General features: G+C 45.0%; 16 protein-coding genes, 1 long non-coding RNA gene, 1 other non-coding gene and 1 pseudogene across 22 annotated transcripts in view; 10 read left to right on the plus strand and 9 right to left on the minus strand.

Moving 5' to 3' along the window:
* Window positions 1–1,174: 1,174 nt before the first annotated feature.
* On the plus strand, window positions 1,175–5,813 carry LOC117861184 (methionine aminopeptidase 2B). 2 transcript variants are annotated; one of them, XM_072294413.1, is made up of 13 exons: window positions 1,175–1,496; window positions 2,294–2,343; window positions 2,848–2,974; window positions 3,102–3,138; window positions 3,220–3,327; window positions 3,540–3,639; window positions 3,738–3,883; window positions 3,975–4,066; window positions 4,188–4,282; window positions 4,593–4,689; window positions 4,796–4,939; window positions 5,136–5,353; window positions 5,437–5,813. In XM_072294413.1, exons 1-13 carry the CDS (start codon window positions 1,190–1,192, stop codon window positions 5,545–5,547), a joined length of 1,632 nt encoding a protein of 543 aa, XP_072150514.1. In that variant the 5' UTR covers window positions 1,175–1,189; the 3' UTR covers window positions 5,548–5,813. The 2 variants fall into 2 exon arrangements, with proteins under 2 accessions (XP_072150514.1, XP_034600590.1); XM_034744699.2 differs by having other exon boundaries at window positions 1,357–1,496; window positions 2,247–2,343.
* Window positions 5,814–5,891: 78 nt separating this feature from the next.
* LOC117861185 (uncharacterized) lies at window positions 5,892–7,237 on the minus strand. Its single transcript, XR_004641713.2, has 2 exons — window positions 6,358–7,237; window positions 5,892–6,252 (listed from the first exon to the last, which is right to left on the minus strand). It is a non-coding gene; the product is annotated as an uncharacterized lncRNA (long non-coding RNA).
* Window positions 7,238–9,709: 2,472 nt separating this feature from the next.
* LOC117859893 (uncharacterized) lies at window positions 9,710–13,412 on the plus strand. 2 transcript variants are annotated; one of them, XM_034743089.2, is made up of 3 exons: window positions 9,710–10,450; window positions 10,552–12,733; window positions 12,840–13,412. In XM_034743089.2, exons 1-3 carry the CDS (start codon window positions 10,436–10,438, stop codon window positions 13,181–13,183), a joined length of 2,541 nt encoding a protein of 846 aa, XP_034598980.1. In that variant the 5' UTR covers window positions 9,710–10,435; the 3' UTR covers window positions 13,184–13,412. The 2 variants fall into 2 exon arrangements, with proteins under 2 accessions (XP_034598980.1, XP_034598979.1); XM_034743088.2 differs by having other exon boundaries at window positions 9,711–12,733.
* A 2,420-nt stretch (window positions 13,413–15,832) lies between these two features.
* Window positions 15,833–17,376, plus strand: LOC117861701 (BTB/POZ and MATH domain-containing protein 3). Its single transcript, XM_034745255.1, has 3 exons — window positions 15,833–15,932; window positions 16,487–16,866; window positions 16,948–17,376. Exons 1-3 carry the CDS (start codon window positions 15,833–15,835, stop codon window positions 17,374–17,376), a joined length of 909 nt encoding a protein of 302 aa, XP_034601146.1.
* Window positions 17,377–20,604: 3,228 nt separating this feature from the next.
* LOC140223168 (uncharacterized) lies at window positions 20,605–21,543 on the plus strand (annotated as a pseudogene).
* A 200-nt stretch (window positions 21,544–21,743) lies between these two features.
* On the plus strand, window positions 21,744–22,534 carry LOC117861702 (uncharacterized). The gene has a single exon (XM_034745256.2). The coding sequence runs from the start codon at window positions 21,749–21,751 to the stop codon at window positions 22,388–22,390; it is 642 nt and encodes a 213-aa protein (XP_034601147.1). The 5' UTR covers window positions 21,744–21,748; the 3' UTR covers window positions 22,391–22,534.
* A 4,698-nt stretch (window positions 22,535–27,232) lies between these two features.
* Window positions 27,233–27,371, plus strand: LOC117862323 (small nucleolar RNA Z247). Its single transcript, XR_004641971.1, has one exon. It is a non-coding gene; the product is annotated as a small nucleolar RNA Z247 (small nucleolar RNA).
* A 4,421-nt stretch (window positions 27,372–31,792) lies between these two features.
* On the minus strand, window positions 31,793–32,332 carry LOC117861703 (BTB/POZ and MATH domain-containing protein 1). Its single transcript, XM_034745257.1, has one exon. It carries the CDS (start codon window positions 32,330–32,332, stop codon window positions 31,793–31,795), a length of 540 nt encoding a protein of 179 aa, XP_034601148.1.
* Window positions 32,333–41,719: 9,387 nt separating this feature from the next.
* Window positions 41,720–42,775, minus strand: LOC117861704 (BTB/POZ and MATH domain-containing protein 1). Its single transcript, XM_034745258.1, has one exon. It carries the CDS (start codon window positions 42,773–42,775, stop codon window positions 41,720–41,722), a length of 1,056 nt encoding a protein of 351 aa, XP_034601149.1.
* A 14,665-nt stretch (window positions 42,776–57,440) lies between these two features.
* Window positions 57,441–63,939, plus strand: LOC117860911 (actin-related protein 3). The gene is made up of 10 exons (XM_034744339.2): window positions 57,441–57,804; window positions 58,728–58,962; window positions 59,049–59,303; window positions 59,732–59,878; window positions 60,795–60,887; window positions 61,558–61,677; window positions 62,785–62,895; window positions 62,978–63,103; window positions 63,238–63,330; window positions 63,544–63,939. The coding sequence occupies exons 1-10, from the start codon at window positions 57,758–57,760 to the stop codon at window positions 63,622–63,624; spliced, it is 1,308 nt and encodes a 435-aa protein (XP_034600230.1). The 5' UTR covers window positions 57,441–57,757; the 3' UTR covers window positions 63,625–63,939.
* A 198-nt stretch (window positions 63,940–64,137) lies between these two features.
* Window positions 64,138–67,679, minus strand: LOC117860910 (uncharacterized). Its single transcript, XM_034744338.2, has 4 exons — window positions 67,088–67,679; window positions 65,310–65,741; window positions 64,895–65,210; window positions 64,138–64,756 (listed from the first exon to the last, which is right to left on the minus strand). The coding sequence occupies exons 1-4, from the start codon at window positions 67,616–67,618 to the stop codon at window positions 64,584–64,586; spliced, it is 1,452 nt and encodes a 483-aa protein (XP_034600229.1). The 5' UTR covers window positions 67,619–67,679; the 3' UTR covers window positions 64,138–64,583.
* Window positions 67,680–75,018: 7,339 nt separating this feature from the next.
* On the minus strand, window positions 75,019–78,326 carry LOC117859995 (kelch repeat-containing protein At3g27220). The gene is made up of 7 exons (XM_034743203.2): window positions 78,036–78,326; window positions 77,736–77,930; window positions 77,005–77,234; window positions 76,364–76,534; window positions 76,066–76,171; window positions 75,550–75,756; window positions 75,019–75,434 (listed from the first exon to the last, which is right to left on the minus strand). The coding sequence occupies exons 1-7, from the start codon at window positions 78,186–78,188 to the stop codon at window positions 75,270–75,272; spliced, it is 1,227 nt and encodes a 408-aa protein (XP_034599094.1). The 5' UTR covers window positions 78,189–78,326; the 3' UTR covers window positions 75,019–75,269.
* An 11,563-nt stretch (window positions 78,327–89,889) lies between these two features.
* Window positions 89,890–91,243, plus strand: LOC117861057 (uncharacterized). The gene has a single exon (XM_034744525.2). It carries the CDS (start codon window positions 90,160–90,162, stop codon window positions 90,898–90,900), a length of 741 nt encoding a protein of 246 aa, XP_034600416.1. The 5' UTR covers window positions 89,890–90,159; the 3' UTR covers window positions 90,901–91,243.
* A 980-nt stretch (window positions 91,244–92,223) lies between these two features.
* On the minus strand, window positions 92,224–96,506 carry LOC117861056 (pre-mRNA-splicing factor SLU7). Its single transcript, XM_034744524.2, has 9 exons — window positions 96,346–96,506; window positions 95,864–96,027; window positions 95,637–95,749; window positions 95,021–95,431; window positions 94,775–94,910; window positions 94,364–94,663; window positions 93,482–93,698; window positions 92,696–92,799; window positions 92,224–92,577 (listed from the first exon to the last, which is right to left on the minus strand). The coding sequence occupies exons 1-9, from the start codon at window positions 96,359–96,361 to the stop codon at window positions 92,431–92,433; spliced, it is 1,608 nt and encodes a 535-aa protein (XP_034600415.1). The 5' UTR covers window positions 96,362–96,506; the 3' UTR covers window positions 92,224–92,430.
* Window positions 96,507–96,671: 165 nt separating this feature from the next.
* Window positions 96,672–100,434, plus strand: LOC117860938 (protein CHLOROPLAST J-LIKE DOMAIN 1, chloroplastic). Its single transcript, XM_034744372.2, has 10 exons — window positions 96,672–96,871; window positions 96,971–97,079; window positions 97,160–97,264; window positions 97,351–97,428; window positions 97,797–97,852; window positions 98,221–98,278; window positions 98,821–98,946; window positions 99,375–99,470; window positions 99,598–99,669; window positions 100,020–100,434. Exons 1-10 carry the CDS (start codon window positions 96,753–96,755, stop codon window positions 100,080–100,082), a joined length of 882 nt encoding a protein of 293 aa, XP_034600263.1. The 5' UTR covers window positions 96,672–96,752; the 3' UTR covers window positions 100,083–100,434.
* Window positions 100,435–100,836: 402 nt separating this feature from the next.
* On the minus strand, window positions 100,837–103,275 carry LOC117860939 (uncharacterized). Its single transcript, XM_034744374.2, has 5 exons — window positions 102,987–103,275; window positions 102,732–102,888; window positions 101,892–101,942; window positions 101,416–101,508; window positions 100,837–101,170 (listed from the first exon to the last, which is right to left on the minus strand). Exons 1-5 carry the CDS (start codon window positions 103,148–103,150, stop codon window positions 101,099–101,101), a joined length of 537 nt encoding a protein of 178 aa, XP_034600265.1. The 5' UTR covers window positions 103,151–103,275; the 3' UTR covers window positions 100,837–101,098.
* Window positions 103,276–115,057: 11,782 nt separating this feature from the next.
* LOC117860578 (transcription factor GTE9) lies at window positions 115,058–121,231 on the plus strand. 2 transcript variants are annotated; one of them, XM_034743900.2, is made up of 10 exons: window positions 115,058–116,936; window positions 117,013–117,061; window positions 117,141–117,296; window positions 118,841–118,905; window positions 119,045–119,084; window positions 119,703–119,771; window positions 119,866–119,978; window positions 120,072–120,138; window positions 120,200–120,342; window positions 120,427–121,231. In XM_034743900.2, the coding sequence occupies exons 1-10, from the start codon at window positions 115,575–115,577 to the stop codon at window positions 120,682–120,684; spliced, it is 2,322 nt and encodes a 773-aa protein (XP_034599791.1). In that variant the 5' UTR covers window positions 115,058–115,574; the 3' UTR covers window positions 120,685–121,231. The 2 variants fall into 2 exon arrangements, with proteins under 2 accessions (XP_034599791.1, XP_034599790.1); XM_034743899.2 differs by having other exon boundaries at window positions 115,059–116,936; window positions 118,835–118,905.
* A 10,084-nt stretch (window positions 121,232–131,315) lies between these two features.
* Window positions 131,316–134,809, minus strand: LOC117861605 (lysine histidine transporter 2). Of its 2 annotated transcripts, XM_034745178.2 has the most exons (8): window positions 134,647–134,806; window positions 134,286–134,488; window positions 133,728–134,111; window positions 133,197–133,590; window positions 132,382–132,487; window positions 132,187–132,278; window positions 131,986–132,054; window positions 131,316–131,859 (listed from the first exon to the last, which is right to left on the minus strand). In XM_034745178.2, the coding sequence occupies exons 1-8, from the start codon at window positions 134,686–134,688 to the stop codon at window positions 131,746–131,748; spliced, it is 1,404 nt and encodes a 467-aa protein (XP_034601069.1). In that variant the 5' UTR covers window positions 134,689–134,806; the 3' UTR covers window positions 131,316–131,745. The 2 variants fall into 2 exon arrangements, 1 of the variants encoding a protein (XP_034601069.1); XR_011898619.1 differs by lacking the exons at window positions 131,316–131,859; window positions 131,986–132,054 and adding an exon at window positions 132,595–133,021 and having other exon boundaries at window positions 132,246–132,278; window positions 134,647–134,809.
* Window positions 134,810–135,893: 1,084 nt separating this feature from the next.
* Window positions 135,894–138,535, minus strand: part of LOC117861604 (lysine histidine transporter 2) — a 2,787-nt gene continuing 145 nt past the window's right edge. The window contains exons 1-8 of the mRNA XM_034745177.2: window positions 138,523–138,535; window positions 138,208–138,416; window positions 137,705–138,091; window positions 137,173–137,572; window positions 136,828–136,933; window positions 136,645–136,736; window positions 136,434–136,502; window positions 135,894–136,328 (exon numbers count right to left, since the gene is read on the minus strand). The exon at window positions 138,523–138,535 is cut by the window's right edge and continues 145 nt beyond it. Of these exons, the coding sequence (XP_034601068.1) occupies window positions 136,191–136,328; window positions 136,434–136,502; window positions 136,645–136,736; window positions 136,828–136,933; window positions 137,173–137,572; window positions 137,705–138,091; window positions 138,208–138,416; window positions 138,523–138,535 (1,414 nt within the window). The 3' untranslated portion in view covers window positions 135,894–136,190. The remainder of the gene's footprint in view (window positions 136,329–136,433; window positions 136,503–136,644; window positions 136,737–136,827; window positions 136,934–137,172; window positions 137,573–137,704; window positions 138,092–138,207; window positions 138,417–138,522) is intronic.

The raw sequence follows: 138,535 nt of genomic DNA on the forward strand, positions 1-138,535 counted from the left end.
GGTGTCCGTTAACAATGACATTTGTAATTGGCGTCAATATAAAGCCTCTTACTAATATCGAGTCATTTGTGTAACGGGTGTTAGTAATGATCCGTTGCGACCTCTATGCTTATTAGTAATGGTCCATACTAACGTCCGCTACTAGTAGTGTCATTTGTAGCGGATTCTACTTATATAAGGTATATAGATTCATTTGTGACTATGGCATCCTTTATATTGTTTTTTTATTTTCTCTGTGTTTATCCTTTGGAAATTTTAATATTAGATTAGCAAGCCCTCTGCCAATTGAGTATTTGTTGGTCATTCTAATTAAAAAAAGCTCGGGAGAAATAGCTCGGATCATGTAACAGGCCTACCTACATTGATCCATTATTTGATCATCCTACAAAGGTTGATCTGTCTGTCGGCTATGTATAGGTAGTGTGCAGGCAAGGACTTGTCAAGCGATTGTGACAGCAACCAAAAATTCAGATGGACTTGTATTCATGCCATCGTATTTAACATGCATGCAGCTGCACTTTGGGACAGATTTCCATGTTGAATTTCGCGCGCTACAAACCATGAAATCTCGTGGACAAATTGAGATTTCGATGGCGACACTGCAGGACCTTTCAGTTCTTGCGTGTCTAAGTTTTTCACTAAAGCATCTCCAGTTATGAGGAAAATTCCTTTTATGGAAATGAGCGGTAGTATCTGGTAGCACAGTCGGTGCCGTATGCGCCTACAGTTCAGTGTCTATTTGACGATTGTGCTGGATTAATGGTACCATCCATTTTCTGCGTGTTGAATGATCAGACAGTCACATCAAATGTATGCGACTGGAAACAACCGTTCAAGTCCGTACGTGCCTAGTTTTCTACAGTTTTTCCAATCTCCACCATTTTCCGCGATCGTACGCGTGGTGCCATGTAAGTAAGTATGTGACTGGTGCGGCACGTATCTTTGTACTATATCTGTACCTAGTAGTATTAAAATATATAAAAAAGTAAAAAACATAACTTCGGATGTTATTATCCAAACCTTGATAATTTTAGAAACAAAACACAAAAACATTTTAAATAAAAAATCGAAAGAGAAAAAGAAAGAGTAAATAATAAAAGTGGATATTCCGAAATAGAATTCTGAAAAAGGAAAAACCCTGCTCCTCGACTTCCCCCACGTAGTTGCAAGGTAATTACACACCTGTGCCATGGGGACAAAACAGCCGACTCCCTTCTCTCCCCTGTCCCCCACCCTCCGCGCCCCCTCCCGTCCCGCCTCAGGGACGACTAGGGTTTGGCCACCGCCGCCCACCAGCTGGCCCCGCCGCCGCCGTTCCAGGGGAGGGGGGCCGTCGCCCTCCTTTTGTCTCCCGCGCCCGTCACCTGCTGGGTCCCGTCGCCCGCCCACGAAATCCCCAAGCTGCACAGTAACTGAGGCCGTCGGAGGTTACTGGGTGGGAGCTGCCCGCCCCGGACGACTCGCTCGCTGCCTGCGGGGAACTGGCCGATTCCGAGGTAGGCCCCCGCGTGATTGCAAATCCAATTGGTGTCTGTGCCGTGTGATGCTCTGGAACGGGATGTGAATTTGATTGATGTATGTACATGGTGTGTGACGCAGCTGCATGACTGCATGTTTTTCCTCAAATCGCGCAATTGTGAATGTAGCATCAGGTGGACCTTGTTTCGTTTTTAGGATATATCTGTTGATAATGAATATTTGTGGTATATTGACATAACGTATATCAGTAATTGGGATGCGGTGTATCGCATCTATGAACCTAGTTGGCTAGTTGAACAAACAATTCATTTGTGTAACACGAGTCAAACAGAGGTAGTACAGGTAATTCCAGTACAATCCTCTGTTTCATGACTCAGGTGAAGCCGATTTGCCAAGCGATTTTATAAAGTGCTTTTGCTCCACTGGAGCTGCTTCACTAGTGGATCTTGCAAGTTTATCCAAATGGATACGCTATTGTTCAGTTAGAATTGGTTGCTGATACAAGCTAGCTGTAGAGTATAACTTGTATAAGTTCTATAATACTCGCACTAAACTTCAGATGAGGCAGCTGGCTCTGTATTAAGTATATTAGCTTGAATGTCCCTTTCCTGAAGTGATATCCACTATGCTGTCTCTCATCTAGCTTGCCAGCTGATTGCCAAAACTTGCTAGGTAAACAAACAAATGAAAAAAAACGAATTCAACAAAGGTTTTCATACAGTTGTGATACTTTGGCGCATACGGTTTTATTGATTCTGCACATTCAGGTTTGAACCTGCTTTAAAAGTATACAGTATGGCTGCGGTTGGTGCAGCAACCAAGGAGATGGAGGCATTGCATGTTGGACAAAATGATGAAATAAAAGTAAGTAGCTGCAGCAGTTCCTTTGTTTTCCATGCCCCATGCAATGAATCACTTAAGCTGTTTCTACAAAAAGGAGAGTGCATTTTCTTTGGCATCTATTTGAGAACTGGGGGATTATTCTGTTTACAGAGTTGGTCCTGTTCTAGTCATGACAACTGGCTGTTGTTCCTGCATACACATGTTTAATGCATTATTTGCCTATTCATTTGTTCCATGTTGCTATTATGCTTTATCTGAATTTGCCATTTTAAGTAATGACCAAAATTTCCTAATAATGGTCACTGAACTTTTGACTAGAGAATGTGGGTAGCTTTTCCAGAACTCAATTTGAAAGCGAAATGATTAGAAGACTTTTTTTGAGGGCAAATGATTAGAAGACTTGAATATAACAACTATTACTGTTACATGGGTTGTGGATTATTATATGGCATATTTCTCTTGCGTTACCCTTGCTTTGCTGTAGTTTTTATTTCATAGTAATAAGCATCCATTTTTCTTTTGCAGGAGAATCTGATTAAACAGGACAAAGTTGCAAGTAGCACTAGTGCAGTTCTTGCATCTAAGTCCTCACCACCAGAGGATGATGATGATGAAGCACAAGCTGATGGTCCATCTCAAGATGGAGCACCAGGTGACAACTCTGCCTTGCATGTTCTCTTTGCCAAATTTCTCATATAAAGCTGAAGCTTATTCTGTAATATCTAGCATTTGGGGTGAGGTTAGTCTAACAACTGTCTTTTGAAATGGGTATTCTTCAGAAGCTGTAAAGAAGAAAAAGAAGAAAAACAAATCCAAGTGAGTTCTGCTGTTGAGTTGAACCATACTTTTCTTGTTTGGTCGTTTTCATTTGACAAGGATGATTCGTGTCTTCCATAGAAAGAAGAAGGACCCCCTTCAGCAGACAGATCCTCCATCAATACCTGTCGACGAGCTTTTCCCTTCAGATGACTTTCCTGAGGGTGAAATCCAACAATATAAGGATGAGTAAGTGCAAGTCTATCACCAGTAGTTGAAGTTCCATTGAATTAAACTATCCCATGTGCCATGTGAGCATATGCTGGGTCTATTGTCGTATCAAATCCTTTACATCTGGAATGTATTGGGGAGAAAAGATTTTGTTCCATCTTTTTAAGTTTGGCAGTTCTGAACTATTATAATGAACTACTGGTAAATACTTACAAATCTGTACTATTCAGTAATTTATGGAGAACAACTAGCGAGGAAAAGAGGGAGCTGGAACGACTGCAAAAGCCAATGTACAACTCTGTTCGCCGAGCAGCAGAAGTTCATAGACAGGTTTAAAATATACTCTGCAATTTATTTGCAGCGCAGTTTTGTTCTATAATCTATATGTTGTTGGTTGCAATTCTACAGTGTATATTCTTATTTGCTAGGTGCGGAAATATATGAGGAGCATCATAAAGCCTGGAATGTTAATGGTTGATCTATGTGAAACATTGGAAAACATGGTCCGGAAACTTATTAAGGAGAATGGACTGCAGGCTGGCATTGCCTTTCCAACTGGATGCTCCTTGAATTGGTATTGTGTTCTATAGTTTTCAGTTAGTTTGATATATTTCTATTGTTTTCTGAGTCTTCATTAATTGATGGAAGAAAAATGCAATTCTTAGGGTTGCAGCTCACTGGACTCCAAATGCGGGTGACAAAACTGTACTACAATATGATGATGTGATGAAGCTGGATTTTGGAACACATATAGATGGTCCGTCAATTGTTTTGCTCTATTTTATTGTATTTGGTTATTTGTTGGACTACCTGTGGTGGTTCCTGGTCAATTTGTCATTCTATTTTAATTGCAAACGCTAACTTTGTATTTGTTCCAGGGTACATTGTTGATTGTGCATTTACCATTGCATTCAATCCTATGTATGATCCACTGCTTCAAGCAACGAGAGATGCCACAAATACTGGGATCAAGGTAATTTTGACTTGTTTCTCTGCACTCTGTAGGCGCTGTTCATGCCATTTTCCTGTAGTGCTCTGCTTGATTTTACAAAAGTGTGTTCTTTTGCCCAAGTGTAACACATTCATGTATTCTTTGGATACTGATTTCCACTATATAATTATAGTATGTGTAGGCATCTCTCTAGGTGCTAATGTATAATTTGTCTAGAATAATTTGAATTTCTCCTGTTAGTGGTCTGGTATATGTGGTTATCTGAAATTGTTTCTTCTGTTATAGCATGCATGCATTGAACATCAATAATGATGTGATTACTTCATTTCAGGAAGCTGGAATAGATGCACGGCTTTGTGATGTTGGTGCTGCAATCCAAGAAGTAATGGAGTCATATGAGGTTGAAATCAATGGAAAAGTTTTCCAAGGTAATGTAAAGCAGTCAGATACAGCTTCTGATTTTACAATCTGCGAAAATAATGTAAAGTGAAAAAGGAACTGATAATTCAAACTACTTTTTTGCTTGTGTGATAGTAAAAAGTGTTCGAAACCTCAATGGACATAGCATTGGGCCATATCAAATCCATGCTGGGAAATCAGTTCCGATAGTGAAAGGTGGAGAACAAACAAAAATGGAGGAGGGGGAGTTCTATGCCATTGAAACTTTTGGATCTACTGGTATGTTACTCTTTTGCAGCTTGAACTCACAGATAGAAATATATATGAGTAGTGTCATATATGTCATATTTGTTTTGCCAAAAAAGAGTCACTTGGTCACTTATATAAGTAGAATGACCCTTGGCTGTACAGCATAAATTATTGTCCCTACTCAGGACAAGGCTTCAAAACTTGATATGCTTCATGATGTTTGCAGGAAAGGGATTTGTCAGGGAGGACTTGGAATGCAGCCATTACATGAAGAACTTTGACGTTGGACATGTGCCTTTGCGGTTAGCAAAGGCTAAGCAACTACTTGGGACCATCAACAACAACTTTGGAACGCTCGCCTTCTGCCGCCGGTACTTGGACCGCCTCGGCGAGACTAAGTACCTCATGGCTCTGAAAAATCTCTGCGATAATGGTATCATCCAGGTAGATGAACAACTCCATCTCCACCCCATCGTCCAACCCCCGTCACTGTCGTGGTTATTCACCGTCTTCCTTTTTGTCCACAGCCGTACCCTCCCCTGTGCGATGTGAGAGGGAGCTACGTCTCGCAGTTTGAGCACACCATCCTACTCCGGCCGACCTGCAAAGAGGTGATTTCCAGAGGCGATGACTACTGATGGAGGCTGCAGCTGTTCCTTTGTACTGGTTGTTTACGTTAACGAAGTACACACCGTTTTTGCGCAATCTGTGTACCATCTGTTTACGCACCAAAGGAAATATCACAGTGGGGTAAACAATCTGGCACGGTGGCACCTTAGTCAAATGTTTTGATTTTGGAACTTGTTTTACGTTGGTCTAGAATTGCGACCCCGTTGGGTAACCTTGATAACGAACATCACCTGGGAGAACTAATACCATGTTTTGGAACATGGATTTTACTGCATTGTTGGACCTAGCATAAAAGGTTCTGTTGTTTTTTTAGCAGCTGTTGCGTATTAACCGATATAACCACTAGAATACAATTATCAAATCGGAATGTTGATATAGATAGGAAAACAGGACCTGCATGTATTTGCCACGCAAAGAGAAGCAGCTAAAATGCTGCTGCCCCTGAAGAAAGTGCAACAGGATCGGCCATATTTGGTGCGGACGGCATCAATTGAAGTTGCTCAACCGCTGCAAAAGAAGCTGACTTGCTCTGGTTGCTCTTGGCTGACGAAATGAACACGCCATTCAGGTTCAGAGTTGCCTGGCTCAATTCGTCTGCGGCAGCAGAGTATCCCATCCCATGAATCATTCTTGGTTCATGTGTGGCCTTGAAAACAAAATAGCAGTTCTGAACTTCCACCCAAGGGTCATGTATCCGAAATCCTAGACATTGTCTGCATGAGAAAGTTCAAAAAACAAAATGATATAGTATGACCTCTATAACACAAGAATCAGAGGGCGAATGATGCAATGCTTTTGAGTAAATTTCACGAACCTACCAATATTTCGAGAGTATCCCCCCTTTAAGGCAAAGCATCGAACATGTAGCGCGCAGACGTCCAAATCGCACGGACAAGCGGAGATGATGGCATTCGCAATTGGCATCACCATCGTGGCACATTGCCTGCATGATTACGGAGTTCATAGCCCGCATCAGAGCATCTCCTCGGTGAGCTATAGCCTCCATGGATTCTCAGCTTCTCTGGCCATTGCCGAGCTGACGCCAGTCCGCGCCACCGCCGGCGCTGCCGCTAGTTCTTCTCTACGGGGGACGCTCTGCGGGCCGGAGGAAGCGTCAGGGAGCGTGGAATCGGTAGAGGGGAGCGCGGGACGGACGTCGGCAAGGCCAGCGGCAGTCGGCGGGCGGCAGCGCAGCGCAGCGCCGCCGGATGCCATTGCCGCCGGCACCGAATGTTTTGCGGAACAGCCCCTGTTCGTTGCAAATACCCCCACGATTTGGATCGCGAGGAATCGTCGCGATCCGGTTATTCGCAAATTACCTCCCGGGTTTTTACAAACAACCTCCTAATTTGGATATTCGCGATCCGATTATTTACAAATTACCCCTTTACAAATAGGCACCTGGATCGCGATCCAAATATTTTGCAAATTGCCCCCCGTCTTGGTATGTCTTCCTGGCTAGCTGTCCACGGAAGGCCGCCGCCGCCGCCGTGCTCCCGGCCGGAATCGGGAAGCTCCGACGTCACCCTCTCAAGCCCCAGCACAAGCGCTCCGATCCGTTCCTCTCTGGCTCCCTCCGCAAAGGCTTCCGGCGCAAGCTTCGTCGGCAGCCGGGGACTCGAGATGAGCGGGCAGCCGCGGCTTGAGCTCGCGCGGAGGCCGGGAATGTCCTTCGCGGGCCACAGGTGCCACCGCATTGGCTCCTGCACGGCGGCAACCCACGCGGCTGCCGGAACCACGGCCGCGGCAGTCGTTGTCAGGATCACCAATGTTTGAATGAGGATGGCCATTCAGTTTCGTCAGAGCTTGTCGTCTCCCTGCTGGCGACGTCTGTGTCGGGTAGATTCCGTGAACCTGTTCTCCAACTCAGTGATTGCAGATGCAGCTGCTATCCCTACCAATTCCTTCTCGTGTTCGCTTTCCCAGTTCTTGTTCCTGTGATTTCACGCATGATTGCGATGCCCTTTTGCTTGTTCTTGTTATCCCAGTACAGTTTAGTGCTGAACCAGTACTTGTTCGATATGGGCGACTCTCCACAGGTGTGGTGACAAAATTCAAGGACAAATTTACGCTGATCTGGAAGCATCAAGTGGACAAAAGGTAAACCATTGAACTACTTCTGAAGGTTTGTTGGTTATCCATAGTCGTCAATTTTATATCTCGATAGTTTTCTCCCTGAAAATCGATTAACACACCTGTTTTGGCATATGACGAGAAATATAAATCAAAATTACAGGCCTGATTGTATCTGTTGTGTATGATGTTTTTTCTCCCTCCTAGATGATTTTCTCTTGCATTCAAAAGGCAATGGAAAACAGGATTTCAACGGTTCAACCGCTAATTACAAAGAACAAAGTTGATAAATTCCCCTGAAAATCACTCTGATTTTTGGTTGATATATATGGCATCTGCACGTCTTCATTTGAGCATTGCTTCCACTGTCAGTCCACCCGAGGTGAGGAACATCAAGCATCTTATCCACCAATAGAGAGATACTATAAATATAAAATGATCCATTTGTTGGCCACAGAATATCCTTTGCGTGAATCTTTTCATGTTTCTCCACACCAGCCCCTGACAACGAATAGCATTTCTTAGCTTCCATATGCTCCAACATGAAGTGACCGTACACATAAGAGCTATTTTTTTTTCTCTATCACTGATCCACCAGAGGGCCATGAATTTGAAATCCTAGCCAATATCTGTATAACAAAGTTCAGAAAAAAAAAGGGCCAAACCTGAGCTGCGACGCAAAATTTCAAAGAACGAATGATGCATGCTTTTCATTCCAAACAGATCAGAAATGTTTTATCAGAAATTGTTCTTTTATTGATAAATTGCTGCTTGTTCATCTTGAGATGATGTATGAGTTCTAGGAGGGATAGATAACTTCCAAACTGCTAGAGAGTACATAGGTATAATCCTCCAAAATGTAACAACAAAGTATTAAAATTGATATGGACTCATAAACTGGTTATCGTGGATGCTAAGTTGGAGGATTCCAATAAACTGGTTAACCAGGATTTACAGGAGTGAATTCATCACAAGAATGTCAAATATGGCTTGACACTGCATTAAAAGAACAGTATCCGTATATTGTTATTCAGAGACTAATCAAGTATGGCTTGGCACTGCATTAAACTTAAAAAAACAAGGCAGATGATATATCGCAACACAACAATTGAGTTAGCATGCTTAAACAGTAGCAGCCTCAGGAGTGATGACCTTGAGGAGAGGGGAGCCAACTTGTAGTTAAGTTCAAGGTAGTACGATGTAACAACAGATGGTTTCTAAAATTTACCTCAACATATGCTTTCCAAGCAGCTTTCCAACACATGGGCTTTAGACCATTCCCAAAGAATGGTCTAAAGTCCATAACAAGTCCACCGGGACTAATAGGCTGGGCTAAGTGGCGTGGCAACACGTGCTATTTTCTAGTTTGAGCATCTAAATTTGCTGTGTTATGATTGTTGGACATTAGCAAAAGGATTTGTAGCTCTAGAAAATTGCCAAAATTACTTCAAGTGAAACTTTATCGTGTAGTTTTGGTGACATCGGTGCTGCGCAATTAACTCTATGATTTTGGGGTGAAAATGTTTAAAAGCGATATTGTGGTTATTACATTCAGGGGGCGTTTGGTTCCCTTTGCTTATTTTTAGCACGTGTCATATCGAATGTTTAGATACTAATTAGGAGTATTAAACGTAGACTATTTACAAAACCCATTACATAAGTGGAGGCTAAACGGCGAGACGAATCTATTAAGCCTAATTAATCCATCATTAGCAAATGTTTACTGTAGCAATACATTGTCAAATCATGGACTAATTAGGTTTAATAGATTCGTCTCGCCGTTTAGCCTCCACTTATGTAATGGGTTTTGTAAATAGTCTACGTTTAATACTCCTAATTAGTATCTAAACATTCGATGTGACGGGTGCTAAAAATAAGTCAGAGGAACCAAACACCCCCTCAGTCAAAAGGGCCGGTTCCATATTATAAGTCATTTTAGCTTTGTTCTAAAAGAAGTTTAACCAAATTTATAGAAAAAATGCTCAAATATCTATAACACCAAACTAGTTTCACTAGTAGACTTTGAAATATATTTTCATTGTGTATTTATTTGATATTGTAAATACTAATATATTTTTTCTATAAATTTTGTCAAAGTTAGATAAGTTTAATTTAGGACAAAGCTAAAACCACCTTTTAATTTGGAACTGAAGTAGTAGTATATCATGCTTCTAAGTCGCCATGTTTTGGAGTCCAAAGATCTAAAAATTTCCGTTCAAGCTTTATTCCTTTCTATAACTGGAACGTGTAGCTTTCCTTCCTATCACTATCTTGACTACTAATTACTGCTTACTATTCCTGGTAAACATGTATGCAATTATTCTTTAAACAGAACTATCTGAAAATATCAAAGTTCACCGAAACTCTTGGTTGAATAGTGCACTGCTGGCAAGCAGAGCAGAGAAAATTCCATGGACCACATTTTTCTTACACATCTTTGTTTCTTTCTCGTGGCACTTGTCATCCACCTATGGGTCACCCCAACTGGTCTGCAGAGCAAGTCAGCATTTAGTCCAAGACTGCATAATTTTCAGTACTGGCAACCAATGATTAATAGCGGAGCCTACACACCACGGGATACCAAAAAAGAAAAGGAAAAAAAAACACTTCTCAGGCGTGGAGAGATGGATCATCATGTACTCATCTTCCTTCTCGTGTCTTACCTACTCATCTTCCTGTCCAATCCTTTTCCAATCCTAGCTGCAGGATCGACCAACAAATCCGAGATCGACAGGCATGCCCTCCTCAACTTCAAGCTAGGCATCGTCGATCCCCTTGGTGCCTTGAGCTCATGGCGCAAAGACCTCCACTTCTGCCGCTGGAATGGGGTCATGTGTGGTAAGGCTCATCCATTCCGCGTTGTTGCACTGAAGCTGAACTCACTACGGCTGTCTGGGCAATTACCATCTTCTCTTGCTAACCTTACTTCAATAACACAGTTAGAGCTTGGACATAATTCATTCAGCGGACCCATCCCTGAGGAGTTGGCCACACTTCCTAAACTCCAGGATCTGATTCTTGCAAGTAACATGCTTGAAGGTAAGATCCCAGAGTCACTAGGTAACACAAGTAGGTCTCTCAGCTATGTCAACCTTGCAGACAACATCCTCAGTGGAGGTATCCCCTATTCCTTGGCAACTAGCTCATCACTCACTGCGCTCATCCTTGCAAATAACAATCTCAGTGGAGGTATACCCCATTCCTTGGCAACTAGCTCATCACTCACTAGGCTAGACCTGGCAGTGAACAGATTATCAGGGATGATACCTGCTAGTCTGTTCAATGGATCGTCTCAACTTGCCTTTGTTAATCTTGGATGGAATTTATTCTCTGGGCCTATTCCAGATTTTCATAGTATGGTAGCTCTGCAAAATCTCAGCCTCTCAGGGAACAACCTTTTAGGAAGCATACCTGCATCGCTAGGAAATGTTTCTTCCCTTATTGGAATATACCTTGATTCAAACAACTTAGGTGGATCGATTCCAGAAACCCTAAGTCAAATTAAGAACCTTAGCTTGCTGGTTTTACGTGGAAACAACCTACTGGGGCAAGTCCCATCCCAGCTTTATAACATCTCATCCCTCGTTCGCCTTGACTTGAGCCAGAATAACCTTACAGGATCCATTCCGGCATCACTAGCTAATTCATCAAAGTTACAAATGATCGATCTCTCCAGAAACTCAATCTCCGGAGAAATTCCTTCAAGCATTTGGAATCTTAGAAACCTGGTAGTTCTAAGATTATCCCAGAACAAATTGTCCGGTCAAATCACACCTGCAGTAGGTAACCTTCGGCGGTTATCCCAGCTTAATCTTGATAGCAACAGTTTGAGTGGAAACATACCGGCAAGTTTAGGACAGTGCAAGCAATTGACCATGCTGAACTTGTCTGTTAACAATCTTGAGGGACACATACCAACTCAACTGCTAAATATAACTACCCTTGTGAGTTTGGACTTGTCGAGAAACGATCTTATTGGATCAATACCACAACAAACTGGTATGATCAATCTTGCCATTCTAAATATTTCATACAATCAGTTGTCTGGAAAAATTCCTCTTTCGTTAGGCCAATGTCTCGTTCTCTCCTTTCTCCACATGGAAAACAACCAGCTGGATGGCGTTATTCCTCAATCTTTCATGAACCTGAAAGCCATCCAGCAGATTGATCTTTCTCATAACAGCATAACAGGACAAATTCCAGATTTTTTCAATAGTTTCACTGCATTGGAGGACCTTGATTTATCTTTCAACAACTTTGAGGGGCCTGTTCCGACCAGTGGCTACTTCCGTAATGGCAGTGTAGTAGATTTGTATGGCAACACTAAGCTATGTGCAAGTGTCTCCATGTTTGCATTGCCGATTTGCCCCACAACATCAACAGTACTGAAGAAAAGGCACCTCATCAACACTCGCTTATTGCTAATAGTAGCTCCACCAATCGCTATTGCCTTTTTCTCGTTCTTAAGCTGTATGATCACACTTCTGAAGAAAAGAACACACACAGCATCAATTTACAAGGGGACCATGAAGAAGGTATCCTATGGTGACATCCTCAAGGCTACCAATTGGCTCTCTCCTGTCAACAAGATCAGCTCAAGCCGCACTAGTTCTATCTACATTGGCAGATTTGAGTTTGAGACAGATCTCGTGGCCATCAAAGTGTTCCATCTTGACGAGCATGGTTCACTAAACAACTTCCTTATGGAATGTGAAGTGCTCAGAAACACCCGGCATCGCAATCTTATGAAACCAGTGACCTTATGCTCAACAGTGGACTTGGATAACAACGAGTTCAAAGCTATAGTTTTTGATTTCATGGCTAATGGAAGCTTGGACATGTGGGTGCACCCAAAGTTATACCAAAACAGCCCCAAGAGAGGTTTAAGCTTGGGTCAGAGGATAAGAATAGCTATGGATGTTGCTTCGGCTTTGGACTACATGCACAACCAACTCACACCACCTCTAGTTCACTGCGATTTGAAGCCAGCTAATGTTCTTTTGGATTACGATATGACGGCTCGAGTTGGTGATTTTGGATCTGCAAAGTTTCTATCTTTGGGTCTCAGTAGTCCAGAAGGTTTTGTTGCTATAGGAGGAACTATTGGATATATCGCACCTGGTGAGTCCACCTTTGCTTTATGTTTCATGACATGATATTTTTCTTTTTGTTAACATGGAATAGTTTTATTCTTTTGAGATGTAACATGGAATAGTTGCGTGTGCAGAGTACGGAATGGGGTATAAAATCTCAACTGGGTGTGATGTGTACAGTTTCGGTGTGTTGCTGCTAGAAATGCTCACCGGAAAGCGACCCACTGATACAATGTTCATCGATGGCATGAACCTTCACAAGCTGGTGAGCTCAGCATATCCAAATGGACTTCCTGAGGTTTTAGATCCCTACATGTGCCAGGAGGGAGACCGTGCATTTGCATCATCAACACTACAGGGCTATCTGATACCATTGGTTGAAGTTGCCCTCTCATGTTCTATGGAACTACCCAAAGATCGACCAGTAATGCATGATATTTGTGCCAAAATATTTGAGATCGGCGAGTCATTCCTCTAGTCCTGGTGAAATACTTGGACCGTATTGAACAAATTTTGGGCAATGTGATCTTCTAGGGAAGTAAGAACTACAACATGTGGCTAGCTGCGGACTATGGTTGTGTACATTAATCCTGCTCGATTTCGATTCAGAGTTCAGGTGCGGATATTGCTAGTTGGCGTACGATCAATATCTTCTTGTGATGTTTCATTCCCAGTCCTAAGAAAATAATGCTTGTTTGTGATGCCAACAGCAATATTGCTTGGTTGCGATGCCGACAATGCATTAAAAAAATTGAAGAAATTTTAATGCGAACAACATGCTATGCCTGTTTCCCTGTCCTAAGAAAAATAAGGAAATGTAACTGTAGTGCGAACAGCCCTTGCTTCAGGCTTCAACTATTTTTTTTTAAAGAACCACGCACACAGGATAGTGCGTGTTTAATTGATACAGCAGAATATACAAGATTACAATCCTGGGAGGCTATATGCAGGAAAAGAAAAGGAAAGGAAAACAAAAAGACTTGCCCGGTTGGATTGGGACATTAACACGGGTCACCACTCAAACTCAAAAATGCCACACCCGACCGGTTGGATTGGGACGTCAACGCGGCCTCCTCACTCCACTCACCACGATGGCACCCACCAACATTCACGCTCATATATTTGTCGAAACCTCCAGGCGTGGCCCTATGTTGATGGGGAACCGATAGAAACAGACTGCACCGCACCGAGAAAGCCACCGCCATGCAGGACCCTCTGCCGTAGTGTCGCTGCAACACCACGCTCCACCTGATGGGGTGATACCACTGAATCCATACCTCTCGCAGGCTGCCTCGCAATCGCCACCACGATAACACAACGTGCGGGAGTCTCGCCACATCCGCCGTTGGACTCCACCTCGCTCTCGTCGCCTCGAAGAAACACCGCACGCGGGGACCTGCCTCGCCCGCCACAGTACTCCACGTCATGGATCCGTTTCTTTTGTTACCATCAGAGTGGTGAGCAATATTGCCCCCCTCTACCAGATCCCCATCGATCAACCAAGCCGCCGCCGTAGGTCGACTTCGCCTTGTTGCTTCACCCACACAAAAGCCTCCACCGTCGAGTTAGCAAACTAGAGAAGTCGCTTGCACCGCCTTGCGATGATGTACCGCACCGGGTAGCCCAGCCAAGCTGATCAACCCGTCGCGGTCCGCTGTAAGCCTAGTTGTCCCACGATGTCGTTGCCACAAGCGCCGTCTTCCAACGCAGTCCCACGCCACTCTAACCGTTGCCAAACAACGCCAGCCACCGCGGTCCGCTGCAAGCCACCAAGCCGACAACCATGCGACAACCCCTGACCACCGCCATATCTGCGAACGCCTCCACATGGCCTCCTCAATACCCATCTAGCTTTCCACGCGGTGGGAATGCTGCCACCAGCTACGGCCACCCATGACAAATGGACCAGCAATGGCACGAACTGAGATGGGTCTCTAGAGATGACGCCTCCAAGGAGGGCACTACGCCAATGGCGCCGCCGTCGCTCGTCCAGGATCTGGACAGGGTTTTCACCTAGAGGACCTCGTGCAGCAAGGTTGTAGCTCAGACATGACGTCCCCAACAGGGAGAACGATGCCCTAGGGTGTCACCATCATCTCCGCTAGCAAACGCCGACGAGGGCTTTCGTCCGGAGCATCCCAACTCTTACTGCACGCTCACAGCTCGGCACTCCCAAACCATCATCACGGCAACCCATCTGAGGCGGCGTTGCCGCCGCACATCCACCCACCATGCCGCTGTGTCTCCACCTCCGCTTGCTCACCGCCGCGTCTCCACGCAGCACACCAGACCCCTACACCTCACAGCCTCCTCCACGCCGCGCGAGCCTCCACCAGAGCTCCGCCACCTTCATCTTCCATCGCCACCTCTGCAAACTCCTCAAACCGAGGAGAGGTGGCCCAACGATGCCCGTAGCCTGACCTCGGTGCCGCCAGCGTGCCCCTACGCCAGGTGTCCTTGCTGCGCCTCTAGGCGTCGCTGGCACACCTTGCACAGGCCACCCCGGTCGCAGCACCACGTGGCCGCCATTGAAGGCACAGAAGCTGCTGTGTCCCGGCATGTCGCTCGCCCCACTTGGCCACTGTCACGTAGCCACGCGCTGGACCGGCCACCATCGCTGGCCGGTCCACTCCTTCCCCTGCGTGGTGCTACCTCATCTCCACGCCCGGAGCCGGCCTTCGCGAGCCGCGCCGCTCAACACTTCGCGCATGTGCCCGTCGCCGGTCCGATGCGCCGCTGCCACCACACATGACATGCCCCACGATGCTGACTCCGGCTATCGCAGCACCGTTGTCTAGGGCAGCCGCCATGCTGCTGTCGCTGTCGTCATCCGCAGCACCGCGCCCAGAGCGGCCTCCTCCCAGGATAGGCGTCAGGGCGCTGCCAGTCGGACCACCCTAGCCACCACCTCCGCTGCAGCCACAGCGGCCTCGGCAGCAGCGGCCAACGCCAGAGCGTGCTCCATGTTGTCGGCCTTCTCGTCGTCCTCATCATCAGTCGCCTCCCGACCGTTCTTTCGGCGGCTCCCCACCATCGCCGCCCTCGTTGCTCGCCTTTGCTGAGCAGTAGCACATCCAGCTCCTCCACCAGTCGTGGCCTTCTCCTCGCCAACGCCAGGAAGGCCTCCATGGCCGCAGCCTACTCTCGTCGCGCCGGGATGGGCCTGGGGTGGCGGATCTGGGCCTCTTGCCACTGCATGCCGTGCCGCTTGCCCGAGGCCTTCGCAGGCCTGCAGCCCCCTTCTCCGCGCAAATCAGGCACCGGGATGGCCGGATTCAGCCACCAGGGTGCCGGATCCGCCGCCCCTCACTGCCACCGTCATCCTGGCCGACGGAGCTACTCCGCACAATCCCCGCCTAGTACTGGCGCGCACAGCCCGAGTGAGGAAGATGCCCCGCTGCCACCATCCTAGGGGCCCCCGCGGGCTTTCGGCAGCCCCTCCAGCGGCGACAGGGGAGGGGAGGGGAGGAGAGGGAGGGGACGGCGAAGGCCAAGGTCGCGGGCGCCGCCCGTGTCATCCAGCGGGGACGACGCGGGGGTGTGCCCATTCAGTTTCATCCACTTCAATGTGCACTGTGCAGACGTGTCCTGCTGGTGCTTGGGCTTGATATCACGAAGAACATCATGTACTCGTGCGCTTTTGTAAAAATTCAGAAAAACACCATGAACTTTTCTGTAAAAATTGAACCAAGAAAAGCGTCCAATTGAACGTACACGGCGCCGCCGCCCACCGTCCGCGGCGTGCACCAGTTCGAGATCATCGGCTACAGACTCATCAAAGGCCTCTCCCCGGGCGAGTACGTCCGGTCCGGCGCCTTCGTCGTCGGCGGCTACCGGTGGTCCGTGCGCTTCTACCCCGGCGGCTTCTCGCCGCCGCACCGCGCGCACGTGTCGGCGTTCCTCAAGATCACAACCAACAGCGCGAGGGCGTGGGCGCGCTTCGACCTCCGCCTGCTCGACCGCGCCACGGGGCTGTCGCGCTCCGTGCACCGCGCTGCGGCGCCCGTCGTCTTCGACTACTCGGCGGCGCACAAGAAGTGCAAGGGCAAGCGCGGCGCCCGCGCGTTCATGCCGCGGGCCGAGCTCGAGGCGTCGCCGTACCTGCGCGGCGACCGCCTCACGATCGAGTGCGTCGTCGATGTCGTCGTCGCCGCCGGCGAGGCCGTCGCTCCGCCTCCGCGCCGGCTCAGGGCGCCGCCGCCGGACCTGTCGAAGCATCTCGGCGACCTGCTGGATCAGCAGGACCTGGCGGACATCGCGTTCCAGGTCGGAGGAGAGGTGTTCCGTGCACACAAGGTCGTGCTCGCGACGCGGTCGCCGGTGTTCATGGCGGAGCTCTACGGAGGGATGAAGGAGAAGGGGATGGAGCGCATCGCCATCGACGACGTGCAACCGTTGGTGTTCGGAGCTCTGATCCGTTTCGTGTACACGGATGTGTTGGTGCTCCCTGGTGACCTGGAAGGAGATGACTGCAAGGAGATGGTGAGGCATCTCCTTGAGGCGGCGGATCGATACGGCGTGGAGCGGCTGAAGCTGGTATGTGAGAGCATCCTGTGCAGGAGCCTCGACGGGAACACGGTGGAGACGACGCTCGCCTTGGCTGATCAACACTACTGCAAGGCACTGAAAGATGTCTGCGTTCAGTTTATGTCTCTGGGATTAGAAGGATGATGGCAGAATCGTATATTGAGGCAGATTATCTCTTGTGAACCAAATATGAAATTATGTAGTGCAATCCTTATCTATCATGAAATGTCTTGTTCCTTGGCATGTGTCAATTTCAATTTCTATAATGTTTGTTTTGACAAAAACTCGAGATTTATATATGTCCAAACCTCAAATGAAAAATTTGTTTTGAGGTTGCTTAATCTTCTTGGCTCGCCTAACTTGTCTTAGTCATTCCCACATTACAAACCCCTCGGATAGAATCTGAGAATAAAACTCAGAATAAAAAAAGGACGCGGCTAATTTACGGCAAGTCTAGTTTACGATTATTTAATGGAAATTGCTTCCCCCTTTTGGCCTTTCACCTGTGCCGCGGTGCTAGAAAAGAAAAGCAGGTTTGGCCTTTCACCCGCACACAAATTGAACCACCTAGAAACATACAGCAGCAAAATAAACTGCGCAGGACCAAAACAGAAGGCACAGGCAGACTTTCGTGTGAAAATACATCAACCTGATATGCAAAAATTGGGGTTTATAATAGGCTATTTACACAAACAGATAGCCTCCACCCCTCCCCTAAATCCAAAAATACATCACAGGCAAAACTGAACATGACTCATGGTGCTGCACAAAGCATCTCAGAGAAGAAAAACTAACAGCATATTATCACAAATGCACATACTTGCATATTTGCATATGTGACGAGCTCCTTTCAGGACCTGCCATACAATGAGAAAAAAGAGGACCATATCAGCGTCCAACACATAATAAAATGGCAAACAAACAAAAGAAATATGTTGGATGAGGTGAAGAACTTGTGTGTCATAATAATAAGCAGAGACACTCCAAAAATAAAAGTTCGTCACCAATTGCCTAGGCAAATGCATTGGTTTGCTTGTTCGTAGCTAAAAAATTCCCTAACTAAAAGTATTACTTTGCCTAACTAATAACAGTGATTGACCTAAGAATAATACTTTGGAGTAGCTAGAAGTAACAACATTAACTAACAAAAAACCATGTCACTGCCTAATGAAACCATGCTATTGCCTAATGAAAACCATATTATAACCTAACGAAACCATATTATTGCCTAATGAAAAATATGCTGTGCCATTTATTTCAACAGATTTCCTCACTATCTTGAATGTAAATTCAGAAGCAAGGATGCAAAAATCCTAGGGGAACTCATAACAGTCTGTGTGTGATAGTTGTGTATTATAATCGCAATGTAGTGGTGGCTAGATGCTTTATTTTCCTTAAGTAGCATGAAACATGATGGCTGATTGCCCAATTAATCATGGGTCTAATACAATAATTAACCAAGATGTCGTATAAATGGAAAATATAGCACAAAGTGAGCATTAGAGTATCAGGATTAGCCATCAACCTGTCAATTCACGTTTTCCTTCAGGACTTTCAGCATCACCCAGTAAATTTAAAAAGATCACTATAATTTGCGTGCAGAAAAGAAGTAGACATATTGACATCAACGAGATAGTTTCGACCTTTGATCAAATGTCTTTAGCAAGACTGCAGAAGCACATTGATGTAGCATTTCTAGTTAGTCCTATGAGGCTAGATAGGATTAAAAGCAATAAAAAAACAAATGAAAAAAATATGTCTTTCTCAATTTCCAACAAGAAACTTGACTAACCAAATGGACCAGATCCCATGAAGGGTTGTGCTTCATCAACTACACCACCTTATTGTTGATCCTGCAAAATTCCAAATAAGCAAATGTAAGGACATAACCAAACAGAAAGAAACTCAGCAGCATTTGCTAATAAGCTTGTTGAACTACTGAAACAATAATGGATCGCATAAGGCAAAAACTCGACCTGAAACCATGCGATTGCACGTCGACAGAGAAAAGGAGAATCAACAAACTTTGTACGGGAATTATGGTATCATCAGGACATAGCCACCTCCCGAAGCACCATCCACTGATATCGTACAAAGAAGTATCCCACTAGGCCCTTGTTTAGTTCACCCCCAACTTTCAACTTTGGCACTATGCAAAAAGAAGATTCCCCATCACATCAAACTTGCGGTACATGCATGGAGTACTAAATGTAGATGAAATTAAAAACTAATTGCACAGTTTTGTTGTACTTTGCGAGACGAATCTTTTAAGCCTAATTAGTCAATGTTTGGATAATAATTCACAAATACAAACGAAACGCTACAGTATGCTACAGTGCTGGCACAATAATTTTGACACTCCAAATTTTGGCAACTAAACAAGGCCAGCTAGATTGATCCAAAGATGAGTTCATGACAAGCATCATCATAAACTAAAAACAGCAGAAATCAAGCATTTTGTGTTTTGGTTTTATTTTAGACATATTTATGGCAAAAAATGCTATTAGACAACATTTTTGCCCACATAGGAATTTTTTGATGCGTGCGGAGCCCAGCATGCCAGTGTCCCAAGCAACTTAATTCCTAGCATTTCATATGCTATGCTAGTAATTCAACACAACAGTTACAGTAAGCAACTTTATGGGAACCTCATAAGTTTTGAAAAATTGTGAGCATGCCATCTAAACATACACAAAAAAAAAATCTTCACGCCTCATCCTCTAGCATCAAAGGCATGGATGGGCTGCATTCTCATTGGCTTTGTGTGAGCTGCTTTGCACCAAGCAGGAATGGAATCAGTATAAAAAATGGCAGATCACTAGATCCCACGAATTGCAAAATCAAAATACAAAAATGGCTAGCTGAAATAAGTAATTTGCTTGTTGATTTGGCATCAGTTGCCTATAAAATGGCGCTCACAAAAAATGATTCAGTAAGAAAAAATGGCAAATCATCGTAATGTGGAAAAATGCTCAAACTAAGACACAGAAACGCTAAACTAAAAATGATTGAACTGCTTGTTGATTTAACATAATTAAGTTGCCTATAAATAAAATCTTTAGGCTCGCCTTTGTGCCATTGTGTGGTTGACAACAGTGCTTTGCCCAATTCAGAACGGAACCTTTTTGTCCTAATTGAGATAATACTTTGCGTGAGTGGTGACAATTCTTTTACTTGATTGAGATAGTGTTTTTGCCTAATTGAGATAGTACTTTGCCTAAACAATAACAGTTCTTTTGATTAATTGAGAATAGTATTTGTGCCTGATGAAAACAGTAGATTGAAATCCCCTTGTTGCTACCTTCTTATTATTTACATATGAGAAAATAAACACAGATCCTATGAAAACAATGGCAAGTACCAAGTAGCTATATGATTGTAGAAAAGACCGCCGCACTCCGCTTCCCTGACGTCACCGCGGGGTACCTGGGCTCCTGCGACGACTGGCTGCTCTTCGACGGCGTAGGCGACGCCGGCGGCGACGGGTACCTGCTCGCGAACCCGTTCTCCGGGGACACCGTGCGACTCCCGGGCCTGTCCCGCGTCCGCTTCGACGTCGGGGACGGCACGGCGCTCGCGTGGCGCGGCATCACCGACGACTTGAGAGCCCCCACCGGGACGACCGTGCGCAAGCTTGTCATGTGCCCGGGCGGCCGAGTCGTCGCCGCCGTGGTCGGCGACGGGCGGCTCGGCAAGATCGCGATGTGCCGCGCCGGCGCGGGCTCCTCCTGGGTGGTCAGCGGCCACGATGCGTGGAGGGGGATCACGGACATCGCGTTCTACGACGGCAAGGTGTGCGCCGTCGAGGACACCGGCGAGCTCTTCGCCATGCCTACCGGCGAGGACGGCCGCACCGGCGAGCCGACGGTGGCCTGGGCCAGGCGCGTCATCAAGGCCTCCCACGCTGTGCCGGCGAGACGGCGCAAGAAGGCGCCACCACCGGCGACGCAGTACCTGTTCGTGTCCGGCGGCAGGCTGCTGATGATCCACAGAGCGGTCACGGGAGACGGCGCGACCAAGTTCGCACGTGTTCAAGGCCAACCTCGTCACAGCGCGGTGGTCGGAGGTGACGAGCGTCGGCGACGACACCGCACTCTTCGTCGGCCGGTGGTGCACTCTTGCCCGGCGCGTGTTGGCGTACGAGCTGCCGGGGAACCGGATCCACTTCTTGGACGACGACGCGTTCCCCCGTGGCTGCTCTGACAGCTTCGGCTCCTACAACATGGGGGACGGGAAGACTTACCCGCTCCTGCCGCCGTTGGAGCTTTGCAATGGTGCCGGCGACATGGCTCTTCCCTAGGTAATAAAGATCATGAATTAATACAAGTACCAATAATCATCAACTACTGCGAATCCTTCCGACGTGCTCGGCCTCGTCCTGCGCCGGCTCCGTTCCCGCAAAGACCGTCTCAGTCTCAGCGAGCTCTGCCGCGACTGGTGTGCCTCGTCGCGGCAACATTTGCGCCGGCGACCTCGGGCGCGTGCCCCCACCGTGGCCACAGTGGCGCCTGCGGCCATGGCGTACCTCGTGTTCCCGAACGGGAGGATGTTCAGGTTCCCGGAGCTCACGTCCAGCCTCCCCGACAAGAAGGCCGCCGGCTTCCTCGGCGCGGCGTGCGACGACTGGCTCCTCTTCCACGACGACGGCGGCCTGTTCTGCCTGACGAGCCCCTTCACCGGGAAGACGAGGCTGCTCCCGAGCTTCCACGGTGTACGCGCCCACGAGGGGCCCGTCGAGATCGTCAACGAGCCCGCCCCGAGCCTCCGAGCGGTGACGACGCAGTGGAAGGACGACGAGGCCATGGCCGCGCGGAAGCTGGTGATGTGCCCGGACGGCGGCTTCATCGCGGCCTTCTATGGCGGCGAGCACCTCGCCAAGGTCGCGCTCTGCTCGCTGGAGAGACCTCCTCGTGGTCGCACAGCGCGGGCGAACGGTGGCGGCGGTACGACGACCTTGTGCTCTTCGGCGGCAGGCTCTACGCCGTCACCGCCGGCGAGGACCTCCTCGCGTTCGACGTCGGCACCGGCGAGCCGTTCGTCTCCCGCGTCGAGCGCGTCGTCGAGGGCGACCGGCGCTGCCCGATTGCCGCTACGGTCCGCTACCTCGTCCCCTCCGACGGCGGCGACCTGCTCATGGTGCGGCGGCGGCTCATGGTGAGCCGAGATTTCGGTGCAGGATGACGGGCCCGCGCAGGCGACGTGGCTCTTCCCCACCATGACAAGCTACTGCGAGTGAGATACATTGAAGTACGAGTGAATGGTCAATCTTTTTTCATCAATTTATATTTTTATACGTGATTAGTGCATGCAACTTAATATCACACTATAATCGGAGCCGATATTTCGATGGGTGTAACCATTAAATAAAATGATTTCGAGTAACTTCTGCTTCCATGTGTGAGGCGGTTTCTATTTTCCACGTTTGAGACTGAGGGAGGGTGTTGAAAGATAAACAAATTGGTCAGAGCATGAAATTCACTTTATATACTAATAACGTATATATGCCATTTTTAACTGAAAATTTAAATTAAAGCACATGAGTTTTAAAGGGCTTTAGCACGTCTTACATTTGTGCCAAGATTGGCCTTTTAGGATGCTCATTGCACTTTTTATTGCCTACTTACACATTTTCTTAATTGCATGCATCTAGTTCGTATTAAAATAACAGTAGTTCGTACTATAACAAAATTTTAGAAATTATAATTCTTGTTACTTCCACTTGGTTGTTTTACTAGCATATATAAAATTAGATCTAATTTGAGCCATAAATCTTGTATAGTTATATAGACGCCCCATAAAATCAGATCTAATTTATTTCCATAAAATAAGGCTCCTTTTGGTTGGACTTTCCAACCTACTTTTGCTTTTGCAAAATTCAAAAGGCAATCAAAGGTCCTAAAAGTCACAGATACTTTAGGCCAAAAGTTGCTTTTGCTCTAATACAAAACCAAAAACACCTTCCCCTGCTTTTAGCTGTTTTTGGGTTTGCCCACCTGCCATTGATTATGAAAGATACCGGTTCGTTCTTTTTCTTCTTCTTTTTCCGTTTGCATCTCCGTTGCATGTGGGCTCTCGAGCAGCAATAGAGGAAGCCGGTGAGCGCGAGCCAGCAGAAGCTCCGTCGCGGTGACTGTCGCCTGGAGTGTGGGCTCCGCTGGGGGTGCGGGCTCCACCGTGGGCGTGAGCTTCGCCTGGGGTGGATTGGCCAGCAGGAGGAAGAAGAAAGGGCTGACGTGCGGGACCTGCTTGTTGGTGAGAGAGGGAGAGAGTTGACTGGGGTGGACTTTGGATGACATGCAGGGTCCACTCGACAGTTTATTCAAAAGCCACAACAGATCAACCAAACGGCCTTGTGGTTTTTCCACGAGTGCTTTCCCACAATAGCTTTTTCACAACCCACAGTCTTACAGCAGCTTTTTCAAAAACCACAGCTCAACCAAATAGGCCCTAAGTGGTACAAGGCTTTTAAAAACACCCCGGTGTTGTGTTGTATGGATGCAAAAAAAAATCTAAATTAGAAATTTTTTCTATCAGACAAAAAAGAAATTTAGTATGCCATGGCACATGAAGTGTATTCATGATCGATGCGAGAATTTCTTCAAAACTTTTTGCTACAATAATGTAAATTATTTGGGCGGGCAACTTCCATGTGATGCATAAATAAACAGGGGTGTAATGCAAATTCTCACAAACACTTCTCTCTTCTAACCTTCAACGCCAAATACTCCAACTCGTGTAGTTGTCGACCATACAACTTAGGTCCTATTTTCTTCCACTGACTTATTTTTAGCACTCGTCACATCGAATGTTTAGAAACTAATTAGGAGTATTAAACGTAGACTATTTACAAAACCCATTACATAAGTCGAGGCTAAACGGCAAGACGAATCTATTAAGCCTAATTAGTCCATGATTTGACAATGTGTTGCTACAGTAAACATTTGCTCATGATGGGTTAATTAGGCTTAATTAGGCTTAATAGATTCGTCTCGCCGTTTAGCCTCCACTTATGTAATAAGTTTTGTAAATAGTCTACGTTTAATACTCCTAATTAGTATCTAAACATTCGATGTGACACGTGCTAAAAATAAGTCACCGGAAGAAAACACCCCTTACTTAGCTTGAAATCACCTTCAAACTTGAAAGTACTACAAAAGCCGTGGATGACGGTGCAGTGACGCGCGCCATGGTGCCCGCGGGAGCCGCCGGCGGGCCCGACGCCCACGCCACGGCGCACTTGGTTACGAGCTTGACGAAGGCACCCACCGGCCTTTCTCATCGTACGTCGTCGCCGTGGCAGTCGCAGCCCGGCGGCGTGCACCTGCCGAAGCCGGCCATCTTCTTGCATTGCCCACGGACGCTTTGCCCGGAACTCACCTGATCGGGCGAGCTTCTCTGAAACGATGAAGCGCCGGCCGGCGAGGTATCCTGCGTCGTCAACCGGCGGACACTCGCCAGCGAGCCCATTCACCGCCGGCGTGCTGCATAGCGCTCCCACCGGCCGGCCAGCGTCTGGCCTCCGGCATGGCGCCCACGACCTACCTCCCGCGCCCGCGAGACCCGATCGACGACGACGACCGAGTCTCTGCCTTTGCAAACCTTGCACGATCTGGACCGCACGTGCTCGATCCAACGGCTGGCAGGTACCCAGGGGGCCGACGGTATTTCAAATAGCGTCCACCCCGGTCGTCATTTCGTTTACCGTCCACCCCCTATCACCGGTTCGACGCAGAGACGCCGCCTCCGCTGCATGCGGTGGCTCGCCGGAGCGCACCCGCGCCGATATTACCAGTCGCCGATCATGGTGGCGACGACCTCGCTGCCCGGGATCATGAACAACTTGCGCACGGTCGTCCCGAAGGGGGCTCTCCAGTCGTCCGCGATGCCGCGCCAAGGGAGCGGCGTGCGCCGTCCGCGACGACGACGAAGCGGACGCGGGACAACCCCGGGAGCCGCACGGTGTCGCCGGAGAACGGGTTCGCGAGCAGGTACCCGTCGCCGCCGACGCCGTCGACGAGCAGCTATGCGGCGGAGCTCGGGAAGCTGAAGAAGGTGCCGTCTGGGAGCGCGAGCCACGGCAGCGGCGGCCGGGGGTGGTGCTTCGTAGCTGCGAGCCACGGCCGGCAGACGGCGGCGAAGGGAACACGATCGACGTGGGACGGGAGGCGGCGGAGGACCGCCGCCGCTATCTTAGGCGACAGGCCCAAGGACCACGGCGATGACGACGGTGGCCCGTCGGTGTCGTCTCGCGCCATGGGCACGTGCGCGCGTGGCCGCGGCGAGCCGGCGGTGCGTGATGGGTCTGGTCTGGCCCGGGGCGTTCGGGTTACGCTAGCTTTTACTATGTGCTAACTGCTATTGTTGTTTGATCTGAAGGAGGACGGATTACTATGTTCAGCCGAGTTCGACTCTGCCTGTTCTTGCAAATAAAAATAAGCTGAATCGGACATGAGTTTGCTACTGTGTATCAAAAAATAAATGTGAGACCAAGGAAAATATTTTGATTCAGAAATCGTATTTCACAGAAAAAGTGAGATTTATGAGGTATTTATGAGTTATGATTTTCAGCACTTCAAACTACTAATCATTTTTAATGTTTTAAAATTCTAACCATTTTTTCGAAACACAATACCCATACACGCATGCGCAAACTACAAAGCACACACGCGGCCTAACCTTGTGAGTATTTCCTAGAGATTGAGCTGACATAACTGGAAGTTGATGAACTATATTATTCCTACTGTGAAATTGATTTTTAGAGTTTCTTAAAACGCATACTTTCACTTCGATTTCATGTTTCGAGTTGAATCTAAAAATTCTTATATTTCAAGTATGGGTTCAGAAAACAAATGATACCTGGAATCTGGCGGTGTTCACCCTTAACACAGATTAAGTTATTCGATTATATCAAAAAAAGTTTCATTGCTTGATGAAATTTATGCATCCCCATCCATTTTAAATTTGGTGGACTGTATATGCAGAAAACCATCCTTCATTAAACACTAGCTAAATTTCTGCTAAAAATTTGCTCTTTTCTGCTTGCACTACAACAAACTTCAAAGGACGAAAGAATCATCACAAGGTTTACCAGGGACTGAAAAAACGAACATGGGATTTGCCCTTGAGATCCATTGAGACTGCACCTTACTGTTCATTTGCTAGTAAGGTCGGCAGGAGACTTGTTTTTTTTTTAAAAAAAATAAAGGAATAGTCTCCAGACTCTGTGCGACCGCACACACAACCATGTTTTAAATGAAATAATGGAGCCAAATGTCTCTCGAGGGTATCAAAACTTGGTTAATCTAGTATACTACCGGTTTATCTCCAAGATGTATCTCATACACAATAGAACCAGATTATAAACAACTTCGACTTGTAATCTCTTTGGAGACTTTTGAAACTCCCGTATATAAACACGCAACCTATGATGAGCCAAGATAGGCAACCATAGCTCCATCGATTCTTTCATGGTAATCAGAGCTACCTCTTCCTAATACATCTACAAACACATGCTCGAAACCCATCCATGGCCTCCTCCTCCTCTCTCTCGGTCCAACTTGGGCCGGTGGTTTCCGAGAAGCTCACACGGGACAACTATGTTCTATGGAAGGCGCAGTTCCTCCCTGCCGTCCGGGGCGCCCAACTTGTTGGGATCCTCAAGGGGACTGTCCCTGAGCCGCGCAAGATACTGGAGGTCACGATTGAAGGCAAGAAGCAAGAAGTTCCTAACCCTGAGTATGATTCGTGGGTGAGAAAGGATCAACAACTCCTCGGCTACATGCTAAATTCAATTACCAGGGAAGTGCTGGTAGGAGTGGCGACCACGACTACCTCCGCTGAAGCGTGGAGAGCGCTGGAGACTATGTTCGTAGCGCAATCAAGAGCGCGGGTGACTAACCTGCGGATGCAATTGGCAACTCTAAAGAAGGGAAGCCTGTCTACCTCAGCATACTTCAACAAGATGCACAATATTAAAGATGAACTTGCAGCTGCTGGAAAGCCTGTTGGTGACGACGAGGTTGTTGCTCATATTCTCAATGGCCTAGACTTTGATTATCATCCATTCGTGTCCTCTATGCTTGGCTGTGGTGATTCAATTTCGCTCTCAAATCTTTACTCTCAATTGATGGAGTATGATCTTCACCTAGAGATGTTTCAAGAAGCCAATCAATTTCAATCTTCGGTCAACTCAGCTTCATGCGGTCGTGGTTTCAACCGTGGTCGTGGCAACAGGAACAATGGTGGTGGCTGTGGTGGCCGGTTTGGCCAAGGACGTGGTGGACAAAATCAAGGCAGCAGCAGCAATAGTGGTGCCGGCTCATCTAAGAAGAAAACGCAGTGTCAGATCTGCAAGAAGGTTGGGCATGAAGCTCCAAGGTGTCATGTAACTAGTGAATTGGAGAAGCTTACAGTATGTGACAATTATACGGGGCGTGATCAGGTTCATACTGCAAGTGGTTCAGGTATGTAGATTAGTAATATTAGGCATACAATTTTTCATACCGCACATTAAAATCTTCACCTTAATAATATTCCGCATGTTCCTAGTTCTCACAAGAACCTTGTTTCTGTTCATAAACTAGCTCGTGACAATAATGCCTTTCTTGAATTTCATCCAAATTTCTTTCTCATTAAGGACCAAGACATGAAGAAAATTCTGCATCGAGGTAGATGTCAAGGTGGTCTCTATCCTCTAGCGCCGCATCCATCTAAACAAGGTCCAAGCAAACAAATCCATGGAGTCAATAAGCTTTCCACCTCCCGATGGTGTAGTAGGCTAGGTCATCCAGCAATTCCCATAGTAGAAAGAATTCTTAGTTCCAATAATTTGCCGTGTGATAGTAATAAGAGTTTGGAGTCCGTTTGTGATTCATGTCAAAGGGCCAAGAGCCACCAACTTCCTTATTCAGCTTTGAATAAAACTTCTAGTGCTCCTTTTGATTTAATGTACTCTGATGTCTAGGGCCCTAAGCCTGTTTTTGTTGGACGGCATCTTTATTATGTTAGCTTCATTGATGACTATAGCAAATACACTTGGATCTATCTCTTGCGGTATAAATCTGATGTTTTTCAAGTCTTTTAAGACTTTCAAAATCTTGTAGAAAGAAAATTCAACAGGAAAATTCTATGTCTTCAATCTGACTGGGGAGTGAATATGAAAAATTACATTCATTCTTCCAGTGTATAGGCATTGCTCATCATGTGTCTTGTCCCCATGCACATCAACAGAATGGCGTTGCGGAGCAAAAACATCGACACATTGTTGAAGTTGGTCTAGCCCTTCTTGCACATGCCTCTATGCCTTTGAAATTTTGGGATCAAACTTTCCTTAGTGCCACTTATCTTATTAATCTTCTACCTAGCAAGGTTATTAATTATGAGATTCCTTATGAGCGCCTCCTTCATGAGAAACCTAGCTATGAAAATCTACGCATCCTTGGCTGTGCATGCTGGCCGAATCTCAGACCCTACAATGCTAGAAAACTTTCTTTTCGATCTACCCAATGTGCTTTCCTGGTTATAGTTCAATGCACAAAGGGTTTAAATGCCCTGACATCTCCACTGGTCGAATATACATCTGTCGTAATGTCGTCTTTGATGAAGCTGTTTTTCCTTTTGCCAAACTTCATCCTAATGCAGGGCCCAATTTCGCAAAGAAATTATTCTTCTTCCTGACTCTCTTCGCAATCATGGGGATGATAATTGTTTTGCCTCCAATATTACTGATGCTACTAATCCTGATCCTAATGATGATGCACAGGTACAGACAGAAGAAATTTCAGCAGCGGTTCCTACTCCAGGTGTCGGCATTGGCTCTGTTATTCCCGTCTGGATCCAGCGAGTCACAGAAAATCCGGACGTCGATCCCGGGGCGGATTCTAGCGGCCCTGCTGGCCACGATCCCGGAGCGGATACGCCCTGCGCTCAGACCGTAGAGCCCGAGTCCGTGCCTGTACCGGCTGCCAGCCCGAGCTTGACGCGTGGGGGGACCGAATCCAGCTCGCACGGCGCGCCAACGGTTCCTACGTCTCCGCCCACGCCAACGTCACCCGCTGCTAGTCCGTCGCTACCACGTGCGCCACTTGGGTCTGCTACGGCATATTCTTTCCTGGGCGGATCCTCTACGCCGGCTGTGTCACCAGAAACTCCACCCGGTTCATCTACACCACTCCGGAGACATACCAGATTGCAGAGCGGGAATGTTAAGCCCAAGAAGATGTATGATGGCATGATAAGATATGGCTTTCTTTGTTCTACTAGTGAATCGGAATCTGTTCAAGAAGCGCTTGGAGATGCTAAATGGCGACATGCTATGCAAGAAGAGTATCAGGCACTAATACACAATGGGACATGGCATCTTGTGCCAGAAAAATCAGGTAGAAACCTAATTGATTGTAAATGGGTTTTCAAGATCAAGAAAAGAGCTGATTGGAGTATCGACAGGTACAAAGCCAGGTTGGTAGCAAAAGGTTTTAAACAACGATATAGTATTGGTTATGAGGATTTTTTTTAGCCCGGTTGTCAAAATAGCTACTGTCAGGCTTGTACTATTTGTTGTAGTTTCTGGAGGATGGTGTCTTCAACAGCTTGATGTACAGAATGTGTTCTTACATGGTGTTCTGGAAGAGGAAGTCTACATGAAGCAGCCACCAGGATTTGAAGATCCAGATTGCTCAAATTTTGTTTGCAAATTAGATAAGGCAATTTATGGTTTGAAGCAAGCGCCGAGGGCGTGGTACTCACGATTAAGTTCAAAATTGGTCACTCTTGGTTTTACATCTTCAACATCTGACACTTCTCTATTTATTTATAGTAAGGGACATGTGACAATCTATATGCTTATTTATGTGGATGATATTATTGTCACAAGTTCATCTTCAGAAGCTGTGTCAGCCTTACTTGAGGATTTGAAGAAAGAATTTGCATTGAAATATCTTGGTGAGCTGCATTATTTCCTGGGTATTGAAGTCAAGAAAGAAAAGGATGGTATTCTCCTCTCTCAAGGCAAATATGTGTAAGATATTCTGGCTCGAGTTGGTATGTCAAATTGTAAACCATCTGTCACTCCATTGTTGGCTTTAGAGAAACTTTCAAGTCATGAGGGAGAAGTGCGTGGTCCTAATGATAGCACTCGATATAGGAGTATTGTTGGAGCTCTTCAATATTTGATGTTGACTCGTCCGGATCTGTCATATTCAGTGAATAAGGTTTGTCAATTTTTACATGCTCCTACTACTCTACATTGGACAGCAGTAAAACGAATATTGAGATATATTAAACACACTATGAACTTGGGTCTTAAAATTTAGAAATCTATGACTACTGTTATTAGCAGCTTCTCTTATGCTGACTGGGCTGGTAGTATTGATGATAGAAGATCTACAGAAGGTTTTGCAATATTTTTGGGTACTAATCTTGTGTCTTGGAGTGCTAGAAAGCAAGCAAGTGTCTCCAAATCAAGTAATGAAGCTGAGTATAAATCTATGGCAAATGCAACAGCCGAAATAATTTGGCTGGAATCTTTGCTAGGTGAACTTGGAGTAAAAGTTGAACAAACTTCGGTTTTGTGGTGTGACAATTTGGGAGCAACATATTTATCAGCTAATCTAGTTTTCCATGCTAGAGCAAATCACATTGAAATTGATTTTTATTTTTTGCGAGAACGAGTTATAAAGAAACAACTTCAGGTTCATTTTATTCCTTCTGGAGATCAGTTGGCGGATGGATTCACTAAAGCATTACCTGCTCGACAAATGGGAAGGTGAGCCAAGATATACAACCATTGTTCCATCAATTCTTTCAACGACTTCAATTGAGAACAAACCATCGCATATAGATCTCCAGACTAGTAACTTGAACGACAACCCCTACCCCTGCCTGCATTTGTGCGTAGATAAATATCAACAACATCAGGCTGACACATGTATATCACATGCATGTAGACTGGCAAGAGAAAAATATACAAAATTAAGTAGAATCAAGCTGAAGTGCTGAACACACTTAGTATATAGATCATTATGTGGAGCAAACATTTTTCTCGAAACTAATACAAGTTTCAAAGACAACATAAGCAGTGATTTGCTGACAGTCTGCATCTTGTGGTGGCACTTAAGGTCAACAAATTGAATGCACTCTATGATATTTGAGCTTCAGTCCATGCTCCTGCGGGCACACACTATCCTCTCCCACATTTTCAATAAAAGAGAGGGACAAACTCTTTAACTCTTTGTACCCTTTAGTTGCCACCACAGCATCCATCTTTTCAGGTGCTTCCATAAATTCTAAGCAAGCACTTGTAAGCTGTTTACAGTGCTGCCGTTCAGCTAGAGCGAGTGTCATAGCCACATTCTCCACATCAAGGTCCATCCACAACATGCACTCACAAGTAGTCTTCAGCCTCTCAATGGCGTAGCGATCAGCCGCCTCTAGCAGATGTCACAACATTTCATGCCTATTACCTCTATCAGCACCATCCATGTTGGGCAACGATTCATTGTATATCTAGTGGTGGCACTTAAGGTCAACAAATTAATGGAATGCACTCTATGATATTTGAGCTTCAGTCCATGCTCCTGCGGGCACGCACTCTCCTCTCCCACAGTTTGAACAAAAGAGAGGGGCAATCTCTCTTTAACTCGTTGTACCCTTTAGTTGCCACCACAGCATCCATCTTTTCAGGTACTTCCATAAATTCTAAGCAAGCATTTGCAAGATGTTTACAGTGCTGCTGTTCTGGTAGAGAGAGTGTCATAGCCACATTCTCCACATCAAGGTCCATCCACAGCATGCGCTCGCGAATGTTCTTCAGCCTCTCAATGGCGTAGAGATCAGCCACCTCTAGGATATGGCACAACATTTCATACCTATTACCTCTATCAGCACCATCCATGTTTGGCAACGTTTCAGTGTATACGTAATGCAGCAGAGCCTTGAAAACTGAAGGCTGCATGTCACTGATTTGTAGGCATTGCATCCTTTTGTCCCTCATGAACCCGCCGATTAGCTGCGATTTGAAGACCGGAGAGCGGACGGCGAGCACCAACTTGTGAGCATGGAAGGACTCCCTTCCAATCTTAAAGCTAACATCTGCACTTACCATGTCGTACGTCCAGAAGCATGCCGAATTGCTGTGCCATCTCTGGTGGTGGTATTTCAATCTTGCAAAATGATTCGGTGATGGGATCATCATCTGGCACATGGATCAAGGTTAGCTTGCATTCAATGACGATGCTGTTATCTTGGACAGAAGCCATCTTTTCGAATCCAGCTCACTCCTTTTGATGCTTTCCCATCCATCGCTCATTCTCGGTATAGTATCTCTTCAGAGGCAGCACTGCACCGGACATTTGTTGTCTGATTGATGAAGTGCAGGTCTACCATCACCGTCACCCGAGCAAAACTAAGCAGATCAAGTCCCACTTTATGTAATGATCATCATCTTGCTCGTCATGGGTACGGCTAGCTCCTTGGGTAATACAAAAGTTTCCAGTCATGCCCTCCAACGTTGAATCTTCCTGACTTAATGGGCAAGTTTTAAAGATTTTGTTTGTACCCTATGATCTTGAATCGATGCGTGCCATGAGCCTTCTCAACCACAGACACAGACATAGTGTGCCCCGCCATTGCTAGATCTGCCTTACTGCGTTGCTGCCTGTAGTGTACATGTAGTAAAAAATGTGGTCACACACACACACATAGACAAGAGGGAGGGAGGGAGGGAGAGAGAGAGGTCTGTCCTACTGCATAGTGGCTAAGATGATTTCTTAATTAGAGGAGAGGGAATATATACACGAGGCCTTTAGGAGTTAGGACACTACCTTGCCGGTTTTCTTGAAAAGGAATAACAACGTTGTGACTAATAACACCACCAAGCCCAGGCAGAATGAAAATTGACATTTCAGGATGACTGAAGAACCGGATGCTGCTACTGTAAATTGGGTCTTACCCTCCCTGTAGGATCAAAAAAAGTTGTATCAAAATTTATTCTAGCATATGTTTCTTCTTGAAGATAGTAGCTCCTTCTCCTTTCTCATTTAATTGCTTGACTCATGAAAGTTCATTTTTCTATTTGGAATTGCATGCAAGGTATAAGATATAAGCCAAGGTGGAGCGTTGTTTGTGATTTTAGACGTGTAAGCCAAGGTATCTGATGAGCAAGGCTATATAGCACAGGTCCAAGATAAAATGTTAACTTTGTTATAGTGAAGGTACTAAGGTAGATCCCTATCCATCGTGAAGTAATCCTTATTTCCTACTCCCTCCATCTCAAATTGTTGGTAATTTTAGCTTTTCTGAGTTTATATATAGTTTTTCTATGCACCTAGATATAGTGTATGTCTAGATACATAGCAAAATCTATAAACCTAGAAAAGCCAAAACAACCTATAATTTGAAACGAATGGAGTATCACTACCGAAACAGGCTCTTTGTCGAGTGAGATGTGTATCCATTAATTTCGTATGCTTGGCATGAGGTGATATTGCTTGATGGGCTAGAAGCCAACCTGGTCAATGTTACTTCGTCTGTGAAATTTCCTTCAAATAGCTGCTCATGGTCCTTCAACCATGATGGGAAACGACGCTTTTGCTCTTTGATGATCCAATCCTCCGAGCGACCATTACTTCCTCCACGGACCTCATTTAGGTGTTGCTCGATGAAGGGATCTACTATTGTGAGCTGTTGTAGAACACTTGAATGCGCTTTCTCCAATTGTTGGTTGTCCTTGTAGATGAACCTTTTCATTCCAATGGTACCTCTTCCGGACAATCTGCCCTCGTGTCGAGATTCCGGTAAACCAATAACTCTCTTATCTTTTATGTAATCTATGCAGCAATCAACACTCTCTTCTGTATGGTAGCTCTCTATCATGTTGCCCTCTAGAAAGGTCTTGTTTCTCATGTATCCGTTGAGAGTCGACATGACCCATTCGTATGTCCACATCTGATGGAAGTACATAGGTCCTAGTTCAGTTATTTGCTGGACCATGTGGACCATGAGATGTTCCATGATATCAAAAAAGGACGGAGGGAAGCACATCTCGAGCTAGACCTAAGTTTCCAACACAAATAGCTGAAGCCTAGCCAACTCAACACAATCGATCACTTTTTGTGAAATCATGTTGAAGAAGTAACACATCCGTGTGATAACCATATTTACGAATACTGGTCTGATAGCCCGGATCCCAATAGCGAGAAAAACTATGATCATTACATGGCAATCATGAGAGTTATAGCCTGCAAGCATCTTGTCCTTCAATGAGACTAGTGACCGGATGTTGGATGAGAATCCGATCGGTACTTTCAACCCACGCAAGCACACATAGCCAATCTCTCATCCGGTGTTAAGTTGTAGCTAGCCGGGGGAAGGTATTGCTTACCATTAGGAAGTTCTTGCGGGTGGAGCTCTAGACTAATTTGAAGGTCAACCAGATCTTTACGTGATTTTAGTCCATCCTTTGCCTTGCCTGATAGGCCCAAGAATCTGATGATGCTATCGAACACATTCTTCTGAAGATGCATTCCATCAATGGCATGGCGCATCGCCAGCTCTCGTTAGTATGGCAAATACTTAAAGAAGATAGACATCTACTTAAACAGCACATCTGCGATGTCTGTAGTTTCAGCCTGCTTCCTTCCCCTTTTGGAATTATCAGCACCACCTAATGACTTCTTACCGAGTTTGAAATACTATTTTACCCATAACCAGTTTTGGAGCAAAATCATTCTCATTGGTGCCATAAAAAAAGTCCTTCATCTTGCGGTATTTGTGTGTCTTCAATAAGAAGCGCCTGTGCTGCATGAACACTGTCTTCATAGATCCCTTAAGGTACACATCTGATGTTCCATCCAAGCAAACTATGCATGATGTCTTACCTTTTACCTAACCTGTCAGGGCAAATAAGGCAAGATAATCATTGATGGTAACAAAGATATTGGCCCTTAGTGTGAACTACTCCTATCTGTACTCATCCCACATTCGAACCCCATCTTCCCAAAGCTTCTACATATCTTCCATCAATGGCTCAAGAAAAACATCTATGTCGATGCCAGGTTGCTTCAGGTCTTGTATGAGAATGGTTAGCAAAAGAAACTTTCGCTTGTGACATAGCCAAGGGGGAAGGTTGTATATGGTCATCAGGACCAGCCATGTGCTGTGCGTGCTGCTTCTTTCACCAAACGGATTCATACCATCTGTACTCAACGCGAAATGTACATTCCTTTTTTCATCTGAAAACTCTGGATGATTGGCATCAAAGGTCCTCCACTGGTGAGCATCGGAAGGACGTCGAAGCTTTTTGTCAGCCTTTACTAGACGATAAGCATGCCAAGTCATCATTTCAGTGGTCTTTGGGTTTGAGAACAAACACTTCAGACGGTTCACCACTGGCAAGTTCCACATCACAAAGGTAGGGACTCTGCGCTAAGTCATCATGTCAGTGCCTATACAGAACTCATCCTCCACTTGACTACCAACACCTTTCTTTGCACTCTTCTTCCTCTTATTCCTGATGGAGGAACCGGCACGGTCCTCACAGAAATCGGCATTACTTTTGTAACGGCTAGCACCGCAATTAGGACACTTTTCCAATGTCACGTACTCACCGCGGTACAATATGCAGTGGTTCCTGCACGTGTGTATTCTTTGCACATGCAGATTCAATGGATTGATAATCTTCTTTGCTTCATATGTTTTTTGGCACAAAGTTAGGCTTCGGGAGCAACTTGCCCAATAGAGTAAGGAGATCATTGAAACTATTGTCTCACCAACCAAATTTAGCCTTCAGGATCAGAAGATGAAGGACGAAACGCAACACTGTCCACTCCTTCCCACATCCCTCATACATATGGTCCTTTGTTGCTTGAGTGTCTCAAAATTCTCTCACCCTTTAGCACTCCCTAGCAACACTTCTGGTTCAATGTGGCGCAACTTGTCCTCCATATCAACATCACGTTCCTTGTCCACCTATGGTTCTACACGCGCATCTGTTTGATCACCATTTTGATCTCCACAGCCATAATCATCATCCATCATAACATGATCATTTTCATTTGCATCACCACCACCCACTTCATCAGAGCCAATATCGATGTCTGTGTTGTTCAAAGTATCTTCTGCCTTACCATGGTGGGATCAAATTGTGTATCCATCCACAAAATCTTGCTTTATCAAACGCCTCTTAATGACATTAGTATCCTCCCATACAATATTGTGGCTACAGCCAAAACACGGACAACGTGTTTGCTTTGTCTTGCAAATGCGAGCGTGCTTCTCCACAACCTCTGACATGAATATGTATGCGGATGTCTCCGTATGCCATACATCCATGCTCTATGATCCATCTTTAACAACCTATGAGAACAATTCTATGTTATATTAACTAATTTAATGAGCTATGGGTCGCAATAATTAATAATTCAATTAAACTCAATTATATAAACTCAATTAAATTATGGATGTAGCAACTAATAAGTAGGAAAATATAATAAAAAATAATTCTATATTACCCTAAATGAAACTCAATCAAACCATGGATGTAATAATTAATAAGTAGAAGGAAAAAAAATCAAACTCAATTATATATTAAATTAAATCAACCTCATTAATTAAAACTATGGATGTAATAATTAATAAGTAGGAAAAATATAATAAAACTCAATTCTATATTACATTAAAATGACAAACATAGCATTGTAATGGTTATAATATAATCATAGAATTTTATTTATAAAAATAATCCATCTCTAATTATTTTCTCTCTTTTTTCTCCTCTCTCTTTTAGGTCTAGATCTAGATCTAGATGACAACCTAATGAAGCTAGAAATGATGGATACAAGTTGAAAAAGAAGGTTTGAATGGTATAAACTCACCTTTTATAGCCACCTCCTCCAAAGAAAATAAGAGCAAAATTTTCCCCCTAGATTTGGTATTTTTGGATCTTTTTCCGAGCTCCTCTCGGGCAAACTCCAAATAGAAAGTTGACTGGGGAAGAAGCTGTTCATGGCTTTATCTGGACGGCACTTGTGCTGGCGGGCCACCTAACGCACCCGCCAGCACAGATGGGTATATGTGCTGACACTTAGATCGCCCGCCAGCACAGAGCCATCTGTGCTGGCGAGCACTAGACCGGCGGCCCCGGTCACCTTTGTACTGGTGGGTGCCAATTCCGCCCGCCAGCACGCTCGTGCCAGCACAATCATTTTGGCGCAGTGAGTAATGTGAAATTCAAAGGTAATTAAAATATATCTTACTAAATTAACATAGATAAAACTATTTAAGTTGGTCAAAAGAGTTTGATTGTCTTAAAAATTATGCATCCCGGCCAATTCATTTGGAAAATGGTGGATTTTTCAAGCCATATCATCATCTACACTTGCCCGTGGAAGGAGATGAAGGTAAATTTAGTTCAGTATTTTGGTTTTAGATTGCGCTCCAGAGCAATCGTTTTTTTAGCAAATGCACTAATTAATGCAAACCATGTTGCTGTGGAATTGCCAATGGAAGACGGAAACCAGGGTAAGTAATCTATTCAATTCTTTCCCTCTGTTTTCACTAGTGCTATAGCAATTTCTGACCGAAACTTACACCAATTTCAATAGTGACACGACTTCTTTTTGTCTATAGGATCCGAGCATGGTCAAGATGCTCAGAGACATGAACTCCCTAGTCAGTGAGATTTGAAGGCTCTCTCTCTTTTTCTTCCTCCTCACTTTCTTCTTCATCCTCTTCATCCAATGGCTGCAATTTTTAGGAGGGAGGGGGATCTGCGCGGTGGTAGGGGCTCCAGCCCTCATGCTGGATCCGTCCCTGCTTCCTAGTAAAATTGCTTTCACTGGTATTTCATTGAGATATTAAAATTTCGCTTCATGCTTATGTTGCTACTAAACTTAACTGCAGCTGGGCCGGGGGGGGCGATCGGTAAAGTATTTCTAGCAGCAGGCTGTATGTATTGTAGACTGTAATTCCTTGTAGACATTCAGTAGCCAAGTGAGTCCTGAACGTATTCATATCACTGCATGCCATACACAGCACATACATGCGGTCACGACGTCACGCGCAAGTTGCTGAAACACCGATTCCTCGTCTCCTCGTTTCTCGCGTGCCTGGTGCCATAGTTATCAAATATTTGTTCTGCATATCAGATCTTATTTACTATATATGCTTGTGAATGTGTTTGGCATCAGCTCAAAGAAGGTTTACAAAGTTGAAATTGTTGAAGAACCATCTAAGGTCCGTAATGTCTCAAGAAAGGTTATATGGTTTGGCCACTTTATGCACTGAGAATAACTTGAATGTTGAAATTTTTTTAAGGTTATATGAATAAATAGACTGATATGAATGTTGTTTATGAACACATTTTGACTGTTTTACTATTACTACTACTACTATTGTATAGGGCCCTTCTCTAGTTTCAGCCAGGGCTACCAAAATCTCAGGATCGGGCCTGATCTGCAGCTGTTGGGAAAATAAAAGAAACTACTGATGTAGAGCGGCTCCACATATATGCCTTGCTTCTTCAAAGTACTACACATTTTCAAGGACAAAGCACACTCCATCTAGGATATATAGCTTAGAAAATGGGGGTGCACCAGCACATAGTACAACGCATATGGTATGATGGGCAGGCAGGAAGTGTGAACAATGTTGTTAGCAGGAAGCCAAAAAATTGTGGGAGAATTGAGATCAGAAGGCATCAAAGAAGAAGTGCCTCTTAAAAAAGACAACTATGCAAGATTTAGCTGGTGCTTTTGGTGTCTCCAAGACCACGGTGTATGTACGGTTGAAGGAAAAGCAAATAAAGCACCACTTCAATTCCATCAAGTCATATTTAACACCTGCAAACAAGAAAGCTCGCATAGAGTTTGCCATCTCCATGCTTGATCGCAGCAAATCTCATCAGCCTACTTTAAAAGATATGTATAACATGTATGAGAAGTGGTTTTATAGGACAAATAAGGTCCAGAACTTTTACTTGGCTGTGGGTGAGGCTGAACCAGAGCGAACTGCGAAAAACAAGAACTTCATTGAGAAAGTGATGTTTCTGTGTGCAACAGCTCAACCAAGATATCATGACAATGGAAATATGAACTTTGATGGAAAAATTGGAATATGGGCTTTCACTTTCCAAGAGCAAGCAAAGAGGGATACTCCTAATAGCATTAAGGGTACATTGATCATCATAGCAATAACTTCAGTAACCAGGGATATTATTCGTATTTTCATGATAACGAAGGTCTTGCCAGCGATCAAAGCGAAGTGGCCACTTGAAAACATGGGCACATGCCCATATTCATACAACAAGATGATGCAAAAACTCATATTTCCATTAATGACCCACAATTTTGCCAAGTTGAACACATATGATTTTGACATCTTCTTGATGTGCCAGTCACCAAACTCCCCGTATATATTGTAATGTCTTTGATCTTTGTTTATTTGCTGCTTTACAATGCAAGAAACATTTCAGAAACAATTCCCTAATACTATTGATGAGCAAATCATGTTTTCCTAACTTTGCAATCCTATTTGAGGGAAATATTACGCGACAAAGGTGGTCATCACAACAAAATTCTGCACATGAGCAAAGCAAAAATGGAGAGGCTAGGTGAGCTCCCAAAAATTTTGCCATGTGATGAAGACATCCTGCATCAAGCTTTAGTTTTCCTACATTGACTACTTATAGTGGTTTCATTTAGTTTCAGCAACCTTGTGTTTCAGTCGGTGTTAGTTTCGTCAGAGTCTAGTGTCTTATTTCAATTTTATTAGAGTTTGTACTTTGATTTAGTCAGCTTGTTTGGTTCATGCATTAATACTTCATGTCATTAAAATACCACAAATACTACGTAAACTGAATTAAACATTTACTTCTTGTCATACATGCAAGGAAACACGATTGCATACATGTTGCTGGTTAAATTTTCTAGCTCAATGTCTTTCTTTTCCACGGTCATTTCACTGACCACATCTTCTTCTTCCCTAACCACGTCTTCTTCTTCTCCCTCCCCATTTTCTTCTTTCCCGGCTAAGAACAGACTTCATTTTTTAATCTAAACCATGTGTATCAGTGTAAAATTTACCAAATATCTAAGAACCAACAGTGTAAAGTATTCCTAATTTGGGGTTAATTTAGGTTCCAATACTGATCAATTAAATCTTTTAATCTATTTTGATTGTTTTCATAATTTAATTGAATACATCGATATAATGTCGTTTTCAACACAATAGGAGGAATACTTGCTTTCAAGTGATGTTTTGGATCAATATCTTTGATAGAGGTGTGCATAGCGCGTCAATCTGACTAGTTAATTTAACACAAGCTAATTGTCCACCAAATCTATAATTGCATTGCATGCACTAAGATAAACTTGAAGTGCGTATGTTTATGCGATCTACTGGTTAAGCGGAGCTTCTATAAATTTGGAATTCTGAACACCCGCTAGAATATAAATTGAAGGAGACCAAATTCTGTATATGGATTCAATTTTTGCCCAATACAGACGCTATATTCCTTTCCCAAAAATTTCTAGCAATTTTGTTCGCATATATATAGGTAACAATTAAAGCGTACAAAGTTCCTGTAATGGGGATCAAATGGTGCATTTGAGTGCCAAAACGATCTCCAGCAGCTGGAGGGAAACCGTAATATCAGTGGTGGGTCCTGGCGTATTCTAGGGTATTTATTGAATACCCATTATTTTTGCAATTAGCACTATGTGATGGTTTAAGCACTCAAAAATAGGCTTAAGCAATCAGTTTTTTTCTACCTTTTAATATTTTGAATACACCTCTTTACATCCGGGGCCCGCCTCTGCATTCAGCACCATAGTTTGACTGTACCTTCACACCTTTGCAAGGCCTACTTAATTTAATAACATCTATCCACATATATAGGACACAAAATGAGAAAAGTAATTACACATGTATATACTACTCCTACATACATATACATCAATTAACCCACAAAGACCTTGGGGATCAGAAGCAGCAAATGTTAGGAAAAAAAAGCAGCAAAAGCATTTCCATGCACTCCTGTATGTAAATAACCTAGTGAGAACAAACATTTTTCTTCAAACATATATGGATGCTGATAATTAGCTCAGAATGCTTCACCCTTAACTTGAGTGAAATATTTGCAAATGACCAAACGACAAAATTAAAGGATAGTATACGGCATGTAAGGAGTGACATTCAACACAAATAACCATCACTTGTCCCATCTAATTAAACCATAAGCCTGCTTCCACTTGCACGAAGATGTAAACCACACATCAGGCTGAAAAATATCACATGTGAAGGAAAAAACAAAATCAATAGTACACACAGATTCCTCAGTAAAAGTTACCACTACAAGGTCCAACCAACACCTAGCTAGCTACTAGCTAGCATAATGCAATGCGCTATCTTGTTGCTAGAGATTATCTTGATTTTGCTAAAATCAACAAATGGAATTACTAAGCCATGATGAAACAATCTTTAAGACATTTGAGCATCAGTTCTTGCTGCTGCGATGGACACTCCACTCCCACACTTTGAATAAAAGAGCGGGGTACTCTCTCTTCAATTTGTTGTATCCTTCAGTTGCCACCACAGCTTCCATTTTTTCGGGTGGTTCCATAAACTCTAAGCAAGCATGAGTAAGCTGTTTGCAATGCTGCTGTTCAGCTAGAGCTAGTGTCATTGCCACATTTTCCACATCAAGATCCATCAACAGCATGCGCTCACAGATGATCTTAAGCCTCTCGATGGCGTAGCGGTCAGCTGCCTCTAGCAGATGGCACAACATTTCATGCCTGTTAGCTCTATCAGCACTATCCATGTTGGGCAACGATTCATTGTATATGTAGTGCAGCAAGGCCTTGAAAACTGCAGGGTCCATTTCACCAATTACTAAGGACTCCATCCTTGTGTCCCTCATGGACCCAAACAGCTGTGCCTTGAAGACTGGAGAACGGGCTGCAAGCACCAACCTATGGGCATGGAAAGACTTCCCTCCAACTTCAAAGGTAACATCAGCGCTTGCCATATCCTCCAGCAGCATTCCAAACTGTTGTGCCATTTCCGGTGGCGGTACCTCAATCTCGCACAATGATTTGGTCTTGGGAACACCAGGCAAAAGGATCACGGTCACCTGACACTGGATGATGATGCTATCATCACGGACATATCCTGAACTTTCCAATTCACTCAGCTTCATAAGATCACAGGCTGCCCAAACAATCTTCTTTGTTAGTCTCATAGGCTCCTTTGTGCAGGCAACAGCGTATGGAAGATTTGTGATCTGGTTGAAGAAGAAGAGGTCGACCATCACCCTTACCTCAGCTTTGCTGAGCAGCTCAAGGTCCACCTCAATGTAGTCATCATTGTCGAACTCATTACGGCTACGGACCCTTGGGTAGTACACCAGTCTCCAATCATACCCTCCAATGTTGAATGTTCCAGAGCTGATGGGGAAGTTGTAAATATTTTGGTTGTACCCAATGACTTTGAATTGATGTGTGCCGTAACCCTTCACTACCACCGACACCGAATTCGTCTGCCCTGCCATTGTGGGATGTGACCTAATATGTGGTTGCCGCCTGCATCAATTTATCGTAAAAGTGCAACAGCATATTGTTAGCTGAAAATACAAAAAGGAAAAACCGAATTGTAGGACCAAGGAATTCTGATTTCAACTGCCGACCGTACCGAATAACCGGCCAACATAATAACACCATATAACTTGAAACAGCCAAACAGGTACAAGCTATAGTCTAAAACAACATAATTAAACACACAACAGATACAAAATTAAGATACACTCACGTAGACACAACTTAGTAGTACACGGTATCAAACTCACTCTCTCACAAAGAAAAACTAAGGAACCTAACAAGGTAATAAAAAATAGGAAATGTTAAAAATGATTGGGAAAACAGTAGAATCACTTTCATCATTTTTTCGAATTTCTCCCAAAAATACGAAAACGGGATGTTCGTTTGCACCCATACCAATACATATACTTTTCTGCAAGGAATAATACATATACTCGACTAATGACATGTGTATCCAAACAACGCAATATCCTATTTCCTATATATCAGAGAAAGTTTATCTGTCTCGAGCATGTCTAATTAATTTTTTAGCTTCTTACACCAGTAGAAAAACGGCTATTAGTCCTGGTTAGATAGACTCATATATCTCGAAAATTTAACCGGGACTAACCTTCCGAGACTAAAGGCCCTCCTATTCCTGGATCATTCACTCGGGACTAAAGATCTCCTTTAGTACCGGGACTAAAAGGGTTCAGAAAAATTAAAAAAAAGTAGGCTGCCCCAGTCCTGCCTGCTCACCCTGCCGCCCCTTGCAGCTCCGCCTCGACCAGCGTACCACCTCCTTGAGCTCCAACTCCACCACAGAGATAATGAAATCAAGAGAAACAAACATGCTCACCTCACAATGACCATCACACAAGTAAGAACACACAACCAATCAATTCGCGCAAGATCTTATTCACAACACATGAGTTCGATTTGATTCACAACAACCGGTGGATTCAACAGCAAAAATCACAAATGAATCATTCACAAATAAATAATCATTCACCGCTCACCGATCTCACCCACCCGCGGCTCGCCTGGCTGCTCCGCGCCACGCCACGATGGCGGCCTCGCTGGGCTGCCTGTGCCGCGCCGACCGCCGCGCCTCGCCGACCACCCGCGTCCGTGGGGCCACCGCGCCTCGCCGGCCGCCTGCATCCGCGAGGCCGCCCGGGCTGCACCAGGGCGCGCGCGGTGGCGGCTCACCCACCCGCGCCGCACCTCGCTGGGCCGCGGCAGGGAGGGAGGGAGGGAGCAGAGGGAGGAGGAGGGAGAGGAGCAAATCAAGATAAGGATAAGGGAGAGAGATAGAGTCGGAGAAAATTAATGGCCGCCGATAGGTCCTTCTTGTCCCGGTTGGAGCCACTAACGGAGACTAATTCATTTAGTCCCGGTTGGTGGCTTCAACCGGGATTAAAAGTTCCACTTTTATCTCGATTGGAACCACCAACCGGGACTAAAAGGGCTTTAAGGGACTACAAAATTTAGACACGGGTCTAATGGCTCTTTAGTCCCGGGTCCGATTCGATCCGAGATTTTTGTCCAAGGATCGAAAGTCGTTTCTCTACCGGTGTTAACTTGTACTATCTAGGAACAATCTAACAGCAAATGAAAATACTACGCCATCAGCAGATAGCTACAACCTGTGGAAAACATATATGAACAAATTAAAAGAGCATCTTATTTGTAAAGACCTGACGGCCGGATGATGAAATACTAACCAGTAGTTTCAAGTTTGCAACTGGAATTGAGATATATAGCATTTGCTATCTGATGATGAACTACTTATCAAAACATGTGTGTTTACTAAAGACGAAACTACTAACTATTTAATCTACCCGATTCGAAGTGGGAGATCAGCCCCATTCTTCAGATCTCAACAAATTCAAAAACACCTAGCTTCTTCCAGACAGCAGGGTACACCGCAGCTAGCAGAAATCCAAAGAATAAATACAATTTTTTTTCCCAAAAGCTAGCTCCACATGTGCATACAATCAAAAGTGCGCTGCTAAACAAACGAAACCTTAATCCATCTGTCTACGCTCACAATGCAACAAAACAATATACATTTCTTCGCAGAAACCAGAAAGGATTCGTACCTACGGATTCTCAGCTCGGCCACAGTGCACTGCCGCCGTGTAGAGATCACCTTCACGGAGTTGCCGGCGGGCTCAAAATTCTGAAGGCTTGGTGAGATTACTGGGGGAACACACAGGAGCAAGAGTAGTGAAGAAGAGGAGCGGCGACTGAGTTTGGTGAGAGCTTTGCGATTTGAGTGGGAAGTGGCGTGAGGCCAGCTGGGGTGAACGCCTGTTTCTTTCTTCTTTTTTATTGGCAGTAGTAACTGCACATCATTTATACCAGATACGCCAAAATCCAAAAACAAAAACAATAGCGAATTTGTATTTGCATACCCCTCGGATCACAAGAAAAAGTGATTGAAGTTTTCTATGATGCGAGCAGCCAATTATTTCAAATTTTGATGCACTAAGTTTTCACATTTAACTAAATTATCTGGATATGCTACCCGACCCATGTATCTAGATATACTAGCCAGTATTTGTATCATATATCTGATTTATAGTATTCATAACCATAAGTGTCGGGTTGACAAACTAGGAAGAATACCCAAGACACACTTTCATCTTTAGGGGATGTGTGTGGGTATTGGAGGGAGGGGGTTGCTAATCCACAGGTAGCACACATGCATCAGTAGGCCAACTTGTGTATGGTCCTACAATCACTACCGGACACAGGTTTTATGCCGAGTGCCAGGGGCACTCGGCGAATCCAAAATACTCTCGGCAACAAATTCGCCGAGTGTTACACTCGGCATCTGGCACTCGGTAAAATTTGAGTCGGCAAAGTAGCATTCGCCGAGTGTTTTCAGTCGGGCACTCGGCAAAGCTTTCGCCGAGTGCCCAGAAAACACTCGGCAAACCATTTTTCCGAAAAAATAAAAAAAGGCACGTCGACACCATCGGCCGCACCACCAACACATCGCCACCATCCACGCGCCGCCGCCGCCGCCACCACCACCACAGCCGGCCACCATCCACGCCCGCCGCCACCATCCACGCCCGCCGCCACCATCCACACCGCCGCCGCCGCTGCCACCACCACAGCCGGCCACCACCACAGCCCGCCGACCACCACGAGCTGCCTCCTACCGGCCACCACCACCACCACATCTCCACGTCGCCTCTCCCGGGGGCCCCGACGCGAGTCCCCGCCGGATCCGGGGCCTCCGACGTGAGTCCCCACCGGATCCGGGGAGGAGGGGCGGAGTCCCCGTCGGATCCGGTCGGATCTGGGGAGAGGGGCGGGGCGGCGGTCGGAGACACCGCCGGAGAGAGGGGCCGGCCGCGCAAGGGAGGGAGGAGGGGAGAGGAGGGGGAGGGGTGTTGGTAGGAGAGGGAGAGGGAGGGAGGAAGGGAAGGGGCGGCGGCGGCGGCTAGCCGGCGGTGGGGAGAGGGAGGTGGGGGGCCGGTGTTGCGCGGAGGAAGAGGAGGGGGGCGTCGGGCGGTGTTGCACGGAGGAAGTTAAGGAGTCGAGCGGGTGGGGTGCTGGGTAGGGAGCCGGGGAAGAGATATATTTTTGACATTTCCCGAGTGTCCATGGGACACTCGGCAAAGATTTTTTTTTAAAAAAAAAAAATTTTGCCGAGTGTCAAAAGTAAAACACTCGGCAAAGAGGTTTTTGCTGAGTGTTTTATTTTTGACACTCGGCAAAGCCCCTCTTTCCCGAGTGTTTTTTCTTTGCCGAATGTTTTTAGCTTAGCACTCGGCAAAGAGCTTGTTTACCTGAGTGTTCGAAAAAAACACTCGGCAAAGAAAAAACACTTGGCAAATTTACGGTTTCCCGTAGTGAATCGCCTCACTTTTCATTTTCCTTAGCTCGAAACTTTTTTCATATTTTCTCATTAGAAATTATTTTTAAACAAAATTTACAATTTTTTCATCCATGGCCAATTGCTGATGTAAGCTAGGCACCCCTAGAAATTTATTTCCAGGACCAGACACCTTAAGTCAGACAACCTTGGAAATGCAATTTTAAGATTTATCGGATAACCTTCTTCTCTACTCAGCTGATTATGTAGCCTCATTTGTGGAGCCCGGTCTGGGAAATGTATTTTGATCGGTCCGAAAAATGATTTCTCATGTAGTAGGTGTTAAAACTACGTAATACCCCAGCCCAATATCCTCTAGCAGTCATAGTACAAATTAGCTAATAATGCATGCTTGCCTAAATGAACGGTCAATATTTTTCTTTCAAATTATTATATGAAGTTCTCATCGGATGTGTCTATAACCCCCTATTTGTCATTGGAAATAGTTTGCAATCCAAAATTTGCCATCGGTGTTTCTTTGACATGTAGGGCCTACCTTAGTCACCGATAAGTTACAATGGCAAAATTTGGATTTAATACGTTTCCAATGGCATGAGGGGAATTTATACTACTAAGTTTCCTTTTTAACATATGCTTTTAAAGGCTCGTGACCGAAAAGATGCATTGATTACTTCTTATTTAATGTCTGCAAGAACTTCACGCCATTAACAATAATCGTGACACCAAGCACATAACTATGGGTAGACACAAACTAGGAACAATATTCAAGACACACTTTCATCTTCAACAAAGGTGTGTGGGTGTCAGAGGGAGGGGGTTGCTAATCCGCATGTAGCACATGTGCATCCGTAGGCCAACTTGTGTATATATGGTCCTACAACCGCTCCACTTTTCCTTTTCCTTGAAAACTTTTTCATATTTTCTTATTAGAAATTATTTTAAAAAATTTACAATTTTTTCATCCAACCTATATATTGAGGAATTTCTTAAAAAATATTTTTTTACTAAAACATTCTATATTTTGAGGATTCAACTTTCCTTTTTTAAAAAAAAGTGGTGCTTCTTTATATTTCAACAACCGGAGGTCTCTCTTTGTAGCAGAGTTAGCAAAGGTTACCCTTACAGCAAAACCTAGCATTAGACACAAGATCAATATTTGGCTGAGTAGTTTCTTATAATATCTCCCTTTTTATTCTTGGCTAACCTGTACATATTCTTTTTTTATATATAATCAAAAATAGGGGTAGGAGCCTCCCCTGCAGTTCCCGTCAAAAAAAAACCTTTCTTTTAAAAAGCTATCGTTTTAGCCTTTTAGAGGCATTTTTCCATCCTCTTTCCTATTCTAGAAACTCTAAGTATATCTTTTCTTAAAATTTCAAGAAATTTTCTTTCCAAATTATTTTTGGGAATATTCTAGCCAACACTATAGCTTCTTTAAATTACTTATGTTAAATGATTTGTCAAAGAAATTTTTGAACCAAAAAAGTGTTTCGCTTGATTGCCTATTAGATCTTTATCGATGTTTGCGTAATATAGGTTTACTGCTATATGTAAGAAAATCATGGTTAATTATATGATTACACACTTAATTAGAAAATCATGATTAGTTTTGTGATTACACCGCAGCAGCTGGCCCAAAATAGGAAAACCCCGCTCCCAAATTTGTTGCACAATACGTGCCAGCCCAGCCCAAGGCCCAGGATGACCCGGCCCAACTTATGATGGGCGGATCCCTCGTTCGTTCCATCCTACCGAAGTAAGACGAAGACCTGTCCGTCACCGCCGTGGCCACTGGGCACAACGATGAGTTTCCGGCGGTTCTTGTACGGTTGTACCTGGTGGCGAAAGATTGCGCCGACCGCAGCTATTCGCTCCGCCGGATCGACACGTCGCGCTTCTTCTTCCGCGGACCGACGGAGGGGACACCGACGCCGCTCGACGGCGGCTGCGCTGGAGCCGCGGATCCGTCGGCGGTAGAGGATGGCGGCCGCCTGCCTGACCCCATGATAAACCTGCGCCCTCTCCCCTTGGGCCCCAACCCCGGCAGTATGGGCTTCGTGCTCTTCAAGAACAACGTGAATAATGGGGAGCACGACAAGATCGTCACCATCGACGGCACGGGCCGCAGCCTCATCTGCGACTCCGACGTGCCCCCCACCGTCCACTACCTGCCGACCTTGTTCTCTCCCAAGTTCCGGCCCTTCTCCCTCACCGTCGGCTTCAGCCTCTACGTCATGGACACAATCCCCATCCCCATGCCGACCCGGCATCGCAGCTTCGAGGTCCTCTCCAACGACGACGACGACCACCTCAGCCTCAAGGGCTGGCAATGGAGCCCTCTCGATCCGTCTCCCCACGTGTACAGCCGTCCCAGCCACCGTTCAACCTATATCGACTCCTACGCGGTGGTCGCCGGCACGAGCATCGTCGTCTCCCACAACGCCGGCGGGCGAACCTACCGCTTCGACACGGCGAGCAAGACCTGGAGGAAGGCCGGCAACTGGGTGCTGCCGTTCACCTGCCTCGCCGAGTACGTCCCCGAGCACAAGCTCTGGTTCGGGGTCTCGTCCACTAACGACGGCAACCGCTTCTGCGCGGCCGACCTCGTGGCCTCGCCGGACTCCGGCGAGATGAGGCGCCGGTGGTGCGTGGGCTCTGGAAGGAGCTCGGCGAGCCTCCCCCGGAGTGGAGCCTTGGGCAGACCTACGCCGTGCACCTGGGCTCCTCCAGGTTCTGCATCGTCAGGTTCTTCGTGGTCGTTGGTGGTCCGGTGCACGTGTGCCCGGTGAGTTACTCGACGTTTAGGGTGGAGGAGGAGCTCCAGGCGGTGATCAACGGCGTCGAGGTGGAGGGTTGCGGCGGCGACGACGAAGGGCTCCGGGTGGTGAAGCACAAGTCTGAACGTTACAAGCTTGACCTCGACCTTGACTGTCGGGTACTCTAATAATGAGCCGTATCATCAACTGTCTGTTATAACTTATAAGAATGGTGTAATGCCAGTCAGACTTGTCATAACAAAAGGCATGATGATCTGGGATACGTTAGCTTGATATCGATCAAGGATTTAGGCCATGCATGATGGTTTGATTTTGTTTATGAAATGGACCTGGTTCCGATCAAATGACGCATGTCGGTCATTTTATCTGAATATAAACTACTCAACACATTTTGCAGCAACAGTAAGAGGGATGGTCCTAGCTACTTGTTCCACTGTTCCTTTCTTTCAGATGATGCTGTTTTGTGTTACTTCTTACCTGAACTCCGGCGCCACGATGAAAGAAACATGACCTCGTTCGGCTATAGTTTATTATTTTGGTGATTCAGTGACAACATAATTATTAGGACTAATGGCTTGTCAAGAATGCACCTCGTAGGTTTTATAGGTCCCAAGAATGCAAAACAAACTATGCAAGATCCAAATCATGGTATTTAAGTGTCCAAGCTATGATATCTAGAATTATTCTATAGCTTGATTGGAGCGGCGACAATGACCGTGTGCGGGAGTCAGGGGACGAGGAAACCCCTTCCTTCATGGAGAAGTCCCGTAGTGGAGATGGCGTCAAGGTGACCGGAAGAGAGGAAGTAGTGAGCCTTGCCTTTGTGGCAATCACCTCATCCAGCTTGGAGAGAGCTTTGGTGGCAAGTCCAAGACCTTGACCGAGAGAGACTTGGTGACCAGGAGCATATCTTTGGTGAAACTCCAACGTGGATCAGAGGTAGCCTTTGCCTACCTATACAATGGGATAAAATGTTGTGCCGAGTTTGTATCCTTCCTAATCCACACCTTTACGTTTTCGCATTTCATTCTTGCAACTTGAATGACTTTATTTTCTAGAATAGTATCTTGTTAGAATTGACGCTAGATTGCAAACTCTTTGTGAATGGCAAGTTTCACTAGATCAACCATAAATGCATATCTAGATCTAGTCTTTTTTTCATGCAATCCCAAAAATCCATTTATGAACCGACTTACTTTAATTTGTCAATCACGCATATCTCAATTGGAAGCAATAGAGATGCATGTGTCATGTGTGTTTACATTACCCATAACACAAAAAATATTTGAAGAAATGCCAATGTGCCCAGATAGCGCGAGTTCATCACACGCCTCTCAAGTGTTTATAAAAATACAAAACCCACATTAGGATCAAATCATGTCTAAATTGAGTCATATGCAAATCCAAAAATATCACAAGAGCAACAGGGATACCAATGTTTCGAATATGCAAATCCAGTGAAGACATGGAGGACATTACGCTGAAGGCACGGCTCTGAATCCAGAACACAAGCGGCACAAGCCTGAGCTCCCATGGGATTGCCATCAACATCAAATGTCAGCCACGCCTGAGGCTGCCTAGGAATGAACACCAACTTGCCCAATGTTTCTGCGCTGCTCTCAGCATGAACAATTGCTGAGCATACTTTTCAAAGATAAGGCATGCTTTTCAAAGATAATGCAGGGGATCAGGCCCCAGTTCTCTGTTCCATTTGGATAGATTTGGGCCGTACACCTTCCATTGATATGAAATCTGGTGCCAAGAGGCAGAAAATTACTATCTCATTGATACTGGCCACTGAGGGAGCGATGGGACATGGGAGGGCCTCGGCTATGCGTGCTGCGTGCTCTCTGCTCTCGGCACAGCGCCTGGAGCTCATGGACAAGAAGGCATGCAGGTCAATGGCTACCGCCTCCATTGGCATGGCTTTGACACACTAGATCAACTGAAAATAATGCAAGAAAAATCTTGTCAGCACAAGCTCCAAGAGCATGCATCGTCATAAATGAACAAACTAAAAAATTCTTGCTCCAACGTCTTAGTATAAAATTGAGCTACATCCATGTATAATTTCTTTTGTTCATGCTCGGGTGCAAAATGTTGCCATAGCTAGTGTCACAGGAAGAGCAGCTGAGTCAACTATGAAGCAGAAATCAAATGTTGTGTTGCCAGGACATTAGCGTAAACAGTTGGACTGCATAACTACAAGTCTCCAGTCGATTCCTCGGTGTCACCAAGCTTTTAGGTAATTCTTTCGATTTCGATCGAACGTAGTTGAAGTCCAGAGGAGGCAACAGTTACCTCTTCTTCGACTAGTGAGTTAGCTCTTGTGTGCGCCCATGGTTGACGATGGAGCATCCTGCTACCCGGGCGAGGGACCAGCGGGAGAGAGGAGCCGGCAGTTGGGAGCCTACAGCTGCTGTCCATGGCCCAACTGACGAGGATGAGGCTTGACTGAGGCAAAGCCGGAGCCTGGATTCTGCAGGGAAGCCGATGGGGAAGAGGTGAACCCAACGGATTGACCGGAGCTGTCGCAGCGGCGCCGAGCGGAGCAGGCAGCCGTCGGTCTGTAGTGAAGCCGTGAGAGGGGAGCGGCAGGGGCCATTTATCAGAGGCGAAGTCGTTAGCGTGGGGAGCTAGCTGGTAGATGGATGCCGGCGGCGCGAGCAGCATAGGAGGCGAGGCCAAGGAGGCACCACGGCGTGGTCGAGGCCGGAGACGGGGGCGGACGGCGGAGGCGGATCAAACTTTTGCAATTTAACCACGATCCGAATATATGCAAATACCCTCTAATTCGGATCGCGACTATTAATCCCGATCCGTATATTTACAGTTAACTAGGAGCGCAACTATTAATCGTGATCCGAATATTTGAAGAAAAAAAAACCCTACTTTTGCAAAATAGCCCCTGGTTTGCATATGGCGGAACCCGAAGACGCGACCAGTGAGTGGAGAGACGGCAGATTTCGGGGGGAGCGGTGCTACGACGGCGGAGGAAGAAAAATTCGACGCCGGTGGTAATGGGGATGGGACGCCGGGTCAAACGCCGGTCGGTTCAGCACCCGGGCATGGCGGGGGTGCAGAGAAGCTCGACGGGGAGGGGCCCGCGGAGACAGCGTTAGCCATTGCGTTGCCCGTCAGCGTCGTGAGGTGCGGCTGGGTTATTCCGGTGCCGCGGGCGGCGCAACGCGACGGCAGGGGGCTGTCGGTGGCAGATCCTGAACTGAAACCCAGCGGCGGCGAGCCGTGGCCGAGAAATCCCGAGAGGATGCGCGGCCGGAAGCCCGACGACGAGTCGGACGAGTGTGTCGACGGGAGGTGCTTGGCTTCAAACGGCTGCAAGACCGTACAGTTAAATTTCAGAGGCTATTGTCAATATCAGTCATGAAATTAGCCTTGAGTAAAAAGGTTTCATTGCCCGAACATGTAAATCTAAAATGGTCTCATTGCCGTTTCAGCTGTTTGATATGCTAAACCATAAGAAATTTGTAGCAACTTTATGCTAATTTTGCAAATACTTTTTCTTTTTGGAAATGTAAAAGATACCCATTTCTGACTAGTTAGGCATGCTCTTCATCACATGCTTAGTGCATCTTGTGTTGGAGTCATCCCTTTGTCAGGATTGTTTACCTCCTTATATATCTTCTGCATTACTGAAAGTTATGCGGTAGATCTTTCAAAAAAAAGAGGAAGTTTGCAGTATCAATAAGATACTCTTAGCTCTGTTAAATTCGGGTGCAAATCTAAAAATTCACTTTTTTTTCTTTAAACTAAATCAGCATTTTCAGTTAATTGAACCATTTTAGTAAACAGACCTAACACGAGGAACAAGGATGGAACCATCTAGCAATAGAGAAATTGTGGCACTGTAAGATGCGAAATGGCCAAATGAAGCGCAACGTCATGCAATGTGAATTTTCAGGGTTTTTAATGACTAAGGAAGAAGGCTGTTTTAATATCTAACACACACGTAGCACCTAGTGGTATAATATAAAGATATTTGAGTACCGAAAATCAAACCTACATCTCTTAGTAGCGAAAGATAATGCACAATACAGGTTTAGACAGAGTGTTCATCCGCTTAAAAAAAAAAGACATAGTGTTCATCTGAAACAACATGCTCAATGGAAAGTTGGCAATATCTTTTCAAGTTGGAATTCCAGTTTTCGCTTCAGATTCTCCCATGTTGGCAATGCAATGCATGGTTTTATTTTGTTTAGAGTTTCGGGGACCAGCTCGTGGGCGTTGCATTGCAGTAGGACAAACGTTTTTACAGCATCCAGTTCATTCTGTTTTCAAGCACGAGCTGTCAGGAAGCTAGAGATTACAAGACGAACCATCCAACAAAGCTAGTACATAGAACTGAAACCACTACTGCCGGCTCCAGAAAAAACCTCTAGGTCAGCCAGAGTAGCTGGGAGGTTTTCTTTGTCTTTCCCTTCACTTCACACAACTTCATGATCTGAGCTGCTTCTCCCAGGTAACTCCAATGTTCAGGTATCAGCTCTAGTCTGGTTGCCAGCACAACCAATTTCTCCAACCAGAGTATGCATTGCTCTATGTATTGTAGTGGGCATAGGATAATCCAGCTCTTAATCATTTCAGCAATGGATCGCCAGAACTAAGTTCACAAGCCTCTGCTCCTGAACTAATCCATGGAACACAGAAACACCACCAATAGTATGAAGTAAAAGAGAGGTCTGGCAGACAGACGATTCATTGTAAAAAAAACGAGATGGAAGCGAAGCAGAAATGTAGGAAGTTGCCGGTATACGCTACTTGGGAGAGTACTTCTATTCGAAATGGGAAATGACTCGGTTCCGTGCAAGGTATACATGAGCTAACTCCATGCCAGGATGAACAGGAAATCAAAGAAAACCGTTAAGGATAAATCCAAGTATCACCACGTCATCATAATCTTAATCTGACTGTTATGCAAATCAGCAACGAGTATGGTATGAATATGATGTAGCTGAGAATCAATTACCGGGATTGGCATAAGCACAATTCTGCTTCTCTGTTCCATTTAAAAGGATGTAGTTTCTAGGTCGGTGCAGATGGTGTTGCTCTGCGCAGCACTGGAACCTCAGCTTCAGAAGGTGTGATAAGTCTATAGTCACCGCCATTGGCATGCCTTTTGCCCAACTGTATTAAATGGAAAATAAGATCTTTGTCAATGGAGATAGACACGCGGTACATGTCAAACTGAATTTTTTTTCTTCCAATAACCTTATATAAGATTAATGATGTTAAGATGTTTAAAATTGAGCTGCATCTACTCAGCACTACCTAGGAATCAAATTTGGTGTAGCCGATACGATTATGTAGCAGAGAACATTGCGGTCAGCAGAAACCAAAACTTGTGTAGCTACTAGCTAGGATACAAATTCAAACAATCGGCAAGCAAAAACTTCACCAACTGATTCCTCCGTTCCTCTTAGATTGGAGGGTAACAGCTTGGATTCTGATCATTAACAGGAGAGTTAAATTGAACCAACAGGCAACAGTTACCTCCTCTTCAGCTTCTGAAATGAGGTCGTGACTTCCGAGCAAGCATGCTGATGGTTGAGGATGCACTGTGAAGACATGGAGGACCCTACACTGAAGGAGGGCACTGAATCCAGAACACAAGTGGCAGATGCCTGAGCTCCCATGGGATTGCCATCAAGGCATCAACATTGGGCGTCAGTCACTCACACCCGAGCCGCCTAGGAATGAAAACTGACATGCCAATCGTTTCTGTGCTGCCCTCACGCATGAACAATCACTGAACATACTTTTAAAAAAAACAAGGCTGGGGATCAGGTCCCAATTATCTTTTCCATTTGGATGGATGTGTGTCATATGCCTTTGGTTGATATGAACTCCGCTGTGACCATCTCCATCTCATTGATACTGGCCGCTGAGGGAGTGAAGGGAGGGCCTCGGCCATGCGTGCTCTCTGCACAAAGCCTGGAGCTGACGGACAAGAAGGCATGCAAATCAATGGCTGCTGCTTTCAATGGCTCCATTGACATGGCTTTGGCACACTAGATCAACTGAAAACAACGCAAGAAAAATCTTATCAGTAGAAGTACCAAGAGCACGCATCATTATAAATGAACAAACTAAAAGTTTGCTTCCAACAGCTTTGATATAAAACTGAGTTACACTCAATTTATAATTTCGGTTGCTCATGCTCAGGTGAGAAATATTGACGTAGCTAGGTGACTCACGGATAGTGCAGCCGAGTCAACTAGGAAGCAGAAATCAAATGTGTTGTGGCTAGGACATTGGCGCAAACACATGCCATGCATAACTACACATCTCCAAGCTTGTAAGCAATTTTCGACAGTTACCTCTTCTTTGACTAGTGAGTGAGCTTTTGTGTGCGTCTATGGTTGACGACAGAGCATTCTGCTACCCCGGCGAGAGGGCAGTGGGGGAGAAAGGAGCCTACTGCTGCTGTCGCCTGTCCATGGCCCAACGGACGAGATGGCAGGAGAGATAGGGAGGTTGAGGCTTTATAGAGGCAAGGCCCGAGCCCGGATTCTGGAGGGGAGCCGATGGGGAAGAGGTGGCACCAGCGGATGAACTGGAGCTGTCGCGGCGGCTCGAACGGAGCGAGGAGGGGCAGGGGCGATCTATCTATCGGAGACGGTGGCACAAGCGTGATGAGCTAGCTGGTAGACGGAGGTCGGCGGGGCGAGAAGCAGAGGAGGCGCCGCGGCGAGGTCGAGACGTCACCGGAGACGGGGACGTGGGGCGGAACAAAGTTTACAATTTACCCCCTGAAATGATCCGAATACATGCAAATAACCCCTCAGGTTGGATCGCGATTATTAATCGCGATCCGATTATTTACATTTAACCCCCTGTTTTGGATCGCGACTATTAATCGCAATCCAAGTATTTGCATAAAAGCCCCTACCTTTGCAAAACAGCCCCTCGTTTGCGTATGGCGGTGGGCGACGGCGGACTCCGGTGGATGAATGACGACGGTGTCGTCCGTGCTCCCCGGCAGCCACGGACCCGGAGATGCGGCCAACGAGTGAAGAGACGGACGATTACGAGAGGAGCGGCGCTACGACGGTAATTGCAGCGGCAAACCAGACGCCAGTTGTGGGGGATAGGCCACGCCGGGCCAAACGCCGTTCAGCATCCGGCCATGGCGGGGGTGCGGAGAAGCTCGACGGCAACGAGCCCGCGGAGACAGCGGTAGCCATTGCGTGCGCCTTCAGCGCCACGAGGTGCGGCTGGCTATCCCGGTGCCGCGGGCGGCGGATCGACGGCGAGGGGCTGTCGGTGGCAGATTCTGAACTGTGAAACTGAAACCAGCCGGCGGCGCGCCGTGGCGGAGGACGGTGCCGGAGAGGACGCGCCGCCGGGAGCCCGCGTCAGGATGCCAGGTGGGCCCGGGGAAGGAGTGAGTGCGCCCCCATGTCATGGACCTGCTACCCATGCTATGGAATGGGCCGGTCAATGGATACATGGGCCGGATCGCTGAGCTTCTATGGACCCAACAAAGAAGCAGCAGCAGATACATAAGGAGGAGGAGCACGAACAACAGGGGTGTCCAGGACCAGAAGGACGAACCGGGCAACCGGCGGCGGCGAGCTGCGGCTCGAGGCGAGTCTTGGACTCGATTATCCCCTTCCTTCCTCCCTCTCCCTTGTACCCGGACCCTTCTAGAGGCTTCTAGATCCTTCCAGATACTTGTAATATGCTACTTAGTGTTCAATCATGGAGTAATTGTTCATCCAGTGACTAAAAGTGTTGAATCGAGTGATTAGGAGCCCGTTCGCTTCAGCGTATAAGTCGGCTGAAAAGCTGAAACGGCTGATTTATTGTGAGAGTAAAACACTATTTGATAGCTGATAAGCCGGCTGAATAAGCTGAAGCGAACAGACCGTAGGTTTGTGACACCCCACCCCAACACACTTCTTGAGAGACAGAGTCAGTCAGAGGCCACCCACCCACGCGGCGGGCACGCAGACCCAGGCAGGCACTATAGTGCGGGGCAAGCCACCCCACTGCCTCCCCTCCCTTCCCGCTTCCCTCGTCAACCAAATCAACCCGTCTCGTCTCCTTCCTCCGAATCTCTCTCTCCGGCGCCCGCGCGCGCGTGGGGCGCCACCCGATCCCGAATCGATCGCCCCGGCCCCGGGGTAGCTAGCCCACCGCACACCGCCGGCCGCCGCGCCCCCGCCTCGATTCGATCGGGGGGACCCGCGGGGAAGGCGAGGCCTCGATCGCGGCGGGGACACCGATGCCCCGCCCCCTGGCCCCTTCGGCGGCGGCGGAGGAGGCATGAGCGCGCCGGGGACCCGCAGGAGCTGCCAGCCATGGACGCCACCGCGCGCCCGGCCATCGTCATCGACAACGGCACAGGGTAATCCCGATCCCACTTGCCATCTCCGACCTCGTTGTCGCTGATGCCGTTTCTGCTTTATCGGAGTGCGATCCCCGTACACGCTCGGGGGTGCTCGACGAGCTTTTCGGCTGGCCATGCGCGCGCGATTGGTTGCTGAAATGGGTGCCCGTGGCTATTGGCTAATTGGGGGGAGATTTTCATCATATGGTTTGGAGGTGGTTAGGTTTAGGGAAACTCTATCTAGATCAATCATCGAGTGGGGTGGGAGATAAACTCATCCCATGATGTTTTTTTTTTGAAAAGTTATCCCATGATGTTGTTTGTGCTGCTTGTTTTGTTACATTGCTGTGCAGTCTAACTCTAAGCAATGGAATAGGAAAAATCAGGGGAACAGCTGAGAATTTCTTTGTAATGGAGGGGGGGGCGGGGCATTTGGAGTGGTTGGCTTAAACTGTGAATTTTCGTCGTTTATTTTCTTGGAAATTGTGGAATTATTTCTTCGTCTGCTTGTGTTGTACTTGTATAGTACACATCTTGTTTGTAAAGCAGATTCTACAATGATTTTCCACTTATAGCATGTGAAGGGGGAGCAGTTACTAGGTTCTAGCAAGTTAGGTTGTAAGGAATGCATCTTGGATGGCAAGTTTATGAACTTCTCGGACATTGTTGTCCAATTAAAATTCCGCACCTGTGTTATGAGAGATTAACATTGTGAGTCATGAGAACAATTCGTGAAGTGAACAGGCACAAAATGAATCTTCCTAGGATATAACTAATTTCCATTGATTATGGATTGCTTTAGTTTTTCTGAAATTGCCTATCTATGTAGCACTTCCGCTCCTGATTTTTTCTAATAGTACCACATGCACACTTTCTTCACCAGGAGTCTATGACTATCACCATTTTTTTTCCTTACAATTTTTCCATAATCTTATGTGTAGGTATAGCAAACTTGGATTTTCTGGTAACTCTGAGCCGTCTTTCACTCTCCCTACTGTCGTAGCAGTGAATGAATCTTTTCTCGACCAGAAAGAGCTGTTGAGTAGTGCAAACTGGATAGCACAGTACAATGCAGGCATCATGGCTGATCTTGATTTTTTTATTGGAGATGAGGCTCTATCTCGTCTTAGATCTAGTGGGCTGTACACTTTAAGAAGTCCAATTCATAATGGTCAGGTATGTATATACAATTCATGTTAGTGATATTGTCCTTTGTTTGTGTTCCATGCTCGTATGCCTTATCACTTTTTCTTGGTTTGCAGGTTGATGACTGGGACACAATGGAGAGATTTTGGCAGCAATGCATTTTCAATTATCTGCGTTGCAATCCTGAGGAACACTATTTCCTCCTTACAGATAGTCCTGTCAGTACACCTGAAAGTCGTGAATGTACAGGAGAAATAATGTTTGAGACCTTCAATGTCCCTGGTCTATATATATCCGTTCAATCTGTCCTCAGCCTTTCTGCTGGATATGCCTATCTGAAAAGTATTTCTGATGAGAATTCAGATCCTTCGGTAGGTTCTGAAAATAGCTCCTTTTTGTGCTTTTGTTTGATCAAGTGTGATATTACTTGTTATGGTATAAACTGCATTTCGTTGATCGATAGGCATTACTTTTATTGATTTCTTTTTAAATGGCAAATGTAAACTGTTGTAGCGATCTCATACCAAAAGATAGGCTCTCAGTTTTTATATTATATTTGTTCTTTTAAATTGTGGAATCTCTTAAAAAGATCAGTTTCGTAATTTCATATACATCTGTTGCTTGTCAAACTCTGGAAATTTCAATTTCCATTTTAGAACTTCTGTTTGAGGGCAGACATTTGTTGTTATTAGCAATCACTGTATGGCATCCAGTCTGTTGACCCTTTTCATTTAATGCCCACATATTGTTTGGTAGAGCACATTACTTCTCATTACCTTTGACCAATATACTCTGCCAGTCCGATATGACAGGTGTAGTTGTTGATATTGGGGATGGCGCTTCACACATCGTGCCAGTGGTCAATGGCTATGTAATTGGAAGTAGCATAAAGTCTTTTCCTCTTTCCGGAAGTGATGTAACTCAGTTTGTTTCGCAGCTTTTACAGGTATTTCATGTTCTCTATCTTGTTTTGATTATATTAAGATGCAGAAGTTCTTTATAATCTTCTTAAATAGGGCTGCATCTCTCGCTGGTTCCTTGCTATTAAATCAAAAGGTTTCTTTTAGCATTATAACGGATTGTAGTACTTTCAGTACTATTGAAAGGTGATCTTTTTTTCTGGAAGATATGTATGCAGATTTTTTTTATAGGCTTGTTCCAAGTTATCAGTGTTAATATGCATGAACCCTAGATATTTTTTGCTGAATTTCTTGTTATTCTTATTACTAGTGTTGCACTTGTTCGATCAAGAAATGATGTGCTAGTGAATCATCATAGTTTGTACTAAGCTATATTGTTGGTTATATTACATTAATCCATTGACGGTAATGAGAATAGCTAAAAAATGTCACCGTTTCTTGTATCAGAAACTCGAGTTTCGAGCCTCTGTAGAGTTAGCTTGCAGAACAAGACCATCCATTATCACTAGAAATTCAATTAGTGAACGTATGGTCTGTCTGATGAAATCGAGCTACTTGTTATTTGGGTAAATTCACCTGAATAAATTGAATGGTGTGATATTTATTAATACCATGGTATTTGAATGGCATCCTATCCTTGACTATTATTATGTGATTGGGAGAAAATATGCTTAAAAATCAGAAATTCAACTGTTACCGTAGTTACTCATCTGGTAAGAAATTACATGTTACTGCAGAACCATGGTGAACATAAACCATATTCACAGCTAGAGTTGTACTATTTGGGTTATCTGTTGTTAGTCCTTTATGCTCTCAATTGTTACTTGTTGTCCATTCTGTAAATGATGGATTTGCCAGGCACATGATGTTGTTTCATTAATGGTGTTGTGCAATTACATTATAAATTCTGGTAATGATTAGTGTCATCTGGCGGTTTTGCAGGAAAGAGGTGAGCTTGTGCCACCTGAGGATTCTTTAGATATATCTCGCAAGGTGAAAGAAATGTATTGCTACACTTGCTCAGACATTGTCAAGGTATTGCATTGGTTGTGGTTAGAGTTAAATATTTTGCCCTTTTATTATCTGAAAGCATGAAAGCAAGTATGGCTCGGGAATAATAGATTGATTATGGAGGTGCATAGCACATACGCATATATAGGCAAGGATACCTAGGTGATCGGTTTATAGAATCAACACCAATCACAGGAGATCCTTGCCTATCTAGCATCTATCCTTATCCCAGGGCGAGGCAGCACACGGCCAGGAGGCCTGTGCGCCTGCACACCTAAGGCCCAAAGGGCCAGCCTAATCACAGCCCTAATTACCTTGCTAACATTATCCATTGGTCGTCACAACTAAATTGTTGAATGGAAGTTGAAGTATCCCTAATGAATTAAAACCTATATGTAAAACTTCCCTGTGTAAAAACTACTCTTAACCTGGCTGGAGAATCTGTTTAAATGCTATTTGTGTTTACTTGATTTGCTCAACAATGACTTTACATACCTTTTGGTCTTCTGCTTCTCACTATCTAGACTAATTTATGCATTTTTTCCTATATATATATATATATATATATATATATATATGACAACTGTGATATGAAGTTGTTCTTTAAATTCAGCCACCAAGAGGCCATGCTTAGGAATCTTTGTAAAACAAAGAGAAATATTTTAGATTTATATGCATCTCCATACAATTTCAGGAGTTCAAGAAGCATGACAAGAAGCCTGATAAGTACATCAAACATTGGTCAGCTATTAAACCAAAGACTGGGGTCCCATATACAATTGACATCGGATATGAGCGCTTTCTCGGGCCAGAGGTTTATTCCTATTTCTGTCATCAAATTTCATAAAGTTTCTTTGTTCCCAAAATACTCCTTCAAACTGGTATGATGTTATGGCCAAATATGATCATTTGAGTGACAAGTACATTGCAACTGGTGTTTTAATGATTAATTTCTCATAGCTTTTGGCCGTACATTGCTCTTAAAGATAATGCATGTATTGTAAGTACATTGAGAGACGAGGCAGAAAATTTGACATATGGTTGCTGTAAAATAAGAACGAGAAGATAAGTGTTCATACAAGACACCATGGGTTCTTGTGAGCCCTTATTTCTGTTAAGTGTGTAGTAAAAGAGCTGATTGACAATGTGAATGGCCACCAAAGCCTAGATCCAAGAGTATATACAATTTCACTGGATGGCCATTTTGCACTGTCCTGACTGTTGGGGAGAAGATAAGTGTTCATACAAGACACCATGGGTCTTGTGAGCCCTTATTTCTGTTGAGTGTGTAGTAAAAGAGCCGATTGACAATGTGAATGGACACCGAAGCCTAGATCCAAGAGTGTATACAATTTCACTGGATGGCCATTTTGCGCTGTACTGATTGTTGGGCTGTGGCCATGTCAACGAATTTCATGAGGACACGGCTCTCAGTAATGGAAGTATGTGGAATTGCTAAATTGTTATCACCAGAAGTCAAACCAATGTACGTTTAGAATAGAAAAATCACAAAGTATAGAAGCATCCTTTGATTGGCATACAGATTCGCTACTATTTGAGAACTGAGATCACGGTTTCCTTGGTTCATTCACAGAATTGAAAGACTTGCCAGTTGCCATTATTGTTAGGACACGCCTTAATCCTTTCACAATATCTTGGTTCATTACCTCCTGACCTTGGTCTGTACCTATTATAGAACACTATATGAATAATTTTATATTGTTAAGCCTTGTTCGATTTGAAGGGGATTGAAGAGGATTGGAGGGGATTGGGAGGGATTAATCCCCTAGGAGTCAAAATCCCCTCCAATCCCCCTCAATCCCCTTGGGGAGGGGATTAACTGAATAAGACCTTAAGTGGTATCCATAATCTTTTGTAGTAGCTTGGCCTGTATTCTCTAATCATCTACCAACGAATGCAGATCTTCTTCAAACCTGAGATTTACTCTGCTGATTTCGCCACTCCTTTACCTCAATTGATTGATAGATGTGTTCAATCTGCACCAATTGACACAAGGAGAGCTCTGTACAAGGTGCTTTCTTTGAACTCTGCAGGGACATAGGAATTGATACTGGTAAATGAAGTGATATTTATCAGAATCATTCTTTCTGCAGAATATAGTATTATCCGGTGGATCTACCATGTTTAAAGACTTCCACAAGAGACTACAGAGTGATATAAAGAAAATAGTAGATGAACGTGTTGCTGCAACTAATGCCGAACATCATGTGGAAGTGAGAGTAAGTGCAGAACTACAGATGTTGGTTCTCAAGTTTAGCTTTTCCATTTTATTGTACTGGTGTAATCAATGTTGTCTACAAGTGAAGAATTTCATACTACCTTTTTATTTGACCTTTTTGTTTTCTGCTGTCAGCCTATTGAAGTCAACGTGGTTGCCCATCCTATACAGAGTTATGCAGTTTGGTTCGGGGGGTCAGTAGCTGCATCTAACCCAGAATTCTATGAGGTACCTACCACTTGACTTTCTTGCGACCTCAACAAACATGCATTGTTCAATTACCGTGCATCAATTTCTGCTATCTGTGCTGATATATGACAATTAAATGCGAACAAGTTGCAACTCATGAGTTCATGTTATAACTGGGTTCTGAATACAAACATTCCTCACGAATTCATTGATACAAATGGAATCTAAGTGATATCGCTTTTCCCCATGCAGTATTGCCACACAAAGGAAGAGTACGAGGAACATGGAGCAAGCATATGCAGAACAAGCCCAGTTTTCAAAGGAATGTACTGAATTTTCTACACATCCCATCTTCCAGTAAGAGCCCTTTAGGTTTTCTTCTAATAGAATATAGCCAATTTTGATTCTTTTTGGCCCGTCCCAACCATTATCGGGCCATCCTGACTAGAATTGTAGCTTTGTTTGTAGTTGACTGTTCTGTGTCGCCTGTTGTGTATAGCCGACAGCTTTCCTGTTCGAGGTGCACGATTGTAGTCAAAACCTTGGACAGTTGTGAAGAAATTGCTTTCTTTCTTTTCTATTCTATTAGATTGTTGAGACAAATTTGTGAAACTTATGTCAATAAGGATTAAGGTTAAATTTTGGACACTGCTCAGGGCACCATATGCTCAAGGAGCCCTTATCATTTGCAAAGTATCTTATTTTCATTTAAATAATATGGTGAGACATCTAAGGAAAAAAAAATTCTGGCACTGATGAACGGCACACCAGAGAAAATTTGATGTAGGGGAATATAGTAGACTATGAAGGAGAATTGTACACTTTCATAGTGCAGAGAATGTGTCGTAAAGAGGGCCAAAATGGCATCATGGCACATCTAGCTTGTTATATATACACCTGCTAATCCGCCCCATGATTGACAAAAAGGGTAGAGAAAATATATTGTTGTACGTATATCATATTGGTTTACAGTAGTAGCACATACATTTCGTATATACACAGCAAAAAAAAAAAGAACAGAAGCCTCAGACCACTTCACCCGCCCAAAACTGTACACGGCGCATCCTTAGCCTCAGCCAGCCTTCAGCCTGGAGCACGCTGATCCCAAATGTCTGTAGTGGCATGATGTGCATATGATTTGCGCTTGCGCGCCTAAGAAAAACCAAATTTTCCACCATTTCTGCCAGTTTCTCCCACTCTGGCATGCAAACCCTGGCAATGTGTCATCATCAAATCATGACCTCCTAGCTGACCCTGAATGTTTGAATCCGTGCATTGCGAGGGTCCTGTAATCATGTGAGCCCGATGTAGCTCTGCATGAGTGTCTTGCTTGGGATCACAACGGTCTTGCTAAGCACGAAGAGCACAAGAGTTAACTCGAGCATCAGGATGGTGTTTAGGAATGCCCGGTCAACTATCCAGCCAAATATCGTGATGCCGCCTGGATTCGCTAACAGGTACAGCACTGAAATTATATGCAGATGAGAAACAAAGCATAAGCACTGAGACGATTTGGACATTGTGGACCATGCTCTTCAAACTATCACATTGAATGGTTAACAATCAAGCAATGGAGAACCAGAGGAAGCTTTGGGTTACTTACCAAGTGATTCCCTCTTGTGGTATGAAGACATGTACGAGGCCAACTGAGCTGTGCCTTGAGAATTGCCATGCAGAGAGGCAGCACTCTCCAGGGACTCCAGATCACTTTCCGAATAATCTCTCAGAAACAGATGTGCAGGAAAGGGCATAAGGTTCCCAGAGCTGTTTGGGGTGGTCACATAATTAGAATCAGTAGAGCATGTTGCTAATGCGTGCCATCGACTAGCTATTGAAGAGATGTTTTGAGCCCTGTGGGAGATTTTAGCAGCAGCATGTAAACAGAGGACGAGACCCACGACTTGAACAACTGAAGAAACCTGTGGTAGTAGTATAAAATTAGTGATCTCATTTTTCAAGAAATTACATAAATGGAGGACACACAACTGAATGTCGATGCAAAAGCATGTGATACTCACAGCTATGTCACCACCATTGGTGAAATTGATCGGGCCAATGTAGGCTGTTGTCTTGAAAAGAATAGCAAACTGGCTTGCTGTGACAGAAATGAAGAGCAGGAGGAGGAACATGCGGAACCTGTGACTTATCTTGGAGAGGTTATGGCGGAGCTGCAGGTGCTCTTTCAAATAGACCAAAGGATCCGCATCTTGTTCTAGAAGTTTGCCATAGTCATCAAAGTGAATAACTTGCAGATTGCAAACCAGGTGGAAGAGCATGCAGGATGACAGAATTATCGTTGTCAAATACATCCATGACATGATGGAAGCAGAAAACACAACACATGCTCTCCAAACTGACTCCTGGAAGATGTGGGAAAAGCGGAATAATTCTCGAGCGACTTTCACAACAAAGCACGGCAATATCCACCATGTAAGTATGCTGAAGAAGTCCTGTGGTAGATATTGCAACACGTGTCAGCAGAAAAATATACCAAGGCTCTTAGGAATTAGGATGATGCTGTATTAAATATTAATCGTTCCAGTTTAAATTTTCACTACAAATTGCAAGGTAATCTATGAAGAGCAAGAGCAGTTTGGTCAGACCACTTAGATAGGGAATGGGAATTTTACATTGCTTAACAAATAAATCATAACATTAATAACACATGAAAATGAAACATGTCTATGCACCTTAATCAATTGCCTATAACGGGAATGGTGAAAACAAGCCAAAGAAATGCAGGTTCAGTCTTCCAGAGCACAAATATTTGCTTAGCCCCTAATCGTGCATCTCCATGTAAACAAAGACAAATCGACATGTCGGCACAAACGTGGACTGAGACTGGGTATCACAGGGCACATGAGGTCCCATACCCATTCACATGGCAACATTTTTTGAACGATCATTCACATGGTAACATTGAGGAGGCACATGCAAAGCACGTACTAGCATGTAACTGGAAGAACAAGGGGACGTTTGGATACGAGGTGCTAAACTTTAACAGTATCACATCGGATGCTAATTAGGAGAACTAAACATGAGCTAATTATAAAACTAATTGCAGAACTCTGTGCTAATTCGCGAGACGAATCTCTTAAGTCTAATTAATCTATCATTAGCAAATAGTTATTGTAGCACCATATTGTCAAATCATGGACTAATTAGGCTTAATAGATTCGTCTCGCGAATTCCATCTGTGCAATTAGTTTTGTAATTAGCCTATGTTTAATACTCCTAATTAGCATTCAAACATCCGATGTGACGGGTGTTAAACTTTAACTCCAAACAGGCCCTAAGTCACAGACAGTAAGGACAAAGCCAAAGAAAAGGCGCCAGAGATCAAGGATGGGTGGCCCCTGGCTCCACAAATTCTGAAGTGGCAATCAACGATCCAGACAAGAGGTTTCAGTAGAAGCTACTAGAGGCTGCAACACGCAATCTTCCTAAATATAAAACATAGGCGTAAACCGACAACCTAGCCCCAAATTAAAGTATCCTCCTGAATTCACTGGCTCCTCCTTGAATTGCACAGGTTGCACTCAAAAGTCAAAATGGCACAAAATTGCACTAAATTTGGGCAAGGACTCAAGGTGGCGTCTGATCATCCACTGGTAGAGCAGCAGTAAGTGGAAGCAGCGGAAGTAACTGGAGTAACCATTTATAGCAACTGCTTTTCACTTTCGAGTGGTAGCACGCAATTCGAATTGATTGCTTCCCATAACGAATAATTGAAATTCGAAGCAGGATCGCGAGGAATTAGATTGCGCGGGGTGAGGTCAGGTGTCAGGCACATCACCTGGATCTTGGCGACGTACTCCTTCTGGAACCGGATCCTCATCCCGAGCTCCGGGTCGACGAAGAGGAACTTGCGGAGTCCGTACATGGCCATCTTCCTGGACACGCAGCCGAGCGCGACGGCCGCGGCGGCGGCCTGCGACAGCAGCACGCAGACCTCGAACGCCTCGACCTCGAACTCGTCGCAGGCGAGGCGGCGCCCGCCGCGGCACGGGGAGAGCGCGACGGCCGCGGCGGGCAGCGCGAGGCCCAGGACCGCGAGCGCGGAGGCCGCGGCGGCCACGCCGAGGCGGGTCGACGCCGCCAGCCCCGCCGCGGTCAGGAACGCCTCGAGGCGCCGCAGCCACCGGGACAGCGGCGCGTCCGCGTCGGCCGCGGACTGCAGCAGCGGCGACGAGATCGCCGCGTGGTTGTGGCTCTGGTGGTTGTGGTTTGGGTTCCCCGCCGGGGGAGGCGGCGGCGGGCGAGGCGGGGGGAGCGGGGGAGGCGAAGAAGACGGCGCTCCGGCGAGGCCGTCGCCGGCGGAGGCCATGGGAGCGGCCGGGGCCTCGCCGGAGGGTCAGAGTTGTAAATTACAGGCGGTTGAAGGGTCGACTGGTCGGCACCAGGAACTGTGGGCCTTTTAACACTTGCTTTGTGGGGGCCCACGGTGCTCGGTCCCACATGCCAGTTGTGGGTCCGCGGTGGAGTGCCAGGTGGGTCGAGGGATCTGTGCTTGCCGCGATGGCGGGGGAAGCCAGGAAGGGAACCTTTTCAAAAAAAAAAGGCCAGGAAGGGGAGGGGAGGACACGTGGCGGGATCGCAGGCGTGTGATGAGGCGGGCTCGGCTCCACTGCACTGGAGAGCGCGCGTGATGCAGCGAGAAGAGAAGCCGAGAAGGATTCCACGTGGTTGGCTGAGGTGTGAGTAGCTGCCGCCTGCCGGAGGGCAGGCGCAAAGCCAGTGAAAGCAAAAGTAACTTTATTGATGGAGGAATGGATATCCGTGAAGAAAGAAAACCCATGTGTTATATAATTTTATTTTGTTTTTAAGGAGAAAAGAATTGTCATGAACGAAGAGTGCTCATGGTTTCTGTTGCAGTACCGGGTGACAAGGCAACAAAGTTGATACTCTCAGTCCTACCGGTTAGTGTACATGCGAGTGATGGATACATGTACTCGTATCGTATACGGAGAGCTCGGTCAGACAAGTACGTGTACTTGTCTTTTCATGGGCTTCTGAGAAACGGCATAGCTGCGTTTACAAATACTCCTACTTAACAACTTTAACTATATTTTTTAATACTAACTGTTAAATGTTTTATTTAGCACATCTATAAGTAAGAAAACACTACATGACATGACATTTTTGTAAATAAGATTTTAAATGGTGCCAGTGTTAGTCAACGTGCAAAAAGGTAAGACCAAATCTATCAGGTAGTAGGTACCATTCTCTCCCATGGCTTTGGTTATACCCTAATTAGAATAATGCAATCTGCTTAGTCCCTATTAGCATATGTAGGAGCCACACAAGCAACCTCCGGGAGTCCGGAATTCCAAATAGGATAAAAACTAGAGCACCAAAGCCTAGGTTTAGCTGGCGTCCGGAGTGCTGCAAGTATCGTGTCATGCCTCGTTCTTGCGTGTCTGGAGAGCCACCTGCAGTCAAAGTCGATGACGACGATGTCGATCACACACAGAAAATGCAAGAGAATTATTAGCAAAACGTCAAACATCCAGCAGGTTAACAGACGCCCTCATCAAGCTGGGAGGGCCTGAAGCAGTGGATGCACTGCCAGAGAACAACAGCATGGTTTAGAATGTTACAGTCTCTGCAATCCGAGCGCGACATGTTCGCCATGTATCTTCTTTTAGCGTTGCATTTCATCAGCACTCCACATCAGTGCGGCCCTCTGCGCAGGGCGTTCAATAGCACTAGACAGTACCCCCAGTTGCGTTTCGTTCGTCTTTCAGGCTTAAGCTTCGAGCTATTGGTTGCTTCACTTGCATGTTAATTGTTACTCCTGCCTTCTGCGCAAGGACAGGACGTCTGAGACTCACTGCTGTTTTTTCATGACAAGCAACAACCTAGACATCATATGCTGGAACGTCAGGGGACTAAATTCGGAAGCGCGTCGATCGACTGTGCAAGAAACGTTTTCCTCATCTTCCTGCCACATCGTTTGCCTCCAGGAAACGAAGATGTCGACGATCAACTGGTTCTATACCTTGGAGGTTTCAAGCTTCGCAGCTTTGCATTCTTGCCGGCGGGAGGGATTTCAGGAAAACGGGGCGGCATACTTCTACTCTGGAATGACGATGTGGTGGATTTAAACAATATTACACGGCGCAATTTCTCTCTCACCGCCACAGTCACATTAAAAGCGACCGCAATGTCATTCATCCTAACGACAGTCTACGGTCCAACAAGAGACTCCGAAAAAAACAAAGTTTCTACATGAAATTCGAAACACGGCACCACAACCGGATGTAAAATGGCTCATTCTTGAGACTAAAGTCTCAACTATAGAGTCCGAGATAAGAACAACTCCAACTTAAACCTTCGGTGTATGCACAATTTCGGGACACCCTAAATAGTTGCAAACTCAAAGAAATCCACCTGCAGAACATGAAGTTCACTTAGAGCAACGAATGTCGCAATCCAACCCTAGTACGTCTCGATCGAGTTTTTTACAACGAAGCCTGGGACTTAGGGGGTGTTTGGATAGCAGGTGCTAAATTTTAGCACCTGTCACATCGGATGTTTGGACACTAATTAGGAGTATTAAACATAGTCTAATTACAAAACTAATTGCACAACCCCTAGGCTAAATCGCGAGACGAATCTATTAAGCCTAATTAATCCATCATTAGCGAATGGTTACTGTAGCACCACATTGTCAAATCATGGACTAATTAGACTTAATAGATTCGTCTCGCGATTTAGCCTAGGGGTTGTGCAATTAGTTTTGTAATTAGGCTATGTTTAATACTCCTAATTAGTGTCTAAACATCCGATGTGACATGTGCTAAAATTTAGCACATGCCTCCCAAACACCCCCTTAACCTTTTCGAGTCACGTCCTGCCAGCCCTTTCCACTTCTCTATTAGATCACTGCCCTTTGCTCCTCTCCAACCAAGAGAGTCCACCGCGGCCGTGCTATTTCAAATTCGAGAATGTTTGGATTTCAATGCAGGGTTTCAAACAGGTGTTATAGGAGGTATGGTCCACTACAAACACCCATACAAACCCTGTCCATCGCCTAAACTTCAGACTCGCTCGGACTGCCCTCCCTTTAAGAAAATGGAGCAAGAACCTTTTTTCAGAAGCTCGGCCCATATGGTGCAATCGGTCATCCTCCAGCTAGACATTGCGCAAGAGTCACGATCACTATCCGATGATGAGTTATCTTTGCGCTCCAAACTAAAGAAGAAGGTTATTGGTCTTGCGATCCTAGAAAGGCTACGAAAATGACAATGCTCGAGAATAACAAACCTCAGACTAGGCGACACGAACACACGCTACTTCCATCTAAAAGTTAATTTCAGGAGAAGGAAAAATTTCATCACCAAACTCCAAAGAGAAAAACGGCTGGGCAACCACACATTAGGAAAAAGATGACGTCGCTCAAGCCCACTTCTCCAACGTCCTAGAAAAACCACAGGAAAGGGATATTGATTTCAATTGGGATCTTTTCTCTTGGCCATCGCACAACCTACCCTCTCTTGATGTTGAATTCATAGAAGAAGAAGTAAAACGAGCTCTCAAACTTATGCCCAAAGATAAATCTCCGAGACCCGATGGCTTTACAATCAATTTCTTTCACAAGTGTTGGGAGACAATTAAAGCGGAACTGATGAGCCTAATCAATGCCTTCCACAGCCAGCGCCATGAATTCTTCGACATTCTAAACTCGGCCAACATAGTCCTCATCCCAAAAAGGGAGGAAGGCGACTCCATCGCAGATTTCCGCCCCATAAGCCTCATCCATGCAATCGCAAAAATCATAATAAAGATGATGGCCCTAAGACTGCAGCCCTTCATGAACACGTTGATTTTAGAAAGCCAAAGCGCATTCATTAAAACAAGAGCAATACACGACAACTTCATGTATGCAAGAAGCCTTGTTCATCGGTTTCACTCGTCCAAACCCCATCTCTCATGCTAAAGCTAGACATATCTAAGGCTTTCGACTCGGTGCGCTGGGATTACCTTTTAGACCTCTTCCATCGCCAGGGTTTCCCTCCGAAATGGAGAAGCTGGGTCACAACTCTACTAAGCACTGCGACTTCCAAGATCCTCATGAACGATGCCCCGGGAGAGGACATTCAACACGGCTGAGGGCTTCGACAGGGAGACCCGTTGTCCCCTCTTATGTTTGTTCTAGCAATTGACCCACTACAGAAACTACTCCACCTTGCGACCGAAAAGAAGGCACTATCAAAACTAAGAGGCAAAGATGCACGGCTCTGCCTCTCTCTATACGCGGATGACGTAGCAATTTTCATCAACCCGACGACCACAAATGTTTGTAACATCAAAGCTTTACTGGACAAATTTGGTTGCGTCACGGGCTTAAGTACAAACATTTAGAAGAGCTCAGTAGCACCGATCCGATGCAACATAATAGACTTGGACTCTATCATAGCACCCTTTCCGGCGGCCAGAACATCATTCCCAATAAAATACCTAGGTTTACCTCTCTGCCTAGGCTGGGTAGACTGAAAAAGGATGACTTCCTACCTCTCTCCGACAAAGCGAATGGTAGGCTAGCTAACTGGGTCGGCAAGCTTCTCACCATAGCAAGCAGAAGAACCCTAGTCAGAGCAGTCCTCTCCTCACAACCGATTTACTACTATCCGCCCTTAATGCTCCAGCTGCGGTTCTCGAAGAAATCGACAGACGACGGAAACGATTCCTATGGACAGGCACAGACCAGATCGTGGGAGGGAAATGTAAGGTTGCGTGGCCCAAAGCCTGCAAACCAACTCAACTAGGCGGCCTAGGAATCTTACATCTTAAGAAGTTTGCGCGAGCTCCGCAAATCCGTTGGCTGTGGCAGGAATGGAAGGAGCCACACAAACCTTGGGTAGGTATGCCAATACCATGCAATGAGAAAGACCGAAGCTTGTCTGTTTCCGCTACGGCCAACACACTAGGAGATGGGGAAACAACCAAATTATGGGATTCGGCATGGCTTAAGGAGCAGTGCCAAAAACTATTGCGCCATCGGTATACAAAATATCAAAACACAAGAAAAGATCGATCAAGGATGCTTTAACAAACAACAGGTGGATTTCAGACATAAACATAGCGATCATATCATCAAGTACACAACTATCAGAATTTACTCAACTATGGGCCAGAACCATATCGATACAGCTCACTCAAGGCACACCCGATTCTATTGCTTGGAATCTGACCAAGCATAGGGAGTACACAATGACTTCTGCGTACAAGGCGCAATTCGTAGGATCAGCCCCCTCTGACATGGAGCACCTCATTTGGCGGACTTGGGCACCGCCCAAGTGTAAATTGTTGTCCTAGCTAGCCTATCAAAACTGGTTGTGGACAGCGGATCAACTTATTACCCGAGGATGGCCGAATCAAAAGGTCTGTATGTTATGTCATTCACATGATGAGAACCTTCTCCCCCTGCTAACGCAATGCCCCTGTACCATTCGAGTCTGGGACAAAATCTTTGAGTGGGTGGCTGCACACGTCCCAACTAGAGGAGACTAGACTACCTTCTCATCCATCAGTGAATGGTGGTCAGCGTTAGGATCTACGAATGGAGCTCCCCTAAAAGGGTTGCGGTCTCTAATCATCCTCGTCTGCTGGAAAATATGGAAGGAATGCAACGCAAGAGTATTCCAACGCAAGTTCAAAAGTCTAGACCAACTGCTCTGCAAAATCAAAGAGGAAGCGTGTTGCTGGATCTTGGCGGGAGCCAGACACCTAGGCGCTATCCTCGAAATTGAGGAGTGATCTCATTTCTTTCATGTTTGTACAGCTATAGTTTTTCTTTTATACTTGGCTTAGACCTTGTCACTCTCTCCTCTTTTAATTAATACCAATCCGGCACTCTCTACCGGGTTTTAAGTTTCAACAAAAAAACATCCAGCAGGTTTGATTATTGCTTCTGTCAAATCAGGCCCCGGACCTTGCAAATCATCGCCGGACCTTGAAGAAAATGTCAGCACAAAAATGGAGCGGCGCCGGCCCCATCCATGGCCCACCGATCCCGGGGCAGAGCCATGGCCACAAACGGCTCACCTCACCGCGCACGGCAGCCGGTGTAGGCGTCTAGCTCGACGCCGACTAAAAGTGGCAGCAGCCTGCAGTTCAGGGAAACATTCATTAGGGATGCCGATGCGCATGATGCTATATGATTACGGTGTTGCTTAGAATTTTTCTAGGCTTCATTGCTTCAAGCACCTCAATGGAAAGATTCGTTTTTTGTAAAGGATAAAATGGATAATTGATTCTGCATAGAAGAATTTTCTCTCTTGTTTGTTTTTTTCCTGTTGGAGGAGGAGCTGGCTTGATATGATTTTACCTACATTTGGTCTACCATTTGGGTTGTACTTGGAGACATGTTGAATTATCACATGATACGACAAAGAAAATTAACAATAGACGGGAGATGTTCAACAGAATAGAAGAAATGCAAGATCTAAAAATATGCTTATAAAAGTCTAAAAGGAAAAAGAACCATGGCTGTCATACACAGAACATTTCATGGGACTAGGAGTGCTCTTTTGAATTTTCTGAAGGAAAAAAGAAGCATACCCGTGCATTTTGCGGTGGGAGTTGGTGACCGTGCATCTTGCCTGGAGCCGACAGGGACGCCTCATCGCCGGCCGGTCGTCCATCCGCCACAATAGTCGGCAATTAACGGTGGTGCCGAAAGCTTCAAAACTTACCAGTACTAAGGACGAGGCTAGCCTCACGTGATTAGTCACTGTTAAGAGTGACAGCCCCCTGTAAACGCCGGCAAAGTTTATTTGTGACAGGGGAGAACGTTACCTGAGTCACCATCACCCGGCGTGTCCTCACTCCTCACCCCACCAGCTAATAAATAAAAGTTATCATAACAATTGGCATCCTGAGAAGAAAATGTCATAACAATTATCATCATTTGATCCAGTTATAAATATAGCAGGCAAACTAGTTCTTCATTCTGGGAAAAAAAATTACCAGTTCTATGTTCGTGCGTGCAAGGCGTATTGTTAACACAATTATGTGCCTTACCTGTCATGTCAATTTTTGCCATCAACACATATGATGAGAAGAAGAAAATGCAATAATTGTTAGTGTTTCAATACAATTATATTTCGGATGAACATTTCTATTTCATGACGAATTCAGATAATTGGACAGATATTGTCATGATTACAAAATGATAATACTATACAAACAGATGGCCAACCCAGTTGTAACAGAGGGTATAAATATGATCTGACATTGAATCCTATTTTGTAATGACCCACGAAACTATAAAAGAATGGTGCTTGCTGAATCATCCATTGGTGTACAGGAAAACATCAACAGTTTTGCCAGAGGCATGTTCAGGTCAATTTGTGAGAATACATTCGGAGCAAAATAGAAAAAGGCAAAGGGGAAAAAAACAAAGCATCAAATATTTCCATCCTCTCTGCAACAGCTAGAAAAAGAATACATCAGCGTATAGTGTTTTTCCTTTATTCCATTACTTTTCATTGAATATTTCCAATAAGAATAATCTTTTCCACAAAGTCTGATAGTTGCTTACGTCCATTGGAGGGCAAGATTGCTTTAGAAAGTTCTTCTGGTTGTGTGGAGGCATCTCTGAACTCAGATTCCAGACGTGAGAATCAAAACAAGTAGACAACATCAACAAGTAATCAGGAGACATGTTAGCATTAAAAAAGTGGGATGAACACATCTGTCAGAAAATAGAAAGAGATGGTCTACAGAAAGTGAAACCTCTGTTTTGTTAAGTCAAATCTCTGTTGGAGAAGGCACTTACAAGGTTTTACTATCAGTACTCAGGAGTACTGCAGAAGCAAATATCCTAAACGTTGAAATCTAGTTAAAGCAGCTAATATGAATAGGTAGACAACAAAATACAGGAAAGCACAATTGTCTGAGAGGGTCCTAGCAGTTAGAGTACGAGATACAAATCTACAGTGTACAGAAAACCCCTGTCATAAATTTTAACATCAAAGGTGCAGCTTTGTTCTCCACATACTACCAACAACTTTCTTAGGAGCTGGATTATCAGGCCCTCGATCTCTCTGCCCAGAAGTAAAATAGAGCCACCCCTCCCAATAGCCAGCTAAGGCTGTCTTGATTCGGAAAGGCATGCGCCCAATGACAGACCAGGTCTGCAAAAATGGCATAGAATTTTAATTTATTATGATCCTCAAAATACAGAGGAAACTATCATGGACTCAAAAACCTAAAGAAGTCCACAAGCAAAATGGTTTGGACATAACTTACCAATGTTTCCAAATCAAAACGGAAGACTTCACCAACAAGAATCATCTTTTTGGTGATAGGATGCTTCTCTGTAGTTCCACCAACAATTACTATGGAGTTATTAAGGACAACCCATGCAAATTCAATGTGGGAATCTGGCTTTGGCATTGGAGACAGTTGCTTCCACTTGGCTCCATCGTCTAGCATATACACATCACCATACACAACCTGCCAGAGTGGAATGCTGAATCTGTAAGACTGAAGCTGCAGCAAAATGTTGGCACAAACAGAACCTGGACACCAGGACTGATATTGAAAGTATAGGTTTGCTTAAGATGTTGAAGCCTTTGCTGTGAAAGTAATATACCAACTCTGGGAATTTGTTTGTGCTAAAGAAGATGGTGAACACAAAAAAAAATAGTGTTAAAGATACCATGTTTTTCATGGTGTAGGTTTGTCTCAAAATGGTCCAATGTAGGTCTTGATGAGAAAACAAACCACAGGTGCATGACTAGGCATTGGGAACCGTATACATACCTCATGCCTCCGTACGCATTTAAAAATAGGTGATCCTGGTTTAGCCATGAAGTCTCCCTCTTGTCCACCAATTACAAATAGTTTATCGTTGGCAACAACACATGCCCTGCAAAAAGTTGAAGTCAGAAATTACAAAGTATTGTTCATTTATGGTACTGACTACTGAGAGAATGACAGTACCACCGCAAAGGATAACCAGTATGAGCGTCTAAGGACTAAATACCAACAATCATTCCTTAAAAGAAGCAGCTACCATATGGCTATTGCATACAAATGACACAAGTACACTCCGACATACCGATGAGGTCCACCACGTGGTATGGGTACTTCAGCTCGCCACTCATTCTCTAGTGCCTTGCCATCCTTGACAGCAAGGCTCCAGTGCTCCAACCCAGGTTCATGACGGTCTTCTTTGCCTCCACCCATAACATGGAGCCGACCACGCCAAAGCTGAGCAGCCGGTGCATACCTGACGGTTTTACATTTCTTAGTCCTATGTGCCAACAACAGCTAGAGCAACATGGAATGCAAGCAATGCATCATTTCCGCGGAATTTGAAAATATGGATTGATGGTCGATTTAGGGCCTTGAAATATACATGAATTTCATACGTGTCCCCTATCACTCATTTTGTAGGCTTAGGACTATCATGTGATATGCTAAAAGATCAATTTCAGGCACGATACTACAATTTGATTCTTAGGCATCAAACTGCTCAGATATTAGAACATAAAATTAGAAAAAAAAACTGAAACAAAAAACATAAAGTTAGTAGCATGATTTGCAATGCCAATGGAGTTGGACCAAATTCTAATCTAAGGTGTCTTTAATCATATACTGAATTACAGATAGAAGCAGCAAACAATGACATAGGAAGCACATAAGAATCAATGCTATAACTCTGAACAGGTTATGGTTAGTAAACTGAACCATATATACCTGGGCAATGGTAAAGGGGGCAATTCATGCCACTCTTTTGTCTCCGTGTCTAAAACAAAATTGCAGTTTATTGAGGCACGGCATTGTGGCCCATATTGTCCAGAAACTGCATAAACATGTCTACCATCTGACACCATTCCTAAATGCGAATGTGCCATCTCCTTGGGCATATCAAACCTCTCAGTCCATGTGTTTGAACTGAAATTGTACACATCCACATGAGAATGAACCTGAAAACACAAAGTGCAGGGCAACATATCAGAAAGGGAGGGTAGTGTCACCATAATAATCATGTTTGCTGAGAAAAAAAAATGCTTGCTCTTGCTCATGTCAAACACATCGATACAGATCCTACTTGCTGAAATATTGAACACTATGAGCAGCTCCCGGAAAAGTCGAAATCTGGATCAGTGATATATGCAGGATTCATTTCGCAATGACCTATGCTCCAATTCTATGCTACACATGAAAAATTGAAACCAAACAGCTGAAATGAAGCTCATATCACACAAGTTTGTGCAGCTATATAGCGTGATTGATTACTCCTATACTTCGATTATAAGCCTTTATTACCAACACAACCAAATTTAACAGTTCAGCCAGCCCTTTCAGTGAAACATGCATTCAGCTGTGTCGCTGAATGAGTTGATGAAGACATAGCAAAAAGGAAAGGATCCATAATTACGAACAATGCGATTGTTAACTACAGTCAGCTATGGTGAGTTCCTCACATGATCGAGGCTCCCGTACCCAGCGAAGACGTAGAGGAGATCCCCAATCTGCACGGCCGCCCCGTCGAGGCGCGGCACGGGCGCCGCGGGCATCTCCTCCCAGTCCCAGCGCGGCACCGGAAGGTCTGCGTACGTCGCGTTCAGATGCCCCATAAAACGCTCGACGTCCTCCTTTGCGCGCTTCCCCTTCTTCACCTGTACTCGCGAAGTCGCGAGAGAAGCAACAATGGTTAGAATGACGAAATTTGCTCAGAAGATGGCGTTCGTGTCAGGGCAATGCGGGCTGCGCGGCGCAGTTACCGTTTTGGTGGAGGATGAGAGGGCGGAGATGCGGCCAGAGAAGGAGGAGGAGGAGGCCCGGAGGAAGGCGGTGACGAGGGCGAGCGCGAGTATGAGGGCGAGGGCGAGCGGCACGGCGAGGCGGAGCGGCAGGGGTCTGGAGGCGGCGGCCATGGCAGGTCCGAATGAGGAGTGGAGGAGGCGTGGGGGGCGAGGAAAAGAGGACGACGCGTCGGCGGCGGCGGCATGGGCGAAGCTTTTCTGGGGGCAGAGAAATGGTGGGCGGCCGCGCGAAACCGCCGCCGCGCCGCGTTTTGGGCTCTCCGGCGTGGACCCACGGGCCGGAGCTCTTTTCATTGTTTCTTTTTCATATATATACCAGTCTATTATATGGTTAATTAATGAAATATTGTAATGTATTTATGGTTTAATCGCTTTTCGTTTTTTATTTTTTCCGAATTTTTTATCACATATTTTTACCGACATTGAGTTTTAGATGTTTAGTGGTCTACCTTGGATTGTTCTATTGGTGACAAATCGTTGTTATGCAACATATGCACTTGTTCCTCTAAGTTGGATGAAATGTCCTGTATCCAAGGTGTACGAAATAGCATAGATTAAATTTAGACCGAATTTCTATGGCATGGACACATTTTGATGGTGCGTTCTGATAGATGGAACACGGTGAAGAGAAAGAAAATGGTGATTACAAGAATCCAGAAAAAGCAGTTTTCCAAAGCATATCCAAATATTGACGAGCAAAAGATGTGACTTCTGCATCCTCAAGCCGTGGCAGTTGATTTTCAAAACATCATGGTCTGGTCTTTCGCGGTTTTATTGGCCTACCTATTATGACATGTTGTTAGTCTTAGAGCATCTCCAACAGTCTCCTAATAAATATTTTCTAATAATCACTAATAGGGATATCCCAAAATCATTTTCACCGTTATTGGGAGAGTTGCTTTTGCAGTCTCCCAATAATCTCATCCCAATCCAACTATCTTATTGGGGGAGTCACAGCTCCTCTTTTATTTAGGGATTACTAGGTTGTCCCAATAATTATTGGGAAAATGTTAAGTTAAAGGAGACTGCTGGGACACTATTTTCTTATCAAATCTCCCAATATAATAATTGGATTGGGGAAAGGGAGACTGCTGGCGATGCTGTTACTCCGTTAACAATTCATCAACAAAATTGTTTTCGTTGCATGTTTGCTGATGGAATGCACCTATTAATGAATATTCAAAATATGAGATATTTCCCCCTGATGAGCAGAGTATAAGGTGATTGCCGTCAAAGTGTGAACCTACCTATTTTTTTCAAGTAGGAGTACGAGTGAATGCAAACGTGGCTTTTGTGTGAGTTGCATGGGCAACTATTGATTCAACTTCAGAGACTTGGCACACTGTTCTCAATTGTTGCACCCAATGAAAACTGCTCTCGTAAATCGTGTTGGCTTTTCTAGACATGATATATATATGTAATTATATATATGTAATTATATGTAGGCACATAATTTTTACTATAAGCTTGGAAAAAATAAAATAATTTGTAATTTGGTACGGTGTGAGTAATTGAGATCTCAATGAAAATCAGATGAGAAGTCTATAAAAAAACGAATATATAATCTTTACAATAAGAAAATAAGGAAGGAGACAGAGACCGGGAAGTAGGAACACATCAATGGGCAAGCACATAACAAATAGGGTAATATTGTAAGGACAACTAGTTCCCGGCGTTTGCCGCACCTCGACGGCGCTTCAACAGCGGTGGCGCCGTGGCGGCGCCCCCATGTCAGCAGCCACCGTTTGAACTCCTTGCTACATTTGCAGGCGACATCGCTCAAATTTGTTAGCGCAAGCTCGATCTGAACTTTGGAACGGGATCACGGGAGAGAGGAGCTCTCCTCTGATGCGAGAAGCAAGGGAGGTAGAGGCTCACTTCGCTATCATCTGAAAAGTAGCAGGAGTATAACGCAAATGTACCATGGGGGTGGCGGGAAATGTCCCTAGGCTGTCATCCAGCGGCCCAGATCGCAAGGGAGCCTGTAAAAAAAAGGTTGGGAGCACAACAATGGGCGTGTTTGTTTCGGATTCTAGGGCCAATTCTGGTGGAAAAAATCGAACAAGCCCCCCAAACGCTATTATTCTTGGTAGACTCTCGAGCATTCGGATTTTTTTTTTCCCGAGCGGGGGTATAACGTGAACCGAGAATCCAGAGAATCGGGCGCCCCCGACGCTTGCGGGAAAATCCCACGGATTCCAGGCATCGGGCGCCCCGCCGGCCCCTCCATGCCCCACTGCCGGGTCCGCGCCCCGCCGAAGGCCGCGCCACCAGCCCCTCCGCCGGAGGATTCTGCGCTAATTAGGATGATAAATTTTGTTCTTGAGCTGCCAGGAGGGAGTGCAAGAGATAAAGCATTAGAACGCCTGCCATACAAGATAATCCGCGCCTGCCATATCTCTTGCACTCCCTCCTGGCATCTCAAGAATAAAATCTATCATCCTAATTAGCGCAGAACCCTTGTTCCCCATGGGAAGGAAGGCAAATTAAGTATTCAGATGTATCACGAGCCCCATAGTTCTCCAACTGATAGATTAATTCGCCCATTGTTCTCCAACTGATAGATTAATTCAGGATAATCCGCTGGAAGTTCACTTGTTTCCCCATAAGAAGCCAACATTTCCTTGAACACTTAGCTACTATTTGCATGAATGTCACGTACATTCTCAAACGTAAACTCCTGGAGCATGACATCACAAATCCCTCAGACGGAACCGACCATTCCCTGAAATGACAAGTCCTGGAAGCAGCAGTGCTTCTCATGGAAGAAACGAGCCACCAAAGGCAAAGATCTCATAAGACGCAAGATTGTGTCAACAGGAAGAAGCAAACTAGGTTGAACATCACGAATGTCAGGCTCCACACCATGAATGATTTTCCTCCTAACCAGAGACAAAGCTTCCATATACTCTAAAGGGTCATAATTAGCAAGGTATGATGACTCGTCAACACAAACCTCAGGAACGATTGCTGGAAAAGTTTTTAATGTTTTCGCAAAGTCCGGTTCGAGATATCCTGGCGGCCCAGATCTAATCAGAGGGGGCTCATCGTAGAATGGATACTCCCAACCAGGAGGTGGATGAACTTGAGCAGCTGCGCCTCCGGGTCTGCGATCTCTCCAGTGTGCCACCACTGTGAGCCACCCCAGCAGGACCTCCGTCCCTTTTGACGCCACCAACAAAAGGATCGCAATACCACCACAAATCTGCCTACTGAGCTCCACAGCATCATCGTCATGTACTGCTCCAGAGCAAGGTAGCATTTCTACTGCTTCACTTCCACCTCATTAGCAACTGTACAACTCGTTCGTGATCTGTTTACTGGTAGTAGTCTCACTTGCCTCAGTCGCTCCAGTCAGTCACGAAGCTGCACATCTCCATCTTTGATGCTGGCGTCAATGTCGAGGATATCTAGGTGCTACCCGTTTTCCTGTCGCTTGGCAATTTCTGGTACATAATGCTCTTACCGTTTTCCTCGTAGTGTCAAATTGGAATGAAATATAGTTAGTTGTGTTTGTATGTAGATCTCAAGGTCAACCATTCCATAACTTTTCTTTGATGGAATACAGGTCTGACAAGGGCGTAGGTTAGTTCAAACCGTCAAGTCTACTGAGTAATTTGGCAGCAAAAGGACCTCGGGATTTCTGGTAATGCTTTTCCTACTGTTAATTTTCAGTATAATAAACTTTAGCTATGACTTCTAGATTAAGGACTTTTATACTTGTATGCCACTCATGGATGTTTCAGGTCTCATTTGGAACCCGATGCGCATTCTATTCCTTAAACAAGCATTTGCTTGCTCAAGGCTTACAAAGGTCATGCAATATTTTGAGAGACTATGACAAGGATATCAGCATATTACGGTAGGATTCCATGGACTTTCCATTTTAAATAAACCATGTAAATATTATCTCCTTTTCTAAAGCAAGCTAATGCTGCATTCTATGACTTTTAGCTGTTTTATGGGTTTAATTGCACACTATACCTTGTCTTGAAAATATTCCTTGCGTCAGACTGCTTGGTAATATCTTCATTCTAATTTCATGAACAATTTCTATGATCAGGATGGGTACAACTGCTTGGATTTCTTATGTTCTACCATTTTCAAAATTTTGCAATGTTTTTCTTGTATTCTTAGTATAGATAAATATATCTAAGTTTCCAAACAATATTAGGAAAAAAAAGAAATTAGTAGTTTTTTTGCCTGTAGTTTTAGATCATAGTTGGAGTCTAATTGTTCATTTAGGATTCTTGCCAGAAGGTGGTTTCCAGAATTCTTTCCAATCGGTGCCATTTTGAATCACTGCTAACTAGCATCAATCAATATGGTGGCAGTGAGGCACTTGTCAGGAACTGGTCAGGTCTGGGAAGCTGGATGTTGGGATGTTGCTTTGGGAGAATACGAGGCGAGGTTGCTGGTATGCGGATGTTCTTTGGATTTGTGAATAGCTCTGTGTTGGATAATATGGTACATTATGCAGAGTTTATTTTTCTTAAATATAAATAAATTCTTAAGAATATCATGGGAGGACATTGTGTAGAGTTTTTTTTTCTGATGTGAATGGAATGTATTCAAATTGACATGTTTTCATTTCCATCGTAGGAAGAGTCAATAGCAAAAGAAAAATAGTGATGTAAGTCAATAACACGTAAATTTATATGAGCAATGTGATATCTCTAATCATTTTTTGAGCTACATGCTATTGATTTCAGAGGGATTAAAAAAGCAGTAGAGTACAGCAGCATGCTCATCTTTTTGTGTTTAGATAGTTATTCTAATAAAGTTGAACTAATGATGCTACCTTAGTGAGTAAACTGGATTATCAAGAGCTATCACTAGAGACATGTCCTATGTTATTTTATTGCTAGAATTTATCTCACACCATAGCTAAAAGATAAGATTGAATCTATGCACGTCGGCTATTTCTTTGAATTTATCTCGAAACTATAGCAACATTTTAATCATTATCATATCAACATGTAACCTGCGCACGGGCAGGCATTGGATGATGTGTGCTTTCCTCCCTCTCCAATGGTGAGAACCAATGATATGTCATGACCTAGTCCTATATTAAAGGAATAGAAGCCTCTCTAATGGTGAGAACCGGTGATATATATGTGATGATACAGTCCTATATTAAAGGAATAAAAGAAAAAGTATGAGTGCTGAGAGGAGAAAGCAATTAAAATCACAATTAGCATTGTTTTATGTTTACCTAATTTATATGATAAGATAGATTTATTTTAATCAATTGTAGAATTATGCTTCAAGGTTCAGTAGCGAAGAATTCTTTTGAGCTAAGAATATTGCTGTCAGAACTCACATCCGCGATAGCCATTAATATGAGATGATATTATTTTTTCTTGTTGGTATATGAATCTATCAACCTGACACGAGGAGCGGCGGAGGCTGAAATGATATATGAAGTAAATTGAAGCGTTAGTTATTCTGGTTTACCTGCAACTGGAGGAGCAAGAAAAGATAAGGTAACTGGGGAGGGCAGATCTTATTCCTACGGCATAACCATGCCATACTTTGACAGTTCATTTTATCCGAAAAGGTAATCATCATTTTTCTTGCTAGAAATAGGCAGCTTTAACCTTGGGATAGTTGACTGAAATTAGTGCTAGATGCTGGATCTGAAATGAGGTTTACAAAGTTGTCAATTCAGAGCCCTTATTGTTAATATCATATTAGGGATATTGCAAGAGGTTAAAATATTTCGCCTATATTTGTGGAAGACATTATTTTGTTATTTTTGGAAGGTGGACTGACATCCACTATATGCATTTCTCTTTTCTGGTTTCCATGTAGAAATGTATAGAGTTGCTGTTTCTGAACATCTAAACCTCCAGCATTATGAACCCTTGACAGTTTAGGCCACTTGTTTCCCGATTTTGCACAACTGAATCCTTGATCCAAAATTTGTATCCTAACCCTAGCCTTGATTCTCTGTTGTGCAGTTGCAGAAGATGATTAGGAGGTCCTGAAAGCCACAACATCCACAGGATGGATGCTATGGTACAGTATGGAAGCCCACTGACTTCAACTTCACAAAAGCGAAGACATGTCCAGGTGGACATGAGTGATTTTTATCAGTTAACATTAACACTTAGCACTGTGGTTTGGCTTGTAGATTATGGTGTATTTGTGAAGCTGATGTACCTATAATGTTTGATCCTGTATGTATTGCTACTTTGTGTCTAAGCATAAAGTGCTTTGTTCCTCTCTGTTCGGGATAATATAATGTACTTGTGACTTCTAAAGTTCTACTTGCCCTCAATTTTGCATCTTCAGGGTTAAGAGTAGCTTCTCTCATTCTTCAGCAGCACACAATATCTATAATTGGTTCATGTATAGATTCTCTTACATATGAAATGAGAAAAGTTGAACGCATATGATGCGTAGATGCATTGAGTTACTGTCAAATGGTGCGACGAGGTACACAGGCTTCCGCTACAGGCTGTAGCAATGCCTTGTGTTTGTCTTGTTAGAGGATAAAGATAAATGCGCAAAATAATGGGTGTAAGTAACTCGGATATTCCTAAACATATGCTAACTACACTTGATTCGGTAGCATTGCCTTTTTTATCAAGAGGAATTTGCTAACTTTTCGAGGAGGATATCCAATGAGCTCCTCAAGCGAGCAAGGTTAGAGCTTTGGGGTAGGAGTTTCCTAGGGACGCTGGACTTAGAGAGGGATGGTAGCGGCAGGTTGGCTCGGCGGTGGTGGTGGGTGCAGGAGCGGTGAGACAAGGTGGCAGTAGCACCACTGGTCAACGCGGCAGAGGATGTCGATTGGATAGTGTAGGCTCGGGGCAGGCATATCAGGGAAGATTAGCGTGGTGGTGGTAGGGGGGAGCTATGGCGGATTCGACGGCGATAGTCGCCGGAGATGCAGGGAGGAGGGTGGGGCAAGGGCGAACATTAACTTGATGGCGAGTGGAAGACCGAAGGTAGGGTGCGGACGCGAGGGCGAACCGTACCACCTTCTGGTCGTCGGCTAAGTAGTTTATGGCCAGCCCTTGAGCTTGAGGGTCCTGCGAGATGCTACGAGGGTTGTACAGTTCGACAGCCGAGGAATGAGTATGCGTTGAAGGTATGTTATTTGGATCATTATTTTTCTTGTTAATTTATTTTGTAAACTGATTTTCAAAATCACGTGTGGCACTTTACATCTTAAGAACAGTGAAAAAGAATGTGTTAGACTGTGAAAAAGTGAAGAGGATATATCACTGTTACTGTTAAAGTGAAGAGGACCTTGCATGAAGCGAGTGGTGAAGTTCTTGCTTGTCACTTGAGCTACAAGAACTTAATTCTCCACTGCTTATCCATTCGCGGACGGCGATGAGGACTTCTTGCTTGGGCTTCCTCTCCTTCGTCTTCTTCTTCTTGTGCTTGATCTTCATGATTTTCACTTGTTGATGATGACGTCCTTCTCTCAAATAAACATTATAGTCGTACATGTTGATTTTCTTCACGTATTTGAAGACCTTTTTGATGTACACATTTACTAAGAATTTGGTTTCTTCATCACTTGAGGAGCTTTCATCATTATCACCATCATCTTATTCTTCACTTGAGCTTCCACGAGTTGCCATCTTCCTCAACTTCTTCTCTGTTGACTTGTTGACTTGAAAGAGCAAGGCTTTGAGTTGGAGAAGATGGTTCTTTGGGCTTGTCTTCAAGTTGCACCTTGGACTTGTCTATTAGCCGAAGCTCAAATGCCATGATCTTGTTTAGGATTTGATTTGGAGTACGAGGAAAAAGTTAGATGATTTTACTCCCGGGGGTATTTGAGATGTATATTTCATCTATGGCATTCTGATTTTTTTTCGAATGCCTATATATATATATATATATATATATATATATATATATATATATATATATGTGGGCGGGCTGTTGGGGCAGCCATCTCTTTGAGCTAGTTGGGAGGTGGGCTACTCATTTGTTTGTGAGAGCCTTTGGTAGAGGTGTGAGGGAAGAGAGGTGAGAGATCTTTATGTTGATCTTTGTTTATGCTTAGGATTAGTTTGTAACTGGACATGATGATATAATCCAAAGATCAATTTCATGCTCAATTGCTTCTCCTTGTCTAGATCTGCATTTTATCTTTTTCGCTATTTTCGCAGTTATTTTCGAGGATTTTTCGTTCTTCAGTTCAAATCCCGTGAGGTTTGTTGGGGAAAATTATTCCTTGATCCTTGTGAGTATCTTTGATGTGATCCCCTCAAATCCCTCGTGAATTTGGCTTGAGTTTTGAGTTTTTCCCAAAACTGTGTCCTTGGTAGGGTTTCGGTTTTCTCCAAAATCCGCGATGAATACTCGAGCTTTCCGAGATCTTTCTCATGAATCTATTAGCCCTTTAAGGTGGTGCAACTATGGCTCAAGTTTCGTTTTGATCCATGGTGCGTTGAGGGAGGAATTTTTGTTTGAAGTGGGGAGCTTGTTCGAGTGTTCTTGTTTTTCTTCCCACTGTTTGTTCGTGCGCAGGTGCAGGGAGGAGAGGCCAGTCGCGGCCTCGCGGGCAGCACGCAGCGCGCTCACGCGCTGCGCACGCACAGGCGCGGCAGCAGGCCAACGTGGCACTGTGCGTGCACCAGGCGAGCTTGGCTCCGCACGCAAGCCTCAGGCGGAGGCGCTCGCGCAGGAGGCTCGCGGCGTCGGCAGGAGCGTGCGTCACACGCGCAGGCCGGCGGCAGCTGGTCCACCAGTGGACCAGGCCTGCGAGGAGGCAGGCGGGCCAGCGCTCTCGCTCGCTTGCAGCCCAGCTGCCACGCGCGGCCCAAGCGAGGAGCTCGGCTCAGGCAGCAGCTCCAGCTCGCGAAGCCCAGCGCGCAGCAGGCTCTGCAGGCCGGCAGCCCAGCTGCCCGCCCGTGTGGCCACCAGCAGCCCAGGCGGGGCAGCAGGCCGCACGCCCAGCCAGGCCAGCTGAGGCCCAGCGCGCAGGCCACAGGCGAAGGTGGACCTGGCGCACCGTAGCCCAGCAAGGTAAGAAAGCCACAGTTCTACTGTTCAATTATTTGTCTGTTCGTGAATTAATCTCTACAATCACTTGCTAATCAGTGCCACCTTGTAATCTTGCTTAACCTCTTATTAACTCAAGTATGCTTATTCAAGTAATAGTTGAACAGTGGTTTGACTTGTTTCCATCGTGCAAGCTTTTCGGTGCTTTGCTTTGTCTCAATTCCGCTACGCTTTGAGCGTTTCCATTCGTTCCTAATGTGAGCTTGTCACGAGTTGACTTATGTCATCTTGGCGATTAGATGCGAGGTGCGTTTGGAGTGGCAATCGAGATATAGACCTTATTCTTGGAGAGAATTTTTAAAGATTCCCATTCATCCCCTGGTCACCTGTCCCGAATCCTTCACAAGCCTGTAACTCAATTATAAAGTGCAAGAACCTTACTTATTCTGGGAGAAATAAAATTTCCGAGGGTGGCTGGTATTTGATATTCTTTTCTTGGACACACAAGTGGTGCTTCTTCCCACAGCAGGTCGGTGCTCGGCTGCTTAGCTTAGCTGTGCTCTGTTTCTTTGAGTAAGCTCTAGCTAAATGGCCCGGCTTTTGGTACGTTGTCCACTGGACAAGAGGCATCTGATCTAGCTAGCACAGCTGTACACAGGATATCATGGAGCTAATAGCCTTGCTAGCTAGGACATATGGGAGTAGTGATCCAAAGATCGAACTCCAAAGATAACACCGGTTTGTGTGTGGTTGTGGTCTGTTATTGCTATGGATGCAATGGTCATTAGGTGATTAGGTCAATCCAAAGTACTAAATAGCGGCGGTAGCGGCCGCAATAGCGGTAGCGGCCTATTGCCGCTATCGCTACTAGGTAGCGGTCGGGCTGTTGCGGTTTGGAACTTTGCGGCCGCAATTGCGCTATAGCGGGCCGCAATAGCGGTGGTAGCAGGTCGCAATAGCGTGGAAAAAAATCCTAATAGCCCAGCCCACCAGTAGATCCCTATCGGCCATTCGGCCTCGCCGTCCAGAACACGCCGCCGCCACCCGTGTTGGTTGCCCGCCGCCACCACCCTTTGCTGGTGCCGCCGCCCTTCGCCAGCGCCGCCGATTCACATACTCGACTCGAGCTCCTCCTAATCCTCATAGACCTTTGCCGTCTTACACTCTTAATTTAAGCATGTGAGACATCAGTTGTTTGTATGTAATTAAATATCTATTTATACTTATTATTCATGATATATGTATAATTAAAATTATGTGAGATTATTAGGTGCCGCTATTGGAACTTATCGTCCGTAATATCGTCCGCTATCCGCAATCCGCTACCTCGACGTCAATCCGCTACCAACCCGCTATTCGCTATTTATTATCAATCCAAGAAGTTGATAAAAAATCAACTAGAACGACATTCCATATAAATAATTTAGGATGAGAAATAAACTAGAGTGGCATGTCATCGTAATTAATCAGGTGATCGAGAAATATTATTGGGTTCATTTTTGCATCCCTAGTCATTGCGTCTCGGCGGGAGGGAGGGGGGCAAGAAAGGAGAAGACTGGGAGCAAAGAGGAGTGACACAAATGAATTAAAAGAAGATATCTTGACCAGATAACACAGGAGAATGAGAATGAGTACGAGCAATATGGATTTGTTGCGAATCCCATCTCGCCTATATCTGTACACACAGAGTTTATGATCGAACACGATCGCAAACTTTAATATCAAGTCCAATTGTTCAACAGCCAACTTAGTTATCTCTTAGCATGTATTCGTGTGCCCTATCCAAAGAAAAGAGAAACAAGGGAAGACAACACATCTATCTTATATTACCATTTGTGAATCTCTTTGTTGCCTATGGGTGTGTTTGGATGGGACGGGGCGAGTCATCCACTTTTTACAAGTGTTTGGTTAGGATATAGTGGGACGGGAACAACATAAAATGAGAATATTCTATGAAAAAGAGGGATGGCTCGATTCTACCGAAATTGGCGAACGAGCTCATCCCTCTTGGACAACGTCTAGGTGCATCTCCTCCCGCACGCCCATGACTCATTCCCCCTCTCCATCTCCTTTCGATCCCGCAGCGTGGACCTGCCCCCAACCAACCTCGGACCTTCCCTCGCCGGAGTGCTGGGCGCGAGGCTAGGACGGTGCGGGGCTAGCGCAGCGGCAACGCCTGGCGCTGGAGATGCGAGCTCCCAGCAAGGCAAGGGGCAGCGGCGGTGCTTGGCACTGGAGCTGCGAGCTCCTAGCGCCTTGGGGCAGGGCAGTAGCCACTGGTCGGTGCGGGGGCAGGGCGGCGACGGCTCGAGGCCAAGGCAAGGTAGGGGCAATGGCTTGCAAGTTCAACGATGACCATCGTCATGTTTTTTTTTCTAAGAAGCTAATGAATGGACCCCCTTTTCTGTGCGGCACACATGATGTTAACAACGTCAAATCATTTATCCCTCATCGCCCCATCCAAACATGGACATTCCCATCCTTTCAACCAAATGTTATGTGGAATCATCCCATAGAATGGTCCCATTCCGTCCCACTACGATTCCCAACTAAACGGGACGACTTTCATAAACTCCAAAATAATTCAGCTTCAGGTCCAGCTGATCCTTGAGAGTGCAGGAACGCGTCCCCTACGCGGCCGGCCGGGAAACCGGGATCCCCGGTCGGGTTGCGGCTCCTCACACGGGAAACAAACCCCAACCCAGCTCACACTGCTGCCTTGTTTTGTTTCACAGCCTCGTCGCCATCAGCCAAGAAAAGAAAAGGAGCAGCTGGCCAGCTGCAAGACACGCAAGCAAAGGTAAAGGGGAGATGCGGGTGGCACCCGAATCCAACCGCCAACGAGAAAGCTTGGCAGTCAACCAGGTAGCGTGAGTCCTACCCGGCCCAACCGGCGACCGCCGAAAGGCGCCTCACTCTCCTTCACTCACGCGCCAACGGACTTCCCACGCCAACTCGCTCGCCGACGACGGCGACACCGCACTATAAACAGCTAGCTTCGTCTCCCAGCTCTCCCTCGAGCCAAGCTCACAACGACACGCACGCACGCACGCACAGTCTCCTGATCTCCTCTCGCAGGCAACACTTCATCGTCTGACATCTGTTCCGGCCCATGTCCTGCTTCGGCGCCGTGGCGGGGACGATACCTGCCGCCTACTACTACTCGTCGTCGTCGGGGATCAACGGCGGCGGCGCCCGCGGCAGCAGGAGGCCGTGGCGGTGGTGGCGCACCAAGTGCGCCGGCATCGCCGCGGCCGTCGGGTCGAGGATCCGCAAGTCCATCAAGCGGATCGACGGCCGCCGTCGGCGCACGGCGTCGTCGTCCTTGGCGTCCGTGCACGCGCGGCGCGGGTGCTGCCGCCAGCACCGCCGGAGCTTCGCGCCGGTCTACGTCGACGAGCTCTACAGCCACCACCAGCAGCCACCCAAGGCCCTCCGCGTCGTGCGGGCGGAGGACGAGCCGAGCGCCAGCGACGACGACGCCAAGCCGACAACGGCGGCACCACCACCCGCGCACGCCGCCGGTGCCGCGCGCGTGTGCGCCGCCGACGCCAACCCCCGCCGTGCCAAACCGGCACGCGCGGGCGGCGCCGTCGCGACCGCTGCAGCTGCGGGTGCGCGCGCTACCGGCGGCAAGCTGGCGCAAGCGGCGGCTCACGCCGGCGGCGCGATGAGGAACGTGCTGCTGAGGAGCCCCGGCAGGGGCGGCGGCGGCGTGCTCGGGGTGGTGAAGGGGATGGGGGAGGTGGACCTCAGGGCCGAGCTCTTCATCAGGAAGTTCAAGGAGGACATGCGCCTGCAGAGCCAGCGCTCCGCCGAGGAGTTGCAGGCCATGCTCGCCAGAGGCCTATGACATCTAATTTAATTTGGGCGACATCATCAATTATCTAGCAGATTAGCAGAATAGCATATGTAGGGGATTGTTCATTAATGGTGTTAATGGCTACTAGTTTGGATTTGTGGTTTGGAAAGAAGAAAAAATGAGGATTTGGAGGCTAGAGGATCATGGTGTGCTGAACTCTGTTGTGGCTTTGGTTGGGAGGTTGAATATTTTTTTTTCCATGCTGTAGATAGATCATGGATGAGGTGTGTGTTGCATATTCATTGGTATCATTGCATGTAACTACATAACTCTGTTGGATGTTCACCGCAATTCGAGAAAAAACACAGAAGAATGAAAACGGAAGATGTAAATACATTATATGTATCCAGCATGACAAATAATGTGTAAAAATGACTACGTTGTTCGATTCTGGGATAGAAAATTCCCGCCGCAACATGAACACTATGTTTCATGCAACATTCACTGTGAAATATATAGAAATAATAGTTACAACATCGATACTTAACTATTGCAACATATGTCAGAGCGTCTGATTTTTTTAAGAGCATTACCATTTTGCGAATTGTGATGACAGGGAGGCTGTTTAACCTCCCCTCCTGCGCTTCTGATTGTTTGGATGCCAAGAATCCTTGGTAACTTGCCACTTTTTCTTATCAAAGATTCAAACATCAACCAATCTCCAGATGTTTAATCATAACATCAAATCAAAGTACACAACCTACACGCTTACAATCTCCAGATGAATGATTTTCAGCTAGTCTTGTTCTTATCAGCTTGTTCATATGCTTCTTTAGCCTCCTTAACTAAGGAGGCCAATAGTACCCGGTGCTCTGCTCTAGCTTCATGGGCACACACTAATTCACGGTGTATTCTCATGACCGTGCACTTCAAGAACTTGTCAATGTATTCCTGTGCATCATTCCAGAACTTTGATAGCTCGTCAACTCTACTAAACATCTGAAAGAAACACACTCCGGCATTTCTTAACATGAATGACAAGCTTCCATCGAATATGGAAGTATCGGACAGCCAATACCACCCCACAGCCGGCTACCCGCGGCATAACAGAAGGCCCAACCAAAGAAGTTGTCCGACAACATTGCATCTGACAAAACAAAAGATACTAAACAGAAGTTGCCCGAGAAAGCACACAAACTCAACCAATTTTACAAGGACTCGTGGTCAAACAGCTGCAGAGAAGGCAACATTGTACACGTACTCGTGCTATGCACATCTTTTCAGCTGGAGCTCGTATATTCCTTATTCCAAACTTTCAGTAGCTCACAAACAGGCATGCCATGACTTCACATCACTCATCACAGATACCGGGCATTACTGAAACAATGATTCTGATATCCGAAAATTATAACATTATACATTTTCAACACGCAGCATATAAAAAGGCATAGCCAGGTTACATTCTAACTTACAGCGACACCCTGGTTAGGAAAGGCATAGCCAACTTACATTACACAACATCATCGCTGCAAGGCAGGGTGCTACTGGTACATGAGACAGCAGGGTGTACGTTTCACAAGCTTAGCTGAGAAAATCTCTCATAGGATCGTCATGGTGAATCCTCTTCATGCGGTAGGCCTCCATGTCTTCCGCAGTAACCTCATCATTCCACTTCACGTTATACTTCCTCTTCCTTTCATCCTTCTCCTCTTTCCTCCTTGCATTCTCCTGCAAAATTAAAAAAACAAGCTTCAGCGCCTACACTAGGGGGGGGGGGGGGGGGGGGGGGGGGGGGGGGGCAACGAACAAAGACAAAACACAAAAAGGTCATATGGAAGATGCTAACCTTCTTTAGAGACTCCTCAAGCAGCTTCTTATCAAGAACAAGATCCTGAGGCACATCAGTTCCCCAAGTGGCTAGTCGCTTCTCTTCTTGTTGTACAGGTTCATCTGCATTGAACAATTTTTTAGTTAATGCAATGCATCACCACGTGGGTAATAAAATAGCGTGGCATGCAATCTCATTTAAACAGGTCTATTTGTAAGCAAAAAGATATGGCACCTAGTTATGTTTGCATCTCATTGTCTGTTACAGCTTATACCTTGAAATAAGCCAGCATGAAACTAACATGACCTGAGACCAAAAACTTTAACAGTACAGTCTTCACACGAATAGGTAAATACTTAACTGATGGCACATTGATAGCTTTACAATTGGCATTTAGGTGTGAGCTCATACTTCAGACAACTCGGGCAATATTTTTTGGGGCATTCTTACATGACATTGGAAACTTTTGCAATAACTTACATGCCATCGATGTGTCAATGACACATGAGGGCCTACACTTAACAGTGGCATTGAAGGGATTTTGATTTTAATATTTTAGCAATGATAGGAGAGAATTTCCTCTTTTTTTTCAACAAGCAATAGTTTTACCCTATGGCACCAGTTATCCTACATACACTTAACAGTGGCATTAAAGGGATTTTGATTTAATATTTTATCAATGATAGGTGAGAATTTCCTTTTTTTTTCAACAAGCAATAGTTTTACCCTATGGCACCAGTTATCCTACATCCAGTGTAAGTTGTCCAGAATAAATAAGTAGTAAGTATTTTCTCAACAAAGTACCTTCTGCAGCCTCCTTACGGGCCATATTGGCCTTCATCAGGTCTGCTGATGCCTCCGCAGCCTCAATTCCAGCCAACCCTGTGCAGTAACTATTTTTGATAGTCTGCTTGCAGCACTTGTAGCCCCATTGATGGTCTTTCCACCATGAACCCCACACAGTCGTGTGATTATTAATGAAGATATCCTCTTCATATTTGCTCTTGGGAAGAGATACATCCTGTAGATAAGAATTTTTGTTACTCATTAGCACTCAAGTCACGACCATACCAAAACATGGAAATTCATGCAAAAAGTTAAGTGGAATGGTAGCATCCAACATAACAATAACCACTCACTTAAAGTGAAAGAGGACAGTTCTTAGTGTTACACAAAAACCTCTACAAGCAAACACAAAGCAAACTCCATGTGTCCGAACAATGATCTAGCATATTGTATCCTTTTTAAAATTATTATACTAGTGGCTCGTGTTGGGTTCATTCTCTAGCATCCTAACTTGCTCGAGACAAGGCAGCAAGAATATCAGCCAAGCCCTATAGCACAATCCTAGTTTCAAGTTCAATTGTAAGAACTCCACAAAGTCCATATGCATTTGTGGAGTCCTACTTTCATTGGTTCACATTATTAAGATTGGATACAGGATTTTAGATGTTCACATAGTTTCTTTATATTATATCCAACAAGCTTCATGCCTCTATGAATATGACTCGTTGGAAAGCGCCTTAAGCTTGTCATCATCTCTAATGTTGTAACATGCAGACACAATTAGCTAATAGCTACAAAGGCCCTCCCAGGCCAAAATTATATACAGAACGCAACAAGCAAAAATGAGCAGAAGTGTAGTAAGAAAGCTGCAGTTAACAACGATCATTATTGTGTACCAACCTGTCCTTTGATTATTCGACCAGTACGATCATACTCGATTTCTTTCTCACTTTGTCCAAGAAGCAACTCCCGAGGCATTGTATCTTCTGATGCAGCATTCCCATACTTCTCCATAATTTTATCCTTGTGTTCAGACTTCAACATTTCTTTTTTGATCTTGAAACTCTTGTACAGTAGTTCTGCTTGAGATGGAGCTGCTTGCATATGGATATCCTGCCCCTTATCAAAAGCTTCCCAGGAATGGATGTTTAATTGCTTGAACTCCAGAGCTTGTCCACTAAGTCGATTTTGGTTGTCACCCTGCACCATAATATTACATCAGAATACTGAATCCAAGCGCCAAGAGAACAGAAGGTTTTCACATTTTAACACTGTGTAAAGCTTTTAAGTCATCTGTCACCCGTCACTTACCACATAGAACTTATCATTAGGATCTGCATCCGGCAAGGGATCTTCTCTCATGGAGCGCGTTTTTGGATCATAATATGCAGAGTTTACATCGAGATTCAGAAGATATTTTGCTGTGTCTTCTCTGATACGCAAGTTCCTGGAGAGATTAAAATTTACCATCAGCATTTGAACTGGTTACTGATAAATCTCTTAACACAGGAACCCAGCAGTAGAAGGAACAGAATATGTTTTCTATTTAGTACATACCTAACAGTACCGGTGCTTCCACCACCAGTTGTGCGCACACGCTTCTCTACCTTAGCAAAATCCATTTGGGCACTCTCATCAACTTTGGCCTCATCTATCCTGAGGCCATCTTCTTCATCATCTTCACTTCCCGCATTCTCACCATCCTTCTCACTATCCTTCTCCTCAAGTTTCTTGAGCTGCTGCTCTTTCAGATACTTTTTCCTAGCCTCCTCTCTAGCTTCATAGTCAGCAATAACACGAGTGTAGGTTGATGGGTCGTAACCATTCCAGCGATCGCGCTTTCCATCATAGTCTAGCTCAAACGATTCAACTTTCTCGTCAGGAGCTATGTTGATATTTGTCCATTTAGCACCCACATTTCGAGGCCGCTCCATGCATGACTTCTTGTCATGAGTCATGGCTCCACAGCTGAAACATCAAGAAAAAATGTTTGTTAGAAAATCTACACTGGCAGGCTAAATATTTATGCATACTGACTCTGCAATTTCTAAAACTTGGTTCCCAACTACAAACTAGAACCAATAAGATGACCACGTATCAATAATCAATAACCAATAAATACATGTCGAAATGTGCCGCAAAAGAAATATCGTCAAATAAATACCACACTTACTTTTCGCAGGCACCTTTCCTGTATTTGTTGGCCTGGAAAAGCTTGGCACCCCTATCATACCATGACTTGGTGTAGTTCGGATCTGACTTCCATTTCCGCTGATGCTTCAAACTCTGTGCCGATCAAATCAACAGAGAGTCATACCTCCAACGACCTCCACAACCAGCCAGATCCCAATTCATAACATCGACAAACAGTGCGGAAAATAGAGCTAAGCAATCACTTACTGGCTTCTCGGCATTAAGATACCAAGGGGCCGAGGACATGTATTGGGGGATGTGGGGATTGATCTCGTTCCCATCCTCGTCGACCTCAGCAGGCGCGAGCCCCGCCTTACGCGCCTCCTCGAGCTCGAGCTGCTTCCGGTGATCCTCCCGGGACTTGAAAGTCACTGCCGCGAACGATACAAGACATCATAAGTCGCTAATTCACGACAGGACGATAAAATACTAAAAAATTTGCGGGTCACGAAAAACCACAGAAGCTCCGATCCCCCAAATTAGGCAGCAAAACAGGGTACGGCGCCCCCGAGCAGACCCTAATTCCCGTCGAACCGGAGAGAAATCAACGAGATATAAAGACGCCCTACCGCGGAAACGGATCGAGTTCACGCGGTTTCGTGAGGGTCAATTGGGGCGGACATCGAAGGATCGAACAAGGAGCCCACGCGAGACTAGGGTTAGGGTTACCGGATGGATGCTCAACGCACCTGAAGCGGTCGCCATGGCTTCCGCTCCTCTCCTCCCCGCTTCCCTTCCCTTCGCCTCGCCGGCGCGACTCGACGGCGGCGCGGCGGTTCGACGGCGAGCGGCGGCGAAATAATGAGACGAGGAAGATAAGAGGAGGCGAATTGCCCTTTTTTGTACCTGGCGGCGAGCCGCCCCACTGGACCCGAGCCCGTGGCGGTTACCGCCTCTTCCATGGGCTCAAAAAGCCCACTTGGGCCCATGAATAACCAGACCCATTCTTTGGCCCATGTATGGCCCAAGAGCACCTTACCCACCCTTTCCACGGCGACCCACCCAGATAGACCTCGCCCTTTGCTCCCATGGCTTCCGGCTTCTCCTCCTCGCCGTCGCGTGAGACTGCTCTAAAACCCTAGGCGTTGAGACCCCAATGGCGACGGCGACTGCCGCGGCGGCCGCGCCCGCATTCGCGCTCACACCATCCCTCTCGCGCCGCGGCTTTCTCCCTCTCCCTCGCCGCGCCGGCCGGCCCATACCCCATTCGCTGCGGTAAATCCTGCCTACTTTTTTTTTTCTTGTGGAGGAATTTCTTAAGGAGTTCGTGGGTGGATAAGTTTCTGTTTTTCTTTTTTTTGGCGGGAAGTGAAGGCTGGTCGCGTCGGCCGTGAGGCGGCCCCGCGGCGCGGTCGTGGTTGCGGCGAACGCGGCGGCTGCGGCAGGGAGCGGGGAGTTTGGGGACGAGGAGAACCCGTACGAGGTAGAATCTGACTTAAAATGGGATCAAAGATTCTATCTTTTCGATTCGTGTTGTGATTTTGTGCTGTTTTGGGTGTGTAGCTTCTGGGCATCAGGCCGCTCGACAGCTTCGACCAGATGAAGATGGCCTACAAGAAGAAGCGCAAGGACGCCGAGGAGACTGCAGACGACGAATTTCTGGCCAAGGTTGGGAAGAATGTTCTTGTGTCAGAGTTCTCTGGCTAGCATATGGCATTAGATTAGCACTAATTGTTGAGTTGTTGGGGTTATAGTTGGACAGGGCCTTCGACACCGTCATGATGCAGCAGCTGCAGTATCGGAAGAAGGGAGTCACATACGGGTCTGTTCAGGTCAGTTGCAGTTATGAACTTAGATTACAAAATTAGCCATAGAGGGTTATACTACATAGATTCTTGTCATTCAGTGCTGTAGCATGTGAAATTGGGGCCTGCTAACTAAGTACTGTTGTAGATGGCATCATAAGTTACAGGTATTATGCTTCTATGAAGATAAATATGTAAGAAATCAATGTGTAGATCATCTTGAAGGGCAAAACTTCTTGTTGTTTCTACATTTAACTATTACAGTGAGCTTATGTGTGATTTAAGATGTATGGTTGCTTTTTCAAAAATGTACTGGTCGAAACTATCTAATTCCTTCAGTTACCCTCTTATGGTGATTTTATTCATTCATTGTCCAATCTTGTTCCCACTGTTAGGTGTCCAAGGACATCAAGTATGCTGACAATCAACCAGTAGTGCCCTGGGGACCGAGGTACTTCTTACTCGAGTAAACTTTGAATATTCTATTTCATCAATCAATTCAGAATTTTAGTGGGTATGATTGTGAGGCATTTGATGACTTTCTTTGTGAATGTGAGCGCATAATTGAGTTAAGTTAGCCCTTTTGTTTCATGGAAATGTGATGAAATTGGGTTAGTATGGTTGACAGGCCTGTCCTGCCACTATTTTGCATTTTCCTTTCCTATTTTTCTGTTGATGATTTTGATTTACAAATCAGTGTTTTTATTCTATGTGTGCATGATCTTAGCAGAAATATTTGTCTGCACTGCAGCTAAATCTGAATGCTTATTACTAGTAAACAGAAACCCTGTGATGATGGGTGATCAATTTAACTTGCAGATTCTCCAGATCAACAGTGAAGGACATGCGCATAAATATGGCAATATCAGCAGCATTTGTATGTACTCTTTTCTTAATTCATAACAAAATCCCAGCTATTGCTGACATGATCATTGTTTATGGTTGTTCACTTCTGTATCTAGCATATTGGCTATCCTCTAGGGTTTCACATGATTATTCTTGTAAGAAAATCTATCATTGTTAGTTATCAGCTCAAAGCATATTTGGAAGCCGAATAATAATCATATTTTGATTTCAACGCTTTGCAGTAATGTTTCATCTGTGAAGTCTAAAAAACTACTAACTTGAATAAAAAAATGCGTAAAGGATTTGGGCCATGGCAGTAATTTAACCAAGTGCTTAGCATATATGGGTTTTCCCATAGCTCATTTCAAAAGGGGGGACATGTAAAAGTACCAAGGCATTTATCTGTTTGTCAGTGTGTATAGAGTATGCACAGCTAGAATAATATGTATGATGGACTAGATAGATAGTTTCTTTTTCCCATAGTGTTCTATCCCAAATAATGCTTTGTGCATATCTTTACGACTGTAAATATGTTCTATTCATCCAAAAGATATTTATTTATACTTTCTCCAGGTTGTTTGGATAGCTATAATGGGCAATGCAGACTGGAAGCCTTTGCAGTTCCTGTGTTTTGCTTTCTTCTATAGAATACTACAGAAGCTAAGAGCTACTGAACCACCAATCACTCCAATATACAATGTGAGACTGTTTCCGATTCTTCATGTTTGCCATCTAGTGAGCTTACAGTTTGTACATTTTTACGGTAGTGTTATCTAATGCTGTTGCAGTGTTGCTATCAGTCACATTTTGGTTATCCAAGTCTCTCTTCTTGTTACTGTGCTGTATTGAGGTGGAAAAATAGTATATTCACATAGCTTGTGTGCCCGCTGATTGGGATGTATTCAGTTTTCTTATGTGTTCTCTTTGTGATTAGCTGATTAGCATGCAAGTATATAGTTCATTTCAACTCAACTTATTAATGTCCTTCTGGCAACTGATTCTGTGACAAACAAAAAACTTAGGCAAATTTACAGGATGGTTCTTAATTACAACATGAGCTGAGCTGTTGTTTAGGTTTTTTGAAATGGTTAATATGATAATTTCTTTGCATCTGGTGTTTTTGACAGGAATATGGTGAGGTTGAAGGACGGGGGATACGAATGGCGAAAAGAGTAGTCCGCGCATTGGGTTTGATATTTGGATGTGTTTTCACTGCGTCCCTGGTCCGTGGATTCTTATCTAATGCACTGCTCAAATTTTTTTCAGTCTATGTCCTCCAGTTTTGTGTGCATGTGATCGTTATATGTTTAATTGTATTTTGATTTAACTGTACTCTCTTAATATTTTCAGGGTTATACAGCAGCTATTAACTTGATTGAGCTTTCATGGCAGTACACTCCCCGTATTGTTTATTACTACCAGGTATGATAACTGTTAGCTTGATTCCCATGTTAAAATCAGAGTGTCTGCAGATCCATCGGTTAGGTTAGAAAATGTGAATACTGACAACTCCAGTACAAAATGTATAACGTGTATAGGTCCATTGGAAACAAAGACATAGTACATAGCAGCAAGTCATTGTATGTGTATGTGGTGTCATGTAGGATATGATTTGCATTGAAAGTGTAGATGCTGGGTTGATATTGTTCATGGAGCTCCTTTGGTCCTTCTGTTATGGCAGGCTTAGCATATACTCTTGATGTATCAAATCCTTATTGTATTCCTGATGTGCTTGCGAGGAGGTAAAACTAATTGGCTGGTGCTTTTCCCAGGAGATGATTGTTACCGCAGCTGCAGCCTTTCTTCTGTATATCACAGCTTCATACTATCGATGAACACGACAAGGAATTGTGTTGAGGCTTAGACGGTCCTGAGATGTTTGGACATGCCAAGTTTCAGTCAGAGGCCAACTTGACTGGTAGTGCCTTGTCCATCGAGGGAAAGTCAAGAATCCACAAATTTTGTAGCATACTTTACCAGCATCTGTCAGGTGTGAGGCAGAGAGTTTTTAGTGCAGGCTTTTATGTGAGCAGTTATGGATTCACCGGCACAATGCTGATGGCTGATGAAAACATTTCGCGTGCATATTTCAACAGCAGTGTAATGTATGGAATTTTTATTAGATGTCCCTATACTCAGATACTTGCAATGCACTTGACCAATTAAGGTGATTCTGTTGTTAGGCTACGGAGCTCCCGTTTGTCAGACATCAGTATTCTCATTTAATTCAGGAAATATTATCACTTTAATTCAGGAAATAATATCACTTCCACAGATGCAGCCCCAAAACTTGTGGCAGTAATGGAGCCCATGTAAGCATCATGGTTACATGTGCTTGCTGCTGAAAGACAACGGTTGAGCTGATCAGGTGATCACCACAGAGAACCATCAGCAGCTTGCAAAGAAATTGCTCTTTTTATGACAATCCAATTCGTTCGCATGAAAAAAAATAGATATCACATAAACATTACGCATGTTCAACACTTAGATTCGATGCTGCTGAAAGATGCATTCAGGTTTTGTCCAACGAACAGTGGTGCAAAAGGATTTCCAATGTTGTCTGCTAAAAAGCAAATGAATCAAGAAAAGTTTGTGCCATAATCTCCTGAAAAGGTTCAGGATGGTATTTGACTTCAAATACTGGGCAAAAAAAATATACAACATATAATTAATCTGTCAATTAGCTACAAAAGAATGAGGTAAACTTTTCTCTCAACAAATTGACAATGGTTTGCAGCAATATTAAATACACCTATACACAACGCATTATCTATCACAAGCTGTCTGAAAACATGTATCCAATTTGGATTCCAAAAGTCCAATGCAAATGTGGATCTGCCAGTCAGGAGAATCAACTACCAAGCCCAGCTATCATCGCCGTAAATGTGGCTACTGCAAATCCAAGCACCCCGCCAGCAAACACCTGGTGAGAGAAATTGGAATCAATAATATGTGACAATGTGACAGATACGAATATCAAATATCCACACACATGGCAGATTTTTCAGTCAAATAATCTGGATAATGGATAGTGTGCACTTATGTAAACATGATTGAATACGGAGCAATTGGTTGGTACAAAATTTATTTCAGTAGCTGTTTCATTGTGAGTCCACATGCAGGACAAGGCATTCCTTGTCATCAGAACATGGGAGCGAAAGATCGAACCTGTGGAGGTGTGTGTCCTAGGAGCTCTCGCAGTGGTCTTGTCTCAGCCAGTGGATGTTCTGATGGAAGTTCATACACAATTTGATTCAAGACCTGGCATTTTTAAATAGTTAGATCTGAACTGCAGCAGATGAGTAAATAAATTCAGGATATACCCAAACAACGCAACTGAGAAATGGACAATGTTTTTACTCATAGAACAAATGAGGTTTGTTATAACCATTGAGCAACTCTACAAGCACAACCAATTGTATCTGCTATTACAAATTGTTGCCATTGGCCAGCTAGGTGTTAACTATTCTGTCTGAAGAGAACAAAGTTGTAGTGGTTGGTTACTACTTGCCACTCAGAAAGTAGCTCACATGTATTTCTTTCAAAGAAAACCATTTTCCATCCTTTACCATTTGACTGACAAATTTTGCCCCTAACAAATTATCATGTGTGTCAGTAACACAAATCATGAACGCTGGTCATACCTCTGCTTGCTTCCCTGCATGTAGCCTGACACCAAAAGCATCATACATCACCTGCAAACAATTGCAAGAGGCAAAAAAGTTAGCCTAGTCAATAATATGAAATCAATGCATAGAGTGCATCTGGAGTGCACAGCGATGTATTTCTTAAAGAGGTGACAAGAAAAGCACAGGAACTCATCAGTATTTCGAGGATATCCACAATGCAACACATGGGAGTATGGGACAAGTGGATGGGAATTAAAGCGCATGATGGCACATGCCTAGGTGCTTTGGTTCTGTATGCCATCATTTTTCATGACTAGTTTTCGGCACACACATATATGTATAGATGAGAAATATGGATATTTTTTCACAGGCTAGCTGCCAGCCTGCCATCCTCTGTTCTGTGGGTTTCATTGAATTTGCAAACAAGGTTAGGTACTAGGTGAGCCCTGAAGGTATGAACTAGGCGCATGAAACAAAGCATTAGTACATCATCTCAGACTATTAATCTGATAGTACATCTTAGCTGTCACATGCTGATAACAACTGAAACTTCAGCAACAAATTTCCACCAATGTCCTACAGTCTCTTTCTCATCTTTACTGTACTTTTGTCCAAAATCTACAGAGAAAAATGCACCTCCCAGAAGTCAGCCCAGACTTCCAAGTGAAGGGAACCAGTGAAGCAATCGAGCAAAAGTGCAAAGGACATTCATTTACTCCCTCCGGATCACCACAACGTAAAAATCACCAAATTGCCAATCAGATCCGCAGCTCATCGGAGTTCGTCAACGCCTTTTTCTTTTTCTTTTTCTTCTTTTTTTTTGGGGGGCGGGGGGGGCGGGGGGGGGGAACCAACCACGGAGGCGAAGACGGCAGCGGTGGCGAAGAGCGAGCTCGCGAAGCCCTCCTGCAGCCCGACGGCGACGGCGAGCGCGGTGACGGTGGCGGAGTGCGACGACGGCATCCCGCCGGACCCGATCAGCTGCTTCGCGTCCCACCGGTTCTCCTTGTACCTGCACGGGGCGCGCGCGGCAGCAGCAGATCCCGTCAGTGGGATCTCAGATCCGCCCACCGGCCGAGCCCGCGGGGAGGGAAGGGTGGGCGAGCGTACCAGGTGGTGAAGACCTTGATGGACTGCGCGATGGCGAAGGCCAGCACCGCGGCGACGAGCGGGCAGTTGGAGAACACGGCCAGGTAGGAGAACTGGGGCGCGCCAGGCGACGGCGGCGGGGGGACGGCGGCGGCGGCGGCGGCGGCGGCGGCGGTAACGTCCATGGCTCGCGGCCGGCTCTCAAAGGTTCGGCTCGGGCTCGGTCGCCTGCTGGTGCTGGATCACCGACCGCCCGACCGCGTCGGCTCCAGTCCTCCCACCTGCCCCCGTCTTTTCCTTCTGTTTGGTGTGCAGGGGAGGGGGTTTCGTTTCGTGGCTGTGGGCCGCTCGGAAACCGGCGGGGTGGCGCTTAGAAACCAGAATTGCTACGGGTACCCCAGATCCGAGCTGAGGTCCCGTCGACATGCACCAAAGTTGATTTAATAAAATAGTACAATGCCCGTGCTAACGCTCAGCGGATTAGAAACACTATATTCCTTAGATTTAAAATACTTGTGCTAACCCAAAATAATTTGTAATTTTGTACGGAAGGAGTATTCTTAGATTAAAAGAGCACCGGTATTACATGACTAAACTTAAGGGGAAAATTCAAAAAAAAAAGCAATCTATTGTAAAAAAAGCACATGACAATATGTGCACTGTATCCAATATAGATTTTGTAATATCTGACCAAATAGTATTCCATGAAAGACTTAACTGGCCACTTCAGCCTTGAATTGTTGAATCTAAAAGAGAGGAGGTCAATCAGGAACTAATCAAATCTTCACGGGCATGCCCTCCACCTCCAAGGAAAGCCAACAAAATCATATGGAAGAATCAGCCATGGATGCATCTTGGATCACTTTGAATCGTAAAGGAGAAGATCACAGTCATGATGCATCTTGGATCACTCTAAAACATAGGGATGGATGCCAATGTCAGGCAGCATGATGAGCACGCTAGTAATCCAAGGCCTTGCATTTCATCAAACATCCAAAGGTAACACGAACGTAATTTTTGCAGCTAGCTATATTTGCCAGGAATATATATAGCCAACAATAGATGAAATTGACCATGAGAAGGTGAAAAAAATAAGGGAATCATTTTTATCTAGCTACACTATTTTTTATGGTTGTAGCTAAGAGCAAGGAATAAAATCTATAATGGCAAGCATCAAAGCGAACCTGTGAAACCTACCATTGGAACCAAAGTGCTAAGACTGTTGTCCCCATAGAAGTCAATAAAATTTGACGAATGGTATGTTACAAAAAAAAACTTTTCAATAAAATCAACAGTTCATAATGTGGCACATCATGATGAATCATGCCTTGGATTATTAAAAATTATGACAGATTCTCTTTGCAAAATTCTTATGTGTTACTCATTATTGCATAAAAGAGACTGTAGAAGCTTATGTTATTTCAAACAATTGATGATTACGATTTGCTTATACTACTGTCATACTGTTCTGGGAGGGGAAAAAGTTATCACAGTTCAGATTTACGCTATAAACTTCTAGCAGATATAGTGAAGAAAATTTCTTCAAACAATAGGATTACTGCTGGAGCATACAGAGGCAGTCAAGTTGTAGAAAGTAGAAGTAGACTAATACCTCATATGTGACAAGATCATTTTGAAAAAAGTAGCGCCGTGCCATGATAATAGGATAACCGGCCTCCATCATAAATATCACTGCACATAAAACCGCAGCCTACGAGCAGGTCATTTACTGATAGTGAAATGATCTGCAAGAAAAAAGAAACAATAGCTTATTCAATGGACCAAGAATGCCAGTTTAAAACAATGTGACAAATATTCATGTTGGTTAGATTCAAGCACCATGTTTATATAAATGCTAAAGCAATCCTGGAGGCACTCCACAGCAACAAATGCTCAACCGGAGCCACAATGACCCTGTCATCATCCACCAAAGACAAAAATGATCTTATAACATCTTGTATCATTCCATAAGATTTTTCTACAACAGTCTATAGAGGCTTCAAGTTTGGCCACATATGTACCAAGTATTTATGAAAGAAAGAGGGATTCGAAGTGTTAGACTCGTGCCTAGGATCTCTAGATGCACATCTAGTCGGGATCACAAACGACATGAGGGACATGGTGTTTCTGGTGTGTGCCGAGAGGGAGTGAGAGAGATAGGGGTACCTTCACCCCTAGGGGTGGGAGCAGCAGAGCTGCTGGCCATCGCTGGTTCGCTTGGGGAAGTCTGCACAAGGCAGCGACGCGCAGTGCCGAGTCCGGTTGCCGGTGAGGTGGCGGTGGTACTTCCCGCCGCTACTGCGCAAAACCTGGATCGATAGGTGTGTCGGTGGGGCGGCTGGCTGCGGTGAACCTCGTGAGCCGAGCCGGGTCCCCCACCCTGTTTATATAGCGCAGCGCGACAGGGGCCCACCACCCAATGCTAGGGTGAGCGCCCCCGATCAGGGCGCGGATCAGGGTCCCGATTGACCTTTGGGCCCATTGGGGAGGAGATCAATCTAACATTCTCCCCCTTGATCTCATCATTTACTTTTAACTTTACACTTTTTGCTTTTATTCATTTCATCATAGATTAATATGTAGAGCATGCCTCATCGTCACAGCTTAATTGCCGATAGAATAAACAGCTACAACACACCTCTCTATTTTGAAACAATTTTGTTTCTTTTGGGCCTTTTACAATCCAGGAATCATAGGCTTTCCCTTAAACCCATGCCGGCTAAGTGTTCTCTGAACACATTGGGTGGTAAGCCTTTCGTGAGCGGATCCGCAAGCATATCTTTTGTTCTTATATGCTCGAGACTTATAGTGCGATCCTGGATTCTGTCTTTCACAACATAAAACTTTATCTCAATGATTTTGGAAGCATTGCTTGATTTGTTGTTGTGAGCATAGAATACTGCTGGCTCATTGTCGCAGTACATCTTTAGTGGTCTGTGAATACAGTCAACCACTCTCAATCCGGGTATAAATTTCTTTAGCCACATCGCCTGCCCCGTGGCCTCATGACATGCTATGAATTCTGCATGCATCGTTGATGACGCAATTACTTTCTGTTTTGAGCTTCTCCACGAGATAGCTCCTCCTGCGAGAGTGAACACATATCCAGACGTGGATTTTCTATCATCTTTGTCTCCCGCAAAGTCTGCATCTGAATACCCTTTTATCTCTAGGGAATCAGATCTCTTATATGTAAGCATGAGTTCTTTTGTGCCTTGCGTGTAGCGCAATGCTTTCTTTACCATCTTCCAGTGTTCTACACCTGGATTACTTTGATATCTACCCAGAACCCCGGTGACAAAAGCTAAGTCAGGACGAGTGCACACTTGAGCATATTGTAAGCTTCTGATAGCTGAAGCATATGGAACCGCTTTCATTTGATCGATCTCGTACTGGTTCCTGGGACATTGAAAATTCCCAAAATTGTCGCCCTTGACTATGGGAGCAGGTGTGGCCTTACTCGCATGCATATTATACTTCTTTAGAACCTTTTCTAAATATGCCCTTTGCGATAATCCAAGAACCCCATTCAGTCTATCTCGGTGAATTTCTATGCCCAAAACATATGATGCTTCACCAAGATCCTTCATATCGAAGTTTGAGGACAAGAACTTCTTTGTCTCTTGTAGTAGACTGATATCACTGCTTGCAAGTAAGATATCATTCACATACAGAATTAGGAAAATGTATTTCCCATTTTTGAACTTTGCATAGACACAATTGTCCTCTATATTCTCTTGAAACCCAAATTTCTTGATTATATCATTAAACTTTAGATACCACTGTCTAGAGGCTTGCTTTAATCCGTAAATGGATTTCTTTAGACGACATCCCATATTCTCTTTACTTTCCATGATAAAACCCTTGGGTTGTTTCATGTAGACATTTTCTTCTAAATCCCCATTTAGAAATGCCGTCTTTACATCCATCTGATGTAACTCTAAGTCAAAATGTGCAACCAGTGCCATTATGATTCTGAAGGAGTCTTTACATGAGACAGGAGAAAACGTCTCATTGTAATCTATTCCTTCTCTTTGTGTAAAGCCTTTTGCCACAAGTCTCGCCTTATACCTTTCTATATTCCCTTTGGAGTCATGTTTAGTCTTGTAGACCCATTTACAGCCTACTATTTTGGCTCCTTTAGGAATCTCTTCAAGTTCCCAAACATTGTCGTTACTCATCGATTTCATCTCATCTTCCATGGCCTCTAGCCACTTCAATGAGTGAACACTTTTCATGGCTTCCTCATATGAAGTGGGATCACCTTCTATATGAATTTCTTCTGTATTATAAACTTTATAGTAATCAGGGATAGCTGATTTTCTGACCCTTTGAGACCTTCTAGGCCCCTCACTTTCGGGCACATTCTGTGCCTCTGCTTGTGGCGCATCATTCAGAGGTGGCTGCTGCAACTCTTCCTCGTGTGTAATGATGGGTTCAGTTGGCTCCTGAAGGACATGTTCCAAAACTTCACTCATCATTTCCACGGGTGGAATCACAGCAGGTGCCTGCACCACAACCTCAGGGACTGTAGCAGGTGCTTGCACCACGACCTCAGGAACTATTGGTGCAGGAATAACAGGTAGTGAGAAGAATGGTTCCTGAATCATCGGATTAGGTGCACACATCCGCTTCTCCTCAAGATCAATCTCTCGAGCCACCATGCTCCCCCTCACCATCTCATCCTCTAAGAAAATCGCGTGTCTCATTTCTACAAACTTTGTATATCTGTCTGGATAGTAGAAACGAAAACCTTTTGATCTTTCCGGATAGCCAATGAAGTGGCAACTTACTGTTTTTGGATCTAGCTTCCCAATGTTTGGGTTAAATACTTTGGCCTCAGCTGGGCTTCCCCACACACGCAGGTGGTTTAGTGAGGGTACTCTTCCTGTCCATAGTTCATACGGTGTTTTGGGCACCGACTTACTTGGCACTCTATTTAGAATGTGAATGGCGGTTTTCAACGCCTCCATCCACAGTCCCAATGGTAAGGTGGAATAACTCATCATGCTGCGCACCATATCCATCAGTGTACGGTTACGCCTTTCAGCTACTCCATTTTGCTGAGGCTCGCCCGGCATCGAATACTGGGCTACTATGCCATTTTCCTGCAAAAACCTTGCAAAAGGTCCAGGAACTTGGCCAAATGGGGTATGTCGACCATAGTACTCCCCCCCACGGTCGGATCTTACTATTTTGATTCTTTTGTTATGCTGATTTTTAACTCCAGCTTTAAATATCTTAAATTTATCCAGCGCTTCTGATCTTTTCTTTAATTGGATAAATGTAACCGTAACGGGAGTAATCATCTGTGAATGTTATGAACGAGTCATAGCCATCCACGCTTTTCACAGGAAATGGTCCACAAATATCAGTGTGGATTATCTCTAAAACTCATGTGCTACGTTTAGCGCCTTTTTTAATTTGCTTTACAAACTTTTCCTTTAATGCAATCAACGCATTGTTCTAAGTCTGAGAACTCTAATTGAGGAAGAATTTCATTCTTAACTAGTCTTTCTATTCTCCCCCTCGAAATATGGCCTAAACGACAGTGCCATAATTTTGACGATATTTCATGAGTTCTCTTTCTTTTCTTTGTTTCTTTCTCTGACGAGGATACATTCATATTCACATCACACACAGAATTTACTTTTTCACGCAGTGATAATAAATATAACTCATTGTGAAGGATGGCAACACCAACACATGCATTATCAAACCAAATAGCACACTTTCCATTTCCAAAATGACATTCATATCCATCATGGTCCATACGTGAAATGCTAATCAAGTTTCTGTGTAACGAAGGAACATAAAGTACATCTCTAAGTACAAGCATGAAACCATCAACTAGCTCTAGAGAGACATCGCCAACAGCTTCAACATCTGCTTGGACTCCATTTGTGACTTCAACGCATCTTTCGCTTCTTTGCGTAGTCCTTGTCGAACGGAATCCCTGTAAAGAATTTGCAACATGAACAGTTGCACCTGAGTCAATCCACCAAGTAGATTTGGAATACTGTGTATACAAGGATTCATTTACAAAGGAGATAGTGTTCTCACCTCTTTTTGCCATTATCGACTTTAACCAGTCGGGACATTCTTTCTTGTAGTGCCCCTTTTTCTTGCAGTGTAGACATTGATCTTTGTCTACTGTGAGAGGCTTTTGGTGAGTCTGCTGCATGGGAGCTTTTCTTCGTGCCTTAAAAGAGGAGTTAGCATTCTTTTTCCTGTTGTCCTTCACATAGTGCAAAGAACCACCATATGAGGATCTAATTCTATCCTCTTCCTGCACGCACATGGCTATCATTTTTTCCATGTCCCACTGTTCTGGCTGCATGTTATAATTGACAACAAAAGTGTCAAACTCTTTTGGCAGGGAAGCGAAAACCAAGTGAATAATGTGCCCAGACTTGAGCTCAAGATCCATTGGCTTCAACTGTGCTGCCAAGTTATACATCCTCAAGATGTGATCTCTTATGCCAGTCCCTCCTCCATTGTACCTCTCTGTGGCCAGCTGCTTGAACAGCTGGGTAGCATATATCTTTGAGGAACCAGTGAACTGATTCCTTATCTTGTCGAGGTACTCTGCGATAGAGTCGTACTATGTGATCGAGCCCAAAATTGCAGGCTCAATCGTATTCTTTACCAAAGCCATACATTTCTTGTTGGCAGTGGTCCACTGTTTGTTTTCAAGGGTGTATGCCAACTCCAGTGGAGCATAGTACCTTTCCTTTTGCTGCCATGCAGCATCATCATCACCTTCAGCCCTCACTGGCTTCTCTGGAGCTTGTGGCTGCGGTGTAGTCAGCACCCAGTCAACTTCTCCACAAACGAAGGAGAATTCAATCTTCTTCCTCCACTCTGTATGGTTGTTGCCTTTCAGAATGGGTATCTCTTTGAGACAAGCCATTAAGTTGAAGGATCCTGAAATTTGCAATCCAAGGTGAGATCATAACAACAATTGTATGATTTATTTTCAACGTTGGTCAAAAAATAAAACATACAACTGTTTATGCAATTTAAAACTATATCACCGTTGGGCAGAAATAGAAATAAAAGCATCAAAAAAACTTTTTAAATCATGATACAGTTATTAACAACGTTGGTCATAAAATAACAGTACCATAATCTAATTAACTTTATCATGCTCTCACAAATTTAATTGTCTCGTTGGTTCAAATTAAATTTAAATAGAGCAATAAATTTAACTTTTGCAGCGGAAACTGTGAAATAACTCTATTTTCAGAAGCAAAACCACTATGTAAACTTTATTAATCTCTAATACAAATTATCCCGTTGGTTCAAATTAGATTAGAGATCAAAACAATGCAAAAAACATCAATTAAATGCTTCTGGAAATAGAAAAAACTAATTTTCAAATGTTTACTGTGCAAAACTCTATTTTCGGCCCAATCGCGAAAACGGCCCACAGTCCGTTTCCGCCCTTGGCCTGCTCGCGCGACGCCGCCGGCCCGCTAAGGCGGCCTGCCAAATTGCAGGCCCGAAGCTTGGCCTGCTCGCTCGTGGCGCCTGGCTGCGGTTCGCAGGCCGCAACCTGGGCCTGGGCCACGGAAACGGCCCAGCGCCTCCTCCCGCCTGGGCCAAATCTGACCCGGACGATCTCGACCGCCCGTCCAAATCCGACGATCGAGCGTCATTTTCGGCAGATCAAAAACCGGTGGAACGGCCGGCTCCCCCACAACCCTAGCTACTTTCCTTTCTTTCCCCCGCGAGCTCCCGCCGTGGCGGCGGCGGCGGGGCTGTCTCTCCCGCGCCTGGCGATGGCCAGAGGTGGTGGTGGAGGGATGGCCCCGCCGGCGCATGGCCGCGGCAGCCCCCTCCCCTTTCTCTTTCTTGCCTCCCCGCTTTCTCCCTCCGAGCATCCCGAAAAAACGAGATCCAGAGGGCCATGGCGACCACGGAGGAGGGCCGGCGCCACCGCGGGTCCCCTCGCCGGCGCGCGCGTCCACCGCAAGGTTGGGCGCGCTACCATCGAGCGGTCCTTTGGTGGTGCTGTTGCGCCCCCCCGAGCCTCGAGCGGATGCTCCGGCGGCTCGGGTGGACCTTTTCCCCGGCGAGCCCGAGGCTCGGCCGGCCTTTGCCGCTCGCCGTCGGTGGACGTGCGGCGGTGAGGACGGCGGCAGGTAAGCCTCCCCGCGTCCCTCTTTTCTTTAGATCTAGAGTTAGGGTTTTAGGTTTTACTTTTTCTGTTTCTTTTGGATCTACTTTTTTTTCCCAATCTAGAAGAGCTTCTAGTGAGGTGTCTGATACCATTGTTAGACTCGTGCCTAGGATCTCTAGATGCACATCTAGTCGGGATCACAAACGACATGAGGGACATGGTGTTTCTGGTGTGTGCCGAGAGGGAGTGAGAGAGATAGGGGTACCTTCACCCCTAGGGGTGGGAGCAGCAGAGCTGCTGGCCATCGCTGGTTCGCTTGGGGAAGTCTGCGCAAGGCAGCGACGCGCAGTGCCGAGTCCGGTCGCCGGTGAGGTGGCGGTGGTACTTCCCGCCGCTACTGCACAAAACCTAGATCGGTAGGTGTGTCGGTGGGGCGGCTGGCTGCGGCGAACCTCGTGAGCCGAGCCGGTTCCCCCACCCTGTTTATATAGCGACAGCGCGACAAGGGCCCACCACCCAATGCTAGGGTGAGCGCCCCCGATCAGGGCACGGATCAGGGTCCCGATGGGCCTTTGGGCCTATTGGGGAGGAGATCAATCTAACACGAAGTTGTATTTGGATTCTCTTGCTAGGCCTGACAACGAATACACAAAATAAATCTGTACTTTAATTTTTTTTTACTTTAATCCAATTAGGGAATTTTTCTTCTTACCCTAACAAAAATGGTTAGTTATGACAAATGTTTTAACTTTGGGGTGCGGAAATACAAACAATACTTACATCCTTATTGGCCTGGTTATTAAAAGAGGATTGATTTATCAATATTCTTGCGCCAAAAGATGACAATACCTCCTTATCAATTGAAAAGATCCTTATTTTTATTGTACATTTATTAATGTTTTGTTCAAGCTATGAAGCTCAATCTCGAGCTTTTGGAAGATTTGATAGCTACTGTACATTTATTTATTAAAACTATGGAGCTCAGCTTTGAGCTTTTGGAAGATTTGATAGCAAAGAACAAGCTATTTTGAATTGCAACATACATGAGCTTTTTTTGAACAGCTACATGCAACCCTAACTTTAGCAGGCAATAGTGGACTTTAATAGGCCATATTTTGATTCAGTATTATGTTACTACTCCAAAATAACATATAGAAAAATATGATGCCACAGATTGAAATTTAAGATGAGAGACTAACTATTGCTAATAGATAAAAAAAGATTTGCCGCCAAGAATGATTTGACAGGAATTAGATAATTATAGAAGAAAAAGGGTATTCGATAGTTTTTCTTACTTGGAGCTCAAATAACCGGAGCTAGGACTGATTCTGAAGGAGCAGATCTACGCTAGGAGGAAGGGAAGTGGTTGCAGTTCCATGCAGGACAACAAGAGGAGGTGGCCAAGAACCTAAGCCGGAGTCGTCCGTCCGCAGATCTACACGACCACAGGACATGCGCCTTCTCCATGCGCGGCACCACAGCTCCACCACGTCGAGGTCCACGGGGCATGCGTTAGCATCGGAGATTCACCACCCCAATGAGCGGATTGGGCAGCAGCAGCGAAGACAACTTACTCACAAGACGAACACGGCGTCATGAGCATCCCAACTGTTGATGGTGAGGACGACGGCACGCAGTGCAGGCGTCTGGCCATGGGCGGCGGCAGCATCCTCATAGGCGTTGATGAAGAGGGAGATGATGAGTCGAGGAGTTGGGGGAGAGGAGGGCGCGCGCGAGGAGTGAAGTGGGGAGTGCAGCCCTCGTCTTCCACGATGGCGACATCACCTGCGCGTCGTCAGTGGCGGTGATTAAAGAGGAGATGAGCAGTCAGATGAGAAAGCTGATGGGTGAATAGGAGCAAAGACTGGATCTCAGGTCAATTGTAGTAAACTTTGGAGATCTTTTTGCAAAATCATCAAGACATATTCCAAGGACTGCAGGTTGATTACGAAAAAGTTGAGGAACTTTTTTGCAAAATAACCACGATGGTTGAAAGAAACAACCGCACTTTAGTATTAGGTATAGATATAGATTTGATATGTTTCGGTCAAACTGGTTAAAAGACCAAGAACATCAACGATTTGAACTAACTCTCTTCATTCATGAGTAGGTGATGTTTTTATGTTGTTTTAATAAATCAGTCGTTCTAGACTTAGATGTATATTTTTTTTGTATTTGTGAGTTTGGATATTTGGAAATAATACAGATGTTTTTTCTCGTAAGTTTTAAAGACCATGTAGATGTCCAGCTGACTTACTTTGCTGCTTACAATTTGGTTTATCCAATTTTTGCTATCAAACATATAAATCCGTTAAGACATTGGCATAATATCTAATGTGACACTTTGACTAGCAATATCTCTAAAGAAACATATTATATTAAAGGGACCGTTACTAGCACATATCATCAAACTGTTATTGTAATAGAATAATACCATACTAACCTAGATAGTTTTTTTTCTTTTTTATATAATTCTAGAGACATCAGACCATCAGTATGCATTGCATATTGGTCCATTTATATACAGTTGTACTGTGTGGTGAGCAACGGATCTCAGCGAAGAAAATTGGCTCACAACCCCCTTACAACACTTTCTCAAACCTCACCGCTAGGGCACCCAACGCCCCCTCGTATGCACCCTAAAGAACCTTACATGTGTTGTCAAACTGTCGGAAGACTCTAGCAGCTGCTCTCCAGCAGCTGTCCTTTGCTTCACCACTGTGCATTTATGTTCTATTTGGTAATCTTCTCTCCCATCTTCAGCAGACAAAGGTTAATAACGTGAGCTTTGAGCTCTCCCCTCCTCTCTTTCTTTATTTACTTAAAAATCTCATGCACATCTTCTTTTTGCATTTTATGATATTTGGGCATTGCCTCAGGACACCTGTTGTAATTTACATCACATGCTTCATGATCTTAATATCTCCCTCCCTAAGTAATTAGCTAAACATTGTCTCATGGATGGTTTGATTATTGTGTCTATCTACAATTTGTTCTTATTGTGTTAGTGTGACCTATGCTCTTCCACGAATACATATGAACATAATAAACATGAATTAAGCATATACTTCCAATAGGATTCCAATAGGAACTCCATTATCATATATATTTTCAGTCTTGTCTAAGCTAAACTTCTCTAACTTTAGCTCATTTTAGAGAAAAATGCATAAAAGGTCTACATCATCAAATTAGTTCTATTAGGAAATCATCACAAAATATTTCTTTATAATGTATTTATTTAGTGTTATTACTCTCTTCGTTTATGTTTATAAGACGTACACGCATATCGATATTCAAACTTTGCTATTTTTACCAACAGTTTAACCAATAATTTTTTATTTTTATGATGTGAAATTGAAATGGTTGGATTTGTAATCATATGTACTCTCTAATGAGATCATAAATTTATAAACATAAACAATATAATAAGATAAATTAATGATCAAAGGATAATTTGGGAGACCGTGCCATGTCATATCACGCCTTATAAAAATAAACAGAGGGAGTAATAATTAATTAAAACTAGAGAAATTACCTAGCATTATGGTGGGAGAACCATTTATAGAAAGCATCTTCATATTTTTAGCATATAAAAGCATAAAGCATATGGATAGGGCATGCCACTGAATCTATCGATCCACCACTGATTCTCTTGAACTAGTGCATCTTTCTTTTTGCCCCCAAACTGGAATGCAACTGTTGTGTTAGAATCCGCACGTGCTTCTAACAGATGAAGCCCTAGCCCCTCTGGACACGCAACCGCCGCTATCGCCGTCCGTTCCAAAAACCCAACGGCCCCGATCTCCCCTCCCGAGTCCCAGCCGGTCACGCCCGCCGCGTCTCGCTCCCTGCTCGGTGGGGCCGGAGCTCAAAGGGTCCCACAGGCCAGTCACGGGCTCAACCCCACTTACAGGCGGGCCCCGCCCAGCGATTCCCCAAAGGCTCGCGAGCGGCACGACAGCGAGGCAGCGAGAGAGAGAAGCCGCGAGGAGAGAGAAAGAGAGAGAGAGAGAGAGAGGCGGAGGAGAGAGAAACCCCTAGTCTCCAGCCGCCTCGCCTCCTCCCCCTCGCCGCCTCCGCTCCTGCGCCGCGCGCCGCCGCTCGAGAAGGAGGGAAGCCCCCAGGGGGTTCGCGCCGCGGACGGCGGCGCCGGCGCCGGTGCCTGCGGAAGGCCTCGAGATCTCGCGGCGGCGCCGCCGGCTGGTGTTTTCGGGTGGGGGGCGGCGGCCGGTGGCGGTGGTGGTGGTGCCCGGTGAGTTCGCTTGATCCCCCCTCGCCGCGGAAGCGCCCAATCGAGCTGCTCCCCCCCTCGAATCGAGGGTTCTGGTGGTCGCCCCCTGCTCCCCTAGGCGACCGCGGAATAAGCTAGCCCTCTCGCTTCGAGGGGGTTAGGGTTAGGTTTTCCGGAATTGCGGTGGAATTCCGCGGCCAAGTCGGCGCATTGGTGCTGCGAGGAGGTGGCGCTGCGTGCCCCCGCGCCAGCAATGATGGGGAAGACGCATAGGTTCTCCAAGGGCCACCTGCTCGGCTTCGTGCCGGATTATCGGCACGGGGTGGAGACAGTGGGGGAGTCCAAGGGGCTCGGAAGCCCCTCCAGGATTGACTCGGGGAGCTCCTGCGCTCCGCCCAAGAGGAAATGCGTCAGCGTGAATTCGGAGGAGGGGGAAGGGGCCTCGGGGTTCAATGTGCGCCGGGAGGTGTTCTCGCTGGCGAGGATGACGGCTCTGGATAAGAAGGACCTGGAGATGAAGCTCCGTGATGAGCTTGCGCAGGTGAGGGCCCTCCAGAATAGACTGTTTCCAAGAGGGCCTGCGGTTAACATGAATGGTGGGGTGGTGTTGGCACCTGGAGGTGGTGATGTGCACCCCAAGAAGAAGGTCGAGAAGCTCAAGAGGAGCAATTCGGTGCAGTCGGACAGGGGAGCGCCGCCACCAGTGGTCGCCGCACCACCTGTAGCCAGCACTATTAACTACGCAACGTCGTTCAAACAATGTGGCAACCTTCTGAAGTCCCTTATGAGCCATGCCTGGGCAGGCCCGTTTCTTGTCCCGGTTGACGTTGTAAAGCTGAACATCCCTGATTATTTTGATATAGTCAAGCAGCCCATGGATTTGGGTACCATCCAGAAAAAGATGAATGCAGGCATGTACTCTACACCTCGGGAATTTGCTGCAGATGTGAGGCTTACTTTCAGCAATGCTATGAATTACAACCCGGTCAATAATGACGTTCATCTAATGGCCAAAACTCTGAACAAGACCTTTGAAACACGATGGAGGCTTATTGAGAAGAAGCTTCCTCGACCAGGCGAGAAGCCTCCTCAACCAGACGAGAAGCCTCCTCAACCAGATGAGAAGCCTCCAATGAGGGAGCCCTCGAAAAAGAACAAAACTAAGAGAGATGCCATTGAGAAAGAAGATCCCATCAAGAAAAAACCCTCAAAGAAAAGCACACCTAAGCAAGACATCTTTCAGGAAGAAGATTTGCTGGACAATCCAGTTTTGCAACCAAAGAAGAGGAAAACCTCTCCTTTGGTTTCCTCTCCTTTGCTACAAGATGCTCCATTGGTAGAGGCCGTTGTTCCAACTGGAAAGAGAATAATGACGAGTGAGGAAAAATATGAATTAAGTGCAAGACTGCAATCATATGGTGCATTGATTCCAGATCATGTAGTTGAGTTCATAAGGAGTCATGCTGATGATTGCGGTGCTGATGAAGAAGAATTAGAGCTTGATATGGATGCTCTTGGTGATGATACACTTTTTGAATTACAGAAGCTACTTGATGACTATGACAGGGTTAATCCCTCAAGAAACCTTACAGAAGAGGACCCTCACGAGGTTGAGGTGGGTGCTGTTGTATTAGAGGTTGCTATTTCATTGGTTATTTTGGTAAATAATTGTTTTATGTTCTGTTCAACAGTCTCAGAGTCAACATGAGCTCATCAATCCATCAGTATGTAACGAAGAAGGTCTGTTATCCTCACCCATTGCTCATTTATGATACTGATTGTTCACGTAAGTTATAAAATTTTATATGCATGTTAACAGGCAATGAGCTCATTGATGAGGATATTGACATTGGGGAGAATGACCCTCCAGTTTCGACACTTCCTCCTGTTGTATTTGAAGTTGAAACAGCAGACAGAAGCAGCAAGCGTAGTACATCTAGCAGCTCAAGTAGTGACTCAGAATCATCCTCTAGTGGTATGTATTATGTAATTTGACAAGCTACACCCTAATTTCCTTTTCTGATTGCTATGATACTGGAACCAACAAAGTATGTCACAAATTATTGCTAGCTTTCTGCCCACTTTTTTTATGCATATTGCACGATGCAGTTGGTGATCTTATTGACCTTGTCATCCTTAAAGCAATAAAGCTAGTTAAATAAGCAATCATAGTTGGGAAAGGGACAGATCGATCTTTGATATATTGAATTGACACTGGCACCATTACTCTTATTTTTTTCTCGGCTGTGGTCACTTTTGTAGTTCTGCAGTAGTATTTGGTAAATGCTATATGTTATTGGTGGTAACTCCATGTTAGCCTTTGGACTTTATTAGCATGCCCACAGAAAGAGCCAATATGTTTGTGTGTTTGTGCTTCTAGCAGTTGAGCTTAGGGAAGGATCTATCGTACTTGTTCCATAAGGAACATCGCGCTCACCAGCTCAATTGAATGTAAAGATATAAGCCAACATGATCATGCCTCACTTTCTTCTATGGTCTGCACCTTTTCTAGTATTGTGCACTTTTCACCTTGCTTAGTGAAGTCAGCATAGAACAACAGGCAACACATATCATGATCACACAACACTATATAGTATAGTGCAAGCGTGCAACATTTAGTTTTGTCTCTTCATGATATTACTTATATTTTATTTAAAATATGTTGTGAGATTTTGAGCTACTTTGGACCTAGACCCATTTCATAAGTCCAGGGAAATAAGATAACAGAAAACCGGGGGTGAGGGGTGCTTCTTTTTTATGGTCTACGCTAGTATGCATGACAGCAGTAATTTTATAGAGACCTGTTTAGCACCTCTTGTACTATGAATGGACCCAATTATGCTGAATTCCATGAAGAACCATTTTCACCAAGTATTTCACTGAATGATGGGATCTAGCTTCAGCTATTGATAAGTGTTTATGAATCATTTGTGTATTAGAAAGGTCAATTGATTAATTAGCACATGATTATCTTTCTGTATTTCCGGACTGGCTGTTTGTGCATGCTACAACAGCAATTCTGGGAAATCCTTTGGTTGTAGTTCAGAAAGATGAAACCTTTTTTAAGCTTTCAATTAAATTATACCATTGAAAAGACCAGTGTGCTTTTAAAAGATTCTCGCGTGAGCTTTACAATAAATTATGGGTCCCTTACTATTCGTCTTTGAAAAGTGTCATTTTATCTGCAAATGGGATGATCTTGATGGGGTATATTATGATTAAGTGATGTAGTTCCATTTAAATTACAAATCTAAAAGTTCACATTCTATTTGGCCAACCAACTGCACTTTTCTAAAAGAATGTCTCAGAGCCAAGCCATAAAAATGCAGAACATATATATAACTTGGAGGTATACTTCCTTTTACGGTCTTGCCTACTATTAGTAGTAGAGCAAGAAGGGAGAGAACCTGCTAGCTTCTCCTGCTGCATTACTGTTTCTCTTTATTGTGTCCTTAGCTTGTCTAGGTTGCCATGTCCAACACAATGCTAATATTTCTGTTTTGACCTCTCAAGACTCAGATTCAAGTAGCTCTTCTGGAAGTGATACGGATGCCAAAGCTCTTCCACAAAACAGCGGGTTAAAGGTTCTTATACATATCTCTCTTTATCTGAATGTTTTTTTGGAATTGCATAAGTCCCAGCCAAACTAATTTCTTTCTGTTGATGCAAAGGATGTTTTATGGCACGTTTCAATGGTGGTTGTCTTTTTTTTTTGACATGCAGGAAAGTGTTCTACCTGTGGATTGCTTGGACCAGGAAAAGGGTAAGAAGGTTCACTTGATTGGCCTATCAGTATTTTGAATCTCAACGAAGCCCTCTTATTTCCTGTCTACTATTATAACCTCATGGAACCTACCCAAAACCAACCAGAGTAATGACGCAATGACAATCAAGTCTATAGTTCATACCTTTTACAAGTATCTTACACATATTCGTCTGGATGAGACTATTGGCACATATTATGTTTCGCAATGGATCAAACCCTATAGTTTTAGATCTAGATAATGATACGAGCTACACTTGATCCAAGATAAACCACGGGGGTTGAGCTGCCCATCCAAATTTTATTTGTTTTAATCTGCTGATGAATTGCTATCTGGTAGCAGTCAGATCCAGGGTTTATTTTCATATGGTCAATTATTGAGTGTTACCTTCAGAATTCAACAATTGGACATGTTTTTCACTTTTTTGTTTTACTAGAATCATTCCCTTATTCCCTTTGAACCATTATACTGGAAATTTTCTATAAATATCAGCTTTTTTTTTGGAAAAGAAAGGACAAGTGATACTTCACCTCTAAATGCTTGTAGATATCATTAGCTGAACTTTGCAACTCAGAATAGCTGCTTGTATCTTACACTCTCTTTTATTCTATTTGCAGGTTCACTTAACACATCAAATCTACCAGAGCAAAGTACAGAACCTGTATCTGTCACTGCTGATGGTGAGGGTAAGCATGAATTTTCATGATGGCCTGTGAATACCCAAAACTTCTGTGGTAGAAAAAATGGGTTGCCTTACAGGTCTATATATGGAACTTTTAGGGGAAAATGTGTCTGAGAAGCAGGTCTCCCCTGAAAAGCAAATCCGAGCTGCCCTTCTGAGAAGCCGCTTTGCTGATACAATTCTCAAGGCTCACGAAAAGGCACTTGACCAGGTGTGTATGTGCAAAAATGGTTTGTTGAGGGCATTGTTTTCTAGGCTTGGTTGGCGTTATTCTCTGTAAGCTTACCTGACTGTTAATATCAAGGTTACAAAAAAGGATCCTGAGAAGCTTCGGCGTGAGAGGGAGGAGCTTGAGAGGTTACAAAGAGAAGGTGAGATGCAATAGAATCCTTTTAAGCTGGCAGCAGCTGTATGACATCATTTCTATTACAGAGAGAGCCCGGTTGCAAGCTGAGGCTAAAGCTGCAGAGGATGCTCGCAAGAAGGCTGAAGCAGCAGCGGCTGCCGAGGCTGCTGCAGAAGCTAAGCGGCAAAGGGAGCTTGAGAGAGAAGCAGCTCGTAAGGCTTTGCAAGAGGTAATATCTGCTATATGTTTCCCACCTGCAACATCCTGCTCTGCTGTTACCATACGATGGAGTCTAAATACTGTTGGCTTGCAGATGGAGAAAACTGTTGACATCAATGAAGGTAGCCTCTTTCTGAAAGATCTTGAAATGCTCGGAAGTGTCACAGGTGAACAGATGCCCAACTCAGTTGGTGAAATGAGTCCAGCTGATATGCCAGAGGCTCTAGGGTTTCAACTGGGTGGCAACCCCCTAGAAAAGCTCGGATTGTACATGAAAAATGATGAAGAGGATGATGATGGTGATTTCACAGATGAACCTGCGGTTGATGTCGAAGAGGGCGAAATAGATTAACTGCTTCTGGACCATTTTTGACACTTTACAGGTGGCCTGTTGGCATGACTGATCTGCATAGCTGTTCTTTTGATATCTTTGATACACAAAGTGGCCTGACGAAAGATCGAGTCGCATCAAAACCTGATGGTCCTGCATTCACTTTTGTAACTGCCCAAGTTTTGGAGGCAAGTTGGCATATGTAGCAAGCCTCAAATGTGTTGGAAGTCACGTCGTGGTGCATGTGAGGAGTTGCATGGAGCGTACTCATCGTTTCGATTGAGAATATCTCTGTACTTTCCATATCCACGGAATGGTTTGGTGATTTTATTGGACATTTGATGAGGCCACATAAGAAAATGAAAAAGGGGGAAAGGATTGAGGGAAAGCATAAGGAATGATGGTTCTTGGCTCTTGAACACGTTATGTGTGAGCCATTTTTGAGGGGTAGTTTTAGAACCATTTTCCTGTTGTGAATGTAATATCGGAAACTGTACAAAAGTTAGGCTGATAGATGGAAAACATTGTCTTTAATTTATGCAGTGCCCGTTCGTCATTGATGACTCAATCTTTTCCTGAATCCTGTACTAGCTTTCATGAGATCCTGATGTTACATATAGCTTTGGGATCCTGTTGCTTATTCACAAGTTTTGAGATGTAGATTGCCATGCTCATGCAGGCTGTTGGTAACACGATCCTTGGTCCATCTAGAGTCGCTCTTGGTATTTAGAAGCAAGCTATCTGTATGTTTTGATCGTTTGTTCAAACAAAATTGTTTGAAGAACGTCAGAGAACACCGTGTGTACATTCATAGTATCTCAAGAAAGAAGGGAACACTGAAGGCAATTGCACCGCCTAATGTGAGTTTTGGTCGTGGCGAAGTAAAGGAGTTCCATTTGAAACTTGAGAGACGTCCAGCGTCAGTTGAGTATGGCTTCAACCGCGGATATGGTTTGTGTTGAATTGGTCATATTTACTGGTAGAATTTGTATGTCCTGGCTTTCAGAATGATCTGCCGAAGTCCTCCAATAGGCGACAGTACCATCAGCAGCACCCCAAGAACAATGCAGATCTGAAGAGCACGGAAAATACACGGAGAAAATCACAGGACAGGTTAAGCAGAGGCATTTTATTGAATATAGTCTGGTTCTTGACCATTTGGTAAGCCATGAGAGGCTGAAACCTTCTGTGCTTGTAGATTGTGAGCCACATGATGCAGGGAAGCTGGCAGAAACAAGAGAGAATTGTGGTCATCCCTCCGGTTACAATTCTGGACCTGATTATGTATCTTAATGATTCATGGTACTTGAGATTGCAAGAAACAATTCAACTGAAGCAACATGGTTGAAAGTTGAAACTAATATGAATCAGTGAGCTATTACGAAATAAGTTGTAGGTGTGAAGGCAAATCCACCAAAGAAACTGAGCAATGCACTGAAGAAAGGGAAGGCGATGGCTATGAACATTGTGAAAACTGCACAGATCGCATCTCGTCAGTCTTGTTTGTCCAATGTGATTTGTGAGCTACAGACCTCGAGAGTTTACACTGAAGAGGTCAATCCAGACTTCAGACAAGGCATTACCAACATAGACAGTCCAGGCTATCAGACGGCGCGTCAGGCCTGGACGGAACCGAAACTTCCTGCCATGTGGAACTTGCAGGAACACATGGGAAGAGCCACGCCATGGCAGTCCGCGGTCGCCGCGCTCCCTGGGTCTGGGCACCGCGACCTCTCGACGTGCCGCCGCCGCCGCCGCAAAGGCTGAACCCACCCACCCCGCGCTCACGCACTAGCACCCTTTGAAGCTGGAAGAAATGAGAACGGCGGAGGCGCGCCCAGTTCGACGAATCCGAGACGAACGAGCTCGCATGGCCGGCAATGGCGGCTTTAACGACGTATGGAATATGAAGTAACGAATCAAACCGCAAAGGAGACACACGATTTAACGTGGAAAACCCCTTCGATGTGAAGGGAAAAAACCACGGGCACCAGCCGGCAACAATCTCACTATCTCAAGAGTTTAGGGTTACACGCATGTGGCGGCTTACAAGAGAATCTTCTGATCTCCACGAAACCCTAGCAAGGGTGTGTATATATATAGTACCGAAACCCTAGACAGGGTGTATCTGCTGTACCGATCTCTAAGTCCCGGGCGAGGATGAAACTCCGCCTCGCCCGGCCCTTGATTCCTTGGTCCGGGGTCGGATGCATCCGACCCCTTGAGGATGGAACTCCGCCTCGACCGACCCTGAGTCCTGGGTCCTGGGGTCGGATGCGCCCGACCCCCTTGAGGGTGGAACTCCGTCTCGCCCGACCTCGAGTGAGGCTCCGTCTCGCCCGACCCCGAGTAAGGCTCCGTCTCGCCCGACCCTGAGTCCTGGGGTCGGGAATGTCCGACCCCTGAGCGGAACGCTCCGGCCTATCTTCTGGAGTGAATTTGGAACAACTCCAACAAACTCCACCTTGAGACAAATTCATCTTGTATCATAAATCAACCCTTCATCCTGAACATAACAAAGATAGAAAACCACTGGTGCCAACAATAGTCTCTTGGACTATCCAATTAAACCAACTAAGCTTGAGCACAACTCAAACTTAGCAACAGGAACAGACTTTGTCATCATATCAGCAGGATTATCATGAGTATTAATCTTGCATACCTTCAGCTTACCTTCTTCAATCACATCACGCGCAAAATGATACTTGATATCATGTGCTTAGTTCTTTCATGGAACATCTGATCTTTAGTGAGGTAAATTGCACTTTGGCTGTCACAGTGCAAACTTATGCAAGATTCAACTCCACAAAGCTCGGCGTACAAACCTTTCAGCCAAATCAATTCTTTGCACGCTTCACAATTAGCCATATATTCTGCTTCAGTAGTAGACAAAGCAACAACCGACTGTAAAGTAGCCCTCCAACTCACAGCACAACTGCCAACAGTAAACACATAACCTGTAAGTGATCTTCGCCTGTCCAGATCAGCAGCATAATCTGAGTCCACATAGCCAATAAGACCCTCATCAGTTCTTCCAAACTTTAAACAGGAATCTGCTGTGCCTTTGAGGTACCTGAAAATCCACTGAACTGCCCTCCAATGTTCTTTGCCGGGATTAGACATATATCTACTAACAAGACTCATAGCATATGACAAATCTGGGCGAGAGCAAACCATGGCATACATCAAAGACCCAACAGCACTAGAATAAGGAACCTTTGACATGTATTTAATCTTTGCATCTGTACTAGGACACTGAGCAGCTGACAACTTAAAGTGAGGTGCAATAGGAGTACTGACAGCCTTAGCATCTTGCATGTTGAAACGCTGAAGAACTTTCTTGATATAATTTTGTTGACTAAGAAATAGCAAACCAGATTTCCGGTCTCTACTAATTTCCATACCAAGAATTTTCTTAGCACTACCAAGATCTTTCATATCAAAACCGCTACTCAATAGCTTCTTTAACTTATTGATTTCATTCTTACTCTTGGCAGCAATCAGCATATCATCAACATATAACAGCAAGTATATAGGTGATCCATTAACATGCTTGATATAAACACAACTATCATACTTAGATCTTTTAAAACTGTGTGATAACATAAATGAATCAAACCTCTTGTTCCACTGTCGAGGGAACTGTTTCAAACCATACAAGGATCTCTTCAACTTGCACACATATTTTTCCTTGCCAGGCACTATAAAACCTTCTCGTTGGTCCATGTATATGTCCTCCTCAAGCTCTCCATGCAGAAACGCAGTCTTCACATCTAACTGCTCAAGCTCAAGATTATGTGAAACAACAATACTAAGGAAAGTGCGAATTGAACTGTGTTTTACCACTGGAGAGAAAACATCATTGTAGTTAACACCCGGAATTTGACTGTAGCCTTTAGCAACTAACCTTGCCTTATACTTTGGAGGCTCGCTTGGAGATAAACCCTTCTTTCTCTTGAAGATCCATTTGCAACGGATGGCCTTCTTATTCTTAGGCAAAGGTACAAGCTCCCATGTACTGTTCTTCTCAAGAGATTGCATCTCCTCATGCATAGCCGAAATCCAATTCTCAGTATCACCACAATGAATAACTTCTTTATAGGTTGCTGGCTCATGAACATTCTCCACCTGTTCAGCACAACTCAAAGCATGGTAAGATAAATTACACTCTTCAATAAGACGGTTAGGAGGTGCAATTATCCTTTTTGACTTGCTGTGAGCAATAGGTAAATCCTCCTCTAACTGCAAAATAGAAGGAGTTTGCTGGACATCATCATGAGCATCATCCGACCCCGAGATCAAGGGGTCGGGTGCATCAGCATCATCCGACCTCGGGACCAAGGGGTCGGGCGCATCTGACCCCGGGACCGAGGGGTCGGGCGTATCAGCAACATTATGAACGTTCTCCACCGGCATGCGCATGCGCTGCAGCTCTTTTTCTGGAATGTGATCTGAGGGCCAACTGTCAGTAAACATCACAGATTCATTGAAAACAACACTCCTGCTCATAAAAGTCTTTCCTATTTCCGGGTTCCACAATTTATAGCCTTTGACACCCGAACTATAACCAAGGAAAAGACACTTAACAACTCTAGGCTCTAATTTTCCATTATCAACATGAGCATAAGCAGTGCATCCAAAAACTTTCAACTGTGAGTAATCAGCAGGCGTACCAGACCATACCTCAATGGGAGTTCTTTTATTTAGTGGAATAGAAGGCGACCTGTTGATCAAGTAACAGACAGTATTAGCAGCTTCAGCCCAAAAACGCTTGCTCATCCTGGCATTAGACAGCATGCAACGGGCCTTGGATATGATGGTTCTGTTCATGCGTTCGGCCACACCATTCTGTTGTGGAGTATGGGGTATGGTGTGATGCCTAACAATGCCTTCCGATCTGCAATAATCATTAAATTCACGCGAACAAAATTCTCCACCATTATCAGTACGAAGCAATTTCACCTTCTTTTCAGTTTGCCTTTCAATCATGACTTTCCAGTCCTTAAAAGCAGCAAAGGTATCATCTTTCTGTTTCAGAAAATAAGGCCAAACCCTTCTAGAGTAATCATCAATAATTGTAAGCATGTAACGAGCACCACCAAGTGAGGACTTACGGGAAGGACCTTATAAATCAACATGAACATAATCAAGAGTACCTTTAGTGGTGTGAACAGAAGTATTGAAACGTACCCTTTTATGCTTCCCGAAAATACAGTGCTCACAAAACTTCATTTTACTCGAAGTGCAACCATCTAGTAGGTTTCTCTTCATCAATTCTGCCATACCATGGTGACTCATATGTCCCAGACGCATATGCCAAAGGTTAGTTTTACTAGGTTCCTCATTAGTAACAGCAGCAACAGCGGAATCAGAACCAGGTAAAGTACACCCTCTAAAGACATATAACTTTGCAGAATTAAGATCACCTTTCAAGCAGACAAGAGTACCTTTTGATACCTTTATAACACCATCTGAACCGGAATATTTGTAACCTTCTGCATCAAGTGTGCTCAATGAGATAAGATTTCTGAACATCCCTGGTATATACCTGACGTTTTTCAGAGTGCGTGTCATGCCATCATCAGTCTTGATCTGAACTGATCCAATCCCCACAATGTCACACGGGCTATTATCTCCCATCCGCACAACATCCCCTTTCTGCATAGGCTTATACGAGCTAAACCAATTTCTGTTAGTGCAAATATGAAATGAACATGCGGAATCAAGAATCCATTCATCATGACCAGCAACACAACCGGCAAATACTACCAGACAATCTCCAGATTCTTCATCAGACACGACAGCAGCAACGGAGACCTTACCAGCTGACTTGTTTTTCTTCTTCTCCTTATTCTGTACTTTTCTGCAATCCTCAACAGTATGATTTGTCAGCTTGCAATAAACACAGAATTTTTTGTTACCATGCGGCTTGGACTTTGAATGGCCTCTCCTTTCGTAGTTTTTTCTTCCATCATCATTGGAGGATCTGTTTTCAGTTCTGCCTCTCACAAGCAAAGTATCGCCCTTGGAGGACGACGTCCTGTCATTCTGCACCATACCTCTCATCTTCTCCCTAGACTGGAGAGTCTCATAAACTTCCTTTAGAGTTAGTTCATCATGGCTCAAGAGTATGGTGTGATGAAAATTTGCATACGAATTTGGCAAAGAACATAACAGTAATAGACCTAAGTCCTCTTCATCATACTTCACCTCCATTGACACTAGATCGGCGACGATCTTCTTGAATTCAGTGATGTGGCTCATCACTGAATCCTCCTCCTTCATCTTCAAGGTGAACAGCTTCATCTTCATCTGCATCTTACTGGTTAGATCCTTGGACATACAGATCGATTCCAGTTTCAGCCATAGTTCTGCAGCAGTTTTTTCTTTCAGACACTCCTGCAAAATATCATTATGAAGATGCAACTGTATTAAGGTGAGCGCCTTCTGATCCTTGCGGATCTCTTCTGGAGTCCACTCGGCGATCCTCTTCTTGAAACCATCCAGCGCCTCATCATAGTCATGAGTCTGCGCCAGAATTCCCCGCATCTTGACTTGCCATAGCGAGAACCGCGTGTCGTAGTTTAGCAGTGGTAGATCGAACTTCATCGACGTCGTCATGAACCGTTACAGCAACCAAAAGCTCTGGTACCACTTGTTATGAACGACGTATGGAATATGAAGTAAAGAATCAAACCGCAAAGGAGACATACGATTTAACGTGGAAAACCCCTTCGATGTGAAGGGGAAAAACTACGGGCACCAGCCGGCAACAATCTCACTATCTCAAGAGTTTAGGGTTACACGCCTGTGGCGGCTTACAAGAGAATCTTCTGATCTCCACGAAACCCTAGCAAGGGTGTGTATATATATAGTACCGAAACCCTAGACAGGGTGTATCTGCTGTACCGATCTCTAAGTCCCGGGCGAGGATGAAACTCCGCCTCGCCCGACCCTTGATTCCTTGGTCCGGGGTCGGATGCGCCCGACCCCTTGAGGATGGAACTCCGCCCTGAGTCCTGGGTCCTGGGGTCGGATGCGCCTGACCCCGTTGAGGGTGGAACTCCGTCTCGCCCGACCCCGAGTGAGGCTCCGTCTCGCCCGACCCCGAGTAAGGCTCCGTCTCGCCCGACCCTGAGTCCTGGGGTCGGGAATGTCCAACCCTTGAGCGGAACGCTCCGGCCTATCTTCTGGAGTGAATTTGGAACAACTCCAACAGCTTGCTTGGTTGGTACCCAGCGGCGAGCGCTCCTCCCGGTCAGCCGCCGGCAAGACCGCAACCGCAGCTTTGAGAATATGGCGAAGACTGGCTCCGTCGTGGGAAGGTGAGGTGAGGTAGAGACCCTTTGGCATCACATTTCGTCAGGATTGGCTTGCCGTTGCTCCTGTCCTGCTCTTGCAAGAGGTCATCTGCAATCAGAGTTTGATCTTGTTTTCTTCCACAAATCTTCGTACGAAGGCGTTTGGTTCCTCGAGCTAAAATTAGTCCGTGTCACATCGAATATTCAAAGACTAATTAGGAGAACTACATATGAGTTAATTATAAACTAATTGCACGGATGGAGGCTAAACGGCGAGACGAATCTATTAAGCCTAATTAATCCATCGTTAGCAAATGGCTATTGTAGCAGCACATTGTTAAATCATGGACTAATTAGGCTTAATAGATTCGTCTCGCCGTTTAGCCTCCGTTTATGTAATGAGTTTTGTAAATAGTCTATGTTTAATACTCCTAATTAGTATATAAACGATGTGATAGGTGCTAAAAATAAAATAACAAAAGGGAACCAAACGCTAAGGATGTTTGGTTTGTAAAAATCGATTTTTAAAAAAAAAATAGAAACGATTTGTAACAATTGATATTTGACTTGGCTTCGTTCCAAGCTAGGTGTCTTGTTGAAATTGACACTGTCCTATGCCGTTCTTTCGAAAGGGGGAAAAAAACATGAACATGCAAGAGTGGACGAAGAAGACGCCGACATGGCTGGGGAAGCAGGATCAAGAAATTGAACCTGGCAACCTGCCTTCGCCGGAGCACAGTTGTCGAGTGGTTGCATCTCCATGGCCAGAACCGAACCTTGTCATGTTTACAGGCACGAATGATCCAGCGGTGGTCAATTTCTAATCCAATTCAGTCTAGGAAATTTGGTGTCGGAGCAGTAGTTTTACTTTGACAATTAAATTCCACAGAGCTTTCATGGGATAAACACGAGTAAAATTTGGAAATAGGAGAAAAATAAATTTTTGGTGCTCAGAGCGCGATGAACCGGTCAAAGTGTCAAACATCACGTTGCACCCCGAAATATCAAACATGTCTTCTTCATGATGTTTAGTACATGCTAATATGTGTGCTCTAGAAAAAAAAGAAATGTGTGCAACTACTCTACCTAAATTTGTCAAACGGAAATTTGTCTCGAAATTTCACCTGGTAGCTCTCCATAGGGCCAAGATCCAAATCCAGTCTCTTATGTTAGATTGGGTAGATTCCCTGTAAATCTTGTTCCCAGTCCTTCATTTTCTTTTGGTTTTGGTTCCTGATTTTTTCTATTTTTTGGATCTTTCGGCCATGTTTTGTATTTGAACCCTTTTGTTGTTTAACTCTTTAATAAATTCAGTAGGGGATCCCCTCCTGTTTCTTTTAAAAAAAACTACTCTACCTAATTTCCTCGTTTTACTTGTTCATCATCAGGCTCAATTGTAACTTTGGTTTAGCTGAATGGAATTCGATCAGAAGAGTTCATTAGCTTGATGAAGTGAATAGTGACAGCTAATTTGTTTGGTCAGGCGATGCAGAACGTGCTTATTTGGCACGCGACTTTGCGAGGAGACTTCCGGCCGGCTGCAGACAAGTCAGAAGTCTTGCTCGGTTGCTCCACGGCGACTTGACTTACTGTAGATGACAGATCGAATAGTTCACATGACCGATCGGCCTACTACCGCGAATTTGCAGCACGTGTAAGTTTTCTGGGTAAGTGATGGGAGTCTAGTTCCAAAGATTAACAAAAAGTACAATTTTTTTCGAAACACACAACAGGCGTAATATATGTACGCACGCACACTCATCCTTACCTAAATAAAGTTATTCTTAAGGAAGACACAACGATGTCAAACGATCACAATTGTTCGAGAAAGGACTAATACATGAGAAGACACAACAGCCCTCTCTTCATCATATCCACTACTCTCATCATCGACCACCTCGTCATCATCTTTGTCTCACTATTGCTATCAAAATCCATGTTGGAATCCTCCTAGTTCTCGTCCTTCGCCTCTTCCTTGGATATCCACCTAAATGTAGGTGGCTGCCAAGTCAAAATCCAACAACAACAACAGTGCAAATGTCATCGTTATTGTCATATGTTTTTGGAGACATTTTTTCGCTTGGCCCCTGCGTCGCCCCCGGGTGACTTGGGGCGGCGCCACCCCCTCACCTCAAGCACCACCCCTTCCTCCTCATCGCCGCTGGAGCTTGCTGGCAGAAGTCTGTCCGACTGTGATGAGGGCGGCGGCGGGCGCACTCATTCCCCACGAACCCCCTCTTCCACCTCCACATCTCCTCCACCTTCTCATCTCCTGATGCTACTGTGGTGGCTGCTGGCGGCGGCCAACGCCCGGGATGCCCAGATCCAGCACCAGCAAACCCAAATTCAACGCTACCCTAGCCGCTGGACCCCTTGGTAGATCCATGGAGGGTGCTAGTGGGGGCCGGATGCCCAAATCCGTGGCGGTGGCGGCCCAAGGTAGCGACTGCCCGCGGCGGAGCTGACCTCTCCTGGACTGAGCTCCAGGTGGAGGGCGTCTTCTTCACCTTCGGTGACCGCCACCGTGGGGAGCCCCTGGGATGGCTACCTACGGTAGGTCCTAGTGGGAGCTCTTGGCAGATCTCTTGGGTGAAAGCTCTTCTCGATCCTGTATTGATCGACGACGGTGGTGGTTGTGCATCGCTCCCTTCTTGAAGGCGTCGTTGAAAGGATCTTGCTGTCTTCTTCTCCAGGTGAAAACCTATGAACTACCAGGTTGGTTCTGGTGGCGGCGGCAGCGGTGGCAGTATTGACGTCGCTTACGCCATGGGGGCGTCACCATGGAGGTGTTGAGCCCTGCGATGCTGTGGTCGAGATCGCGATTATTGTACCAGTAACAATCCCATCATCTCCTGTCCCTAAGGAGGAGAGAGGTGAAAAATAGTTGCTGAGTGTGGGCAATACAAGTTGGAAGCAAGATATGGAAGAAGATCGAAGCTTAGTCTTTGTTTTCTCACTTAGTCTTTAGCTTTTTTCCTTGTTGTTTGAGTTCCTCAGTGTTGAGGGTTGGAGTCTAAGTACTCAATGTATTTTGTTTGGTTGCATATATCCAACTATGGATATAGAGGCCGGATTCTTATCCATAATCTAAAATTTTTTTGCACTTTCAATATATGTATAGTTCTTGGTGCCATTATTTTTGCTAACATTAGTTCTTGTACACATTTTACCCTAATTTTTACACTTTCGTGATCTACCTTGCGATACATTAAATATAACATGGTGTGTAGATCATGAACTAATCACAATCCTTGGGTCAACCTAGAGTGTTTAATCATCCATTACAAAGAATCATTCTCTAGCCGCTCTTTCATTTGCCCAACTATAGATCATTCTCTCAGAAGTCCAATCTAAACACAATGAACTATATATGGATGAAGGAAATACAAACCACCAACATTTTTTCTCCCTTACACACAAATACACCAACTTTTCCCTAAAATATTGACAAACATGACATATACATGCATATATGATAACTCAAAACCGTCTTGTGGTTAGTCACATAATTAATGGAATTGTGAAATGTATGTCATGGATCATCATCAGCTAGAATCTTGAATTGGATATGTGACATTCCCATATCTTTTGGCATGGCAAGTTCAAATTAGGTGTTGGTAATCGGTTCGCAAAGGATCCGACTAACTTCACTGCCTAGTGTGATTTTCTTTTGTCGTGGAAAAAACAAAATGGAATTTCACAAAACCTGTTTTAGCTGATGATGGTCCGAGGCATATGTCTGAGGGTCTGTTAACTATGGCTTGGGTTTGTGTTGAATTAATCATTTCTGGGGGTAATCTTGGTAGAATTTGTACGTCTTGATTTTCAAAATGATCTGACGGAGTCCTCCAATTGGTGATAGTACCATCAGCAGCACTCCGATAACAATACACGCCTGGAGAACATGTAGAGCATAGAGGAAAATGATATTTGCGTTAAAAAATGGAGAAAAAGGGAAAGCCTAAACATAAACATTTTAATGAAGAGAAAAACCAAAATAGTATGTATAGTTCAGTCTTACCCAGTTGGTGAACCATGAGAGGCTGAACCTTTTGGGTTTGTAGACTGTGAGCCACATGATGCAAGGAAGCTGGCAGAAATAAGTTTGATTTTGTCAGCTCTAATTAAATTCTTGACCTGATTATATATATTGATGAATAATAGTCATTACTAGAAGAATGTAGCAGAAACAAAATGTGAAAATGGATCAGTAGGGGCTTACGAAATAAGTTGTCGGTGCAAAGGCGAATCCACCGAAGAAACTGAGCAATTCATTGAAGAAGGGGAAGGTGATGGCTACGAACATCGTGAACGCTGCACATGTTGCATCTCATTAGTCTTGTTTGTCCAGTGTGATTGGTGAGCAGGCCTTCATATCAGACTAGACTGAAGAGTTCAGCTCAGAGTTGGGCATTACCAACATAGGCAGTCCGGGCAATCAGACGCAACATTAGGCCTGGGGGAAACCAAAACTTCCTCACCAGCACCGTTTCTAGCATGTCGAACACCGGCATTGCGTAAATCTGCAACACCAGCATTTAGTCAACAGAGATAGTGCCGATCCTTACTGCTAGAGTATATCTCAAGGATTACAATAGTTAGGATGATACGAATTGTTAGCATTACGAACCCTTTCCATCTTATCTCTAGGGGGCTTATTGCACTTTGTATCCCTTTCCATCTTATCCAAGCCTGGCAAACACGGTGCAGTTCCTCAACCTTGACGGTTTTGATTGCATGAACTTTGGTAGCAATCCTTTCCATCAACGACAACCTCAATACATTATCATCTTCCTTGGTGCATTCTTGCTTGATGCATCCTCATTTTCATGGTGTTTTCTTGCGCTTGTGGCTACACGTGCATGCAACTACCTGGACTACAACTACCCTAGCTCCGGCTAAATGAACCATGGCTTCCCCAACCATGTTTCCACCATGCCTCGCTCTGTACTACCTCTACTTTGCATGGGCAACTTGTCGGCTTCCTCTATAGCCATCACATCAGAGGAGGTTTTATTTTTGCGGTGGTGTGTGTGGGGGGTGGGGAGTTTGTAAGTCTTCTACATGGCAGAGAGTTGTTAGAGTTTGTTTTGGGAATAACAGCAACAAAAATATAACAAGAACATATACTCGTTCTCAAGGCTCAATACAATCGTCATTCAACGCATTATCTAGCACTCTCATTTATACTTATCGCTAATTAATAAGATGTGTGAAGACATGTGTATGTACCTGGTAACCGCCAAGGAGATGGACAACGACCATCATGTTTGCGAGGGCAATGAGCCACTTTGGTTTGTTGAGGGTTATGAGGATGTTATCATTGACTTGGTTGCCAAAGGCCCAGTAACCAATGAGCGAGGCGGGGAAGTAGCATATCGCGACGATGATGTAGGCGACGACAACACCCTTCCACATGGGCTTCTTAGACGGCTTCCCCGGTGTCGATGGAATGGTCGCCTGGATCTCTAGCACCACGTTGTGCCCCGCGTACGCGAAGGCCACATCACCAAGTGCACCGAAGAAGCCGAACACCTTCCCTGGTGTCGTTGTCGCACGAAGGTGGTAGTCCACCTCCGCCGACTTCCCCTTGGCTGCTGACGCGATCCATGCGATCGTCGAGTAACTGCCACATGAGTATTTGTATCACCGATCATTCAAGCTATATATAATATAGTCATGTAGCTTTCAGAAATTTGCCGGACAAGCTACAGTAGTTACTGGACTAGCTGAGGAAAAGAAGGGCATCAAGTGAAACCGTACCAAAGCGACATGACAGCGGCAGCGAGGGAGACGCCAGAGATGGAGTGGAAGTTGGGGAGCTGGGAGAGCACCAAGTGGGCGGAGGCGAAGATCATGATGAAATACGTGAGCTTGATGTGCTTGCAGTCGGGGCAGACCACGTCGTGGAACTTCTGCAGGGACTGGCCGCCGGTGACCATGTACACGATGTTCAAGCCCACCTCCACCACCAGCTGCTGCGGCACGACGATCCAGAGCCCCAGCTTCTCGCCGAAGGCGTGCTGCCCCAGCTCGTGGTACCGGTCGAACCGCTTGCCCGGCACCATCTCGTGCATCTCCACCATCTGCCACAAGGTGTACAGCGTGATGATCCATGACAGGATCAGCACCGTGATGCCAGCCTCCCTGAGAATCGTGATCGACCGGGAGATTGAAAGAAAAGAACCAACAAAAATGTGTTCATGAGAAATATCACAGATGACTGAACTGATGAGCATGTTATGGCGATCGCCATGGAAGACGGGCAGATGTTTTTTTTTAAAAAAAAATTAATGAGGAAGATGGTTTAATGGTACGGACCAGCCGAGCTCGGACATTGCGTAGGGAAGGCTTAGCACGCCGGCGCCGACCATGGCGGTGACATTGTGGAAGGCGGCGTACCACCACTTGGCGTTCCTCCTGGCGTTGATCGGAAGCCAGTCATCGATGGACTTCTCCTGCGCTCTCCAGCGGCCTTCCTGAGAGTCTGTGCGGCCTTTGGGCGCAAGAGCGAGGCTGGCAAACTGCAGAGAGTTCGATTGGTCATCACAGACAAGCAAATCTCGACCTAATTTTATCGTCTTTAATTTCTCCCACAAATCTTTGTAATAAGGATATTTGCTTTAATTTTTAACAATCTAAATTCGACATGACTTCCAAATCCAAGCTAGATATGACGCACCTTGTCTGGAGAATATTCGTTGTCGACTTGTTGAATCTCCATGGCCGGCCGGCGGGAGCTCCTCAGCTCGACGATGGATGGCACTGAGCCTTCATTCAGCAATGGAGAAGGATCAGAGCAGAGGCGGCAGAGAAGTCGTCTTCTATAGAGCGCAAGCGAAAGGGAGGTGACAGCCTGGCAGGTGATTCAAGATTAGCTGATGCGTTTGTGGAGGGCGACCCGTGGATAGGAGTCAACTCGGGCGACGTGGCTCTATGCTAGGCGTCCGATCCCCATCGGATGGCCCGGCTGACAGCGGCCGTGGCTATCATAAATGATAGCCATGGCTACCATTATCAGGTGGTCAGTTTAATTATCTTTTGTTTGAATCTAGTACTTCGAGCAGCACTACGTTTTACTTTCTTTTGACATGTTTTCTAGAGCTTAAACGCAAATACGATTAGAATATAGAAAAAAAACATATAGGACAAGAATTTGTGCGGTTGAGTTCGCGACGATTTGCATTGGTCAGACGTAACGTTTGCACCCCGGAGAATCATAACATGATCATGCAATGCCTGCTGGTGAAAGCGACCTGACTATTTTAACTCGTTTTTTTTTTTACTTCTTCATTCAAGTTGCTTGTAGTTCAACTGGATGAGATGGTGACAGTTTGTTTTAATTTGATCAGATCCAGAGTACGTTTGCGTGAGAATTTGCAACGAGACTTCCTGTCGCTGACAATTCTGCACCAACCCTCGTTGACTTGACTCTCGCTGATAATATTGTTAACTAACTCCAAAATTCCATTACCCTTTTTAAACCATCTTATGAAAATGAAGTGTTCTGCTCTCATAGTCACAAATAGTTCACTTGACCGGTTGGTCTATAACACCCATTTTTAAAAATACAACGTCGAAGACAAGCTAATTAATTAAAAGAAAAAAAATAGTTTGTCCTAAACGTCATGTATATTAAAAAAAGAGGGAATAATTTATAACCCAACATATGGACCAGAACACATGGTGAGAATTCCACTGGTTGTGTTTTTTTCCACGAAATTTACAGTTTGATTGACAAATTTTGGACCTTTTTCCCCTTCGTCTGTCATTGTTTATCTTGCTTGGAACGATGATCAGCTATTCTGCTACCTGACAAACCTACCGTAATATTGTTATAAACGGACCACGTTGCTGATCAAAACGTAGGCGGAAATTAAAGGCAAGGCCTGGCCAGTTGTGCTCCCATAGAGCCATGAAAAAAGGAAGGAGGCAACAAACCAATGACATATTTGTGTGTATGATAACTCAAAACTATCTCGTGGTTCAAGACATCAACAGAACCACGGATGTCACGGATGATCATGTGCTCGAACGAGCCCTGAATTTGACCATCATTAGTGATACTACCACAATTTTTTTGGCACGGCAGAAAACTCACGCATTGGGCGCTGTCGGTTCCACATAAGCAAGAGCAAACTACACTGCATAATGTCAATTTTCCTTGTCATGCCAAAATAATTTTTTTTTGGAATTCTATGTTACAAAATTCAGAACTTGTTTTAGCTAACGATGGCCTGAGATATGCTGAGCGTCTGGCTGGTAGTCTTGGTAGAATTTGTATGTCTTGACTTTCAGAATGATCTGCCGGAGGCCTCCAATCGGTGCCAGTATCATCAGCGGCACTCCAATAAAAATGCACGTCTGAAGAACATGTAGAACACAGAGAAAAAGGAAAAGGTTAAACAGACTAGCAGAGACATTCTACTGAAGAAAGAAAACTAGTTTGGCTTGTTAGTTCAATCTTACCCAGTTGGCGAACCATGACAGGCTGAACCTTTTGGGCTTGCAGATTATGAGCCAGATGATGCAGGGAAGCTGGCCATAGCAAGTACGATTTGGTCAGTTCAGATGTTAAAATTCTGAACGTGATTATATATGACAGCCATTGCAAAGAACTATTGCACATTATGTAGAAGAAATTTTTTTGGGTAAATGGATCTAAATCACAGGAGCTTACGAAATAAGTTGTTGGTGCGTAGGCGAATCCACCGAAGAAACTGAGCAATTCACTGAAGAAGGGGAAGGTCATGGCTATGAACATTGTGAACGCTGCACAAGTTGCATCTCAATATCAGTCTTGTAGTCCTCAGTAGATTGGTGAGAAGACCTTCAGAGTTTTCAGTTCAGACTGAGGCATTACCAACATAGACAGTCCGGGCAATCAGACGGAGCCTCAGGTTTGGAGTGAACCAAAACTTCTTCACCAGCACCGTCTCTATCATGTCGAATACCGGCATTGCATAGACCTGCGCCACCAACCACACTCAGTACAGAGCTACTCCCTCCATCCCAAATTATAGGTGTTTTAAACTTTTCTAGGTACTAGATTTTGCTATGCATCTAGAAAAATCTATGTATCTAGAAAGTCAAAACGACCTACAATTTGAAACGGAGGGAGTAGTTCTGATTCTGACCTTACCGCGCACAGTCCAGAGGTGATAGTACTATATAGCACTGATATACATGTACATATGTATGTATGTACCTGGTAGCTGCCAACAACATGGACGACGACCATCATGTTGGCGAGGGCGATGAGCCACTTTGGTTTGTTTAAGGTGATGAGGATGTTCTCATCAACTTGGTTGCCAAAGGCCCAATATCCGACGAGCGCAACGGGAAAGTAGCATGCGGCGATGATGATGTAGGCGACGACAACACCCTTCCACATGGGCTTCTTGGATGGCTTGTCCGGTGTCGACGGGATGGTGGCCTGGATCTCAAGCACAACGTTGTGCCCCGCATATGTGAACGCAACATCCCCCAGTCCCCCCAAGAAGTCGAACACCTTCCCGGGTGTCGTCGTCGCACGCAGGTTGTAGTCCACCTCTGCTGAATTTTTCTTGTGATGATCTGCTGACGCGATCCACGCAATTGCCGAGTAACTGCCACAGGTAGTGTCCAAGAAGTCAGTGATCTTATTTCGATCAATTACTCATATAGATTTAGTTCTGGGAATTTTTGCCGGATATGCTACAGTACAATGGGGGTGAAAGACTGAAAGTGTGAAATTGTACCTGACTGACATGACGGCCGCGACGAGGGAGATGCTGGAGATGGAGTGGAAGTTTGGGAGCTGGGAGAGCACGAACTGGACGGAAGCGAAGATCATGATGAAATAGGGGAGCTTGATGCTCTTGCACCTGTCATGGCAGACCATGTCGTGGAACTTCTTCAGGGACTGGCCGCCGGTGACCATGTACACGATGTTCAGGCCCACCTCCACCACCAGCTGCTGCGGCACCACGATCCAGAGGCCCAGCTTCTCGCCGAACGCGTACTGCCCGAGCTCGTGGTACCGGTCGAAACGCTTCCCCGGCACCATCTCGTGCATCTCCACCATTTGCCACAGCGTGTACACCGTGATGATCCATGACAGGACCAGCACCGTGATGCCAACTCCCCTGCGAACAAGGTGGAAAAAAGAAAGACGAACCAATAAACTTATATTCATGAGAAACTCTATCTTCACAGATGGCTGAACTTGATTTCCATGGAAGATTGTACTCATGGCACGGACCAGCCGAGCTCGGACATGGCGAAGGGAAGGCTAAGCACGCCGGCGCCGACCATGGCGGTGACATTGTGGAAAGCGGCGTACCACCACTTGGCGTTCCTCCTCGAGTTGATCGCACGCCAGTCCTCAACGACCGGCTTCTCCGGCGGGCTCCACCGGCCTTCCTGCGAGTCCGTACGGCCGTTGCTGGGTGCAAGAGCAAGGCTGGCAAGCTGCAGAGTTTGATTCATGCATGAACACAGGCACAAGCAACAAAAAGGGTGCTGATATGGCCGGAAAATAAAACATGGTAGGAAATTGAAGCGAAGATGGCCGTGCCTTGGCCGGAGAG

This window comes from Setaria viridis, chromosome 6, assembly GCF_005286985.2.
Source record: "Setaria viridis chromosome 6, Setaria_viridis_v4.0, whole genome shotgun sequence".
Lineage (NCBI taxonomy): Eukaryota > Viridiplantae > Streptophyta > Magnoliopsida > Poales > Poaceae > Setaria > Setaria viridis.

Coding starts and splice junctions, on each gene's coding strand:
- LOC117861184 (XM_072294413.1), top strand. CDS start 1,190: ATGGGGACAAAACAGCCGACTCCCTTCTCTCCCCTGTCCCCCACCCTC. Junction 4,690..4,795: donor CAATGGAAAAGTTTTCCAAG/GTAATGTAAAGC, acceptor CTTGTGTGATAG/TAAAAAGTGTTCGAAACCTC. Junction 4,940..5,135: donor TGAAACTTTTGGATCTACTG/GTATGTTACTCT, acceptor TGATGTTTGCAG/GAAAGGGATTTGTCAGGGAG.
- LOC117861702 (XM_034745256.2), top strand. CDS start 21,749: ATGGCGTACCTCGTGTTCCCGAACGGGAGGATGTTCAGGTTCCCGGAG.
- LOC117860939 (XM_034744374.2), bottom strand. CDS start 103,150: ATGGACGTTACCGCCGCCGCCGCCGCCGCCGCCGCCGCCGTCCCCCCG. Junction 102,889..102,986: donor ATCAAGGTCTTCACCACCTG/GTACGCTCGCCC, acceptor CGCCCCGTGCAG/GTACAAGGAGAACCGGTGGG. Junction 101,509..101,891: donor ATGCAGGGAAGCAAGCAGAG/GTATGACCAGCG, acceptor TAAAAATGCCAG/GTCTTGAATCAAATTGTGTA.
- LOC117859995 (XM_034743203.2), bottom strand. CDS start 78,188: ATGGCCGCCGCCTCCAGACCCCTGCCGCTCCGCCTCGCCGTGCCGCTC. Junction 76,172..76,363: donor CCACGTGGTGGACCTCATCG/GTATGTCGGAGT, acceptor AACTTTTTGCAG/GGCATGTGTTGTTGCCAACG. Junction 75,757..76,065: donor AATGCGTACGGAGGCATGAG/GTATGTATACGG, acceptor CCACTCTGGCAG/GTTGTGTATGGTGATGTGTA.
- LOC117861704 (XM_034745258.1), bottom strand. CDS start 42,775: ATGGCAGGGCAGACGAATTCGGTGTCGGTGGTAGTGAAGGGTTACGGC.
- LOC117861057 (XM_034744525.2), top strand. CDS start 90,160: ATGTCCTGCTTCGGCGCCGTGGCGGGGACGATACCTGCCGCCTACTAC.
- LOC117860938 (XM_034744372.2), top strand. CDS start 96,753: ATGGCGACGGCGACTGCCGCGGCGGCCGCGCCCGCATTCGCGCTCACA. Junction 98,947..99,374: donor CAATCACTCCAATATACAAT/GTGAGACTGTTT, acceptor TGTTTTTGACAG/GAATATGGTGAGGTTGAAGG. Junction 99,471..99,597: donor GTGTTTTCACTGCGTCCCTG/GTCCGTGGATTC, acceptor TAATATTTTCAG/GGTTATACAGCAGCTATTAA.
- LOC117860910 (XM_034744338.2), bottom strand. CDS start 67,618: ATGGCCTCCGCCGGCGACGGCCTCGCCGGAGCGCCGTCTTCTTCGCCT. Junction 65,742..67,087: donor AGTACGTCGCCAAGATCCAG/GTGATGTGCCTG, acceptor TATCTACCACAG/GACTTCTTCAGCATACTTAC. Junction 64,757..64,894: donor CCACAAGAGGGAATCACTTG/GTAAGTAACCCA, acceptor ATATAATTTCAG/TGCTGTACCTGTTAGCGAAT.
- LOC117861703 (XM_034745257.1), bottom strand. CDS start 32,332: ATGGTAAGTGCAGATGTTAGCTTTAAGATTGGAAGGGAGTCCTTCCAT.
- LOC117861056 (XM_034744524.2), bottom strand. Junction 92,800..93,481: donor CCGTAAGGAGGCTGCAGAAG/GTACTTTGTTGA, acceptor TGTTCAATGCAG/ATGAACCTGTACAACAAGAA. Junction 92,578..92,695: donor TTGAGGAGTCTCTAAAGAAG/GTTAGCATCTTC, acceptor TTAATTTTGCAG/GAGAATGCAAGGAGGAAAGA.
- LOC117861605 (XM_034745178.2), bottom strand. CDS start 134,688: ATGGAGATTCAACAAGTCGACAACGAATATTCTCCAGACAAG. Junction 133,591..133,727: donor GCCGCTGTCATGTCGCTTTG/GTACGGTTTCAC, acceptor CTCATGTGGCAG/TTACTCGACGATCGCATGGA. Junction 132,279..132,381: donor TGCCCGGACTGCCTATGTTG/GTAATGCCCAAC, acceptor CAACATGTGCAG/CGTTCACGATGTTCGTAGCC.
- LOC117860911 (XM_034744339.2), top strand. CDS start 57,758: ATGGACGCCACCGCGCGCCCGGCCATCGTCATCGACAACGGCACAGG. Junction 59,879..60,794: donor TTGTTTCGCAGCTTTTACAG/GTATTTCATGTT, acceptor GCGGTTTTGCAG/GAAAGAGGTGAGCTTGTGCC. Junction 61,678..62,784: donor AGCGCTTTCTCGGGCCAGAG/GTTTATTCCTAT, acceptor CAACGAATGCAG/ATCTTCTTCAAACCTGAGAT.
- LOC117860578 (XM_034743899.2), top strand. CDS start 115,575: ATGATGGGGAAGACGCATAGGTTCTCCAAGGGCCACCTGCTCGGCTTC. Junction 119,085..119,702: donor TTGCTTGGACCAGGAAAAGG/GTAAGAAGGTTC, acceptor TTCTATTTGCAG/GTTCACTTAACACATCAAAT. Junction 120,343..120,426: donor CTCGTAAGGCTTTGCAAGAG/GTAATATCTGCT, acceptor GTTGGCTTGCAG/ATGGAGAAAACTGTTGACAT.
- LOC117861701 (XM_034745255.1), top strand. CDS start 15,833: ATGGCCGCAGCCTACTCTCGTCGCGCCGGGATGGGCCTGGGGTGGCGG. Junction 15,933..16,486: donor CTTGCCCGAGGCCTTCGCAG/GCCTGCAGCCCC, acceptor GACTCATCAAAG/GCCTCTCCCCGGGCGAGTAC. Junction 16,867..16,947: donor TCGTCGTCGCCGCCGGCGAG/GCCGTCGCTCCG, acceptor CTGGATCAGCAG/GACCTGGCGGACATCGCGTT.
- LOC117859893 (XM_034743088.2), top strand. CDS start 10,024: ATGGACCACATTTTTCTTACACATCTTTGTTTCTTTCTCGTGGCACTT. Junction 12,734..12,839: donor TATTGGATATATCGCACCTG/GTGAGTCCACCT, acceptor TTGCGTGTGCAG/AGTACGGAATGGGGTATAAA.